The 127,195-nt window shown below is 35.6% G+C and overlaps 1 protein-coding gene across 1 annotated transcript; it reads left to right on the top strand.

The window, feature by feature from the left end:
- Positions 1-54,512: 54,512 nt before the first annotated feature.
- Positions 54,513-114,791, top strand: PLSCR4 (phospholipid scramblase 4). Its single transcript, XM_008008812.3, has 9 exons — positions 54,513-54,668; positions 84,602-84,629; positions 85,919-86,029; positions 100,336-100,571; positions 106,030-106,072; positions 107,072-107,298; positions 110,331-110,492; positions 111,875-112,033; positions 112,701-114,791. Exons 2-9 carry the CDS (start codon positions 84,623-84,625, stop codon positions 112,743-112,745), a joined length of 990 nt encoding a protein of 329 aa, XP_008007003.1. The 5' UTR covers positions 54,513-54,668; positions 84,602-84,622; the 3' UTR covers positions 112,746-114,791.
- The last annotated feature ends 12,404 nt before the right edge of the window (positions 114,792-127,195 follow it).

Here is a 127,195-nt window from a genome sequence, read left to right on the forward strand (position 1 = left end):
AGGGGAAGCAAGCAACGTCTTACTTGGTGGCAGGAGAGAGAAAGAAATGGGGGAAACTGTCATACACTTTAAACCATCAGATCTCATGAGAACTCACTCATTATCATGAGAGTATCACGAGAAAAACTGCCACCATAATCTAATCACCTCCCACCAGGTCCCTCCTTTGATACGTGGGGATTACAATTTAGGAGGAGATTTGGGTGGGGACAGACAACCAAACCATATAAGAGTCATTCATGAATGCTATCAAACATTTAAAGAACTAATATAAATTCTACTCAAACTAATTCAAAAAATTGAAGGAAGTGGAGAGAATATTTGCAAACTCATTCTAGGAGGCCAGTATTACTCTCATACCAAAACCAGACAAGGTCACAAAAACAAAAAAAATAATAAAATAAAACTATGTGGAAAAAATCTCTGATGAACATAAATGCAAAAATCGTCACCAAAATACTAGCAAACTGAATTCAACAATACATTAAAAAGATCATTTCATCATAATCAAGTGGGATACATCCCAGGGATGCAATATGTTTCAACAAATGCAAATCAATAAATAAGATACATCACATTAACTAATTAAAACCCAAAAACTATGTGATCATTTCAATAGATGTTGAAAATATGTCCAATAAAATTCAACATATTTTTATGATAAAAGCTCTCAACAGATTGCATATAGAAGGAACATACCTCAAAACAATAAATGCCACACATTACAAACCCACAGCTAACATCATATTGAATGAGGAAAAACTGAAATCCTTTAGGATACGGAATAAAATAAGGATGCCCACTCTTACCACTTTCATTCAGCATTGTATGGGAAGTCTTAGCCAGAGCAATTAGGGAAGAGAAAGAGATAGAGGCATCCAAGTTGGAAAGAAAGAAGTCAAATTATCCTTATTTGCAGATGATATGATCCTATATTTAGAAAAACCTAAAGACTCCACCAAAAAAAAATGTTAGAATTAATAAACAAATTCAGTAAAGGTTCAGGATACAAAATCAACACACAAAATCAGCAGCATTTCTATATCCCAACAGTAAACAATCTGAAAAACAAATGATGAAAGCAATTCCATTTATAATACTACAAAAATAAAATTAAATTAAATACCAAGGAATAAACTTAACCAAAGAAGTGAAAGAAATCTACAATAAAAAACTATAAAATAATAATGAAAAAAAAATTCAAGAAGACATAAAAAAGTGAAAAGATAAACTATGCTCATTGTTTAAAATAATTAATATTGTTTAAATGTGCATAGTGCCCAAAGCAATTTACAGGTTTCATGCAGTTTGTATCAAAATACAAATGATATTTTCACAGATGTAAGAAACAAATCTTAAAATGTTGATGGAGCAAAAAGATCCCAAATAGCCAGAGCAAATCTTAGCAAAAAGAACAAAGCTGGAGGAATCACACTATCAGACTTGAAATACACTACAGAGCTATAGTAACCAAAACAGCATGGTATTGGTATAGAACCAGACATATTGACTAATGGAGCCACATACAGAACCCAGAAATGAATCTACACATTTACAGCCAACTCATTTTAAACAGAGGCATTGAGAACATACATTGGGGAAAGGATAGTCTCTTTAATAAATGGTGGTGGGAAACTAACTAGATATCTATATGCAGAAAAATGTAACTAGATCCTTATTTCTCACCATTTACACAAATCAAATCAAAATGGATTCAAGACTTGAAATGAAACTCCTAGAAAAAGACATTAGGAAAGTATTTCAGGACAGTGGTCTGTTAAAAGACTATGTAAGTAAGGCTTCAAAAACACAGACAACAAAAGTAAAAATAGACAAATGGAATTACATCAAGCCAAAAAATGTCTACACAGCAAAGGAAATAACCAACAGAATGAAGAGACAACCTACAGAATAGGAGAAAATATCTGCAAACTATTCTTCTGACAAGGCACGAATAAGAAGAATATATAAAAAATTCAAACAACTCAATAGCAACAAAAATAAATAATCCAATAAAAATATGGTCAAGTAACCTGAATAGACATGCCACAAAAGAAGTCATATAAATTGCCAATGGGTATATGAAAAATGCTCAACATTACTAATCAATGGAGAAATGAAAAATCAAAACCACAATGAGATGTTGTCTCACACATGTTAGAATGGCTGTTATCAAAAAGAGAAAAAGTACAAAAAAGGATGTAGAATAAAGAAAACCTTATACACAATTGATGGGAAAGTAAATTGGTGCAGTCATTATAGAAATAAAATGGACACACTTACAAAAATTAAAAATAAAATTACTATATGATCTAGCAACTCCATTTCTTGGTATATATCCAAAAAAATGGAAGATAGAACTGCAAGAAGAGATCTGCATTCCCATGTTCATTACAGCATTATTCAGAGTAGCCAAGATACGGAAACAATCTCAATGTCTTTTGATGAATGAATAAATAAATAAATGTGGTAAATATACACAATGGAATGTTATTTAGACTTTCAAAGGAAGAATATAGTGCCATTTGCAACAGCATGGATGGACATGTAGGACATTATGCTAAGTGAAATAAGCAAGATACAAAAAAAAATACAGCAAAATCTCACGTACATGTAGAATCTAAAATAGTCAAACTCATAATAGCATAGGGAAGATTAGTAGTTTCCAGGGTCTGGGTGCAGGGACACGAAATGAGGTAGTGTTGACCAAAAGGTACAAAATTTCAGTTACGCAATATTAGTAAGTTCTGGAGACCTAAGGCACAGCATGGTGGCAATAGTTAATACAGTATTGTATATTTGAAATTTGCTAAGAGACTAGATCTTAAATTAAATCTTGGCGCACACACACACACAAACACACATATGGTAACTGTAGAGGTGACAGACACATTAATTAACTGGATTTTGGTGTTCATTTCACATTATATCTGTATATCAAAACATCAAGTTGTATACCTTTAATATATACAACTTTTTATATGTCAGTGATATCTCTATAGAGCTTTTTTTTAAAAAAAGAAAAGATTTATTGGTCTATATATTGGTATTTATCAATTTTACAATTCAAAAAATGAAAGATAAACTTTAAATGTTACCTATAATAGCTGGCTCCCTATAGGATGTTAGTTATTAGACTATAATTAAGGCTTTCTAACCCTGAGGACACACTTAAATTAATAACGGTAACTTTCATATAACAGCAGTTCAAGGCCCCCCGACTTTCAAAGATTAATTTAATCGCTCTGGATGGGACTCAGGCGTAGTATTTTTTTAAGTCTCGGAGGTGTTCCTTACATGGAACATAGACTGGGAATCACTGGTTTGTGTTGTCATTCACCAGCTCCTCATTGTGCATTACAATCATCTGAAAAGCTTTGGAAAATCTCCATTCCCTGGCCCCAAAACAGAGCAGTTGTCATGAGAAAGTTTGGAGTTCCTCCAGGAAAACTTCGGGTTTCCTGTGATTAAATAACTCAAATACTTTGCCTTCCAAATTTTTGCAATCTCACTTCCTGCAATGCATTCATTACTGTTTCCTGTGCTCCAGTTTAGAAAAGGGACGATCCTTATTCCTGAAATTTTCCTTCAGTTAGGATGTAAGACAACACATGGCTTGAGGGACAGAGGTCACGAGAAGAAAACAAGGTAAAATCAAGAACATGGGTGTAGAATTTAAAGCCCAAATAAAATTAGGAAAAATTGCAAATGTAATAGAGCTATTATTCCTGATCATTTACTATGTGCCAACACAGTTCTAAGTATGTTACATGTATTATGTTATTTCAACATATCAACAGTCTACAATGTAGGTATTTTTCTTATATCCATTTTAGAGATTAAACATCAATGCATAAAGAAAGAAAAGTACTAATGATGGGGCTTGGACAGAGCTAGCAGTCTGGCTCTCGAGCCCTGAGTCAAACCCTGAAGTTTGGCATGAGATCCTGCTTTCTTAACCCCTAGACTACTGTCTAGCACAGAGTCTGCGGTGTCAGAACTGTATTCATAATAGTATTAGCATTGCTATTTGCCTTTTTCATTCTCATAAGTATGCAGTGGAATTTTTCACTGTATATTTAGAAGGTTGACATAATTCAGTGAACTAACATATTTCCCATATACAATGCACAATGTTACAAAATCACACTTGAGTAAAAGATGAATTCAAAGTGCAAAATAGACCAATGGATTCTATTGTAACAAAGCACAAAAGTTCATTGATAAGAGTTGCAGATTCCACACTACAATGAATCTTTAAGAATTTAGCACGCATTGAATTTTGGTGTGGAATTAAAGAATATCCACGATTAATTGAAACAGTTATGGAAATGCTCTTTTCAAATGTATTTAATTGTATGAGGATATTTAAATTTTTTATCAAAAATATTCCCAGATATTATACTGTATAGAGATAACAGAAGATTTTTAACTTGGAGTTTCTTCTTTGGCCTTTAAAATAGCTAATGATAGAGATAAACATATTTTACTACTCTGTTTATTCCAGGAGTACTTACTCTGAAAGTCTTGGAAATATATACATCCTTCATCCTTTGTGATGATAAAAAGTAATTTATGCTGCATTCTTTATCTAAGGGTTATACTTTATTCTCGCCCTTTGCTAGATTCCTTAACTGTTAATGGGCTGATTGTGTGCTCCAAGTTCCTATGTGGAAGCCCTAAATTCCAGTATCGCAGAATGTGACTGCATTTGAAGACAGTGCCTTAAAAGAGGTGATTAATTTAAAATGAAGTCAATAGAGTGAGCTCTAATCCAATCCGACTGCGGTCCTTATAAGAAGAGAAAATTTGGATGCAGAAGTGAGGAGAGAGGCTTCAGAAGAAACCAAACTGCCAAATCCTTGATCTTTGCTCCCAATCTCACCCATCACTGTAAGAAAAGAAATTCTGTTACTTAAGCCACACAGTCTGTGGTATTTTGCTATGGAAGCCCTAGCAAATTAATATGCCAACCTAAAATATTTGATTGATATAAAATGTATTATTTTCTAAAGAAAATTTGTGTGTGGTGGGGGGATGGGGTGTACTTTCCACACTAGTATTCGTGGCAGCTCTTATACGCGCATTTAATATCTCACGAGTTTACAACATGTTTTTATAAACACCTGGGTTTCCCACCTCAGCTTAAAAATTAAGATATTACAAATACAAATGAAGTGTTGAATGGCTTTGACCAAAATGCTGATAGTGATATGAATAATGAAGTCCAGGCTGAGGTGGTCTCAGGTGGAGATGAGAAACTTGTTGGGAACTGAAGTAAAGGTCACTTTTGCTATGCAAAGAGACTGGCAACATTTTTCCCCTGCCCTGGAGATTTCTGGAACTTTGAACTTGAGAGAGATGATGTAGGGTATCTGGTGGAAAAAATTTCTAAGTGGCAAAGCATTCAAGAGAAAGCAGAGCATAAAAGTTTGGAAAATTTGAAGCCTGATGATGTGATAGGAAAAAAAAAAAAAAAAAAAAAACCTTTTCTAGAGAGAAATTCAAGCTTGTTGCAGAAATTTACATAAGTAACAAGGAGCCAAATGTTAACCGCCAAGACAATGGGTAAAATGTCTCCAGGGCATGTAAGAAACCTTTACAGCAGCCCCTCCCATCACAGGCCCAGAGGCCTAGGAGTGAAAAATTGTTTCTTGGACTGGGCCCACGGCCCCCCAGCTCAATGCAGCCTAGGCACCCGGTTCCCGGTATCCCAGCTGCTTCAGCTCCAGTCATGGATAAAAGGGGCCAATATACAGCTCAGGCCATTGCTTCAGCGGGTGCAAGCCCCAAACTTTGGTGGCATACATGTGGTGCCAGGCCTGCAGGTACACGGAAGTCAAGAATTGAGGTTTGGGTAACCTCAATTTCAGCGGGTGTATGGAAATGCCTGAATGTCCAGGCAGAAGTTTGCCACAGAGGCAGTACCCTCGTGGAGAACCTCTGCTATGGCAGTGTGGAAGTGAAATGTAGGGTCAGAGTCCCCACAGAGAGTTCCTACTAGGGGGCTGCCTATTGGAGCTATGAGAAGAGGGCCACTGTCCTCCAGATCCCCAGAATGATAGATCCACTGATAGCTCGCACCATGTACCTGGAAAAACTACAGACAGTCATTGCTAGCCCATGAAAGGAGTTGAGAGGAAGGCTGTACCCTGCAAAGCAACAGGAGTGGAGCTGCCCAAGGCCATGAAAACCCACCTCTTGCATCAGTGTGACCTGGATGTGAGACATGGAGTCAAAAGAAATCATTCTGAAACTTTCACGTTTAATGACTGCCCTATTGTATTTCGGACTTGCATAAAGCTGTAGCCTTTTTGTTTTTACCAATCTCTCTCATTTGGAACAGGTGTATTTACCCAATGCCTGTAACCATTGTATCTAGGAAGTAATTAACTTGCTCTTGATTTTACAGGCTCATAGGCTGAAGGGACTTGCTTTGTCTCAGATGAGACTTTGGACTTGGACTTTTGAGTTAATGCTGGAATGAGTTAAGGCTTTGGAGAAAGGCATGATTGTGTTTTGAAATGTGAAGACATGCAGTTTGGGAGGGTCCAGGGACTGAATGATATGGTTTGGCTATGTCCCCACCCAAATCTCATCTTGAATTGTAGTTCCCATATTCCCCACGTGTTCTGGGAAGGACCTGGTGGGAGGTAATTTAATCGTGGAGGTGGTTATCCTCATGCTGCTCTCGTGATAGTGACTGAGTTCTCACAAGATCTGATGGCTTTACAAGTGGCTTTCCCCCACCTTTGCTCAGCATTTCTCCTGCCATTATGTGAAAAAGTACATGTTTGCTTCCCTTTCTGCCATTATTGTAAGTTTCCTGAGGCATCCTCAGCCATGCAGAACTGTGGGTCAATTAAACCTGTTTCCTTTCTAAATTACCCAGTCTTGGGTAGTTCGTTATAGCAGCATGAGAACAGACTAATACAAATGTCCTGGAGTTTTTCACCAATGTTTTCTTGCAGCAGTTTCATAGTTTGAGGTGTTAGATTCAAGTCTTTCCTCCATTTTGACTTTACTTTTGTATATGGTGGGGGATGAGGGTCTAGTTTCATTTTTCTGCATAAGAATATTCGGTTTTCCCAGCACCATTTATTGAAGAGACTATCTTTTCCCCAGTGTATATTCTTGGCACCTTTGTCAAAAATTAGTTCACTGCAGGTGTGCAGATTTGCTTCTGGATTCTTTATTGTGTTCCATAAGTCTATGTATCTGTTTTTATGCCTCTACTGTGGTATTTTGGTTACTATAGCTCTGTAGCATAATTTGAAGTCAGATGATGTGATTCCTCCAATTTTATTTTTCTTTTTGCTCAAGATAGCTTTGGCTATTCTGGGTCTTTTGTCATTTCTATAAATTTCCATTTTTTTTTTTTTTAATTTCTGTGAAGAATGTCATTGGTATTTTGATAGAGATTACATTCAATCTGTAGTTTGGGGTAGTAAGAATATTTTAACAGTATTTATTTTTCCAATTCATCAGCATAAAATATTTTCTCATTTTTTGGTGTTTCTCTTCAGTTTCTTTCATCAGTGTTTTAGAGTTTTCATTGTTGAGATCTTTTACTTCTTTGGTTAACTCTTAGGTATTTAATTTTACATGTGTCTATTGTATATGGGATTACTTTTTTTATTTCTTTTTCACATTGTTCCCTGTTGGCATATAGAAATGCTACTGAATTTTGCGTTTTGATTTTCTATCCTGCAACTTTTCTCAGTTTGTTTATCAGTTCTAACAATTTTCCTGCAAAGTCTTATAGGTTTTTTTCCTAAAATAAGATCATATCATCTGCAAACAAGGATAATTTGATCTTTCTTTCCATTTAGGATGCCCTTCCTGTCTTTCTCTTGTCTGAATGCTCTAGCTTGAACTTTTACTGACTCTCTGGTCATTCAGAAGCATATTTTTAAATTTCCAAGTATTTGTATAGTTTCCAAAATTTCTCTTGCTATTAATTTCTAGTTTTATTCCATGGTGATCAGAGAAGATGCTTGATATTATTTCATTTTTTAAAATATTTTAAGACTTGCTTTGTGACCTAGTATATCATCTATCCTTGAAAACGATCCATGTGCTGAAAAAAACAATGTGTATTCTGTAGGTCTTGGAAGAAATGTTCCATAAATATCTATTAGATTCATTTGGTCTACAGTGCAGATCAAGTCTGATGTTTCTTTGTTGATTTTCTGTCTGGAAGAAATGTTCAATGTTAAACATAAAATGTTTTCAGTTATTATTTTTTGGAGGCCTATCTTTCTCATTAGCTCTAAAAATAATTTCTTTATATATCTGGGTGTTCTCATATTGAGTGTATATATATTTAAAATTGTTATATCTTCTTGCTGAATTGACCCCTTTGTCATTATATGGTGACGGTCTTTGTAGCTTCTTAAATTTTTTGTCTTGAAATCTATTCTGTCTGATATTTGTATAGTGACTCCTGCTCTCTTTTGGTTTCCATTGACATGGAATATCTGTTTCTATCCCTTTATTTTCAGTCTATGTGTATCTTTACAGGTGAAGTGTTTTTTCCTGCAGGCAACAAATAAATAGGCCTTGTTTTTTCCATGCATTTAGCCAGTTTCTATCTTTTGTTTAAAGAGTTTAGTCCATTTACATTCCAGTTATTATTGATAAGAAGTACTCCTGCCATTTTGTTATTTGTTTTCTGGTTGTTGTATGGTCTTCTCTTCCTTCTGTCTTTCCTTCATGTCTTCCTCTAGTGAAGGTAATTTTCTCTGGTAACATTATTTAGTTTCTTCCTCTTTATTTTTTCTGTATCCATTGTATGGCTTTTGGCTTTAGGTTACCATGAGACTTGCAAATACTATCTTATAACCCATTATTTTATTCTGATAACAACTTAATATTATTTGCATAAACAAACAAGTAAAAAGAAAACTAATAAAAACTCTATGCCTTAACTTTATCCCCCAACTTTTTAACTTTTCATTTTTTCTATTCATATCTTACTGTACTACTGTGTCCTGAAAAATGGTTGTAGTTCTTTATTATTATTGTTTCATGGTTTAGTTTTTCTACTTATGATAACAGTAGTTTATACACCACAGTTACAGTGTTATAATATTCTGTATTTTTCTGTGTACTTACTATTACTAATGAGTTTTGTAACTTCAGGTGATTCTTTATTGCTCATTAATATTCTTTTCTTTCTGGTTGAAGTATTCCCTTTAGCGTTTCTTGTAGGACAGGTCTGGCATTGATGAAATCCCTCAGCTTTTTTTTTTGTCTGGGAAAGTCTGTTTCTCCTTCATGTTTGAAGGACATTTTCACTGGATAAACTATTCTGGGGTGAAAGTTATTTTATATTAGTGCTTTAAATATGTCATGCCACTCTATCCTGGCTTGTAAGGTTTCCACTGAAAAGTCTGCTGCCAGACATATTGCAGCACCATTGTATGTTATTTTTTTCTTTGCTCTTGCTGCTTTTAGAACCCTTTCTTTATCCTTTACCTTTGGAAGTTTGATTACCAAATGCCTTGAGGTAGTCGTCTTTGGGTTTATTCTGCTCGGTGTTCTATAACCTTGTACCTAGATATTGATATCTTTCTCTAGGTTTGGGGATTTCTCTGTTATTATCATTTTAAAGAAACTTTCCACCCCTGTCTCTTTCTCTACTTCCTCTTTCAGTCCAATACCTCTTAGATTTGCCCTTTTGAGGCTATTTTTTAGAACCTGTAGGCAAACTTCATTGTTTTTCATTATTTTTTCTTTTGTCTCCTCTGTGTGTTTTCAGATAGCATGTCTTCAAGCTCACTGTTTTTTCTGCTTGATCCATTCTGCTAATAAAGGAATCAGAAGCAGTTTTCAGTATGCCAGTTGCATTTTTCTGATCTAGAATTTGTGATTGATTCTATTTAATTATTTCTATCTCTTTGTTAAATTTATGTAATGGAATTCTGAATTCCTTCTCTATGTAATATTGAATTTCTTTGAGTTTCCTCAACACAGCTATTTTGAAATCTCTGTCTAAAAGATGTCATATCTCTGTTTGTCTAAGATTGGTCCCTAGCAGTTTATTGAGTTCATTTGGTGAGGTCATGCTTTCCTGGGTGATGTTGATGCTAGTAGATGTTGTTTGGTGTCTGAGCATTGATGTTAGGTATTTATTGTAGCCTTCTTTATATAGGCTTATTTGTAGCTCTCTTTCTTGAGAAGGCTCTCCAGATATTTGAAAGAACTTGGGTGTTATGATGTAAGCTGTATCTTTAGGGAGCACTGCAAGCCCAGTAAAGTTGTAGTTCTTGCTGACTTGTGGAAGCACCACCCTGATGGTCTAGGAGATTCAGAAGAATTCCCTGGAATATCAGAGACTCTTGTTGTCTTCTGTTACTTTCTCCCAAACATACAGAGTCTCTCTTTCTGTTCTGAGCCACCGAAAGCTGGGGATGGAGTGACACAAGCACCCCCGTGGCCACCAATACTATAACTGTGCTGGGTCAGACTTGATGGAAATGTCAGTCAGGTCTGTGTTCTTCCCTTCAGGGCTGTGAGGTTGCCCAGGCTCTCATTAAATTCAGAAGTGCTGACCAGGAGTCATGGACTATAGTCAAAATCCTTACAAGTAAGTCTACCTGGTGTTCTATTGTGTTGCAGCCAAGCTGGCACTCAAACCACAAGACGCAGTCCTTCACATGCTTCCCTTCCTTCTCCAAAGGCAGACGAGCTTTACCCCGTAGCCACTGTGCTACTCCAGGCCACAGGGCTACTGCCAGCCTACCACTGATATTCTTTTAAACCCCAAAGGCTCTTAAATCAGCTTGTCTTGAATGCTGCCTGGCCTGGGACTCACCCTTCAGGACAGTGGACTCCTCTCTGACCCACACTGGCCAGAAATGCCATCCAAGGGTCAAGTCCTGGAAATGGGGACCCCAAGTGCCCACTTGGCACTCTATCCCTCTGTGGTTGTGCTGGCACCTAAGGTGCAAACAACAACAACAACAAAAAAAAAACTTTTACTTTTTTTTTCTGCTTTTCTCAAGTAGAAGGAGTTTTTCTCATAGCCACCACAGCTAGTGATGTGTGAGTCTTACCCAAAGCCAGCAAGTCTCAGAGGCTCACCCAAGGCCCTCGATGTAATACCTGGGTATGGCTACTGCTTATTCAACACCCAAGGACCCTTCAGTTAGTAGGTAATTAATGCTGCCAGGACTGGGTCCTTTCCTTCATGGCAGTGGGTTCCCTTCTGGCCAGAGTGTGTCTACAAATGTTATCTAGGAGCTAGGGCCTGGAATGGGGGCCTCATGACTCTGACTGATACCCTATCCTGCTTTGGCTGAGCCAGTATCCTAGATGCAAGACAAAGCCCTCCCGACTCTCCCCTCTCTTCTCCTCAAGCAGAAGGCAGAGATCTGTTTTGGAGCCATGAGCTGTGCAGCCTGGGGTTAGGGGAGGGGTGATGCCAGCACTCCCTTGGCTGCCCAAGCTAGTGTGTCACATGTCCCCTCAGTCCAGGCTCTCTGGGCCTAGTTCAGCACTGGGACTCACCTAAGAGTTGCAGTCCTTATGGCCTAGACTACCTTTCAAGTTTACTTGGAGACACAGAGTGCTATAGTCCTTGGTTGCAAGGTTTGTGGGCACTCAAGTTCAGACCATTGCTATTGGTAATTCCCATCTGGCTAGGGCTGGTTTAAACACTCCCTTCATGGGCCAGCATCAGCTGAGTTTAGTCTGGTTTTCCTTTCTTCTCTAACAAGACAACTTGAGTTCAATGCCTTGCATTGCCATGTTCTCCCTCCCCTGGAGCACAGAGATGCTCTCTGCGCCACACCACTGCTGCCATGGGTAGAGGAAGAGGGTGGCACTGGAGATTTGGGGATCTTTTTCCTATCTCTTCAGTGCCTCTTTCAGCTATGTGAAGTTAAAACCAGATACTGTGAATGTTCACCTGACTTTGCATTCTTATGAAATTGTTGTTAACTTGGTGTCCTTGCAGCGGGGATAATCAGTGGAGTTTGCTATTTTGCCATCTTGTTCTGCCTCTCCTAAGGCATATTTCTGTACCATCGAATACTCAAGCTTTTAGTAGAAAAATGTTGGGAAAAAATTGGAGGGATTGATGAAGTATCCTTAATTTAAGTAGGCCTAACAAATGCCTGATTCATGGAACATGTTTTATTTTAAAGTTATGTCCCATATAAATGGAGTCTAAAACATTAATATTTTACAAACAGTATTGGTATGGGGGTGAGATCTCTACTGTTTAAAAGTTATTCATTTTCCTCAAGAGTAAAAAGTATTAAATGAGTTATCCACAAGAATGTAGAATGTGTTTGGGTAATGAAGGCTCGACCCTTATGAATGGATTAATGCCATTCTGAAAGGACTTGATTCTCCCAGCCTTTAGAAATGGAAGAAACACATTTCTGATTATTATAAATTACCTTGTCTCAGGTATTTTATTATAGCAGTACAAATGACCTGAGACAGGGGCAGAACCCAAGAAGGGTGTGTCCTAGATTTCATATCAGTTCAAGGTTAACAATGTAGTGAGAGTATGGCCAATCTGGAGTAAGGTTTCAGTTACAGCTAAATCTGTGCAAGTCCTGCCCCTACAGACCATGCAATTGAGTCATCAACCACACCCTGCTGGTGTTATTATGGAAAATCTTTGAGAACTGAGGCCAAGAGTATTTAGAGGTATAGTCAAATATGAACTAATTGTTTCTCCTTGGGAGGAGTTTGTTCCACGGATTAAGGGAGAAACAGCAAAGAAGGAATTTGCAATATGTAAAGTTTTTTGACCTGCATACTCAAAAGAGTTTGTAAGCTTCTTGTTTCTCCTGCTGCTAACTCAAGTCAGAACCAGTGCAGTTAATAAATCATGTCATGCATGTTCATTCTACCTTGTTCCACCAAATGGGAAAATGGAGACCTGGGAAAAGATGGAAGTTTATTTCCTGGTAACTGTGATTAGAGGCAGCCATAGCAGCCTTTAATTAGATTGCTTTCCTTGTCCTTTCTGTTTACCAGGAGCGTCAGTCACCGGTAGATTAGGTGGAAGGGGAACAGAGGATCTCAGTTAATGCAGGTCATTAAAAAGAAAAAAATAACGTGATTCTGATTTGGATAAATTGTGTTCATTGGGTCAATTTCCAATTTGAGGCTCAATAGTAAGTATATACCCCGAAGATCTCATGACTCAAGCAGCCCTGGCTGATTTCCTGCTTGTTTTTTAATTCGCTATTATGTATACAATATCACCCTCTGCCTTCTTAAGAAAATAATGTCAAGCTCCCACAGAGAAACTCCTCATGTGGGTAGGAGCCAAATTGGAATAAAGTAACCCCCATGCTAAATCTCCCATCTGTGTGCTCGTATATCTTTGAGAGCTTTGTTTCAGGACTCATATTAATTAGTGAACTGAACCAGTTAACTTAGGCTCATCCACCTGAGACTGTGAAAGTAAAAAAATGCACGGGGCAGTGTAAGATATCGGGAAGTGACGGGGGAAGGCAGAGGAACTGACAGCAATGCCCAGTCTAATGTTTCTCAAAAACAATCAGAAAAACAAGCAAACTACTTTGCTGGCCAAATCCTAACTTGTAGTTTGGCGTGATTAAACACAAAAGTCTCCATTTGTAACCATATATAGTGTCGTCCCTATGCACTACTTTTTAGAGGCAAACATCTTATTAATAAAAATTAAGAACTTAAAACAGTTTATTATATGTAGAAGTATTACATCATGATCAAAGTGGGGACTATGAAAACACTCAATTAGACTTACATTCCAGCTCTGCCAATTATTAGCTCTGTACCTCAGCTTTCTCTTACCACGTCTATGTTTTGGGCAAGTTGTTTAACCTCCCTATACCCCAGTTTTTCCATCTGTAAAATGGAAAAACTATTTACCTATATAAATTGTGAGAATTACATGTTTATTATATGTAAGGTGCTTAGAATCACACCTGGCATATAGAGAGCAAGCACTACAAATGTATTAGTTATTATTATATTACTTTTTCTTTTTAAAGTGAAATTCTATTGTTAATTTGATATTTGAGATTCATATCAGACCTGTATGATTTAATATTTGAAAAGCAATTCAATTGCATTGCCTTTTAAAAAAATACTTAAAACGTAATTTCTATTTCAATTTTGAATTAAGAGAAATAGAACAAACGTATTCATTACAACTAACCCTTAAGCTAAGGATCTCCCACAGCAGTGACTGTCAAATTTAATTGTACATCAGAATCACTTGGAGCATTGTTCAACTACAAACTTCTGGGCCCATCCTCATAGTTTGTCATTCAATATGCTTAGGGTAGAGCCTAAAATATTGTACTTCTAAGTATTTCAAATATAATATTAATGCTGCTGGTCAAAGGACCACTCTTGAAAACCATTGTCTCAGTAAATGAAATCTACTGTTTGTTGGGGAAATAATTTTGGAAATTTAAACAGTAAATTTAGTCTGTGTATGTGTGTCCACATATAAAGTAATTATTAAAAAGGTATGTAAAATTAATAATATGTAATTTGCTATATAGTTACAAAGGTAAGACTTACCAAATAAAAATTATGTAAATACAAATATCTAGGAGGTTTAATATCCATGCAACACTTTTAATTACGTGTTAAGTGATTTTAAAGCAGCCAACAGAAAAATGATTCAACAAGCAGTTACAAATTGTCTTGAAACAGATGAAAAATAGCAAAACTCCATACAGAAATAGAATTTAGTTAAAGGAAACAAATCAAAATGATTGATCTGAAAAACAATGTAAGATAAATTTTTAGAGCTTGCTAGATTGGCTCAGTAGTAGAATGGAGATGGCAGATAATAGAATCATCAAGTTCCAATCTGAATACTGATTTACAGATTGGAAGCAGTTATTCCAATCTGAATAACACAGAAAATAGATGGAAAAAATAAATGAATAGAGCCTCAAGGACCTGTAGAATAATAAACCATCCAACATTTGTATTATTAGACAGGAGAAACAGAGGTAGGATGAAAGAGCATTAAAAAAAATGATGTTTAAAACTTTCCAAAATATATAAGCCCACAGATTCAAAACACTGACATGTGTCTACATGGAAAATCCCAAGAAATCTACATACCAAATAAACAAAACTTCTAAAACTAGTAAATGAGGTTAGCCAGGTCACATGACACATATCAAAGCATGAAAATCAATAGCATTTCTACTAACCATGAGCATGTAGAAAACAAATTTTAGAGTGCCATAACATTTATAATCACTCCAAAGAAAATTAAATACTTATGTATTCATTAAAAAGTCTTAAATTTAGGTAGAATGGTTTCTCTCAATTTATTCACTTAAACATATACAGAATCTATATGCTGACAATCATAAAATTCTGGTTAAAGGAATGAAGGAAGATAGAAATAAATGAAGAAATACATTGTTTTCACGTATTGGAAGATTCAACATAGTAAAAGTGTCAATTCTTCCCAAATTGATTTCTAAGTTTAATGTAATTCCTGTAAAATCCTCAAAATTGTTTTCTGTAGACCTAGAGCTTATCATAAAATTTACTTATCATAAAATTATCATAAAATCTATTCTAGGGGCACAAGCCCTAGAATAGCTTAAAAAATGGAAAAAAAAAATTAAGAGAGATCTCAGAATACCCAATAATATTCAAAAAGTTACAAGAATGAGCACTGTGTGATACTGATAAAGGCATAGACATAGAGGTCAATGGGAAAGAGTAGAAAAATAGACCCACACGAACTTGTTCAACTGATTTTTGACAAAGGTACAAAAGCAATTTGATGAAGGAAAAATTGACTTTTCAACAAATGGTGTGGAAGTAATCAAACATCCAAGACAAAATTGTACATGACCTAAATTCACACTTTACACAAAAAAGTTATATGCAAACATGTCAAATACTTAAATGTAAAACATAAACTTATAACAATTTTAGAAAAAATAGGGGAAAATCTTCATGATCTCGGATTAAGCAAAGACTGTAAACTTGAGAACAAAATCACAATACATAACATGAAAAAATGATAATTTGACTTCAACAAAATTTAAATTTTTTTTTTACTCTGCAATACGTCCTCTGATGTGAATGAAAAGATAAGCTACAGATTAGGAGAAAATAATTGCCAATTGCATGTAAAAAGAGCAAGTACCCAGAATACAGAAATAATGGTCAAAATTCAATACCCAAACAAAGAACAACTGTGCATCTAGAATTCTTTATCAAATGAAAATATGCTTAAACTTTGAAGGTAATATAAAGATAATCTGAGGTAAATTAAAATAAAGAATTTGTCAACACCACACCTGGACTACAAGTAATGCTAAAGAAACTTTCAGGCTGAAGCAAAATTAGACCAACTGTAAACTTGTATGCCCATGAAGAAATAAAGACTTTTTTCTATCTTAATTCATTTTAATTGTTAAAGCAAAAATTATAGCACAATTATAAACAACAGGGTTTATAACATATAAAGATGTGCCTTACACCAAAACTGTAACACAATGATTGTGCATAGAGTAAATGGACCCATATATTTCAGTCTTTCTACTTTTACAGTAATCGGCACAATACTACCTCTAATATGCTGTAAAAAGTTAATGATTTATATTATAATCTAGAAAAAAACACTAAAAATCATGTAAGCAGTACTGTAGAACAAATGGACTTAATAAATATTTACAGAACATTTCTTCCAAAGGCTGCAGAATACACATTCTTCTCCTCAGCACATGGATTATTCTCAAGGATAGATTACATGTTATGTCACAAAACAGATCTTAAAACATTCAAAAAATTAAAACAATATCAAGCTTCTGCTCTGAACACAATGCAATAAAACTAGAAATAAAAAATGAAGAATATTGGAAACTATACAAACACAAGAAGATTAAATATGCTCCTGAATGACCGGTGGGTAAATGAATAAATTAAGAAGAAAATTGAAAAATTTCTTCAAACAAATGATAATGGAAACATAATATGCCAAACCTATGGGATACAGCAAAAGTAGTACTAAGAGGGAAATTTTTAGCTATAAGTGACTACATAAAAAAGAAGAAAAACTTCAAATAAATAATGATGCATGTTAAAGAACTAGAAAAGCAGGAGCAAACTGATCATAAAATTAGTAGAAGAAAAGAAATAATAAAGATTAAAGCAGAAATAAATGATTTTGAAATGAATAAAACGATACAAAACATCAGTGAAAGAAAAAATTGTTTTTTTGAAAATATAAAAATTCACAAACCTTTTATAAGACTAATGAAGAAAATAAGGGAAAAGACCAAAATAAATAAAATAAGAGATGAAAAAGGAGACATTACAGCTGATACTGCAGAAATACAGAGGATAATTGGTGGCTATTAAGAGTGACTATATGACAATAAATTGGAAAATGTGCAAGATATGGATACATTTCCAGACACATACAACATAGCAAGATTGGACCAAGAAGAAATCCAAAACCTGAACAAACCAATAACATTTCATGAGATTAAAGCTATAATAAAAAGTCTCTCAGTAAAGAAAAGCCTGAGACCCAACTGATTCACTGCTTTATTCTACCAAACATTTAAAGAAGAACTAATACCAATCCTACCCAAACTGTTTTTTTTTTAACTAGAGGATGAGGAGATACCTCCAAATTCATTTACAAGGCCATTGTTACCTTAATATTAAATCCAGACAAAGACATACCATAAAAGAAAACTATAGACTAATATATCTGATGAATGTTAATGCAAAAGTTCTCAACAAAATACTAGCAAACCACATTGAACAATATATTATAAAGATCGTTCAATATGACCAAGTGGGATTTATTCTGGTGATGCAAGGATAGTTCAACAAAAACAAATCAGTCAACGTGATACATCATATCAGCAGAATGAAGGACAAAAGCCATATGATAATTTAAGTAGATGCTGAAAAGCATTTGATAAAATTCAACATCCCTTCATCATAAAAACCCTCAAAAAACTAGGTATAGAAGTGATATACTTCAACATAATAAAAACCAGGTATGACAGACCCACAGCTAGTATCATACTGAATGGAGGAAAACTGAAAACATTTCCTCTAAGCTCTTGGAAGATCTGAATGCTATTAATGAACCTAAGCTAATAGATATTTATAGAACAACACATCTAAGAACTATAGAATACCTGTTATTTTCAGTTACAAATGGTATGTTTGGTAAGATAAACCATATACTAAGCATTAAAACAAGTTTTGATGAATTTCAAAGAATTTGAATTGTACAGAGTATGCTCTCTAGTCACTATGGAAGTAAGTTATAAATTAGTGATAATAAAACATCTTTAAATATTTGGAAATTAAACAACACATTTAATAAATAATCTGTGGACAAAATAAGAGATCAAAAGAGAATTTGCAAAGAATAATAATAAAAATATACAACATATCAAAATTTGTGGCTGCATCTGAAGTAGTTTTTAAAGGAAAATTTCTTTCTTAAAACAAAGAAGAACAATGTTCTAAAGTGAATCATTAGGGTTGCATCTAATAAATTATTTAAAAAATCAAAATAAACCAAATGTATATGTAAGAAAGAAAATATATATAAGCAAAGAACTCAATGAAATATAAACCTTTATAGAAAACATCAATAAAATTAATAAGCCTAGATAGACTTACCAAGAAGAAAAATGGAGAAAATAAATTACAGTTATTAGGAATTGAACAAATAAGATAAAATAAATAAATTTATTGAAAGCACAATATACACCTTGCCAAAAATTGATGCAAAATAAAACAGAAAGCTAAATGGTCCTGTATCTTATACACTACTCAGTTTGCTATCAAAATCCTATCCATAAGGAAATCTCCAGGCCAAGTTCATTTACTAACAAATGAAATAAATAACACCGATATTACAAAAACTCTTTGACAAAATATAGAAGGAAGATACACTTTTATAATTGGTTTTATGATGCCAGTATAACTTTAATTTCAAAACCTAACAAAGATATTACTAAAAAAAGAAAATTATATAAACAAAGGAACAAAGAACACTTTAACACAATACTAGAAATTTTACAATATATATATTTAAGAAGAATACATCTCGATTAAAGGACTTATTCTAGGAATGCATGGCTGGTTTTACATTCACAAGCCAATGAATGTAAGTCACCATATTAACACAATAAAAGACAGAAACAATGCAATCGTTTAAAAAATTAAGAAAATAATTTTTAAAAAATTTATTCGTGATAACAATTCTCAGCAAACCAAGAATAGTAAGAAACTTTCTCAACCTGACAAAGGGCATCTATGAAAAATCTACTTAATGCAAAAACACTGAGAACTCTTCCTCTGAGATCTGAAAAAAGCCAGGGATGCCCACTTCTACCATTTATTTTGAATATTCTACTGAAGGTCCTTGCTGATTGCAAGAAAGAATTAAAAGTATTTAGAAGACTAAAGTTATAAAAGAAATGAATAAAACTACATCTATATATAGATGACATAATTTTAACAGAAAATTGTAAGGAAAATACAATAAAGATACTAAAAATAATAAATAAGTTCACAGGATACAAGATTTAAATTTAAAACTCAATTGTATTTTCATATACTCACAGAGAAAAATTTAAAACTCAAATTAGAGAAATAATTTTACTTATAATGGCATTAAAAACACAAAATATTTTGAAATAAATTTGACACAAAAGTATAAAAGACATTCACATTGAAAACTACAATATATTGATGAAATAGTAAATAAAAAAGGCCTAAATACATGGGGTTCACTTGATAAAGTTCATCAGTTTGAAGACCTAATATTTTTAAGATAACAGTCCACCCCAAATTGTTCTATAGATACAATGCAATCCCAAACAGAATCCCAGCAGATGATTTTGTAAAATTTGATTCTAAAATTTTTATGGAAATACAAAGGACCTAGAATATCTAAAGCAATTTTGAAAGAAAAAAAAAAGAACAAATTTGGAAGACTTACATTATCTAACCCTAATATCTACTGTAAAGCTATAGTAATCAAGACAATATGGTACTGGTATAGGTATTGATAAACAGATCAGCACAATAGAATGAAGTCCAGAAATATAAGCACACATTGATGGTAAATCAAGTTTTGAAAAGATGCCAAAGGAATCTAATGGAAATAGAAAGTTTTTCAATAACAGTTTGAGAACAACTGGATAGCCATATGGGAATCATTAACTTCAAACACTATGTAATACCATACACAAAGATTAACTCAAGTTATATTGCAGACTAAAATATAGTAGTTAAAACTATAAAACTTTTAGCAAAATAAACATACAGACATAAACATTACAAACATACCTTTGTAATGGGGCTAAGCAAAAGTTTCCTAGACAGAATTAAGGACGCAATAATCATAACAGAAAAAAGTCATAAATTGGACTTCACAAAATTAAAAATTTGTCATTGAAAGACAAGAAAATGAATGGAAAGACTAGCAAGAAGTATTTGCAAACATATATCTGACAAAAGACTGCTATCCTCAATATATATAAAAAACGTATTATACGCAAACAGTTAAAAGACAAAATTAATTATAAGTGAGCAAAATATTTTTACAGATATCTGACAAAGGAAGAGATACAAATAGCCAATAAAGTACATGAAAAACTGCCCAATGTCATTTGGTCAACACAAAAATTAAAATTAGAAGAAGATACCCATATATGTCACCAGAATGGCTAAAATGAAAAACAATGACATCACTAAGCTTTGGGTAGAATGTAGACCAGTTCTAACTCTCCTAAATTGCTGAAGGGAGTATAATATGGTACAACCACATTGGAAAAACTCTGGCAATTTCCTATCAAACCAAGCATGAATTAATTTTTGACACAGTAATTCAACTCCTAAGTATTCACTCAAGAGAAATGAAAACACATATCCACAAAATCATTTGTAGAAGAATGTTTATAGCCGTTTTACACTCGAGAGAAATGAAAACACATTTCCACAAAACCACTTGTAGAAGAATGTTTATAGCCATTTCATTCATAATGGCAAAAGTCTATGAATAGTTCATTTTTCTATCAACAGGACAATGGATTTTTAAAAACTGCAGTATGTCATTCAAGGGAACACTTCATAGCAGTACATGTTCTCCAAAATGTTCCACAGGCTTCATAAGGATCATCACTCCCAGTGCAAAGGGCAGTGCAATTGAACCAGGTGACATCTGTTTCACATGCAAAGCTTGCACAATAATTTTGAAAAATTGTCAATATCTCAAATAATATATAAATAGAGGAGTTTTCTTGTTTTGATTAGGTTCATTTAATTTAGATTCCATAGGTTTATAACTCACATGTCTCTTGAATGACTGTCCAAATCTATTTCTTAGTTCTAAGCAAAAGAGTCATCTTTGCTATTGTGCAGATGTTGGGAACATTAGTAAGGGAGTACTGCTTTCTTGGTTTTTAAGCAAAAAAAAAAAAAAAAAGAATGCTAAAATCAAAGTGTTTACAACTGCACACATTCCCTGGTCTAATAGGTCCTGTTTACAAACATTATCAATGTGATAATGTATATAGTGGTCTGGAATGTAATTTTGCCAACACATGAATAAATGTAGGTTATGACTTCATGAGTATATATGTATCAGATTTACACAACCATTCTAGATCCCCAGTGTTAGCTTAAGATGTTTGAAATCATCTGTGCAGACCTTCTTTAACTTCCTCTTAATCCTCCACCAATAAATTTATTTGAATTTACATTCATACTTTCTTTTTCTACTTGTCACAAAGAAAACTGTGTCTTCCTTTCTTCCCATCACAAAGACAACGAAACCACTGGTGCACTAGTTGCTTCCAGCCTTCCAAAGGACACTCCCTACTCAATTATCCCCTTGTTTTCCTTTATCTCTTATGTCCCTTTCCAGAGGAAAGTGTTACTCAAATGTGGCTTTGAGTCAGTGACATTAATATAATCTGAGAACTTATATAAAAGGCAAATTCATGGGCCCTACTCTAGATCTACTGGATCAGAAACTCTGGAAACGGGACATAGCAGTCTGTGTTGGGGAAAAGGCTTACAGGGTGCCTGTATAAATTGACCATAAAAATATGGGACAATAAGTTGTGGAAAGCCACAGGAAGCCTCTGAGTAGGAAAGCCTTCTTATTGCCATCATGTTCCCATGACCAGAATATGACCTGCTCTCTTATCTATAAACACTGTGCTCAAGGAGAAAGAAATTCCTTTGAAGCATTGGAATGTGGCCAGACGTGCTGGCTCCTACTTAAGCCCACTCCCCACAGCTGCTCTCTGATAAGTTAAAGAATGATCAACACCAATCTGTGTAATTTAAATTGTTACTGAAGTGTGAGAAACACTGTAATTTAATGCAGTGATTCTCAAACTTAGCTGCACATTGGACCAGCTTTAAAAAAAAACGATTGAGAACTTTAAAAAACTATTGATGTTTTCTTGTAGGTGACAGGTATATGGAGGTTAACTATAATTAGTTAAATGTATTTTAACTTTTCCGTGTATTTGGGAAAAGTCAGTGTATTGGTCTCATTAGTTATGATTTGCACATTTATTTCATTAGTCAAGCTGAGCACAATCTTCAAAGTAAATTTGATCAGAGAGAACACAAGAGATTTTATTTTTCTTGAGATTTCCCATTTTTTTCTTTTTTTCAAACTTTTTCCCAAATTTTTAATATTGTCTTACTGAAGTATAAATATATCTATTGGCATTATAATTTGCTTAGTTCTGTTTGTTATACTATGGTAGTTCTCACGTATGAAATGCAGAGTTGGGAAGAGATGTTTGTAATTGACTTTTGTTAGCCTGTGCAAAATGACTACAGTACACCCCTGTTCCGACCTCATAAAACAGGTTAGGAATCATGATTCATTCTTTGAAAATATTGGCGTAAGATTGGTATTACTGTTTCCTCTTTAAATTTTCTTTTAGCATTCACAGGGTTTTGACTGATTCATTTGAACACTGGTGCTACTGCTCTTGAAAATCATACATCTTCAACTAAAAAAAAAATTGTCTTTTTCTGTGAGGAGGATGGCCTCAATCACATTGTCTTTCAAGAGACACTCTTATTTAAAATGTGACATATTCCAGAAAAATGAAATCCAACTAAAATGAAAAAGAAAATCAAAAGGCAAAAAGAACCTCATGATTCTACTACCTGACAAGAACATTTGTAATTGGCTAGATAATTAGCAGCAGTTTTGTCAAATGCTGTTGAAGAAGGATTTATGCTAATAGTGGTTTACTTAATCTTCTACTAAAACATTAATTTAATCAGTGGCTCACTTTCTCTTTAGCTAAAACATTAGCTAAATTGCATTGGGAAAATAAAGCTCAGAGGCAGAAACTAATTGGAAACATTGCTTTTAGGTAATGAAGCACTTACGCATCTATTTTGGAGATTCATTAAGTTTTAGTTTTAGGAAGCTTCACATAACTCACCTGAAAAGCATGTAATTTTGATGGAAATGTATAAATGCCAAAGTCTTTGAATACAGGCAGAGCTCTGTCATTTCATTTTATTTAACTTCACCAATCACTTCATCAAAATTTTCCAAAATTTTGGTGACCCAAGAAGATGATCAAGGCAATATTCCACTACTTAAAGAGGTTAGTAGAGGAGCAATACATATAAACCTCTACCAGGTGATGGAGCAATTAAAGAGCTTCATATACGCCATTATAGAAATGAAATGAGAGAGCAATACAATCTTTATAGGTAGGATATAAATACATTCTTTTTCTATAACAAAGTCTACAGACAGTGTTATTCTTGCTCTCTCTCCCCCCCTCTCTCTCTTTCTCCTTGCCTTCTTCACTCTTTCTCTTCTTCCCTTCTTCAATCATTCCCACTTGTCTGTCATTTTGAAGATAAATTCTGAGAAGGTTCAAAGTATCCTTTCAGGATATTAGAAGTCACATTTGTTCCATGTCCTGTGGCTTGCTAGGAGGTGTGCTTAAGCCTAATGAAGAGCATTCTAGGCAGCTACAGAAAGACCCAGTGGGGTATCTTCTTTTGGAGAACTCCAGAAGACATCACCACGGATGGAGAGCACTTCAGCAAGTGAGCATGCTGATCCCAGGGTTGTCCAGGAACAATTTTGCTAGTTGCTTACTCTATGTTTTTATCACACTGATTACACACACGGAGACTATTTAAAGAGTTGTCCAGATCTTTTCCAGAAACAGGACTGGCTACATAATTCAGTGAGCCCAGGGCAGATTGAAAAAGCTAGGCCCCTTTTAAAAAATATTAATATCTTCAAGATGAAGATGTAACACATTAAGCCACATGCAATTGCACAACTCCTAGGCCCCCAAAGCCAGCCTTGCCCAGAAGGTAATGTCACTTTAAACATTGAAGCAAGCTAAATCTCTCCTATTCTGTCTCGTACAGGATATCATAAACATTAGAATATAGCAAATTTAGGCCAGTATCCTAGCTCTATCACATATCAACTACTGGATTTGGGACAAGTTATTTTGAATTTCATTACTGAAATGTAGTCATGCAAATTAAACTTGCATTCACATGCCAACATCACATATAAATTATACTTGTAAGTCCTATTCTTATGAATTTACAAATAATGCTATGTATTATAAAATAAGAATGTATAAAAGTGTGTGGCTTTAAAATTTTGGTATTTGTTTTAGAGTAGTAATTACAGATGGCTGTTCATATCCACGGGTTCCTCATCTGTGGATTCAACCAACCATGGATAGAAAATAATCAGAAAAATTAAAATGGATGATTGAGTTTGTACTGAACATGTAGATTTTTTTGTCATGATTCCCTAATTAATACAGTAATACAACTATTTATATGGCATTTAAATTGTATTAGGCATTATAATAATCTGGAGGTGATTTAAAGTACATGGGAGGGTGTGCATAGGTTATATGCAAGTACAGCATGAATGTTGTTTTGTTATAACATTGAAGAGAAAAAAAAAAATCAATTCTTGGCCTGGACCACGTCTGTGTTGAGTTTGCACGTTCTCTCCATGTCTGTGTGGGTTTTCTCCAGGTATTCTGATTTCCTCTCACTTTCCAAAGATGTGCATGTTAGTTTAACTGGCATGTCTAAGTGGTCCCAGTCTAAGTGAGTGTGGGTGGGTGTGCCTAATTGCTCCCAGCAATGGAATGGTGTCATCCTTGGCACTGGACTGCTGGGATATGCTCCAGCTACTCAGGATCCTGAACTAGAATAATTGGATAAGCATTTATCTGATTTTTTTTTTTTTTGAGCCTTTCTTAAAGGTATATATAGCTCACATTTATTTCACTGTTGAATATTAGAAGTGTTTAGGTCTTTCGTTAGAAGTCTGGTGATGTTTTTGTGACAAGAAATATGCTATAATAACTTAATTCTTATTTATATCAATTAGCCTATGATTAAATTGATTTTGTTATACATTGTTTTACTTAAAGTTGCAGTTTCCAAGATCTTACCAATGATGATGAGAACTTATTATGTTACACCTTTTTTATATGAGGAACTTGAGCATCCATAGATTTTGGTAGGGATTCTGGAACCAATCACCCATGGATACCAAGGGACAACTGTATACTAATTAAAACAGTCTTTTGGAGTATTTTTTCTTGCCCCCTTGGCTATCAATTTTATCTCATTCTCAGTCGTGAGCTACTAATCAAAAGTTTGATTTATGATTTAAAATATTTTTAGATGTTTTTAATATTTAAGTAAAAGTTATAAATTTAGGATTAAGAACATAATATTGTATATACTGTATATTGTATTCTTCATTATAATCATTCAAAATTACTTTCTGATACTCACAGGTAGATCCGTTTAAATTACACCATGCTTAATAATTTTAAAGATTCATTTATTTATATTTTGTCTTTCAGTCTTATATAGAAAAGCAGGAGTGCTAATTTTGGACTGTGAAGCTCTCTCTCTCAGTGGCTTGGCAACTTTTTTCATTGTCTTCCAGTGCTGGAGAACTGGCTTTTTAAAGTACATCATTAAGAAACTGGCCCCAAAACTGAAAGTATCTATTTCCCTGAGCAAGATCATTGTTATGCTTCTTCCATCAAAAAAATAAAAATAAAAAAATAAAAAATAAAAAAACCACGAGGGCCAGAATATCTCTGCCAGGACCCAGGACCCAGCTCCATGGTCCAATCACATCTCTCTAGCATATTACAAAAACAAGAGACCCTCATTCCTGCTAAGCCTCTGCCTGTGAGTTCTTACATACATTATATGATGCTTGCTGCTGTGTGCTGCTATCAGTCTTTGGAAGAGAAATCTTAGTAAGTCATTGTGGAATAACCGAAGAAAAATTGTAGCTTTAAAAGAAAAAGAAACTGTGGCACGAACAGTTAATGAGATCTACCTTCTAAACAAATTTGTAAGTTTTAATACAGTATTGTTAACTTTAAGCACAATTTTGTACAGCAGATCTAATATCCATCTTACAAAATTGAAACGTTATACCCATTGAATAGCAACTCCCTATTTCCCCCTCCATCTAGCCCCTGGCAACCATTCTAATCTCTGCTTCTATGAGTTGACTATTTTAGTTACCTCATATAAGTGGAATCAGGTCATTGACTTTCTGTCACTGGCTTATTACGCTTAGCACAATGTCCTCAAGGAATTCTTGATCTTATTTACCAGAGAGAAACATAAAGATGAGTGAGGTGAAATTACCAAGATCACAAATCTAGTGATCAGCATTAATTATCATTTGACTTTCCTATTCCAAGATAAATCATCAGTGATGCAGGTGTCTTGAGGGTGGAGGGGAAGCTAACATATGACTTACAGAGTCTCTCACAAGCACTTTTTATTTATTGACACATTTAATTCCATAACAAACCTCTAGGACAGGTACTAATATTACCCCCTTTTGACTGTGGAAGAAACTGAGGCAAAAGGGAGTTTGATAACTTCCTGGAAGTCATCTCCCCATTAGAGAGTTGCAAAGCTCAAGTTCAAATCCAGATATCCTGGGGCCAGACTCCATTTTCTTACCCTCTAGCTGTATTGAAACTCACATATTGGTTCAGGAACCGTTTCCTAGTGCTAAGAATGCTGTCCAAACATAGCCATTCTGGGCCAAATAACCAGTTCTTTCCCTGAGGCAGGGAAAGGGAAGAATCTCTTCACTGGCAGCCAGGCTGTTGTGCAAGGTATCTCCAGGTAAGCAGAGCCAAGGTTGTGACCCAAGTCACTGGTTAGGGTAGGATAAGGCCAAAGGCAACAGAAATGCAGGGAGTTGATGGGATAAACCAATAATCTTAAATCTATCAGATGACAGTTGATGACATATTTTTTCATGTCACCCATTACGCATTCAAATTCATGAAAGTCACCAACACACTTTTTGTGCAGGACTGTTCTATGTATTGCAGGAGGCCTAATATCTCTGTACATTGTCCTTTCAATGCTAGCAATGTCTATATCAAAGTGGCACCTACAAATGCTCCCTCACACATATTCTCCCATTTCCAATATGAATTCTCTGACTTGTTTGTCTATGCTGAGAATCACCAGGCGATCTAGAATCAGGAGTCCCAGGCAAATTATCTGTACCCTACTGCAATGTACCATATATCTTAATTTACTTGGCTTTGCAGTAATTCCCAATTCCTGAGGACATGCCCTAAATTTCTCCTAAACAAGACCTCTACTTTTCCTTCATCTTCAAGAGAGAATCTGAGTTCATCCGTGTGTCTATAGCTTCATCAGGACTGAGTCCAAAGAAACAAAAATTGGAAGCAAAATGTTTGAATGACTTCCTGATAGGAAAACAATCATCTGGCTAGAGTGACAATATCCATGGGTAGATTCTTAGAGAACAAGTAAGGCAGAAGAACTTCCAGAGGTGACCAAAATGAAAGCTCTGTTGAACAATTCTAAGTCAAAGTCCTTAAAAGACTGTCATTAATTAGAGACAAGAGAAAAACGCCAAGTCTCCAGGGCAGAAGCAAGTGTAAAATGAAAAATAAAGGATCAAAAGTCAGGAAACAGATGGAGATGGAATTTAAGAATTAGCAGGCCAGGAACATAAGAGTTGGAATGGTCTGGGATGACAGCCAGACTATTGTGTGTCTTGGGCCAGTTATTATTACTCAATGGTAAAGCTTGCACAATTCTGTGAATAGAACAAAAAACACTATATTTACAGTGTGAAAAGGTGAACTTTATACTATATAAATTATGTATCAATAAAGCTGTTATTTTTCACAAGTATATGGTTAGTTGAGATAAATGATAAATCAAGAAGACAGAATGTGGCAGTAATCTGTGAACCTAGTAGTCTCAAGACCTTTAAACTCAAAATCTTTGTGTATATATAGAAGTGAGAGAAGCTGAATACAAATCTCAGTCATGGTTATTAGCAGTCAAAAGTTGTGAGATTAAGAGATCATAGATTTGAGAAAGTGACAGAGGGATTAAATTAGTTTACTTGATCTGAACAGCACCCTATGGTATGAGAATGTAAACTTGCTTTCTATTCTGAGGTATTTGGAGTTGCCAGGAATATAAAAGGCAATTCCAAAGTATTATATCTTATAAACTTATTAATAGGATTCCTATAAAATATTTTCTTTAAATCTTTTTTTTTTTTTTTTTTTTTTTTTATTATTTTTTTTTTTTTAGAGACAAGGTCTCAGTCTGTCTCTCAAGCCAGAGTACAGTGGTGCAATCATAGCAATCATAGCTCACTAAAACCTCAAACTCCTGGGCTAAAGCAATCCTCCTGTCTTAGCATTCCAAGTAACTGGGACTACAGACATGCATAACCCTGCCTGGCTAATTTTTAACATTTTTTTTGTTTTTTTTTTTTTTTTTAGAGAGAGAAACGGGTCTCCCTCCATTGCCTAGGCTGATCTCAAACTCCTGGTCTCAGGTGATACTTCTGCCTCAGACTCCCAAAGTACTGAGATTATAGGCGTGAGCCACCATGTCAGGCTTTTCTTTAAATCTTTATTGAAAAGTATTCTTGTTTTATAATTATTTTTCTATGTATGTTGACAATACATCTTTGTTTTCTTTTACCAATATGAAGCTCAGTCACATCTCGATTTATCCAGTCATTTAAATTAATCACTTAAGGCTTGGCTTACATCTAGCATAACGAAATAAATATTAAAATGTAAAATAAACATCTAATGGATATTATTAGACCATGTCTGGCTCATGGCTAATTTAGGGGTAGATGTAATAACATTTAACTTATTTGTTCCTATATCCAAAAACATTCTAATTTTGTTGAAAACCCCCTTAGTGCAAAGGAGAGGAATGTATAAACATGATTAAATAAAACAATAGCTTTACCTTCCTCTTCGAATGTGTACAATAGTAATGGAAAAAACAAATACTATACCAATTGCCATTGAAAGATTTAATTTAAGAAATATCTGTTTAGTGATTGCTACCTTTCAGGATGTAATTAAAAATGTTCTTAGATTTTAATATAATTAAAACAAGGTGAAAATTAGAAAAATGAAACAAACAATATGTCCTTGGCAACAATGTCTGTGCTGCTACTTTTTATTTAATTAACACTCACTAAGTGAATCTTCTAGAATTCTAGTAAAAGATACAATGCATTTGTCCATCCAAGATAGGTATTCAGGCTGTGCATGATTGCTCATGCCTGTAATCTCAGCACTTTGAGAGGCCGAGGTAGGAGGATCACTTGAGGCGAGGAGTTCAAGACCAGCCTGGGCAACACAGTGAGACCTTATCTTTATTTTCAAAAAGAAAAAGTTATATATTGAATTCAACCACTATGTCTCAGCCACCATGCTAAGAACTGGGGTTTTATAGGTGCCAACATAGATGTAGTCTTTAGTTTATAGGGAAGATAAACACATACATATACCCACAAAGCTGACTGTACATACCATGTGAGAATGATGATAGGGAGAGCCACTGGTGAACCCACAGAAATATTATTTAACCCAATGGGATGAAGTAAAGATAGTGTATTTATTAGTCTGTTTTCACGCAGCTGATAAAGACATACTGAGACTGGGCAATTTACAAAAGAAAGGGGTTTAATTGGACTCACAGTTCCACGTGGCTGAGAAGGCCTCACAATCATGGCGGAAGGCAAGGAAGAACAAGCCACATCTTAGGTGGATGGTGGCAGGCTAAAAAAAGAGAGAGTGTGCTTGTCTTGGGAAACTCTATTTATAAAGTTATAAAACTCCTCCTTATGAGACTTATTCACTATCACGAGAAAAGCACGGAAAAGACTGCCTCCATGATTCAACTGCCTCCCACCAGGTCCTTCCCACAACACGTGGGAATTCAAAATGAGATTTGGGTGAGGATACAGCCAAACCATATCAGATAGCAAAAAAGAAAGGGCCAGAAAAGCTGTGGCAGCAAGGCCTAAGTCAAGTCGTATAATAGGAGTTACACAAGTAAAGGGCAGAAATAGGGACTACAAGTAGAAGGGGATTCCAGAAAGAGGAGATGACATGAGCAAAGAGATATGACAAATAGCATGGGGCATGGGGCATTTGCTAGCAACTGAGTTTTGATGAACACAGTGTTAGGAAATGATGAGAGAGAAGGTGACAGACAAGCAGAGGGGCCACATACACGTTCTGAGAGGTTAGGCTTTATCCTGTAGGTGCCAGTGAGACACTGAAGGATTTATTCAGGATACTAAGTGATTAGAATTGTATTTTGATTATATCATTATGACTGGCTAAAAGATGAAGACAGTTTAAATACCTTAGTGGTATGAAGACGATAAAAGAGGAAAATAATTTGAGATATATTTGGGAGACAAAATCTATACATATATAAGAATTGATTAGAAGTGGTTAGTAAATACAGAGAAGTTTGGGGGAAGAATCCTGGTTTCTAGCTAAGTGGATTACAGTGCTGTCAATCAAGACAAAGAACATACATTAATATATCTAGGATACAATCACTTTGCTTTTGAAACTGTTGAATTTAGAATGTCATGTGATAACCAGATGGAAATGTCCAGTAGCTGGTTGCATTTGTCAGTCTGTAGCTGAGGACAGACATATGTGTAGGAACGAGAGATCTGGGAATTTTTAGTGTCTGGGTAATCACTGAAAACTTTTAAAAAGATGAGATTATCCAGTAGGGGTTTGCAAGTAATGCATCCTGGAGAACATGAACATTTAAGGGTTGTGTAGAAAAGATGTCATGAAAGAGGCAAAGAATTCCAAAAATATGAAACCAGAAAGGTATGATGTCAGGGAACAGAGAGCCAGGGAGAGTAAAATAAAGTCTGAATTGTTTCCACTGAGTTTGGAAATTCAGAGGTCACTGGAGAACTATGTCAGAATCATTTCCACAGAAAAATAAGAGAGCAAGCCAGATTGTAAATAGCTGAGAAATGAATGAGAAATTAAATACAATAATAATCTTGGTAGGGAAGAAGAGAAGAAATAAGATGAAATTTTGAATATAGGGAGAAGTGGATACAATAGATGAATTACTTTGGATGGGAGAGACAGGCCTTAATTTTGGCTAAGGGGAGGAAAACAAAAAAAAGGGAACAAGTTCAGGATACAGGAGGCAGGCATTTCAAAGGGATAGAAGGGACAGAGGGACAGCCAGGACAAAAGAGAAGGGGCATAGAAGGAAGCCGATACTTTCTCATGCATGTTGTCAATCCACAAATGCATGTCTGCCCAGGACCCAAAGGTTGGCACAATACACTGGTACAGGGTGGCTAATTGAAATGGAGCCTACTCGACAAGATTGTCACATCCAGCTTTCACATACTGCCAGAATGGGCTTGTATGTTTTGTATTTGACAAATACAATCTTGAAATTAAGAATAAACTGAACTTTCTCTCATGTTCTATATCCAAGGAAAGGTTCAAGTGTGTGTGTTTTCACCTGGCAGAACAACTCCCTCTTTTCTGTGATGTTTGAATTTTCACAAATCATTTTCACAATCAGAAAATATATTGAGTGTTTTGTTTTGTTGTGTTTTTTGAGACAGTCTCACTCACTCTGTTGCTCAGACTAGAGTGCAGTGGCGCGATATCAGCTCGGTGCAACCTCTGCCTCCTAGGCTCAATGAATTATCTTGCCTCACCTTCCCCAGTAGCTGGGACTACAGGTGCAAGCTACCACACCTGGCTAAAGTTTTTTGTAATTTTAGTAGAGACGGAGTTTCACCATGTTACCCAGACTGGTCTCAAATTCCTGACTTCAAGTGATCTGCCCTCCTTGGCTTCCCAAAGTGCTGAGATTACAAGTGTGAACCATTATGCTAGGCTAGGAAAAAATATTGAGTACTTTCATTGTGATCATAACAAGGTCAATGGGTTAGGTTAGGAAACAGCCAACTAAATTCAGTGAGTGGGAAATGAATGGAGGATTTTGTTTTGTTTTTTGTTGTTTTTGTAACATTAGTCCAGTAATCATTACATTCAGAAGGTAATATACATTTAATCAGAAAAAAAGATATACAAACATTGAAAACAAACTATATATATTCGCTGGAAGTAACAGACTTATTTTTTTAAATGCTCTATAATTTTTCATTTTTTATTTTTAGGGTCTGTAGACCAACCCATTTCTACTAGTCCTATTTCTCTAAGATTTTACATTTATCATAGTATAATTAGGAAAGGAAGAAATACTATGAAAGTCAGACCAGAAAAACTAAAAAATAGTTTAGCAAAACTTTTTTCTTCACTCCTTAAGTAGCTATTCATTACACAAATGTTTGAATTAAGAATATAGGTGTGTGGTACAAATCAGTAATTAATATTTAGGGTGAGGTTTCAAAACAACATATCTTGTTTGTGATATTTTTCCATACCATTAATATTACATATTTACTCACTATAAATCTCCATTATTCTTATATGGAGCTATGGACTATATGTGAAATAGAGGTAACAGCAGGAAATATCCTAGTCATAGCAACGTGGATTAGCAAAACTTTTGATAATTTTCATATATTTATGAGTATAGAGCACTAGTTGCTGACAAATAAATTAAGTTTTTAAAGCTAATGGACATGGCTTGCAAAATTATTTTTTGTATTGAGTCATTGTAAAATAATATTTAGTGGCCTTGTTACTGTGTAAAATATAAAATTTTGTATGTAAAATTACACTTCCAATATTTTTTAACTATTCTTGGGCATGTATTTTCCCCCATATATTTGAAGATCCTTTTACCCAATTTTTTAAAAGTTAAGGGTTTTGCAGATTAAAATAATATGTTAATTACTATGTATTGATTTTTAAAATCTTGGGTATTCTCATCTAAAAGCATTGCCTACATGCCCTAGATTTTACAATGTTTATTAATATTTTAGTCTCCATGAAGGCCTAATACATTTTTTACTAAATTTTTTTTTAATTCTAAAGTGTCTCCATTGTGGGTAGACTTTTTTTACTCTATTATTTTCTGTAACTATTGGAGATAATATTGGTTGGGAGGAGCAGAAAATAAATTTAATAAATGCATTCATAAATACATGCATTTTAAATGAGAAAATTGCATATTATTTGAGAAAGAGGGTACAATAATTGCAAACATCCTGAGATAGGAGATTAGTCTTGAAGTTTAAGAAACAAAAAGATGCCAGTGTGGCTGGAGTAAAAGCAAGAGAATAAGAGAAGAATGGGAGAGGAGGTCAGAGACATCAAATCATGCAGGTCATTATGAGGACTTTGGTTTCTATTCTAAAAAGACTGATGATAGAATAAAAACAAGCAAGCCAGCTGTTCTTTTCAGAGATACCTGAAGAAAACTCCTCATGACGCAGTCAAATATGCAAATACTCCTATCCGCCTATGCTCTGTAGGAAAGATCTGTTTCTTCAGCATGCTTCAGTTTCTTCTTGGCTTCAATATGTGAATCCTGGCTTTCAGGGTCTCATCCAGTCTGAGTCCATGGTTCTACATCAGTTGCTCAGACCATAGCCACCATAGAACACAGTGCCACACTTGCACACAGACACCCATGGGCATTAATATCCATTTTACTTAGGACTAGCAGACATGTAGGAGTTAGTGATGAAGGGCAGGGTGACCTTGCAGTCACCACATTTCTAAAGCCTCCTGCTACAGAAACCAAAACTGCACACACACACCCCCACACACACCTCCCCCTGCCCCCAACACACATATAAGTATAGACATATATACATACAAGTTGGTTTAATTCCACAGTGCTCTCTTCATTTCCACCTTCTCATATCTCAAAGAAAATAATAAAATTAAAAATCACCAATTAAAATGAAGTTATTTCTATATTCCAACAGATAACATTCGTGACAAGAATTTATTTCATTTTTTTAACAACGAACTTTGTGTGACGATGATATTGTTCAATAAACCATAGTTTAATGTAGACAGCTGGCAAAATAGCAATCCCAAAAGTCTTGGCTGGGTACAAAGAAGCTGTAGATGGGCTCTTCACAGAGCTACCCTTGATTGTGGATCCACACTTGCTTGAAACAAACAGCATACATATAATTTTAAAAATCAACACAGTATTTTTCCAGCACTTAATAGGTACTATATATTGTGCTAAACTCTTCATACATATGGTTATCTCCATCCTCAAAACAACTGAGTGTAGTAAACATTACTGATATTTTACTATTCCAGAAGAGGACATATACAGGGGCACACACATGTCAAGGGACACAGCCAGTCTTGTCTGACTCCAAATCCAGGGGACCTAACATCTTCTCTCTGTTTACAGAACCACCCCAAAGAATGAAAATATCCAACCTAAAGAATATAAAGCCTTTGCAAAGATGTAAAACTGTGCTACAAAATCCCAGTTCCAGTTGACCTGTTGAGCAACTGAAGATGTGCTTTAGTCAGCATCATAAGGGTTTCAGCAGAGAGAGTCGTGAAGCGACAGCTGTCTATTCTTACTTGAATGCTGCAGGATAAGAATTACAATTTTAGCTCCAGGTCACTCTCTCCCTTAAAGATGTAGCTTCTAAACTGAGGACATTACCTGAAACCTTTGCCTTTTAGTCTATCTCTTGAACACCAAAGGGTATTTTGAAATAATGAAATGTGTTATACTAATTTCAACTACTCAAAAAGAAGAGGGAGAAAGAAAAACAGGGTAAATGTACTGTAACCAACCTCTCAAATGTGAAATTTCATGATTGATATAACTTACCTGCATCATCATAACCATTTGTGGACAAGCTCTTTCCATGATTACGGTATTGGGTATGATCTCTTGCACCAAAAACGGAACCCCTCCATTCTTCCCTTCTCTGGTTAAACTGCTGAAGGCTGGGTGGGAACCATGCAGTCTGGAGCCTTCTGTACAACATATTTCACAGGAGCCCTTTGTGTCTGCATGAGGTAGCCCTTTAAAGCTTCTGAAGAGTTCTAATAGTTAGAAAGTAGTATATTAAATGGAAACTGTTGTCTTCACCTAAAAATTACATTCCTTGTTCTTAGCTCTGACACTTTGAGATGCAAAGTTACTTTCGAATAGTTCTTCAAGTACTTCATGACAACTAACCCACTCATCCTCCTTCCTGAATCTTTATTTTTCTGGGTTAAACATGTCCATATCCCCCGTTTCAGCTGTTTTTCAAATGAAGCTCTCTTGCTAGAATGGCCATTCTTGAAGACATTTTTAACCTTTTACAACTTCATTTAAGACAAGGCCCAGGAACTAAATGATATTCCAGACACGTTGTTGGCATTGCAGAATATAGTAAAAAGATGTGACCTTCTTTTCTTGGACAGTAGACATTTACTAACATGGATTACGTTGGCATCAATTTGTTTCACAGCTGCATGAGATGGCTGAATCATACTGGGCATGAAGCTAATGGACTCTTTTTTATTTTTTAAAATTTATGTTTATTTTGCATGAACATTAGCAGTTTCCTATTTAAGGTGTTGTTCTTTTTAATGGACATCACATTATGTAGTGAAAAGGGCATTGGACTCAGAATATGTAGGTTGAATCTCTACAACAACATTCATAAATTCATTCAACAACATTCAACAAACTCATAAACTTATTTAACCTCTCACAATTTATGTTTACACATCTTTACTTGATAAAATTTGTTTACTCATCTTGGACTTAATAAATATTAAAGATAAGTATGTCAAAAGGAGTTTGTAAAGGCCAGTGTGTGATCATTAATTATTGTTTTTTTAATAAACCTAAATGAAAATGTTTTCACTAATTCCTTTTAATAAAATGTGAGATTTACCCAACTATTTCTGTGCCAAGATACTTTTGCTAAGAAATAGAGTTAGAAATTTAATTTAAGATATACCAAATCAGTATGTGTGTGTATACACCAAATGGTTCACTATATGAATTGTGCTGATTACTAAAAGTGATTTCGATGGTTAATACTGAGTGTCAACTTGATTGGATTGAAGGATGCAAAGTATTGATCCTGGGTGTGTCTGTGAGGGTGTTGCCAAAGGAGATTAACATTTGAGTCAATGGGCTAGGAAAGACAAACCATCCCTTAATCTAGGTGGGCACCATCTAATCAGCTGCCAGTGAATATAAAGCATACAGAAAAACGTGAAAAAGCTAGACTGGCCTAGGCTCCCAGTCCACATCTTTCTCCTGTGCTGGATGCTTTCTGCCCTCAAACATCGGACTCCAAGTTCTTCAGTTTTGGGACTCAGACTGGCTGTCCTTGCTCCTCAGCTTGTGGAAGAAAGCAGTTATCCTGTTTTGAGGGGAAAGATAGGATGGGTACCTGTTTTAGTCTGGACTACTATAATACAGTACCATAGATGAGAGGTTTAAAAAACCAACATTTATTTCTCACAACTCTTGAGGCTGGAAGTCCAAGATCAGGATTCCAACATAGTCAGGTTCTTGGTGAAGGTCCTCTTCCTGGTTTACAGATGGCTGTCTCCTCTTTGTATCCTCACGTGGCAGAGAACAGAGGCAGAAGAAGTTTTCTTGTCTCTTCTTATGAGGACACTAATCCCATTTGTGCGGCTCCACCCTCATGACTTAATCACCACCCAAAGATCCCAGATCCTAACACCATCATATTAGGAGTTAGAATTTCAACATATGAATTTGGGTGGGTTGAAAGGACACAAACATTAAGTCAGTAACACTGACTTTTTAAACAAAAATGCTTCAAATACAGTTGACGTTTCTTAAGTAAAAATTGATGAAGGGAGGAGTGAGTGAAGGTGTGCCAGACTTGCTCAAAGTTTCAAAGTGTTGTTATCTTCAAAGGGCTATGATTCTTTTTACCAGTGCATATTGTTCATCATAGCGAAACCCAGTTGTTTTGAGAAGCAGGGACTTGCTGGGGGTGCTAATCTCCTGGGACATGACTACAGCTACCATGTCTCAGCATAGGCCACACTGAAGCCAAGGTGAGCACTTTCCCAATGTTCTCAGGAAGCTGCAATTGTGACGGGGATACTGCTAAAGCCCTCCCTTCTTTGACAAAGCCCGTTAGCAGAGGGATGAATGAAGAGATATAGAGGACAAAGTTCTTGTGGCAGCAAAGAAATCCAGATTATCAATTTTTCCTAACTAGACAAGTTGTATCTTCAGAAGCCTTAAAAGTAAAAACTTGACTGCATTTGTAATGATGCGTTAAAAAATAAACAAGAACTAGTTTCAAGAACATAAGGTGGAAGGAGATTAGATTCAGAGTCATAGAGACATCAATAACAAAGGTGATGAAATTCTTGCTTAAAAATCAGCAGGTTCACTCTTTGACCTTAGAAAAGATGTGGGCTTGGTCCATGCTGTACCAGGTCATCAAAAAAGAAAATCATGTCTCTTTAACATCACCTAACACTCCCACATCCCCTCCTCCCCACTCCTCTACTGCCTCCCCATGCCCTTCATCAGGCTATTCAACAGTCAGACAGTATCAGGAGCGTAATGCCTGGCACAGAATGGTGGTTGTATGTGCATAGCAGAAGATACAAATGTATTCATTAAAAATAAAAAGTACAATTTAGTCAGCTTAAAGTAACCATAAGAGTTTCATTAGTAAAAATTCAGTTTACCTATCAAATCAAAAATGTAATTAGAGAAGTTTTGTAGAAGTGTTCTGTTTCACATGTCAACATAAGAAGTTAAAGATTCAAGATAGTTTTTCTGTCACTGAATACTAATATTACCTTCTCTGAACCTGTTTTTCTGGAAACTGGTGATCTACCATACCCTTAATCTTTGTCTACATGTTACTACAAAAGCATTCATGCTTCTACAAGATGACCACCTTTTCTATACACAGTCAATTGGTTCATGGGTTCAGGGACTACTTTCTGTGATGTGAAAACCAAAGCAGAGAACAGCCTTTAATTAATGAACAAACAACAACAATAAAAAATGTAATATATAAAGGTAAGAGATGGAGAGAGATAATTAACTTGGTTGTTGTGAAATACTAGAGCTGGACCCAGTCCTTTGTTTTTGAGCCCCATACTGTAGCAATTAAACCAGAATCTCTCTGTATGGAACTCACACACTAGTATTTTTCAAAATCTTGCCACATTAGTCTCCAGGACAGCCAGTTTTGAAAACCATGTTTCTAGACAGTTGCTGAGGCCCAAGTGCATTTGCAATGTGGGGCTTGAAAGACAATTTCAGTATCTATCCATTAAATTGCTCTGGGTTAATGTAGTTTGTTTGCCAGAATTTTAGAACACATCAGGAGTGTTACCCAGAGACATGGCAAAGCAAATCATATTTTAAAAAGCAGAAATATACCAGTTTCATGCCATTTTACATTTTGATGAGATAGTTCAAAAAGAAATTCATAGCATATTCTTGAAATACAATTCTCTTTTACCAGAGTCTTCTTTAAAAATATGAGAAAAAGGTAACATATGAAATACAGCTGACCCTTGGTATCCATGGAAAATTGGTTCCAGAACCTCCTCCAAAATTCACAGATGCTTAAGTCCTTGATGTACAATGGCATAGTATTTGCACATAATGTACGCACATCCTCCTGTATACTTTAAATCATCTCTAAATTACTTATAATACCAAATACAATGTAAATGCTATGTAAATAGTTATTATACTGTATGGTTTTGAAAATAATGATAAGAGAAGAAAGTCTGTCCATGTTCAGTACAGATGCAATTTTTTAAAAAGAATATTTTCAACCCAAAATTGGTTGATTCCACAGATGCGAAACCCATGGATACAGAAGGCTGAGTGTATATGTAATTGCGTGGGTTTAATAGCAGTATCAGTTTCATGCTTTTCAAGATTGAGTATAAGAAATTGAAATATTTCCCAGGCTCTTTCCATCAGAGATCGATGCCCACAGATGTTTCCTAAATGTGATCAGCATTTCCAGATGTTTTTGAAGTGATATTTCTAGCATCTCCATCTGTATTTTAAGTAGGAAAAACTGGTAAATCTTCTATATTGGAAAGCAGACCTGAGGAATTCATGAAATTTTTATCTGTTTTTCATCAAAAGTACAATCTTCAAGGCGTTGATTTAGTCAGATTTTCTCGAAAACTTCTTTGGCTCCCTTTCCCTATACCTTTCAAACCCTGGGCCAAATTTGTATCACTTTTCTCATTCTTGATGAGCTTTTGCATTTTTCTTCTGGTATATGATCCAGATTTTTGACATACATTTCATATGCTAGAATATTCATCCTAGTTTTGACACAATTTATTTTTAATCTTATTTCTGTAAACCACATTTATTTAGCTTGTTACTTAATTCTCAATGTCCAAATTAAGAAAAAGCAGGTATATCACTCAGCTTTGTTACCTTATTGTCTTTCTAGATCTACTGTTGAGGAAGAAATATATTTGTAAAAAGCATCTTCACATAGTTTAGATTGTGCTTGTTATGTCCAGAAATTTTCTTGGTCATAGAGTAAACATAGGTATAGGAAATCCAAATAGTTCCTTTAACCAAACAATAATAAAATATCGCCATGCTTCCATTCTGAGTTGCTGTTGTCCATTTTCCTTATATTCACACAGGGTTCACTGTGGAGGCCCACTGCTACTGTGTTTCTGACCACCTGCGTAGCTTAGCAGGTGGTCAGATACGTACTTACACATGCTTAGTACCTACTTAGCAGGTGGTCCTACATACTTGTTATACCTTGAAATCAGAGTCACAGTTGGTGGCTTTCCTCTTGAAGTGTTACTTTTGCACTTCTTGTTGGTTTGCTTGATTGGTTGGTTGTTTTTGTACAGTATATTTCAATTCTATGTAATCTGCCATAAATTATAGCAATGAAAATTTGTTCACTCAGCTCTCAGATTTGTTTAGAACTAAACAAGTATGGTTATATAAAATTTTACTTCTCTGACCAAAATGTTCTTTCAGTGTACCTTCCTTAGTCTTTGGGTTTTCACAATATTGTGTCTATTTACCTCATCCTAATTGTTTGCATCACCACATTTATCTCACCTTCTCTTCCCTCTCTCTTAATTCTGTCTTGCTCTCCATTACCTGAAATTTTTCTTTTGATGCCATTTAATGTTACAGAAACTTTGTAGTTATTTGTAAAACTTTCATTTTTTTTCAAGAGACAGATAACACATTGTTGAAAATGTGAATAATTATTTCATTCTAGATTCACTGTTTACAAATAGCCTAGAAGAGGAATGTATTCAAAGTTTAGAGCAAAGAATGTTTCAATGTGCTTTCCTATTGGGAGAAATGTTTTGTGAAAATTTGCAGAAACTGTTGTTTCTATCAGTTCAGAAATGATGGCCAGGTATCAAAAAGTAAATCATTAATCAAACTGGCAAACTAGAAAGATCAAAGAAAGAAGTATTCTTTACAAAGTTATTAAGAAAATTTCATTTGAATAACTATTCAATTGATAAATGTACAGTAAGTACTTATTAATCACCTACTATGCCAGGACTGTACTAGTCCTTGAGGATTCAGAAGTAGACTGCTACTCTCACGGAACTCAGTCTTATCTCTTTTGATCATCAAAAAGATTCTTTGAAGCATTAGGGTTGGGGTTGGTATTATTATGCCAATAGTAAATAAGAATGAAGATTCAATGGATTGTCCTGGTTCAAACAGAAACTTGAATCTCTGTATTCCCTTTTTGCTTTTTTTTTTTTTTTCAAACATGTAATAACTAATTTTGAAAAAGTATTATCAAGACAGTAAATAAATTTAAGAAATAAATTTAAGAAAAATAATTTAGGTAGTACCATTCACTTACTCTTCTTTTTAGCTCAAATACTTTATATAGTTGAAATTAATGTAACCTTGTTGCTTATTTCATAGCAAACTCTACACAAACAAGAGATCCCATTGTAGTTACAACTGCTCCTCCTTGCTTCTTTACTTGGATTCATTCCTTAATTCTGCAAATAATTTAGTGCTAGTTATATCTCAGGCACTATGCTTGGCTTTTCTCGAACTTCTTCCAAGTTAATGATAAAAAATCAGTACAGACTTTCTGGTGCTCAATTGGTTATTCTTTACATTAAACCTGCTGCCCTTGTTTTTATCTTTTGATGCATCTCACAGATGAAGTCCATCCTAACTAAGCTGAGTAGCATGAGCAATTTTGCATCTACTTTTATTAAACTGTAGTGTTTCTGCTTTTGTGGCATTGTTCAATATGCTTCTCATGCATTAGAATATCTCAATTCTTTCTATTAATATACATTTCTTATCTCAGCTCCACTGTAAAATCATACTTTATTCCCTTCAAAGTCTTTCTTACAAAGTCCAATGAGTATATCCATACACTAACTTAAGTCTCATTAATGAGACTTGCTTTCTTAAAATTGTGTTCTATAATTACATTTCTATGTAAACATAGCCCTGTAGACACTTAACAACTATATACAGCTGGAAAAATTTAAACATTCTTCAGGCTACCCTGTCTCACTGTCTCTCCACTCCTTGCCCTTCCTCTTTCGTTCTCTACCCAAAGTGTAGCAAGATTAAGATATTATTGAGAAATGACAGGTAAGAGTAATCACAATTCTTTTTTAGTTTTCCTTTCCTAGGTCAAGAATTTCTTTTTGTTTCTAGTTATAATGTATTTTTTCAATTTTTGCATCCAAATAGGTAGGTGAAAAAGTATTAATATGGAAGAGATAAGATACTGGGACTGCTAATGAGTGGGACTACCATCCTGTGATAGGTAGACAGTAATTACATCATTAAGGTCATAAGGAGAATATCTATCACCTGTACCCACCCCAGGGTTTCTTTTACACATGGCTTCACAGATATAAGACAGAGACCACAGGCTTCTGAGTCAGTTTATGTTATTCCTTTTGCTTTTTACAGATGCAAGTAAATAACATGTTTTTGGGTTTGTTTTGTGCTTTCAAATGGATGCTGTATTTCACTGTTTGTTCCTTATTTTTATTCCCAAGGAATCCAAACAGATAGCTCAGGGTAAGTAAGTACTTTAAAAATATCTGTTGAATGAAATAAGATAATGGTGTTTTTATGTGTGTTTCAAACCCCTCATCATGTTAAGCTCTAAAGCCAGAATTTATTAGCTTTCCAAATTATGAAAACTGGCTGATGGTCTTCTCTGTATAAATTTAGCTTCAAACCTTATTCAAATTTGTTAAGTTTCTAGTTCTAGATTGTTCCTCCTTGCAAAACACCCTGTGGATGCAGCTGAAATTATCTGCATCTTTTATAATTGTATCATGGCCTTATTATGTGTAACAATAACATTTCAGAAAATATCTAGTTGAAATATATATTGAATACAAATCATTATATATCCAGATCCAATTTAAAATTTAAATATATAGGCCACAATTACAAAATAATCTGCAGAGAGTAGTATCACTTTGGGAATTCCTATGCCAGCAATTAGTTTTATGAGTAAATGTAACAGAATTAGGAAGGGCTTGGCAAGGAGTTGCATGGAGAAACATATAAAAGGGGTTGAACAAAAAAATAAAATGAATTCATGAACTACACATTATTCTCATGCCACTCTCTCTCCTGCTCCAGCACCACCTATTTTTGTTTTGTTTTGTATTGTTTTGTTCTGTCAGTATACAGTATTCCTCCCTCAGGATCTTTATGCTAGTTGTTCTGTATTTCTGGAATACTAGTAAACATCATCTGTTTGCATAGTCACTTTTTTCTAATCATTTGGCATGAATGTCACTTTCTCCAGTGACCAAGATGCCTTTCCTGAACACTATTTGTAATGTGGTCCCACCTCACCATCCTCCGCATCACCTTGCTTTATTACTTCCAAACTACTTTTCATGCCCTAAAATTATTTTGTGATCCACTTCCTTGTTTATTGGCTCTGATCTGACACCAATGTAAGTTCTAGGAGGGCAAAAGCCCTGTCTTATTTTCTACTGAATCTCCAGCACCTACTGTAGAACACAGCTCAAAGTACTTAGTAAATCAAAATGGAGAGGTCATGGAAGGATTCCCAAAGTGGGTGATATTTAAAATGAGTCTGGGAGAATGAATAGAATGTAGCCCGATGGAGAAATGAGGATAAGGCAGTGGTAAAATCTTTATGAAGTCGTAAACCTCACAGTGTCATGAACCAATACAATACAATGGTGAACTGATACATATATATATATATATATATATATAATCTAGGATATCACCAGAACATGGAAAACAGGGAAGTGCTACATGGTGAAGCAAAAAAAAAAAAAAAAAAAAAAAAAAAAATTTAAGCAAATGCAAGAAAATTAGGGCTTTATGTTCTATAATACACATTAAGAGTTTTCTCTTAGGCTTTAAAATGAAAAACGTTTCTTGAAAAATGAAAGACTTTAACCTGGAAGTGACATTATCAGCTTTGTATTTTAGAAGTCTTGAATGGTTGTGTACAAAAAATAGACTCTTTTCATTACATGTCTAAGACCTTAGTAAATTTTTTAAAGTTCATTATTTTGAATCACTGAAACATACTCCGATAACTCACATTCCTAAATATATACATAAAATGTCAGTAGCTCTGATTCAGCGAAAATTATTTAAATCAGCAAATAATTCACTTTGCATAGAGACATTACACAAAAAGAAGCTGTTATTTATCGACGTTTAAGGACAATGGCAAATTTGTATGTCTTTAATCACAACTTAAACATTCACACTATTGAATTAAATGCCTGATGTCATAATAATTATGCAGATTGTGACCTATGAGGCTGCTGTGTACAAAATTTGAATTTAAAATACTCTTTTCATCGATGTATAGTTAAGTTACTTGCCTGACTTCAAGAAATATTTTCTTTTTCTCATTTTTGCTTTTGGGAATGCCAGCCTCAAAAATTTTCTAGTTCCTCAAATTTTTGTTGAATGGCATTAACCATTTTAGGATTTTGCAAAAATGTATAAATATATAATGATCACATGGTCTAGCCGTTAGTAAAGTAAATATAAATACTCTAAATTTAAAATAGTTTTAGACATTTCACAGATATATTTGTATTAATCTGTCTGAAGTATACCTATAAAACAAAATATTGTTAAATTAAAAAGATTTAAATATATCAATTATGAATAGACAGAAAAGTTGGTTAATATGGTTTATGAAAGGAAAAAGGAGATATACTATAATTAAATTTCAAGTAATAGAGCATGCTTTTGAAAAAGATTGTTTTACTGTCTCTTTCTACATTGAATTGAATATCATAACATTTTAAACAAAGTTTATGGCAGTAAGCTTTAGATTCACTACAGACTTCGGTTCAGATCTCAGCTCCATCACTTATTGGGTCAAGTTACTTATCCTCTCAAGCCACAGTTTCTCATTCTTTTCCTCTTTCCACTACTGCCACACTCCAGATAACCCACATTTATAAAAGTAGTTTGTTCTTCCATTTTTCCCCACGCTTATGTAATGACATATAAGCATATCTAGTGTATGCATACATATAAGCATGGCGTATATATCTATATCCATGTATGTAAGTATATATAAAGATTTTTTTTTCCAACAAATTTAACCATTGTGTTTTTAGCGCAATTTTACTTCAGAAAGATTCAAGATCCTTTTTCATTTTTAAGCAATCATTTCTAAATATGCTTCTCAATGTATTTAAACGATAATTGACAGAAGTTCCATATGTTTCCCCAAATACTTCAGTTGCTCTTTTACGTTCTTTATTCTTGTTTTCTTGGAGAAGTAACTCACTTTCTACTCCATGTATCAAGGTCAAATTTGACACAGATAGCATAAATGAGTTCAAGCTTTTAAAATCATATAAACTATACCCATGGGGAAAAAATCATGAAAATATCATATTGAAATCACTCTCAATTTTCTTTTCAACACCACAGAACGTGTGAAGATTCAGAAAACTAGTAAAAGGCAAATTGTGTCCCAATTTTCAAGAAAAGAAAATACTGACTTGAAGAAATTACACACAGAAACACTCACACACTTTGCAATAGTTTCCTAATATTGCCTTAAAAAATTACCACATACGAGATCACTTAAAACAACAGAATTTTATTTTCTCTCAGTTGTGGAGGTCAGAAAACTAAAAAAAAAAAAAATAAGTTGGTAGGGTTATTTCCTTCTTGTAGACTCAGAATTTGTTCCATGCCTCTCTCCTAGACTCTAGTGGTTGCTGGCAATTCTTGGTACTCCTTATCTAGACACATCACTCTAATCTCTGTCTTTATTGTCACATGGGTTCTCTCTGTGTGTCTGTCTCTGTATCCAAATTTCTCTCTTCTTATATGGACACAGTCACTGGATTAGGGTGTACCCTAATATGGTATTGGTTTTCTTTTATTTTGATTACATCTATAAAGATAATTTCTAAATAAAGTTACATCAAAATATCTTTTGAGGGGACACAACTCAACTAACAATGCATTGTAATGTCAGTTTCAGGCAAATTTATAGTACAGAAGTTGTAAATAATAGCACTTGAGCATTTAACAAAGGCAATATTGTGTTATCAATCAAATCTCTTATAAAATGGACTAATTTCCCCTTTCTTCCTAACTGGTGGAGTAGAGAGATCAAGAGCATGTCATAATTAACATTGTTTTTAACACATTAAGCAGAGATTTTAATATTCATTGCTGCGAGCAAAAAATTTTAAAATGTGGATTATGTAAAAGGAAAGTCTAAATGGATTTTTAGCTGGTTGAACAATTACAGAAGGTATTGATTACTGAATTTCTGTCATCCTAGAGGTTAATCTCAGAAATGACCTATTGGATTATTTATCTAACCCAACATTTGTTTCAGTGACATAAATTTAGACATAAAGAAAAAGATTATCAAATTTCATGTGACAAAATCCAAGAAAATGGCTAACATGATAGGTAAACATAATACAGTTCAAGTAACCTTAACATGCTGCATCTGATTTTAGTCACAAGGCTGAGAAGCCAAATGGGCTTAATAAAGAAGATAAAATTATATAGGCACAGTGTGAGTTTCTATTTCTAAAACCAAAAATCAGCTGTCCACACAATAACTACATCTGTAGTTTTAAAAAGCTGGTTAGATGAGAGCCTCCTAAACATGGTTAACCTGACTGTGTTCTTAACTGGCATAACATTTATGTCAAATCCATCTAGGAAGAGGATCTGATAATGAGAAACTATATCCTGAAACACATTGTTGCTGGTGTCCTGTTCCTATCTAATGCAGCACACAAATAGAAATGTTTCCCATTTTTCAAATATTTTTCTCACGCTAATTGGTCAGAGGGCAAATTTGTTATCTTGGCCTATGTGAAAATGTATAAAAATTGTGAAACCGATGAAGTACTTTGAATCAAAAAATTATGAAAGTAGTATTGAAAATAGTGGACAATTTGCTTTTCTATTGTTTACTGGCAAAACCACCAAATCATTACTTCAGGTGCTAGAAAGAGCCTTTCTCTCACTGTACTCTTCTACCTCCCCCTACAACATCAGCTGTGGGATCATTTCTTAATATATTTGTGTACATTTTTATTAAAATTATTTGGCTTCCATTTCTCTTATCCTTTTCATGTAGAACTTATTGGACTAAAGAACTGAGCTCAGGAAATAAACGCTCATCCATCAGATATTAACAATGATAATATTCTTTCTAGTACACAATGAAAAGACTGACTCTAGAGTAATAATGTTAGGGTTTAACGAACCACATATACAGTATTACTCATAATACTAGGAGTAAATAATATGCCAATAAAACTAATGCAATTAGGCCTCATTAATAGATACCTATTGATATCTTATTGTATTATCTAAACATCAGATCAAATATTAGAAGGCAACGAATAAACCTAAGGAAAGTAATCTCAATGTAAGGGATTGGCAATAATGACAAATAGAAACAGCAAAAGGAAATAAGGATGTTTGATCTTAGGAAGAAAATACTTAAGGAAAAGTTAATAGCTATTTATCACAATTTACAGGGCTATTAAATAAGTAAGAATAATATTATCTTTTGGAATAAAGGATACATGTAGGTTTAGTTTAATAAAAAATATTTCTAACAGTTTGGCATGTCTGAACATCAACTGCTTTCAAAAGTTACGAGTTTGTGAGAGTTGAAGTTCCAATAATGATAAGTTAGCTTGGATTGCAATAATCTTCCCCTAGATAACAATAATAAACTCTGGGGAAAATATAAAATAAAAACGATTTGAAGGCACTAATCAAAAGCTGACAGAAACTGTAAGGCATCTGACTGGTAATATTGTTTGGATATTTGTCCTCTCCAAATCTCATGTTGAAATGTGATTCCCAATGTTGAAAGTAGGGTTTGGTGGGTGGTGATTGGGTCATGAGGGTGGGTCCAGGGTGGGTCCCATCTCCTCATGAATGGTTTAGCACCATCTCCTTGATAAGTATATACTTATTCAGTTATTTCACGAGATCTGGTTGTTTAAAAGAGTATGGGACTTCCCCCTTCTCTCTTTTGTTCCCTCATTCACTATGTGATGTGTCTGCCCCTGCTTTGACTTTTGCCATGAGAAAAGGCTCTGGAGGCCTTACCAGAAGCCAAGCAGATGCAGGCACCATGTTTCCTGTACAGCCTGCGGAACTATGAGCCAATTAAATATCTTTTATTTATAATTCAGCCAGATTCAGATATGTCTTTGTAGCAACACAAAAACATCATGTTGATACAGACTATTGGTACCAGGAGTGGAGTGTTGCTATAAAGATATCTGAAAATGTAGAAATGGCTTAGGAACTAGGTAATGGGCAGAGGCTGGAAGAGTTTAGAGGGTTAAGAACACGACAGAAAGATGAGGGGAAGTTTGGAACTTCTTAAGGGGTGAAATGGCTGTGATCAAAATGCTGATAGAAATACGGACAGTGAAGTCCAGACTGAGGAGGTCTCACATGGAAATGAGGAATTTATTGGGAACAGGAGTGAAGGTAGCCCATTATGCCCTCGCAAAGAACTTAGCTGCAATGTATTCATGACTTAGGGTTCTGTGGAAGTTTGAACTCAAGAGTGATGACCTAGGATATCTGGTGGAAGAAATTTCTAAGCAGCAAAGCATTCAATATGTGATCTGACTGCTTCTAGCAGTTTACCATCAGGTACTGAAGCAAAGAAATGACTTAAAGTTGGAACTTAAATATAAAAGGGAAGCAAAGTTTAAAAATTTGGAAAATTCAGAATCTGGCCATGTGGCTAACAAGGGAAAGGCATTTTCAGGAGAGAAATATAAGCAGGTTGCAGAGCAGCAACTTGTTAGAGAGATTAGCATGACTGAAAGGGAACCAAATGCTAATACTGAAGACAATAAGAAAAGATCTAGCAAGCATTTGAGAAATCTTTAAGATGGATCATCCCATGAAAGGTCCAGAGACCTAGGCAGAAAAAATTGTTTAATGGAGCAGGCCCATGGCCCTGCTGCCCTGCACAGCCTCTGGACATTGTTCCCCAAATCCTGGCCTCTCCAGCCGCTGCTAGAGATCAAAGAGCCTCTGGCATAGCTTGAGCCACTGCTTTGGAGGGCATAAGCCATAAGTCTTGGCAGCATCCATGTGGTGTTATGTATGCAGGCCCACAGCATGCAAGTTTGCAGAAGACTTGGCAGCTTTCCCCTCAATTTCAGAGGATATATAAGAAAGCTTTGGCCAGGCTCAGTTGTTCACACCTGTAATCCCAGCACTTTGGGAGGCTGAGGTGGGTGGATCACGAGGTCAGCAGAGAGCATCCTGACTAACATGGTGAAACCTTGTTTCTACTAAAAATACAAAAAATTAGCCAGGTGTGGTGGCGGGCACCTGTAGTCCCAACTACTCAGGAGGCTGAGAAAGGAGAATGGCGTGAACCCGGGAGGCGGAGCTTGCAGTGAGCCCAGACTGTGCCACTGCACTCCAGCCTTGGCGACCTCCATCTCAAAAAAACAAAATCAAAGGCTGGGCGCGGTGGTTCAAGCCTGTAATCCCAGCACTTTCGGAGGTCGAGGTGGGAGGATCACAAGGTCAGGAGATCGAGACCATCCTGGCTAACATGGTGAAACCCCCTGTCTACTAAAAATAGAAAAATTAGCCAGGGTGGTGGCCGGCGCCTGTAGTCCCAGCTACTCAGGAGGCTGAGGCAGGAGAATGGCATGAACCTGGGAGGCGGAGCTTGCAGTGAGCCAAGATCCAACCACTGCACTCCAGCCTGGGCGACAGAGCCAGACTCCATCTCAAAAAAAACCCAAAACCAAAACCAAAACAAAACAAAATGAAAGCTTGGCTGCCTGCCCTGGCAGGAGCCTGCTACAGGGGCAGAGCCCTCACATAGAATCTCTACTAGGGCAGCACAGAGGGGAAATGTGGGTTTGGAGGCCCCACACAGAGTCCCCAACAGGGCACTACCTAATGGAGCTGTGGGAAGGCAGCTGCCAGCCTCCAGACCCCAGAATGTTACAGTCACTGACAGCTTGCAACCTCATCCCAGAACCAAAACAGGCAACCAACTCCAACCTATGAGAGCAGCCATGGGGGCCACACCCTGGAACACCACGGGGGTGGAGCTGCCCAAGGTGTTGGGAGCCCACTACTTGCCTCACTATGCCCTGGATATGGGACATGGAGTCAAAGAAGATTTTGGAGCTTTGAGATTTAATGACTGCTCTGTTGGGATCAGACTTGTGTGGGACCTATTGCCCCTTTCTTTTGGCCAATTTCTCCCTTTTGGAAAGGGAATGTTTACCCAATGCCTGTACCACCACAGTATATTGTAGGTAAATAACTTGTTTTTAATCTCACTGGTTCATAGGTGAAAAAAAGAGAAAAAACCCTCATCTCCATGTGAAACTCTGGACTTGTGACTTGGAATTTGGGACTTTTGAGTAATACTGGAAAAAGTTATAACTTTGGGGAACTATTGTGAAGTTGATATTGTATTTTAAAATGTGAAAAATACATAGGTTTTGAGGGGCCAGGAGTAGAATGATATGATTTGGATGTTCCTCCCCTCAAAATCTCCTGTTGAAATGTGATTCCCAGTATTAGAGGTGGGTCCTGGTTGGAGGTGATTACATGGTGAGGATGGATCCCCGATGAGTGGTTTAGACCAGCCCTTTGGTGATAACTGACTTTTTGCTCAGTTAGTTCATGTAAGACCTGAAAGACTTTAAAAGAGTCTAGGAACTTTCCCTTGGCTCTCTCTCTTCCCATGTGACATGCCTACTCCTGCTTTGCCTTCTTCCATGAGTAAGAACTCCCTGAGTCCTCCCCAGAAGCAGATCAGATTTAGGTGTCATGCTTCCTGTATAAGCTGCAGAACTGCAAGTCAACTAAATCATTATTCTTTTAAATTACCCAGCCTTAGGTATTTTTTTGTGGTGATGCAAAAATGTCCTAATTCAACTAGTAAAGGGAATTACAGTGACTGAGTGAGACCCATATTTATAGACACTTTCCCTGTGGGTACTCCCAGTTCTCAAGTGTAACAGCTAGAACTCAAGTAGAATGCATCAGAATTACTGAGTTGTGATATTGGCGTAGAGATTTCAGGCTACCAGGGTGGTTATAAATGAAGAGTAATCGCAGAAAGTAGGGAGACACAAAGACAATAACATTAATACCTGCCAATTAAAAATTCCTCAAATCCTTGACTGACTGTGGAACTGTGTGTCTATTGGGGACACTCTAATAATGCCAGCAGAAAGCAGAAGGCTGCAGCTGAAAGGACTGGACAGAGATTTCAATTACTGTATACAGCAAATGAAACACTGTTTGGAATCTGAATAACACCAAGGATAGAGGAGCCTAGTAAAATCTTCAGGTATTCAATAGTCCTGCTTTAAAGCATAAACCAATGGCTCTGGATGTTAAAGGTGATCAGCCCGCAAATGCCTGCCAGAGAATGATTTCTCCTTAGAGGAGGAAGACGTAACTCAGATATATTTATTTGCAATGTCCTGTGTGTAGTAAAAAAGTAATATCCACTGTAAGAAAAAGAAAATCATGACTCATCATCCAAAAAAAAAAAAAAAAACACCAGCCCATAGAAATACATGACAAGGTGACACACATGTTGGTATAAAGTAGTAAAACAGTATGTTAGGGTGTTCTTGCATTGCTGTAAAGGAATGCCTGAGACTGGATAATTTATAAAGAAAAGACGTTTAATTGGCTCATGGTCCTGCAGGCTGTACAAGAAGCACAGTGTCAGCATCTGCCTCTGGTGAGGCATCAAGAAGCTTACAATCGTGGCAGAAGGCAAAGGGGGAGCAGGTGTATTAATGGAAAGAGCTGGAGTCAGGGAGAGAGGGGAAGGGACACACTCTTTTAAATAACCAGATCTCATAGGAACTACCAGAGCAAGAACACACTCATCACTAAGGCACTAAGCCGGAGATTCTCCCTTATAATCCAAATACCTCCCAACAGGCCACCTTTAACACTGGGGATTACATTTCAACATGAGATTTGGCAGGGACACAGATCCAAACCATATCAAACAGTTATTATAAGTTAAAAAGTTAAGAAAATCATGGTCTTAGTGAATGAACAGATGTGAAATCTCATCAAAAGACATGGAAGCTGCACAAATGAACCAAACAGAAATACTAGCACTGAAAAGTGTTAATACTGTAACGTACTTAACAGTAGATTGAAATAAGGGTCAGCATATTTTTGAGAGAGAGCCATAGAAATTATTTAACTTAAAGAGAAAAAAATCAGAAAATAAAGTCTTAGTGAGCTGTGAGTCAATATCATATGATCCAACATACAATTAATTGAACTGAATTTCCAGAAGGAGACGAGAGAGAAATGGGGACGGTGCAGTAAAGAAACAATGACTGAAAGTTTTTCAAATTTTGTGAATAATATCCACTTATGTATCTATGAAGCTCAGAAAACCACAGCAGAATAAATACCAAAAGAACCATATGTCATAGACTAACTGCAGACAATGATAAAAAGTTACTCTTAAAATCAATAATATGCATTCTGTCAGATAAAAATGGAGGTCAAAATTGTTGGGGAATAAAATAAAAAAATCTGTACACCCAGAATTCTATAACCAGTAAAAATACCATTACAAAATTCATACAAAATAAAAACATTTTTAGATTTAAAATATCTAAAAAGAATTTGTCTGTAGCTGTTCTGCACTACAAGAAATACTAAAGGGACTAGGTATAGTGGCTCACACCTGTAATCCCAGCACTTTGGTAGGTCAAGGCAGGCAGATTGCTTGAATCCAGGAGTTTTAGACCAGTCCAGGTAACATAGCCAAATCTCGTCTCTCAAAAAAAGAAAAAAAAAAAATTAGCTGGGCATGGTGGCGTGCGCCTGTAATCTCAGCTACTTGGGATGCTGAGGTGGAAGAATCACCTGAGCCCAGGAGGTGGAGGCTGCGGTGGGCTGAGGTTGTGCCACCGTACTCCAGCCTGGGCAACCAGAGTGAGACCCTGTCTCAAAACTAACAAGAAATACTATAGGGAAGTCTCTAGCCTGAAGGTAAGTGATAATAGGTGAAACTAAGATCTGCAAGAAAAAAACGAGGAGCCCAGGAAATTGTGTGTATGTGGAAATATAGAAAAGCTATTTTCTTCTTCTTTTAATTTCTGTAAAAGACAACACACTATTTAAGCAAAACTTAAAACATTGTGTTGTGTAGTCTATAACTAATGGGTATGTAAAATCTGACAGCATTTGCACATATAATTGAGGAACTGTCAAGTAGTTGTAAATTTCTTAACTTTACGTGAAGTGGTACATTATTAACTCTAAGTAGACTGTGGTAACATAAGAACAACCAGTGAAAGGGAAATAACACGAAGAAATACAGCTTGGAGCAACAGAGCAACTAAAATGGTATTAGTATAAAAAGGATTGAATTTGTCATCCCTGGAAATGTCGTGGATAGTCATCAGATCAGGAAATTTCAGAAAGACAGGAAATTGATTACTTCTTCTTCCCCTCGAAAGTTGTGATTTGGGGTGTATGACATACTTGATTTTATTTTAATGCCTCAAAGCAAAATGTTTCACAAGACATGTTTTGCTCTTGAAATTTCTGGCATCTTTCATGTGGCCACTATGGATGTTTACATTCATAAGCTCAATTACTTGGCCTCTTTCATAAATTTAAAACAAAGGTAACACATGCTGTTATAATTTAGTTTCACCACCAGTTTCTTTGTTTTATGCTTTCAATAAAATACTATGTCTGCATTTGAGAAATGTTCTGTGCAATTATTCCTGAGAAGAACAGTATGAATTTTTAAATCTATTCTCACAGGAATATTAACAAATAACACACATATAAAGGAAAATGGAAAATGCTAGAACTCCACTCCCACACCCCTTCCCCATCCAACCCTCTCCCACAATGGGGTTCTGCCAAGTACTCCTCAGAGCTTAATCAAACTTACTTCTGTCCAGTTCTGATTCTTTATAAGGTGAGACGACCTTCAGGTTCTCCCACTTCCCGTCAGTGTATTGTGCTTCTCTCCAAGCACCACCACAGAACTGAATCCCATTGGTTTGAAAGAAGTATTTGTGCCTAACAGTAATAAGCAAATGACATTTTTCTCCCAATGTCAGAAAACATGGGCAACCTGCTCCCTTTCCCCTTTCTTGGCGTCTCTCCCACCTTCCCTCCAAGATCAAATTGGCCTCCCCCAATTCTGTGGAAAAGAAAACAGAATTCCTGGGCCCCATGCCCAAGTGTTTCCAGCCAGCACGGCATTGCCAAGGCTAAATCACCAAGCCGAGGACCTGGGGATGGGCGCAAATGCAAATCAAAAAGGCTCTTGAGAAAGAGGGGTTTCTTCATTTTCTTTCTAGGCTCAGTAATCTATGAACAAAGCTCCTTTTCCCAGGCCCTGCAACCTGCCCCTCTGATAGGAAGTGACCGTGGGCTGGCTTTTATCTTTTCTTTCACCTCTTATTAGAGTAGTGACAACTTGTTTTCTTCATTTCTTCCTCCCATTCGGGTTTTAGGTTTCAGCGGACTTCAGGGTGCCCCACCCCCTCCAGGAAGACGCCCCCGCGGGCTGGCAGCTCTCCCAGCGCGGGGCGGGGTCCCAGACGGGGCGGCCGCGCGCGGGGAAGGAGGGTCCAGGCGAGCCGGACCCGCCCCCGGACCCCGCGCCTTGCCCTCCCCTCCGCGCGTTTACTTTGTTTATAACTTGAAAAATCCTCTTCCGTCTCCCTTCCCTGCCTCCTCTCCTTTCCCTTTCCTCTGCCAATACAACTAGACCCGCGTGTGGCGTCGCCGGTGCCCAGCATTCTGCGGGGCAGGCGGTGAGTGGGGCTGGACAGGCGGGCGCAGAGCAGGACTGTGTGGCGCGGGCGCCCGGGCTGCGGGGCCGAGGTTGTGGTGAGGGGAGGCCCGAGGCCGCGGTGCCTGCGGGCAGGCGCGGGGGTCGCGCGGCGTCCTGCGCTGGCGGTTCCCAGACACTGCGCTCGCGTCGCATCCTCAGGTGGTTGCAGAAGTTTCGTGGTGTCGGGCGTGCGTCTGCGGTGGAGACGCAGCAGGTTTGGGCGCGAGCAGTTTCCTGCCCAGGGATGGGGGTCCTGGCAGCACTTCACGGGGGCGGCCCTTTCGTTTCGGTCTGCGTGACAGGTCTTGCTTGATCGGGTTTCTCTTGGGTCTCTAACTGGCGTTTCTACGGCTTGGCTCTCACGAACTCAGGCCAGGCCACTCGCAGGTAAAAACGCTTTATGGTAACTTCTCTACATGCTCGGCGAGTGGAGGCGGTGACAGGAGAGAATCTGTCTCTCATATTGTCAATTCGGGCAAACTGGGGCGATTTGGAGCTGTGGTTGATTTGTTTTTAGAAATAAAACGTTCATATTTAAAGACTTAGAATTTTATTTTGTGGCCTTATTTATCTTCCCTTGGGATCTGCAATTTAGTTTTTAATTTTATATTGCATTTAAAATGGAGCCACCAAAATAAGTACATGAAGATACAATGCACCAAACTTGATACTACTTAAACGGGAGTAGATTTCCTAATTTAATTGCATTCTCCTGTAATGGTAATACAAGACAACCTCCATCTGTCTATCTGCCCTCATGGTTAGCTGTGAAATACTAGCGGCATTTCCATTAAATGTAAAAAAGACAAGAATTCTAATCATTACACTCTGTGACATGGTTGTGAATTCCATAGGCGAGTGACAACAGGTAGGGGACATATAATCACTTTATGCACGATGTGAGTGGATACCTTAATGTCCATAGGAAACACTGAAATTTGATGGGAAGCATAAGTGAATTTATCAAAGTTTCCAATTGCATCATACTTAATTTATAGAAATCAATTGATGTTTATACATAAACTAGATAATACAATTAAAGTAAAATTCAGTTTGGCATGAAATAACACAGAATTGAGAAATTATTTTTAAGAAGGTATAAAAAGATATGCATGAGAATCCAAAAAAGTACATAACATTCTTCTGGGTACAGATATCATTTCTCTAAAACAACGTATAAGTAGAATCCTAACTGAATATTTTTGTTACTGTTTTTAACTGTACTGTTTAGCTCATGTGAAAGAACATATATTAATGTTATGTATATTACAAATGATAATATACAAAATATATAATTATTGTATATATTATATATAATTTTAACGTTTAATATTATACATATTCACATATATATAGTGGAGACTTTTTCATATAATAAAAGGTGTTATAAAACTATGGTGATTAAAAGTCAGTGCAATAGAACTACTACCAGATGTGTAAATGAAACTGAAGAGACATGGAAGAATAAAAAGAAAGCTGGGATTTGATAAGCTTACATTTTAAATCAGTGGGAGGGAAGAAGAAATAACATTTAATTGAATGTGCTTGGACAAACAGGAATTTATTTGGGAAACCTAATAATAAAACTGGAACTTTTCCTCACTGTTAACAGACAAATGTAGTCCAGATGGCTTACTAATTTAAATCTAAATATATGCAATCTAAAAAGGAAAAAAGAAAGCCCAAATAGGTATTTGTGCACACTGGATGCTGGAAAAGCATTTCTAAGCATAATACAAAAACCTAGACCCATTTAGGGACATGATTTTTATTAACATTTCCATCCCCCAAAAAAGATACAAACTGGGGACGTTGTTAATAGAAAAAAAAGATAATTTTGCTAATATACCTAGAAAATTTATTAATGACCTTCAAAATCAATGACCCAGTTAAGGATAAAATGAGTCAACTCAAAGCAAAAGAAATAATAAGCAAATAATAAGCAGAGTGAATACTGTTAGTCACACTGATTATCCAAAACATATATAAAGTAAGACATCAATTTTTGCATTAATTTTACAAATTTTGAAAGTCTGACAACTTTAGGTGTTGTTGAAAATGCAATGAGGAAAATATAATTTTGCAAACTTTTGTGGAAATGTGAATTGGTGAAACTGTTTTTAGGGTTAAAGCTGTTCAAATTTACAAATGTTCATTTACTTACTGGAATTTTTCCATCAAAACATGCTCCCAAGTGTACCAATAAAAATGTCTGTCAAAGATGTTTAAAGTAGGATTGTTTACAGTGTAGAAAACATGGATACAACTCTGTAGCCATTTATCGGGAATTGGTTACATAATGTATGGTATCTTCAAAGGTAGAATAATACACAGTTTAAAACACTGTAGCTCTAAATGTTCTAACTTGGAATATGTCCAAAACATAAGTTAAAGTTAAAACACAAAATGAAACAAAGAACAAGTTAAAACACTGTGTGTGTGTGTGTGTGTGTGTGTGTGTGTGTGTGTGTGTGTAGTAAATATTTTTGTAAATAATTCGGAATATACGTTGAATTGTATTATGAGTAGGGATGTTGTATTACACACTTCTATAATGTATGCATGTGTATAAGAAAAAATTGATAGTGATTGGTAATTTATACAGAATATTGCCTTCTTGAATATATTAATTGTCGTTTACTACAGAAGAAATATATTTCACAAAACCTTTCATATTGTCTCATTTTTTTTTCTTTTAGAAGTGTCCTCTTTCAGCTGCTTCCTTTAAAGTCCCCTTCCTTTTTCTCCTTCCCTAATATTGATGTTTATGATGTTTATTGCAAGCACAGCAGTGAAGAATTTTGCCTGAGAGATTTCACAACCAGTTAACTTTCATAAACAAAAAATACAGGAATGTTCATACTCATAATGTTCACCAGCATTGTACTAAAATTCATTTTTATGGTGCTCGTCCTTCAGTATGAAAGAGATAGATATGCTAGTCCTTAAGAAGGAAAACATCTAAAATTGGACTGCAAAAAAATTTGTTTTTAATTGCATGATAAGGCTGGGTGGCGGTGGCTCATGCCTATCATCACAGTACTTTGAGAGGCAGGAGTGGGCAGATTGCTTTAGCCCAGGAGTTTGAGAGCAGCCTGGGAAACATGGCGAAACCCCACCTCTAAAAAAATTTAAAAATTAGCCAGGCATGGTGGCACCCACCTGTAGTCCCAGCTGCTCAGGAGGCTGAGGCAGGACAATTGATTGAGCCTGAGAGGTCAAGGCTGCAGTGAGCCATTATCATGCCACTGCACTGCAGCATGGGCAACAGAAAGAGACCTGGTCTCAAAATTAAAATTGCGTGACAAAAATGCAGTGAAGACAAATAGTAAGTTTTGAAAGGATAATTTTAATACAAAATTTTAATACCTTTCATATAAAGAAGACAGAAATAAAAAGCTAACAGAAATGAACAAATGACAAACAGGCAGTTCACAGAAATAGAGTTGCAAATTGCTTTCAAACAAATAATAAAAGTGGCTCAGCCTCCTCATTATAAGATATATGGAAAATAAAACCAATTTTTTTTTTTTTTTTTTTTTTTTTTTTTTACATATCCGATTGACAACTACAAAAATGTTGATAAAATACTGTGTTAGGGATGTAACTTTTTGTCTGGGGTCTAAATTGATTCAAATTCTTTAGAGTGCAACTGGATAGTATCTTTAAAAATGTACAAAACTTTGATCCATCAATTCTCCTTTCAATAATTTAATGCACAGATACACAGGAAGAAAATATTTTTTTCAGCATTTTTGATAATAGCCTAAATTTGGAAACGATTTAAGTTTTTGTCATTAAGCAGCCAGTTAAATGCATTATGTTTCAGCCATTAAAAAGAATAAGGTTATATGGACTGAAATGTAATTAACATCAACACATTTTAATAAATGAAAAGACAAAGACACAGAAAAGTATATAGATGATCGCCATTTGTATAAAAACGATGTATATTACTTTATATATGCTTAGAAAATCTCTTGGAAGACAAAAAAAAAATCTAATGTCTGTGGTTGCCTTTTGAAATGGGAAATGGGAATTGGAGTAGGTGGGGTTTTTTTGTATACATGTATTGTGTAAATTTATGCACTGCTGGTTCCTTGAATTATATTTGTGTTTGCACGTAACATCTATTTTTTTAAAGTCTGTTTTCATAAATGTAAAGTTTCTTATCGAAATGACTTAACTGTATGCAACATGACATCTTGTTTTACTACAATTTTAAATACTAAAAGACTAGCTGTAAAGTGACAACGAGGTGTTATTGGTAATCACAGTTGGCATGGTAATGTTTTCTTAATGTCTTGTATAAACATCATGAGAATATTGTTCGGATATTTTTGTACTCTAAATAACAAAAACATTTCCCGCTTGAAAGCTTAAAAGGAGACACCTGATATTCTCTTTAAACAATTTGAACCAAATTAATATGTTTAATAAAGGTTATGTATGGACTGTGGCTATCAATTTGCTTTCATTTAATCTCATCTTTTATTTTATATTAAAGCCAAATAGCTAACCTCCAAGATCCTTCACATTTGCTAAAGAGAATGAAATATTCTACCATACATGTTTTCTTTTAAAGGAGTCATGATGTTAATAAAATAATAAATATATTGATATAGGTTATAAAAACAACACTATAAAATCTTAGGTTTTGCCCTTTTAATTTGTTGAAAATTAATCACTCCCTAAGTTTCTTCTAGAATTGATTTTATGCAAAGATACAATTAAATACATATGGGTTAACATGTGATTATAATGAAGATACTGTGTATTTATGGGACATTCTTGCTGCAGCATATTTTATCAACATGGACCTAGGTTTATCTTTTGTGCAAGCCTGCAATTAGTTTCTCTAATTCCAGCCCATGTGACAGCAACTTATTAAGTTTACAAGATGTCTACAGAAATGACTGAATTCTTCAGTCATTGGACTTCAATCCACTGATGTTAAGCCCACTGAACTATCCAGTTCCTTGTAGCCAAGAAACCCATAAAAGTAATCAACACAGTCCACCATAGGAGCCAAGAAATTTGGCTTAAAGTCTATAAAGAGGATCGTACTTGGAAAGGTGTGCATAAAATTTTATCTTTGATGAACATGCATGTCTTTTTAGTTACAGATTCACAAGAGAGTACATTGTCAGGTTTTTACAATTATTTTAAAAACTCAGTTTATATAATCTATTATACGTCTATTGTAGAAAATTTAAAGAGGAAATGTTTATATCTTAGCATATTTTCTCCAGGTTTTCCATACTTTTAAAAACATTGCTATCATTATAATTATCCAGATTATATGTGTAACATTTGAATGTAAACATTTAATGATTTTTACAAAACTATTTGTTACTATATTTTTAAAGGAACATGATTTTATCGTAATGTTTCACTATGTGTTTACTTAACAATTGTGCTTGATATTTATGTAGTTTACAATTACTACTATTTTCATTGTGCATTCCTTTTGTGAAAATGAGAACACATCACTTGAAAATGTTATATGGCATATTTTGAATTTATTTTGAATTTGGTATAGAGGAAATTTACTTGGGCTTACAAATGAGATTTGAGAAAAAAATAGATTTATGTTGGTAAATTGAACATTTGATTGAATGTATTATGATTCCTACAGCAGATAGGTTTTTATCTGAATGGGGTAAAATTTCATAGCTCTATAACTGGAGGTGTGTGTGTTGGGACCAGGAGGGGAGGGGATATATTAAAATCACCTGGGAAATGGCTTCCATTTTTCTTCGTTATCCACAGAAGCAATCTTTTAAAGCTTTATCATGAGACTGCAACAATTCAGTAACATCTTCATGCTTCATTTCTAATTCTTAGTTCTCTTGCTATTTCTCTCACATCTGCAGGTACTTCATCCAGTGAAGTCTTGAACCATGCAAAATCATCCAGGAGGGTTGGAATCAACTTCTTCCAAGCTCCTGTTGATATTTATATTTTGACTTCCTCCCATGAATAACAAAAGTTCTTAATGGCACCTAAAATGGTGGATCCTTCTTAGAAAGTTTTCAATTTACATTGCCTAGATTCATCAGAGGAATCTAGGCCTAGCTTTTGGCCTGTCTTTGCTTTCAACATGCCTTCCTCATTAAGCTTAATCTTTTCCAGCTTTTTGACTTAAAGTGAGAGATGCACGAACCTTCTTTTCACTTGAGTACTTAGAGGCATTTGTAGGCTTATTAACTGGCCTAATTTCAATATTGTTGTGTCTCAGGGAATAGGGAGGTCCTAGTATAGGGAGAGAGATGGGAGAATAGTTGCTCTGTAGAGGAGTCACAACAAAATTTATTAAGTTCACCATCCTACATAGGCATGGTTCATGGGGTCCCAAAACAATTACAATAGTAACATCAAATACACTGATCATAGATCACCATAACAGATTAATTGTAATGAAAGAGTCTGAAATATTGTGAGAATTACCAAAATGTGACAAAGAGACAAACTGATAACATGCTGTTCTACAAAATGGTACTGATAGAGTCCTCGATACAAGGATGCCAAAAACCCTCAATTTGTTTAAAAAAATGGAATATCTGTGAATCACAGTATAGCAAAGCACAATAAAACAAGGCATGCATGTACATAATGAGCTATCTTGAGGATGGGATCCAAGTAAATGTGAAATTTATGTCCCATTATGTTTTAAACACATAGCCTGAAGATGATTTTATACAATATTTTTGATAATGTTGGGTATGAAACATTTATGTACATTGAACCATTGGAAAGCAAAGGTATCAGTATCTCAATCACCCGTGTGGACAATCTGTGGTTATGTGACATCGCCATCATTCCTGACTCTCAATTCATTATGCTACTGATAAGTAATCATTTTCTTATATTACTCCCAAATAAGTGCTTAACAGTAAAAAATAGGATGTGTCATTAATACAGTGAAAAAGACAGTGTGTTCAGGGTAACTAAGCAGCGCAGTAGTATCTCCAGAATGCCTGTATCAGAAAGCCACCAATAAGCAATGGCAGGCTTTCATTCTTTATCTACAATGCTGTATTTTGATTACAAGGTTATTATTCACTGTATTTTATTATTTTAAGTGAGAAGAAATATCAGAAGTAGCCAAGTGACCAGCAAGTGTTTTCTCTACAAATGAGAAAGCATTCTGATGGATGACTTTTCAAAATGTTTCCTCTGGAGTCATCTCACTAACTCATTAACAATGGTTTTGTCTTAGAAGTCTCTGTTGATTTTATAAACTGACACAATTTCTTATTCTGTGATGAATGAATGCTCTTCTAGTCCTTCAATAAACCCATCACATGTTTTCACCATGTCATCTATAGGCACTTTGCAGTGTTGACAGTGTCCTCATCATCTTTCACTGTGACATCGTGTTGGTGCTCAAAGTTTTTTTTTTTTTTTTTTTTTTTTTTTTTTGAGGTGGAGTTTCGCTCTGTCGCCCAGGCTGGAGTGCAGTGGCCGGATCTCAGCTCACTGCAAGCTCCGCCTCCCAGGTTCACGCCATTCTCCTGCCTCAGCCTCCCGAGTAGCTGGGACTACAGGCGCCCGCCACCTCGCCCGGCTAGATTTTTGTATTTTTTAGTAGAGACGGGGTTTCACCGGGTTAGCCAGGAGAGCATTTCAGATTTTGGACTTTTGGATTAGCGATGCTTAGTCTATATAGCATTTTATGTGCCAGAATTCTGCATGAATATTTTAATCTTATATAAGTTAGAGATTGTTCGTTTCTTTGTTTTCAAGAATAAATGACAGACATAACAGTTTTTGTTTTGCTTTCTTTTTTTTTTTTTTTTTTTTTGTTCTTCAACAGTTTTAGAGCATAGTCAGGATCATGATGACAAGAAAGAGATGTATACAGTTGGCAGAGCATATAGTTAGCAGGAGCTTGAGAAGAGGGGTTTCAGTCAACTGAAAGATTCCCGTGGAAGAAGCAGGATGAAATACAAATAACAGAGAGAACAAATTCTTACACATTTTTTTGATTTTGAAGAATTCATACAACTTTTATTTTTCAGAAAATGGTCCAAGTGTCAATTAGGAACTTTTTAGGTTTGATTTGAAACCCCCATCACAGAATTTGTTTTTCCTTTCTGAGAGACTGATGGGTTATTGTTTTGGGATTAAAGTCTTTGGGGGCTTCCTCTAGTGGAGAAAGAGTTCAGACAAAAGGGAGTGGATCCATTAGATGGCTGGTATAAAAGTGGGCAATGTCTTTTCCAGTTGCATGGCTGTTTACCATAAAGGCAGACATCTTGAGGCATAGGGTTCTTTATTTTGGGATCCATTGGTTTGGATTTAAAATATGTATTAAGAGCTACTCTTGGGCCCTGTAGCCGTTACAACTGTAAAGACATAAACCTGTTTGCCTTTGTAAGGAATTTTCCCACTGTAGCCATTCTAAGTTACTTTTGGTAAGGTTCTCCCATTCGTCTCGAAAAGCACAGGTTCTGGGTCTCTAGTTTTTATACATGGAGTTGCCTACAATTGCAGATGGTGAAGTTCTAGCAACCTTTGACCAGATAAATCCATGATTCCATGTCTTTTATTAACCTTTCCTATCTATTGAACGGAGTTTATTTTGTGTCTGACCCAGTAAAATACCTGAGGCCTCCCTACTGGGCCTAGTCCTGTTTTTGTCATGACTTTGAAACCAGTGTAGATCAAAAATGCTCAAACTCAGCTCAACTCAGAAGTTCATGAAGCTCAGATTTAAAAAAACCTCACCCATGACCCCAGTTGCTGAGAAAGAGCAGTGAGCACATGGGGCATGGTGGGTACCTTACCTTGGTCACTCGGTGCTCCTGGGATCACTGGAAGTTTGCTTCAAGATCTGACTTCTCGTGTGAAACTCTTAAAAGAAAAACTTGAGACAAATTCAGCAGAGTTTATCTGAGCAAAAAACGATTCATGAATCAGGCAGCACTGATAACCAGAAGAGTTTCAGAGAGCTCCACCCAGCAACATGGGCAGGCAGTATTCATAAACAGAGGAAAGAAGTGACATATATAAATCAGTTGATTGGATCCAGCCTAGTATTTACTTTATTTGGTCATGGTGTGATGAGGCATTTGCCTTCAACAGACATGGTCTGATCAGTTGACAGCCCGTGATTGGCTGAAGCTCTGCTACCGTCATTGGCTGAGACTTCAGCTACTTGTTACAAGAATACGCCCTCAAATCAGGTTGCAGTCTGCTACTTGCAGAGGCAGCTTTAGGCCCAATTTAATTTATCAGGTTATGATTTAGATTATGTAGAAATGTGTTGTTTTATTTTTATGAGGTTAGAGAATTTCCTGTTATCTTGCAGTTAGTAATTCCTAGCTCATTACGTTATGGTCAGAGAACAAGCTGTATGATTTTAATTTTTTTGTAATATTTTAAGATTTGTTTTATGAGCCAGAATGTGGTCTGTCTGGGTGAATGTTCTGTATGTTGAAAAGAATGCTTATTCGAATGCTGTTGGGTGGGGTGTCCTAGAAATGTCAGTGTTGGTTGATGATGCTGCCTAGTTGTGCCAGTATCATTGCTGATTTTCCCTCTGCTTGTTCTTATAGATTTCTAAGAATGGAGTGTAAAAATCCTCAACTATAACTGTGGATTTGTCCTCATTTGTTTAAATTTTGCCAGTTTTAGCTTCATGTATTTTGAAGCTCCATTGTTAGGATCAGTCACACTTAGGATTGCTGTTTCTTGTTAAGAAATTGTCTCTTACTTTTAAGTGATAGCCCTTCTTATCTCTGGTAATTTTCTTTGCTCTGAAATCTACTTGTGAGATATTAATAGAACCACTCCAGCTTTCTTTTTCTCTGTAATGACTTTGTTGAGATATAATTCACATACCATAAAATTCACCCATTCAAAGTATACCGTTCATTGATTTTTAGTGTATTCAGAGTTGTCAACCTATCACCACAGTCTAATGTTAGAATATTTTCATAATTCCAAAAAGAAACCCATGCTCAATAGCAGTCATTTCCCATCTTCTTGAAACCACAAATCTACTTTCTACCTTTATGAACTTGCCTATTCTGGGTAGTTCACATAAGTAGAATCATGCACGATATGGTTTTTTTGGTGACTGACTTCTTTCTAGTAGTGTCATGTTTTCAAGGTTCATCCAGGATATAGCATGTATCAATACTAAATTACTTTGTACGGCTGAGCCATATTTCATTGTAGGGATATTTAAAAATTGATCGGTTCATTAGTTGATGGATATTGAGTTGTTTCTACTTGTTAGCTATTATGTGTAATGCTGTTATGAGCATATGTTTGTGAAGGCATTTATTTTCATTTCTCTTAGGTGTATACCTAGAAATGAAACTACTAGAGGATATGGTTAACTGTATTAACCATAATGAAACTCCATGTTTAACCTTTTGAGGAACTTACAGACTGATTTTCAAAGCAGCTGTAACATTTTGCGATCCTTAGCAACATGTGAAAGTTTCAATATCTACATATATTTCCTAAAACTTGTTATTAAATGTTTTTTATTATAGCCATCCTACTAGGTGTGAAAAGTATCTAATTATAGTTTAGTTGTTACTTTTTACAAGAGAGGGTCTTGATATGTCACCCAGGCTAGTGTGCAGTGACACAGTCATAGCTCAATGCAGCCTTGAACTCTTGGTCTCAAGAGATCCTCCCACCTCAGCCTCTCCTGTAGTTGGGACTACAGGTGCATGCCACCATGCCCAGCTAATGTTTAATTTTTTGTAGAGACAGGGTCTCATGATGTTACCCAGGGTTTCTAACTCCTGACCTTAAGGAATCCTCCTACCTTTTCCTCCCAAAGTGTTGAGATTACAGGCATGAGCCATTGTGCCCAGCCTTAATGCCTTAATTAGTTTTGATCCACATTTTTTTAATGACTAGTGATATTGAGAATATTTTTATGTGCTTATTGGCTTTAATATATCTTCTTTGAAGAAATATGCAAATTCCTTGGCCATTTTTCAATTGATTTGTCTTTATTTTTGAGTTGGAGTGTTCTTTATTCTAGACAAAAGTCTCTCAGATAAATGATTTGAAAATATTTTATCTCATTCTGTGGGATGTGTTTTCATTTTCTTTCTGATGTCCTTTGAACTACAAACCTTTTAAATTTTTATGAGTCCAATTTATTTATTTTTGTTGCTTTTACTGTTGGTGTCATATCAATGAAACCATTGCCTAACTCAAAGTAATGAAGATTTATTCCTGTGTTTTCTTCTAACGTTTATTAGCTTTATCTTTTGCATCTAAGTTTTCTTTTTCCTTTTTTTTTTTTTTTTTTTTTTGAGATAAACTTTCACTCTTGTTGTCCAGGCTGGATTGCAATGGTGCAATCTTGGCTCACAGCAACCTCTGCCTCCTGGGTTCATGCGATTCTGCTGCCTCTGCCTCCCAAGTAGCTGGCATTTCAGGCATACACCACCACACCCAGCAATTTGTATTTTTAGTAGAAATGGGGTTTCTCCATGTTGGTCAGGCTGGTCTTGAACTCCCAACTTCAGGTGATCTGCCTGCCTCGGCCTCCCAAAGTGCTGGGATTACAGGTGTGATCCACCGCGTCTGGCTTGCATTTAAGTTTATAATATACTTTGATTAATTATTTGTATTGGGTATTATAGGGGTCCAAGTTTGTTTTGTTTTAGCTCTTGGGTTGTTTTTGTTTCTTTTGTATGTGGATGTACAGTTGTTTCAGCACTATTTGTTGAAAAGACTGTTCCTTGCCGTCTTAGTATCCTTGTCAAAAATTAATTACCTATAAATGCAAAGATTTATTTCTGGATTCTCATTTCTGTTCCATTGGCCTATATGTCTATTCTTTGGACCAATACCATATTGTTTTGATTGCTGTAGATTTGTAGTAAGTTTTGAAATCAGGAAGTCTGAGTTTTCCATTTTTCATTTGCTGCCAAGATTGTTTTGGTCTTTATGGGTCCCTTTTATTTCTATATGAACTCTGTGTTTTAGCTTATTAGTTTCTGGAAAAAGACAACTTGTATTTTGATAGTGATTTTGTTTCATCGCTAGGTAAATTTGGGGAGTATTGCTATCTTAACTATATTAAGATGAACTTGGGATATCTTTCTTATTATTTAGATCTTCTTTAATTCTTTCAACATTTCATGGTTTTAACTGCACATGTCTTGTACTTTTTATTTAAATTTATTTCTAGTTGTTTTATTCTTTTTGATACTATTATAAGTGTAATTGATATCCTGCATTGTTCATTGCCAGGGTATAGAAATACAATTGATCTTTGTATAATAGCCTTGTATCCTGCTGCATTGATTAACTTGTTTATTCTTAGTTTTTAATGATTGCCTTAGAAACTTTGATATGACTTAAAAATGTACGTCACATTTCTTTATTTCTAATTTAGATGGCTTTATTTCTTTTTTTCTAACCTAATAACTCTGGCTAGAACCTCCAGTACAATGTTGAAAAGAAATAGTAACAGTACCTACTCTTGTCTTGTTTTGGTCCTAAGGGAAAGCATTTAGCCTTTCTCTGTTGAGTATGACATTAGTTGTGGAGTGCTTCACAAGTGTCTTACCAGATTAAGAAAGTTCTACTATATTTCTAGATTGTTGACTGTTTATTGTTTTTATCAAGAAAGACTACTGGATTCTTTTGAATATTTTTTTCTGTCATCTATTAGGATTATGTGGGTTTTGTCCCTTATTTTATTACCCTGATATATTCATTGATTGAATTTTTTGTTTGATAAACCGTTTTATTACTACAATAAATCTCACTTGGTCGTGGTGTATTGTGGTATATTGTGGATTCAGTTTTCAAGTATTTTGTTGAGAATTTTTGTGTCAGTATTCTTCATGGTTATTAGTGTAGTTTTGTTGTATTGTCTTTACCTGATTTTGATATAAGGGTCATACTGAAATAAAGTGAGTTTTAGAAGAGTTTGCAAAGGGTTGGTATTCATTCTTTATTAAGTATTAGTTAGAATACACAAGTAAATCATCTGTACCTGGGTTTTTTTTGTGGAAAGTTTTTTTGTTACTAATTTAGCCTCTTATTACAGTTCTATTCAGGTTTCCTGTTTCTTCTTGAGTCAGTTTTGGTAGTGTCTGTCTTCTAGGAATTCATCCATTTCATCTACTGTATCTAATTGGCATATGGTAGTTTGCTAATTTTTATTCCCCTATAATCCTTTTTTCTTTTCAATGTGAGGTTAGTATTAATATGGCTCTTTTCATTCATTATTTTGGTAATTTGAATCTTTTCTCTTTCGTTTTCTTTATTAGTATATCCAAAAGTTTGTTAATTTTGATCTTTTCAAAGCAACAATTTTTAGCTTTTTTGATTTTCTCTTTTATTCTCTATTTTATTTATTCCTACTCTAATCTTTATTTCTTTCCTTTTTCTTGCTTGATTTTAATTTGCTCTTTCAGTAATATTTTACAGAGGAAGATTAGGTTATGTATACAAGAGCTTTATTTTTTAAAATTATTTTTATTTACAACTATAAATTTGCCTCAAAACATTGCTTTGGCTGTACCCCATAAGTTTGTGGCCTTTTGTCTTTTCATTGTGAATTTTCATTGTGATTTTTTTGCCAACCCATTGCTTATTAAGGATACTGTTGTTTAATATCCACATATTTTTAATTTCTTCAACTTTTTTCTATTGTTGATTTATGATTTAATTTTCCATGGTATTCAGATAATATTTTATATGATTTCAATTTTTAAAAATTTATTGAGGCTCATGTTATAGCCTAACGAATGTTCTATTTTGGAGAATGTTTCATACGCACTTAAAAATAAGGTATTCTGCAATTGTTGGTTGCAGTGTTACACAGATAATTATAGATTTAATTGGTTCATAATATATGTATATTTCCCATCAATTTTATCAGGTTTTGATTGTGTATTTTGTGGCTGTATGGTGATGTGCAGATAAATGTATAATTGTTATATCTTCCTGAGAGATTAATTTTTTCTTCTGTTTATGAAATATTCTTCTTAGTCTTCAGTAATAGTTTTTGTCTTAAAGGTTTATTTGTGTAAGATTAGTATAGCCACTGCAGCTCTTCTTTGGTTAACACGAAGTACACCTCTTTCCTTTTTCGACCTGTTTGTCTTTATAAATTGTATCTCTTGTTTACAACATACAGTTGGATCATGTTTTCTGTTTCTTTTTTAATCCATTCTGCTAGTCTCTACCTTTTGATTGGATTGTTTAATCCATTTACATTTAAGATAATTACTGGTAAGGTAGGAATTATGTCAGATGTTTTGCTACTTGTTTTCTATATGTGTTACATTCTAACTCTCTTCATATTGGTGTACATATAGTATATCTTTCTTATCCTTTCTTCTTTAACCCTTTTCTGTTTCATCTTTTTCTACCTTATTATTACATTTGAAGTTAGTTTTTTTTTAGAGAGCATGTAATTGAGTCTGTATTAGTCCATTTTCACACTGCTGGTAAAGACATACTTGAGATGGGACAAATTACAAAAGAAAGAGGTTTAACGGACTTACAGTTCCACATGACTCGGGAGACCTCACAATCATGGTGAAGGCAAGGAGGAGCAAGTCACATCTTATGTGGATGACGGCAGGCCAAGAGAAAGAGCTTGTGTGGGGGAAACTTCCCCTTGTGAAATCATCAAATCTCATAAGACTTACTCACTATAAGAAAAGCAGCTCAGAAAAGACCTGCCCCCATGTTTCAGTTACCTTCCACTGGGTCCCTCCCACAAAACCTAGGAATTCAAGATGAGATTTGGGTGGGGACGCAGCCAAACAATATCAGGGTCATTAAAAAATATGCATTCAACTATTCTGATAACCTCAGTCTTTGTTTATATGCTTAGTACATGATTTTACACATAAATATTGATAGGTTTGAATTTTTGCATGCTTGTTCTCCTTTTTGTTCTTCTTTATCTCATCCATTATAAGGGCTCCTTAATGCTGTTTGAATTTTTTGTAGCATTTATTTCTTTATTGTGTTTTAGACTGTATCTTTGTGAATAGTGATTTTATTGATGACTCTGGGCACGTCTCTCTCTCTCTGTATATATACATATGTGTGTGTGTATGTGTGTGTATATATACATATATACACACACACATATGTACAATTAACTTTTAACAGCATTCTTATAATTAATATTTTACCATTTCAAATAGAATGTAGAAGTATTACCATCATATGTAGGTCCCCTTATACTCATCAATTTATGTTATTGTCTTATGTATTACACCTACAGACATTGTAAACCTCCTTGAAAAATGTTATAATTTTTACTTTCTTCATCAAAACTATTTTGAAGAATTTAAGACCAAGCATGGCGGCTCATGCTGTAATCCCAGATCTTTGGGAGGCCAAGGCAGAGGGTCCCTTGAAGTCCAGAATTTGTGATCAGACTGAGCAATGAAACAAGACCCTTGTCTCTACAAAAAAATTTAAAAATTAGCTGGGCACAGTGGCATTTGCCTGTAGTCACAGCTACCATGGGGGCTGATGTAGGAGGTCCACTTGAACCCGGGAGTTTAAGATTGCAGTGAGCTGTGATAATAGCACTGTACTCCAAACCCAGGAAAGATAGCAAGAACCCATCTCCAAATAAAAAAAAAAAATAAAGTAATTTAACAGAAAATAGTGTATTTTATTTATTGATTGATTTTTTTAAATTCCTGATGTTCCAAGTTTTCTTTTGCTATTTTATTTTCCTTATATATAAAACTTTGATTATGAATTTCTTTTTAGCAGGTTTGGTGGCAACAAATTATTTTAGTTTTACTTTTAGGCAGTATGTCTTTATTTTACACTCATTGTGAAGGATGTTTTTCCTTCATATAGAGTTCTGGATTAACAGTTGTTTTCCCTGAGCACTTTAAAAATAGAAAAATATTATTTCATTTGTTCTGCCCTCTTGGATTTTCTGATGAGAAACCGATGGTCAGTCTAATTATTAAACCTTATCTAGTTAATGTATTAGTTTTCTCTGCTTGTTTTCAGGATTTTAACTTTATCTTTTTAGTTCGTAGCTATTTCATTATGATAAGTCTTGGAGTAGATAGTTTTAGTTTATCTTGTCAGGGATTCACTGAGCTTTACATATTTGTTTGTTTATATCATTTGCAAAATCAAGAAAGTTTTCAGCCATTATTCTTCAAATATTTTTTTCTGCACTATTTTTTTTTTTTTTCCTATTCTTCTGATACTCTGATACTAGTAATGTTAACCTTTGGTATTATCCCACTGACCCGTAAAGTTTAGTTCATTTTTTAATTTAATAATTTTCCTCTCTGTTCTTCAGACTGGATAATTCTGTTGATCTGTTGTTAAGCTCAGTAACTGTCCTTATAGTCTGCATTTTTTTATTGAATCCATCCAGTGAATTTTAAATTTTTGTTACTCTACTTTTTAGTTCTAAAATTTCCATTTGCTCCTTTATTGCTTTTATTTCTTTGCTGAGACTTTCAATCTTTCCTCTTTACTGCCAACCCAGTTTTTCTTAGAGCATCTTAAAAACAGATGCTTTAAGTGGTCAGATAATTCCAACATCTTTGTTATCTTGGCATTGACATCTCTATTAGTCTGTTCTTACACTGCTATAAAGCAATACTTGAGACAGGGAAAAGAGGTTTAATTGGCTGATGGTTCTACCGGCTGTATAGGAGCATGATGCTGGCCATTTGCTGGCTTTTAAGGAGACCTCAGAAAACTTACAATCAGGGAAAAGGCAAACAGGGATCTATCACTTCGCATGGCCAGAGCAGGAGGAAAAGAGAGAGTGGAGAGGTGTCACAAACATTTAAACAACCAGATCTCATGAGAACTGTCATCATAAGAATAGCACTGGGGGTATGGTGGTGCTAAACCATTAGAAATTGCCCCCATGACCCAATAACCTACAACTAGGGCCCACCTCCAGCATTGGAGATTGCATTTCAACATGACATTTGGGCAGGGACACAGATCCCAACCATATTATTCTGTTCCTGGCTACCCCCCCAAATCATGTCCTTCTTACATTTCAAAATAAAATTGTCCCCAACAGTCCCCAAAGTCTTACCTTATTCCAGCATTAACTCAAAAGTCCACTGTCCAAAGTCTCATCTGAGAGAAGGCTAGTCCCTTCTGCCTATGAGCCTGTTTGTTTGTTTTTTCTTTTTAAATAAAAAAAAGTTATTCCCAAAATACAATGAGGGTAATGAGGGTACAGCAATTGGGTAAATACTCCTGTTCCAAAAGGAGAAGTCGGCCAAAAGACAGACTGCAGGCCCCATGTAAGTCCAAGCCCAAAACCCAGCAGAGTAGTCATTAAATGTTGAATCTCCAACATAATCTCTTTTAACTTCATGTCTCACATCCAGAGTATACTGATGCAAGTGGTAGGCTCTCAAAATCTTGGGCAGTTCCACCTTTGTGGCCATGGCTGCTCTCATGGGCTGATATTGAGTGCCTATGGCTCTTCCAGGTGAAGGCTGCAAGCTGCCGGTAGCTCTACCATTCTGGAGCCTGAAGGGTGGTGGCCCTATTCTCACAGCTACACTAGGCAGTGCCACAATGGGGACTCTGTGTGGGGACTCCAACCCACATTTACCCTCCACACTGCTGTAGGAGAGTTTCTCCATGAGGCTCTCCCCCTTTAGCAGGCTTATGCCTATATATCTAGGTTTTTCCATACATCCTCTGAAATCTAGGCAGAGGTTCCCAAGCCTCAGCTCTTACACTCTGTGTACCTGCAGGCTTAACACTACATGGAAACCACCAATGCTTAATGGTTTCCACCCTCTGAAGCAGCAGCCTGAGCTGCATCCAGTGCCCTGTTAGCCATGGATAGAAGTGGAGCAGCTGGGATTCAGGGAGTAGTGTCCTGAGGTTGTGCAACATGGCAGGGCCCTGCACCTGGCCCAGGAAACCATTCTTCGCTCCTAAGCCTCCAGTGCTATGATGGGAGGAGCTGCCTCAAAGGTCTCTGAAATGCATTCAAGGCATGTTTTCCCATTGTCTTGGCTAGGAGCAATTTCTTTCCTTCCAGTTACGTAAATTTCTCAAGATTGCTTGAATTCCCCCACTGAAAATGAGTTTTTCTTTTCTACTGCATGGCTGGGCTGCAAATTTTCCAAACTTTTATGCTCTGCTTCCCTTTTAAATATAAGTTCCAGTTTTAGGTCACTTCTTTGCTCACGCGTGTGAGCACAGGTTATTAGAAGCAGGACACATCTTGATGTTTTGCTGCTTAGAAATTTCTGCTGCCAGATACCCAAAATCATCATTCCCTAGTTCAAAGTCTCACAGATCTCTAGGGCAGGGCACAATGTAACCAATTGCTTTGTTAAGGAACAGAAGTACCTTTGCTCTAGTTACTAATACGAAGTCTGTCATTTCCCTCTGAGACCGCATCAGCCTGGACTTCATCAGGACTTCATCCTGTATAGCATCATGCTGTACAGGAAGCATGATGCTGGCAGTCTGCTTGGCTTCTGGGGAGGCCTCAGGAAACTTTCAATCATGGCAGAAGGCAAATGGGGAGCTAGAACTTCACATGGTGGGAGCAGGTGGAAAAGAGAGATGGGAGAGATGCCATACACTTTTAAACAACTAAATATCATGAGAACTCTTGTCGCAAGAACAGCACTAGGGAGATGGTGCTAAACTATTAGAAACCACCCCCATGACCCAATCACCTCCCACCAGGCCCAACCTCCAGCATGGAGGATGACATTTCAGCATGAGATTTGGGTGGGGACAGAGCTGAACCATATCATCATCTTTCAATTTTCTTTTTCCACATCAGTGGAGGTTTTTCTGGTTTTTTTTTGAACTATAATTTTATGTTGCGTTGTAGTCATTTTGCATGTTATTTTATGAGATTCTGAGTCTTACCGAAATGCCATGGAGCTAATTGATTTTCTAATTATTTTGGCAGGCAGTTGATCCACTTGGATTGAGGCCAAAAGTTCTGGCCAGCCTTTTGTGAGTTATGATTTCAATGTCAGTTCATTTAATATTGAAAGTCTTTGCCATGGTATTTCGATCTCTTTAGTGTGTGCACAACCCTTGGCCAGTCTGAGACCTGAGCAGTCATCTCCTTTATTTCAGCTCTAAAGTCTTCGTTAGGATCAGATGTTTAGGATCAGATCCATGCATTCATTACTCCTGGATTAGCTGAGGAGTTCATAAACAACTTTATAGGGACAATCCCAAGCTGCATCTTCTTCATGATCTCCTTGCTACTTACCAGTTTTCTGGGTCTCTTCTATTTTGTTTTTCAGCCATAAAACATGAGATTTTATTTACCCTTTTCATCTCTGTGTGTCCCTCAAATTCATTTGCATTCAAGGCCAAATCACAGGAAGGCAGAGAGTAAACATGTGACAAGGTGCACCCCATTCTTTTGGAGCCACAGCTCCTTATGTTAAGAGGAAGATTTCTCTCCTTTAGTGTTTTCCACACCTGCAGGCCTTCTCTGATAAAATTACTGCTTTCTCCACAGTGAGACTTCCAGGATCTGAGACATGACAGAATGGAGAAAGTAAAAAATTAAAAAACAAAAACAAACAAAAAAAAACAACCGTGAATTTTCCAACACTTTTTGAACTTTAGGTATGCTCATTGCCCTGCTCGAGCCAGAAGTAGAGGACTTCTCCTGGAGCTGTCTCTGCATCTGGTGTCTACTACTATGTTTCAGGATGCCTTGAACCACTATTGGGCCGGGGATACCAGAGAAAAATATGAAGCTTACTCTGGTTTGATTGTACTTTTTCGGGGTCTTCTGTCCCATGTTCTTGCTACTTTTTAATTTTCAGGGTCTTCAAATAGCTGTTCATTCGTTCTGTTTAGGTTAATTAATTGTATTTAGTGGGAGAGACAGGTTGGTATCTGTTTACTGCATCTTATCCATAACTGGAACATATGACCTATTATGTTTTTTGGGTTTTTTAGTTCATGGGTAATTTCTCTTCAGACTATAAATATATTTCAAAACCTTTACCAAGTAGAATTTGAAAAAGAACACAGCAGAACAGCCTACTTTCCTATTATAGGGTATAGTAGTGAGACGTGCTTGATAGTTTGAAAGCACCACGAGGGTGAGGGGGTATGAAGGAGAAGGCAGCAAGTATATAGAAGGTAACTTTCAGTAGGGTTTGTTTTGTAGAATACTAAGTTGGCCTCTGATGCTGGTTTTTTGACCCATAGTTTCCAGGTTATAGAGTTATAACCTTGAATGGGTTGCTTAAACTCTGTGGACTTCTGTTTCCTGGCCTGTATAATGAAACCATAATAATTCACCTCTGTCAACATATATGAAGTTCCTGGCACATCATAGATGTTTAGTAATTCATATCTAAAACTTAAAGAAACTGAGAGTTTAAAATATAGCAGGTCATTTGGAGTCACAATCAGTAGGTAATCCTTAACATCTTTATAGCCTGCTGCTCCTTTAAAAAATGCCTTAAAACTTCACTAAAAATACTAGAAATTTTTGTTTTTAAAAATCTCCATTTTCTGTTGGGCCCCATTCAAGTTAGCTTTAAACTGAAATGTAACAACAGTTCAAAATTTTATCTGTTCAAAAATTTTGAAATATGACTGTTTTACCTACCTTTTCTAGTACTGTGATTTACTGTTATAAATAATTTAATGTATTCAGTTACTTCTACATAGCAGGGTTCCCAAGATAGTATGTGGCCAAGAGAATTATATTTTGTAATCTATATTATGAGCAGCAGCACAATGAAATAATATAGATAAATGCAAAAGTGACACAATTTGTAAATTCAAAGGAACTGTCTCCCATGTAAATTAACTAATGATAAAAAAGCTTTTAAATACATGAAACTTAAAAATATAAAGCCTTGTTTTTGTCAAAGAAATTGATGTATGTAAACTTCATCAATCTTGTGGTACGTCATCATCCAGAATTTATAGGCAGTCAAATACGGGGAAATGAAAGCGTGTCCAGAAATGTGGAAGCATAATTCAAGCTTCTAATGTAGATTTTCTTAAAGGATGTAGCATAAGTTTGTACACAGTAAAAAAACCTCATTAGGCATTATTTATTGGGTACCTACCATATGCAGACATGACTCTATGTACTCCAAATTGGAAGAGAAGAAGTCAAATCATCTTCACAGATGATATGATTCTGTACCTAGAAACTTCCATAGTCTCTGCCCAAAGGCTCCTAGAACTGACAAACAACTTCGGTAAAGTTTCAATGTACAAAATCAGTGTACAACAATCAGTATCATTTCTATACAACAGTAGTGGCCAAACCAGGAATCAAATCAAGAATGCAATACCATACACAATAGCTACAAAAAGAACAAAATATCTAGGAATACAGCTTACCAGGGAGGTGAAAGATTTCTACAATGAGAATTACAAAACACTGCTGAAAGAAATCAGAGATAACATAAAAACATGGAGAAACATTCCATGCCCATGGATACGAAGAATCAATACCATTAAAATGGCTCTACTGCCCAAAGCAATGTACAGATTGAATGGTATTCCTATCAAACTACCAATGTCATTTTTCACAGAATTAGAAAGAAATGATTCTGAAATTCATATGGAACAAAAGGAGCCCAAATAGTCAAAGCGATCCTAAACAAAAAGAAGAAAGCCAGAGGCGTCACACTATCTGACTTCAAACTATATTATAAAGCCACAGAAACCAAAACAACATGGTACTAGTACAAAAAACAGACATATAGAACAATAGAACAGAAATAAAGCTATACACTTACAACCATCTGATTTTTAACAAAGTCAACAATACCAAGCAATGGGGAAAGACTTCCTGTTCAATAAAAGGTGCAGGGATAACTGGCTAGCCATATGCAGAAGATTGTAACTGGACACCTTCCTTTCATTATATACAAAAATCAACTCAAGATGGATTAGACTTAAATGTAAGACCTAAAACTATAAAAGCCCTAGAAGAAAACCTAGGATATACCATTCTGGATATAGGCCTTGGCAAATATGTTGTGATGAAGTCTCCAAAAGCAATTGCAACTAAAACAAAAATAGACAAGTGGGACCTAATTAAACCAAATAGCTTTTGCAGAGTAAAAGAATAGTATTTCCTATCAACAGAGTAAATAGACAACCTACAGAATAGGAGAAAATATTCACATACTAAGCATCTGACAAAGGTCAGATATTCAGAATCTATAAGCAAATTTAAACAAATCAACAAATAAAAACCCCATTAAAAAATCGGCAAAGGTCATGAATAGACATTTTTAAAAAGAAGACATAAACGTGGTCAACAAGCATAAGAAAACAGGGTCAACATCAGTAATCATCAGGGAAATGCAAATCAAAACCACAATGATATACTATCTCATACCAGTCAGAATGGCTATTATTAAAATGTCAGAAAATAATAGATGTTGGTGAAGTTACAGAGAAAAAGGAATGCTTATGCACTGCTGGTGGGAATGTCAATTAGTTCATCCACTATGGAGAGCAGTTTGGAGATTATAATAGAACTGAAAACAGAACTAGCACTTGACCCTGCAGTTCCATTACTGGGTACATACCAAAAGGAATATAAATTGTTCTACCAAAAAGATACATACACTTCTATATTCACTGCAGCACAATGGCAACAACATGAAATCAACTTAGTTGCCCGTCAGTGATGTACTGGATAAATAATATATGGTACATATACTCCATGGAATACTGTGCAGCCTTAAAAAAGAAGGGAATCATGTCCTGTGTAGCAACATGGATGCAGCTGGAGGCCATCATCCTAAGGGAATTAACACAAGAACAGAAAAGCAAATACTGTATCTTCTCACTTATAGTAGGAGCTAAACATTGAGTACACATGGATACAATGAGGAGGACAATTGACACCAATGCCTTCTTGAGGGCAGAGGGTGGGAGGAGGTAAGGGTTGAAAAACTACCTGTCAGTTACTGTGCTCATTACGTGGGTGATGAAGTCATTTGTACACCAAATCCCATTGACACATAATTTAGCCATGTAACAAACCTGCACTCATTCACCCTGAACCTAAAATAAAAGTTAAAAAAGGAAAAATAATAACAAAAGACTACACCATTAAAACATGTTTTAAATTTCTTCCCTTATAGAGCTTATCTTCTAGCTGAAGCGTCAATCCAATTTAATTCTCTTTAAAGTTCTTACCTCTTTAAAACTGTTTACTCTTTTACTACTGTGAATTTTCTTCCTCCTGTCCCTCTCCTTCTTTCCCTCTCTCAGTGTCCTTACTAGGAGGCTCCCTCTCCACTGTCCCACCTCTTCTGCTCCTCCTCACTCTCTCTGTTACACAGTAACACCTCCAAGCAACAAAAAGACAATAGCATTTCCTTTTTGGTCCAGTGACTTTGTTGAGCCATAGTAGGATGGCAAAGACCCCAGCACTCCCTTTCTAAATATGATCTCCCCTTGGGCCACTTTCCAGGGAGGAATGTGATCAGTTCACAATATATTTTTAAGAATTTTTTTTATTATCCCTGCATGCATACACATAGAAACATAAACCTGCGCACATGCACACATGCACACAGGAAATCCACCAACATTTTAAGAATAATTATTTTGGGAAAGTTGAATTAAGGGTATAGTCACATTTTTATACTTTTATTTCTTGATTTTCTAAAAATGAAAACATACTACTTTTGTAATCAGAAATATGTATGTATGTGTGTGTACCATTGTAACCATTACACAATTACTACTATTATTATTATTATTACTATTTTTAGCAATCTAAGTACACTATTGCAATTGATTCTGACTCTAAACACCCAGAGTTTGCAACTCCACAGGCTTAGGGGCCTCCTTCCTAACAAGACTGCCTTCACTTAAGACAAGTTTGAGGATCTCTGGGCCACCCACACTTCTGACCAACTAGCTACAAATTCAGGTGTTCCCATCAACCCCTCAGGTTTGATCATTTCCTAGAATGACTCACAGAACTCAAGCAAGTGCTCTACTTACGATTAAAGTTTTATTATAAACGATAAAAATCAGGACCAGTCAGTTGAGGAGATCCATGGGGTGAGGCCTACGAGGGTCATGAACACAAAGCTTTCATGCCTTCTCTCTGTGGGGTTAGGATTCATCACACTCCCAGTACCTTGATGTGTTTACCAACCAGGAAGCTAACCAGAGTCAGGTTTTTTATTGGGATTTCATTACACTGGCATGATTACTTGAATTATTGGCTTCATGGACTGAACGCAGTCTCAAGGCCCCCACCTCCCTGGAGGTCAGGCAAATATGACATTACTCAAAGCTCCAGTTCTCTAATCACATCATGATTCTTTCTGGCATGATCGGCCTCCCTATTATGTTGTCACCTTAGCAAAATCTCAGGTATGGTCCAAGGACCCACCAAGAAAAACAGAAACACTGCTATTAACTTGCAAATTCTAAGAGTTTAGAAGTTGCTTTCCCAGAACCCAGGGCAAAGACCAGAATAATTCTCTTTTATGCAATATTATGTTACATGTAACAACTAAAATTGATTAGCTATCACTTTCTATAGAGACAGAAGAAAATAATCAATACATCAGACATTTAGCAACGTCTAGTAGATACTTCTTTTTAAAGCAAGGTGTATACATTTTCTTAGACCTATTAGCACTTATATTCACCCAGCCTAGATACTTGTGATATATTAGAGGGTTTATAAAATTTAAACATTTAAAGAATATTTATATTTTTATTTAGTTTCCTAAAGACTTTCTTATAAATAAAATGTTTTATTACTTCTAATTACTTACACATATATTAGCTCAGTTGCATCTTATACCATGAAGTACTGTACAAACAAATATTCAATTTTCACAGTAGAAAATTATTTTTAAAAATCTTAATATTTATATGTTGATATAATGAACACTATATTATTTTAATTTTTGGAATATGCCATTAACATAATCTTAATTTTCTGATCTTTTTAAAGTTTACTAAAGGATACATCCATCGTCTGCATAATATAAGTAATGTCACTATCCTGAACTGAAAGCAAATTTTGTAGCCACTTAAGGTGTACCCTAACTCATTGGTCTTTCATTTAGCTGCAAATAGGAAAAGCCCTTTGGCAATGTCTCCATTTTTTTTCTCTCTCCACTCCTTTGACTTTGAAATTCATTACAAACAGTGCTCATGAAATCCCATTTGCTAGAAAATTACTGGATATAGAAGATGGGAATTAGTGGTGTCAGCTCAGAACCCAGAGTAGAATCTTACATATGGATGCTCAGTAATACGTGCCGAGTTGCTGACTGGCAGACAGCTTTTTTTTTTTTTTTTTCCAATACCACTATTAAACACACATTTATTCTTGGTCTCTTCATCAGTTAGTATGTCTTACTAGTGAAATAGTAGTAATAATGCAAGTTTATTGAGGATTGTTTTTATACGGTAGGCACTGTTTTAAGTGCTATACAGATGTAATTGTTTTAGTCTTCACAATATTTCTGTGAGGTTGATCCAGCCATCGTCCATCGTCATCCCCGTGATTAACAGGATAACCTAAGAACAGATCAGTCACTCAAGATTACACAACGATCAGAGAAACCTGAGATTTGAACCCACACTCTGGACCACGGTCCATACTGTCTGAAGTGTGCTAGAATACACTATTTGTAGTCACACAATCTTCTGCTTTTCTCCAGGTATTCTTAAGGGAAGATTAAGATGGACAAAGAATATAATCTCCTATCAGTTACATAATAAACACAAAAGAGATATCATGGTAGCTGGTATAGGACTTTGCAGGAGTGAGATATTTTTCTTGTCCCTGCTAAGAAGCAGAAGGAATTGTTCATTGATCTGCTTTCTTTTCTCCTTGCAGGGTTAAAGGCACTGGAGACAGACACGACCCAGAGTTTTAGAATGCATATGCCATTTCCAAGCCTTGTGCCTAGAGATTCTCACTGCCCAGAGCCTCCCTTGTGGAGAGGCCAGGACAGCTTCCAGTAAATACTCTACTGTAAAGATCTAATCTTCCTTTTGAGTTTTGTGATTGAATTTTCAAATACCCCTGGTGTGAGTTCTAGAACTTGTGGTTTTATTGAGTTCTGAGAGTGTGTCACTGTTTACAATGGTGAAATTGACAAGCAAGCATATAACACAGCTGCGCTTGTTGGGTGCTGCAAGTGATATCCATTTAATAGCATATAGTAAGATACAGCACTCTTGCTGTAGGATGCAATTTAAGATATCAGGGCTGCCTTGCAAGGCAGCAAACCTCAATCTCACCAACTTTGTCCTGTCTAGCCCATGTCTTCTTTCTCTCTTAATTACATTCCAGGCAGCTCAGATTCCCCTGTATGCATATCATGCCCCTAAAATACCAAGGCTCTGCAATTAACAGCTCTCCAGACTTTGTAATACTAAACTGTTATGGAGATACAGCTCAGTTTTCCAATCTGGTTTCTGACAGATATAAAGCCAAAAATCAGTTTTTTCAAGGTAAGGCACTTTTTGTTGTTGCTAAGTGATGGGGAAATCTGAAGCGATTCACTGAATATTAAAGGAGGATTAAGTTAGCATTCATGCTTCTACCAACTGGAAATTATCCTGTCTTGCACAGTATTTTGGCTAAAACTATGTTGTAAAATTTTATAAGAAAGGGAATAGAATATAGGGTGGTGAGAAAAAAATGCTAGCAGCTCAGACAAGATGGAAGGTAAGCAGACTTCGAGTATCTGAAGCTTGTGAGGAAATATGTAGGTATTTTTCTTTTATTTAAACTCATTGAGATTAGTTGCTTTGTAATACTTTAAATATTTCTAAAATTTTACTAATTTTTTCAAGTAATCATTCAATTACTTGAATTAGATTTGAACACTTAATAATGCCTGGCATTGTTGAGAACTGTTATTTTTGTTGACATTGAGTTAGTCTCAGACATGCCTGATCATAAGGATCACCTGGAATTGTGTTAAAGGTAAAGATTTCCAGGCCTGGACCCCAGAGGTGCTACTTCAGGTTTGGAGTCCAGAATTCTATATTTTTTCCAAGTTTTATTTTGAAATTAAATATTTAAAAATTAATATTCAAATTCATTTCTTCATTGAGATTCAGCAATTGTTAAAAGTTTGCCACTATAGATAGCTAGATAGGTGATAGGTGGACAGATAGATAGATATAATAATTTGGCCTCTTTTCACTAAGACATTTAATTATCTTTTGTAATTAGTTTCCACTATGGCTCCTTGATAGCTTGTAACCTATACTGTAACAACAGACCATTACTTGGAAGAAGCTGACACTCAACATATAACTGTCAAATGGTTCTTGTTTATTGTGAAATAATGCCATACATATAAATATGCATATTTAAACATGTACATACCCTTTAAAAACTAATGACAAGACATTAGCCTTGTTCTTATCACCCTAATAGAACTTTAATATTGGCAGGAACTTAGGGTTCCTTGTGGGCCACAACTAAACAGCTACCCCTCATCACTTCTTTACACATAACCCTTTTCTGAAATTTTATGTTTTTAATTCCCTAGCATTTCGTTATAAAGTTTTCCTCTATATATTTATCAGATAAAGTGCTTTGTTTAGAATTCCTGCTACTGAACATTCTTCCGTGGAATCATACTACATGTATTCTCCAGTGATTTGCTTTTTCTGTTGTGTTGTAATTTTGAGATTCGTCTCTGTCCACCTGCACAATTGTAATTTGTTTTCACTACAGTATACTATTATATCATGTGAATGTACCAGAATTTATTTATTCAGTCTACTGTTGATGGACATTAGGCAAGTTTTCGTTCCTTTTAATATGAATAGTGTTATCAAGAACATTCTTGTCTCTATCCTGTGTACATGTGCAAGTGTCACTTGCAGGTACATACCTAGGAGTATCTAAAGTTATGGAAAGCTGTAGTCATTTTCCTCAACAACAGGGATTGCCATCATTAAGGAATATAACTAACTCCTTGAACTCCCTTGGCTGGCCCAGAATTGGGTCTGACTTTTTGGTATGTCCCAGAATAAATAAATAAATAAATATATATACACACACATACACACCCACATGCATTTATATTATTTATAATTATATATTATGTGTATAATTTTATATTTAAATATTGTTTAATATATTTAAAATATAAATGTAAAAATGTATATAATATATATTAAGTATATATTTAAAACTTTTTACATAATATATATTATATAAAAATAAATACATATCTTTAAAAAATATATTTTTTAAGCTTCGAGACACATAGGGCACCATACAACAAACTCCAGCTCCAGAGGTGAGTGGAGATGGTCCAAGACTGGTTAAACTTTCACCCATCTTGGCAAGACAATCATTTCAGCTGGGAATCTGCATACTGGCTCATACTATGGCAATTTTCATTGAGTCAGCTCAGTGTCCATATTGATGACTCCCTCATACGGTGTTTGAATGCCTCTTTGACCAACTCTAACTTGATACTTTTTTACTGCACTTGGACCCGACACAAATGACTCTGCATTCTTATAAACATGATCACATATTGAAAAGTACATAGGCTTAGGATTTAGAAGCACTTGCCTTTAGCAGATGTGGCCATTTACACATTAGAGAGTTGTTATAATCAGAGATATAGGAAAAGCATTGGGCCCTTTGCCTAACATTTGATAAGCATTCAGTCAATTATAGTCTTTGTTGATATTCTTTTTGTTATTTGTCATTACTCAGAACTCAGAAATTCAGATATACTGAAATTCCCTTCTCTAATAATAGCCACTTTTTTTTGGCTGATTGAATTCAGAAAATTTTACCTTCACCCTCATTCCTTGTTTCAAATCTCATCTCAACTTCTAGCCTCCTTCTCTGAGTTATTCTCATAATGTTCCTATACATGTTTTTAATTTAAATGTTTAACTTCTTTTGGTCTCTTCCTAAACATAACATGTCCTAGTCTAAACTTTCAATTTTTACCCTCCTTCATGCCCACTATCCTCCTCTCTAGTTTTGTTAATAGCATCACCATCAACTCAGTTACCTTGGGCTAAAACTCAGAATCCTCTTCCCCTCCTCTCTTTACCTTAGTCCGTCAGCAACTCCTGGAGGCCCTGCTTCCAAACAGTGTCATGCCCCTGACCACTCCTAATCCACTGCAGTGTCACCTCCCCTGTCTAAGCCAGCGTCAGCTCTCACCTGGATTGCTGCTGCCATCCCTCACTGCTCCTTGCTTCTACTCTTTCTCTTGGTGTATGGTGTCGATCAGATCTGATCACTCCACTGACTGAATCCTCCAGACTTCCCAGTACCAAATACCGAAAATGCCAACCACCCTGTCATGGCCTTCAGATGAGATCAGCCCTCTCTGTCTCCATGTCTTGCCTCAGTTCCCTTCACTCACTGTGGCCCAGTCACTCCTAACCGCTTTCTTTTTTCCTCCCATCAATATCTCAAGCTCACTGCCATCTCTGACCCTTTGCACTAATTTCCTATCTTCCTAGAACTCTCTTCCCACAAATGTAGTGTCATGTTTATTTTTCATAGTTCAAACAGCTCAAAGGTCACTTCCTGAGGCAGGCTTTCCCTGACTCTCCTAGAACTAACCATCCATGTTTCTCTTAAGCCTGTTACATTGTTTTCCTCATAACTGTACTAATTATAAAGTTAAACTCCAACATTTCTTGACATGTTTTTTAAAATCTCATCCTACTACAATATAAACTGCAGCACAGTAGGCGGCAGAGTGTCTGCTTCACTGCTGTACTCTCAACATCTGTTTAGTGCCTCGTACATGATAGGTGCTCAATAAATATTTGTTGAATTAATGACGGGACAAATGTAAAGTAACTGGAGGTTAAAAAAATTACAGAAGTCCTTACCTGTGTCACTGAGTAGTAATACTATTTATTATGTATATATTTTAAAGGCATTAACATTTTTTTATTTTTCAGGATTAATTGGAATTCTTCAAAATGTCAGGTAAGTTTTTGTGAATAAATTTGAATATGCTTTATTTTCAAATGTGAATTTTGTGATTATTTTCCCTAAAGGGGGACTTTATTTCATTTTGATTTATTTTATTTTATTTTATTATTTTTTTTTTTGAGATGGAGTCTCGCTCTGTCACCCAGGCTGGAGTGCAGTGGCCGGATCTCAGCTCACTGCAAGCTCTGCCTCCCAGGTTTACGCTATTCTCCTGCCTCAGCCTCCCGAGTTTAACATTTGGCAAATATAAATACATGTGTGTGTGTGTTGTGTATATATGTGTGTATATATGTCTGTATATATTATTTATGTATATAGACGTTCTTATCATTGTCAGAAAAAGATGAAAAAGAGACTTACAGTGGGGTACGTATCTACTGAATAATCTTTGAAGTTTGTGGGGAAAATTAGGTAATAAAAAAAAGCAAGATTATGAAAGCAGTTCTGCAAAGAGAGGTTGTAGTAATAACGAGCCTGTGGCAAGGCCCTGCCTTGGTAGAGGAGGGTGAAAGTAGGCCTTGTATTTTCTAGTAGCTTACATAATGAGAGAAAAATCACATTTATGGATTTTTGTTTGCTAGGAGATAAAAGTCAACTGGTTGTTTAGGAAACTCAGCTTTTTTTTGTAGTAAGCTCAGAGAGAAATTAGTCTCTAATCTCAATAAGAAGACAAGGTGGAACATCATGAAACTGACTTCAGTACCTCCCTTGCAGCAATTACTGTGACCTAGATTGCTTTTAGAAAGAATACAGTGAAAATGTGAGTCACTGGAGATCTAGACTAAACTATTGCTAATTCAGTTATGTGTGACACCACTGTTTATTAAACCATTATGTGTTTATGGTGTTACGTTGTGAATCTGTTTAGACAGCACTCTCCAAAAAGAATTAGGAAAAAAATCAGCTTCACTCTCTAAATGCCTGTGTTCTCCATATTATGTAATGGGAAAAATAATTTTTGCTCTTATGCCAGGAATTTACTTTGTAGGTAAGAGTTAGCATCAGGGCATTTGAACAACTGGTATAAAAGCTCATTGCTTTGATCACAAGCACAATATAATTGTTTAGTTCTATTTTTAAATATGTGTTCAGTTTGAAAATTCATGAAATTTATTAATAGGTAGTGTCTCATATATGATGAATTCATTTTATAGGAAATATAGGAGTGTATTTCTAGTTGATTATATTTTTTGATGCATACCAATAAGAAAAAAAAAAAGAATACATTTTGTCATCATATTATTGTTTCCTTTGTAAGTCATGTTCCCTCTCTTCTCCTGAAGGTGTAGTGCCCACAGCCCCTGAACAGCCTGCAGGTGAAATGGAAAATCAAACAAAACCACCAGATCCAAGGCCTGATGCTCCTCCTGAATACAATTCTCATTTTGTACCAGGTGGGTTCAATATTCATAAAGAATATTCTCCTTTCCTAAAAACCATGCTAATGATTAAAATTGCTTTTTAAGTTAACAAATTAATTGACTGATTTAATAAGTAAATAAATATCGGATGCCGATAGGGTGCCACATAGTTTACTATCTGTCAGTTAGAATATATTTTTATAGCCATAGGATTTACAGACTTTTAGAAGGAAGTTGTGCAAATATTGATGACATTCTCTCCATTCTATATGGAGATATGAAGAGAATGTTGTAAGGACACAGAAGACAGTATCTGACATTGCCAGGGATTTGAGGAAAGCCCTGACTAAGGAGGTCAAGTTTTGCTGTCATGATAAAAATTTCACAAGCAAAGAAAAGGGGGAAAGGACTATCCTTAGCAGAAAGAATCATATGTCCAAAAGTACAGGGTCATGAAAGTCTGGTATGAGGCATGCATGACACACATGGCAGATGTGCAGAGAAATGGAAGTGAATGGCCATCGGTGCTGATTAAGGAGCTTATCTTTCTGGCAAATATTTTTATAAGTCTGCATGCACTACTGGTGATGTCTTGGGAGCATGAATACTTATATAGTGCTAGTGTAAATGTGAGATATTTCAATCGTTAGAAAACAATTTGGCCAAGTTTAAAATTCTAAAAATTAAAAATGCCCTTACTTTTGGCCAAGGAAATAGTTTCAGTTAGTATTGTCTTTAAATACATTTTAATGACTTACATAATGATGTTGATACTGCAGTAATATCTTTTTAAAGTGTATATTTAAGTGTATATTTAGAAGTAGAAACCATTGCGTTATGCCCTGAAGGGGGAGAGGAAATCCTGATATGTACAATATAATGGCAAAAGGTTTTTTTTTTTGTTTTGTTTTTGAGACAGAGTTTTGCTCTTGTTGCCCAGGCTGGAGTGCGATGATGCGATCTTGGCTCACCACAACCTCCGCCTTCCAGGTTCAAGCGATTCTCCTGCATCAGCCTTCGGAGTAGCTGGGATTATAGGCATGCGCCACCACACCCAGCTAATTATTTTTTTCAGTAGAGACAAGGTTTCTCCATGTTGGTCAGGCTGGTCTCGAACTCCTGACCTCAAGTGATGCTCCCACCTTGGCCTCCCAAAGTGCTGGGATTACAGGTGTGAGCCACCGCGCCCGGCCAAAGGTTTTTTGGTTTTTTTTTGGCTCTAGGCATATGATTCATGCAGCTTAGGTGGCTTCTGCACCTACAGTGTTTTCTGAAAGCATCAGGATTTCCTTTTTTCTCTTTTCCTAATGTGTATGTGTGTTATGAGGATAAAATGCATTATAACATTCTGCATTAATAGCTCAACCTCTCCTAAATCCAAGGTATTAACAATTAAATTATTAAATTATAATCATGCTTTATCTGATCGTTTCTCTATATATCACTTCAGTGACTTCCAACATGATATACAAGATCTATCTTGTATTTACCAATTACTCTATATCCAAAAACCTGGACTCTACTAGAACAGAAACTTCACCATTTCTGAGAAAAACCTTGGTTATACATCATGTTCTCATCTGATAAAGTATATGTCTATTCTTCTCTATATCAATAATTCAACAAGAGAGTAGGCTACATCCTTCAAATTAAATGACAAGATAAGTTGTAAAAATATTATAGTTCAGACCACACAACTAGTGAATTTTCAGTTATAAAATATAGCAAAATTTCTCTCTGATCGCCACCTAGTGGCTAGACTGTAAACTTACAAAGACTGACAAAAATTGTCACTGTGAGTCAAATTAAGAATCTTGAAATCTGTACTTGAATTATGTAGTGTTAATGAATTGATCCAAATTTCTTTACATAATTTCAATTTGCATTATGGTGTTGGATATGTGTTCCCACCAAAAATAATTTTATCCACCATTCTTGTTTAAAAGAATAGTTAAAGAAACCTCTGTTATATTTAGTATTAAAGAGAAAATGGCATGATTTCCTGATGTTCAAAATAACTAGGAAAACTCAAATCCTATCAGGCAATGTTTCTTACACCAGTATTCGTATGACAACACTCCATAACAGAGGTCTTTATTTACATAAGTCTGAGATGCTATAATTACACAAAGTTAAACATGTTTTGTTTTGTTTTTCTTTGTTTTCCTGCAGAAGCAATCAGAACTCTTATGAAAACTTCAAAGCTTAGAAGAAAGTATAATGTACCAATTTCCCACATATAACTTTATCATATTTTTTCCTTCTTTTATCTCTGGATAATACATACTTATAACAAAAATCGTTCAATTACATAAACGTGTATTTAATTTTAAAATAAATATAAATTTAATTTTAAAAAATATAATCTCCATATGAATAGCCTCAAAATCTAAATAGTGATTTTTTTCTGATTTATTGATTTTCAAGTTTTATAACATGAGGTGCTTTTATATTAAAAGTACATAGTAAATTAATCATTAATTGAAGTGATATAATAATTAATATTCCTGATAATTCATATGATTTTTAGTTGCATTGTTATTTTTAATAATGGTTAAAAAAAGAAGGTATGGATATCTGATTTCTAGTCCAACTTGGATACTCATAAATACAATTCTTAAAGGAATTAAAGTATATTCTTCATGACAAACTTAAATACATACTTTCCTTCACTTTTTTCCAAATACATTATACTTTTTTCTCACTTAACTCTAATTTGACATTGCTTCCTGTTACCATTATTTTTCCTTTAGTCTGCTTACTCTCAGTTTCTGTCAAAAACTGTGTCCCTACTCTTAAAAGCTGTTGTTCCCAGAATTATTTAGTCTACTCCCCTGGTCTTCCCTGCTCTTCCCTGTCTCCTTCTCTCTCCTCTCCCAGTCACCCTTCCTTTTACACACTCTTCTAAGTGATCTTGTTAATACTGAAGGTTTCCTTTTCCTTCATCACTTATGAGCTACATACCCACAGATCATGTCAGTCTGCTAGTCTCTAAACTTGCACTTCCAACCACCTATAGACTGCTTCTCATGAAAAACCATTGAATCTCAAACTCAATGACAACCAGCCCAACTTTGTTATCTTGCTTCTAAACTCTATTTTTTTCCTCCATTCTTCCCACACACTAGAGGCCTGTAGGATCCCAAGCCAGAAACTTGAGAAACTTTTCTCATATCCAGTCCACTTCAAAGTCAATGTTGTATCTTAAATGTCAATTACCATTTCTCCACTCTATGTTCCTTTCACCAAAATCAGCCTTCCTTGCCTTCTAACCAGACCTTTGCAAGTACTTCCAACCTGATCTGACCTCCTTTATAAATAATTCTAAATGTAAAACTAATCACTTTACTTTGCATTTGATTGGCATAAAGTTCAAAGTCTTTCATAATCTTCACTCCATCCTATCTTTCTAGCCTTGTCTACTAAATCTCCACACACAGCGGTTTGTCTTGCAATAGTGAGCCTCCTCTATGCACCCGCTTGTTCTTGTCTGTTTGCCTGTGAAACCTTTCCCCATCATGGAGATGCTGGCTAGGTCTAGTGGGTTAGCACTTATGTCATAGTATACCTTCTCTGCATAGGTTAGGTACCCCTCCTGTCTAATCCCTTAACACACTATGCATCTACCTATGATTGTGCCAATTACTTGCTTTGTGACCATTCACCTTTTTTTATACATCTTTGTAGCCTCCACAGAACTTGGTGCCCTTGGAGATAGGCATGCATTTGTATGTCTTTCTGTCTTATATTTCTAGCAGCAAGCACAGAAGCTGGTCCTTGAAATGGGCTTGAGGAATATTTCATAGATAAAAGAATCTTTGATTTATCTCGTGGCCTTGTTTTTTAGTATTAGTAGAATTTCACGATTCATGACTATTATGAGTGGCATTTTTATGAGTAACCAAAATGTCTTAGACTTCACCTTCAAAGACGACTGGCTTTCACAGTCTTGGTTGACCCCAGACTACTGCATAGTCCCATGATGTCCCATAGAGGTGAAAGGGTAGAACTTAAGGACTTAAAAATAGCTGCTAGCTAGAGATGCCAATCCAGTGCATAGGCCCAAAGCCCTCCATAGAATCACGCCTGGCGTGCTCTTCTTCCTTGCCTCTGATCTAGGGGGAGTATTAACATGATGTATTTAAGGACATTTCTGCAGTCAGAATGCTGGAATTCTAATTCTGTTCCTTATACATCAGCTAGTGACATTCACCAAGTTATTTAACCTCCCTATGCTTCAGTTTTCTTCTCTATAAATTAAAGATAATAATAGTATCTACTATATAGGGTTGATGTAAAGATGACAAGATTTAGTACTTGTAAAGTTGTTAGAATAAGGGCTGGAATATGATGAGAGCTCAATGAGTGTTAGTTATTATCTTTCTTTTTCTTTTCTTTTTTAAATAAACATAGCTTTCTCTAATAGGACTTTCTTCCAGATCTGGGTGGTATCCAGGACCCAGTTCTTTAGGGGCTCTGAGAGAGACCATAATCTCCACCTTATCCCATTTAAGTGAATTTTTAATTCTGCAAGAATGACCTTTTCAAAAACGAGCTGCCTATGGGACTGTCTACATTTGTTTGTTTGTTTGTTTGTTTGTTTTTGAGACAGAGTGTTGCTCTGTTGCCCAGGCTGGAGTGCAATGACACAATCTCGACTCACTGTAATCTCCGCCTCCCGGATTCTAAAAGATTCTCCTGCCTCAGCCTTCAGAGTAGCTGGGATTACAGGCACCGACCACCACGCCTGGATAATTTTGTGTTTTCAGTAGAGACAGGGTTTCATCATGTTGGCCAGGCTGGTCTCAGACTCCTGACCTCAGGTGATCCACCCACCTCGGCCTCCTTAAATGCTGGGATTACAGGTGTGAGCCACGGCGCCCAGCCGGGACTGTGTCTGCGTTTTTCAGGAGATGTCAATCCCTTCCCTACAGAGCTGTGTGGCATTGCTCTTTGATTACAAAAGACAGAAGATTCGCTAGTCCTATAGACCTACAGTTCCCAAAACTGAGTTTACTTAGGGAAATGTAATACCATTTGTGGAGCTGTAACAATACAGCCCAAATTGGGCTTCTACTGTTGTAGCCTTGTTCATTTTTGCACACTTATCTGGACACGAGGTGAATCTCAGCTTCTAACATCTTTCAGCTGTCATCTGGACTGAAAATCCCATAATTTTTAGGCAGATACACAAAAAAACACATACATACATATACACATATTACAAGGAAAAGCGGTAATTTTCAGAAGGAAACTACAGTTTAACCTATATTTAGGTAAGATTTATTTTTTTCTTCAAGGTGGAAATCTACAGAGAAAAATCTCCAACTATAGTAAGAACAAGCACTTACATGATTATACATTGCAATGTTGCAACATTGTTTCCATCTTTTTCATTTCAAAATAGAATCTTTGCTTTCATTTTATTAGTTAAATAAAAGGATCTTTAAATCATTGGCTTTCAAATATTCTTGATGATAATCTAATATAACACATAGTGAACAATACATATATATATATATTCAATATATTTATATATATAAGTAACACAAGTTTTACCAGACAATACTGAATATAAAGTGAATATATAGCATACTAATCATACAGTTTAATATTTTTTATTTTATTCTTCTCTAGTTGACTATATTTTCAAAATTAATATTTGAATTATTAAATTGATTTTAATGATCTATGAATATTTCTTCAGTTTGCAAAATGCTGTATCAGAACAGTGTTTCTCAAACTTAGTAGTTGATAAGAATTGGTGAAATATCAGACAAAATATACTTGGAGAAAAAAATTATTACTAGAGATGATGTTCATTTTATAATAATGAAAATGTCAATCATCATGAAGACAGAATGAGTATATACATATATACACATAAAAACAGTGCTCCAAAATATATGAAGTAAAACTGGTAGAATTGAAGGGTGAAATAGATAATACAATAAATAATAGTTGGAGACTGTAATACCCCACTTACAATAATAGATAGAACAACTAAGCAGAAGATCAAAAAGGAAACAGAAGATCTGAACAACACTATAAACAAAACTAGGCATAACAGAGAGTCTACGACAGACATTCTAGACATAATAGCATAATAGAACACTCTGCCGAACAACAGCATAATACACATTCTTCTTGAAACATACGGCATTCTATAGTATTGTGGTTAGGTCATGAAACAAGTCTCAACAAATTTAAAACAATTAAAATCCTGTAGAGCATATTCTTCTACCACAGTGGTAGAAGAATACTTTTAAATGACAATGGGGCAAAAAAAAAAATCACACACAGGGAAATTAGAACATATTTTGAGATGAATGAAGACAAAACACAGTATACCAAAACATATGAGATATAGCTGAAGAAGTGCTTAGAGGAAAAATTATAGCTATAAACACCTGCATTAAAAAAAAAGGAAGATATCAAATCAGTAATCAAACTTTCCACCTTAAAGAAAAAGCAAGCCAAGCAGTAGGAAATAATAAAGATTAGAGCAGAAATAAATAGAAAAAAGAAAAATAAACAAAATCAGCAAAACCAAAAAATTGTTCTTTGAGAGGATCAACAAAATTAAGGAACCTTAAGTCAAACTGACCAAAAATAAAAATGAAAAAAAGCACCTCAAATTACTAAAATCAGGAATGAAAGTGAGGCTCTTACCACAGAGAAATTGAAAGTATCTTAAGGGAATAATATGAACAATTTACTGTATGCCAATAAATTAGGAAACCTAGACGAATGGACAAGTTCCTAGAAAGATACAATTGAAATTGACTCAAGAAGAAACAGAAACCCTTAACAGACTTATATAACAAGTAAAGAGATTGAATTTGTCATGTAAAACTTTTCCACAAAATATAGCTAAGGCCTAGATGGCTTCAATAGTGAATTTTGGCTGGGCGCGGTGGCTCATGCCTGTAATCCCAGTACTTTGGGAATCCGAAGCAGGTGGATCACTTGAGGTCAGGAGTTTGAGACCAGCCTGACCAACATGGCGAAACCCCATCTCTACTAAAAAGACAAAAATTAGCTCGCACGCACCTGCAATCCTAGCTACTTGGGTGGCTGAGACAGGAGAATGGCTTGATCCCGGGATGCAGAAGTTGCAGTAAGCAAAGATGGTGCCACTGTACTCCAGCCTGGGCGACAGAGTGAGACTATGTCACAAAAAAAAAAAAAAAAAGGAAATTTTACTAAATGCTGCATGAAGGTTTTAATACCAGTAATTTACAATGTCTTCCATAAAGATGAAAGAATAGTGAATTCTTCCTAGCTAATTCTACGAGGCCAGTATTACCCAATTGGCAAAATCTGACAGATATCACAAGAAAAGAAAACTAAAGATCATATCCCTAATAAATATAGGATCAGACTTGCGCAACAGATTACTAGCAAACCAAATTTAGGAACAAAAAAAAGGATTAAATGCCATCATCAAGTGGGATTTATCCCAAGGTAAGATTGGTTTATCATATTAAATATCATTTTAAAACCCATCAATGTATGTGCTATTTTAATAGAATATAGTACAAAAACCACATGACCACATCAGTAAGCACAGAAGTCACACTTGACAAAATACAACATCCTCCATGATAAAAACACTTAAGAAACTAGAAATAGGAGGAAGTCCCTCAATCTGATAAAGACTACCTGTGAAAACTCACACCAAACATTATATTTAGGAGTAAAGACTGAAAACGTTCATTTCATCTAAGATCAAGAATGAGACAGGATATCTTTCTTGCCACTTCTATTTAGCATTGTACTGGAAGTTCTGGCCAGAGCAATTAGGCAAGAAAAAGAAAGAAACAAAACTATCTCCATTCGCAGAAGACATGACCCTATATATGTAAAAAGTCTAAGTTGGGTACAGTGGTACACTCCTGTACCCCTGTAGTCCCAGCTACTTGGAGGTTAGGGTAGAACGATTGATTGAATTTAGGGATTTGACATTGCAGTGAGCTATGATCATACTACTGGGCTTCAGCCTGGGTGACGGAGTGAGACCCTGTCAAAAAAAAAAAAAAAAAAAGCAAAACAAATAAAAACCATGTATACACACAAACAACACAATAAATAAGCTCAGCAGTGTGTTAGGATATAAGATCATTATACAAAAATCCAAATGTATTTCTATATATTAACAATGAACAATGTAAAAAATTAAAATTATAATTCCACATACAATAACATTAAAAATAACATACCCAGAAATAACTTTAATGAAAGGAGTAAAATACCTTTCATATTGAAAACTATAAAACATTGTTGAAAGAAACTAACGAAGACTACGTAAGTGGAAAGGCATTTTACAAATTTAAAAAGTAAATATTGTTAAATGGAAATGCTCCTTAAATTGATCTACAGATTAAACACAATTCTTATCACAGTGGAATTTTTTAAATTGACAAGCTATTCTTCAAATAATATGGAAATGTAAGGGATTCAGAATAGCCTAAACAATCTTGAAAAAAGAATGAGAGGACTCACAATTCCCAATTTCCAATTTACTATAAAGCTGCAGAAGTCAATACCACAGTACTGGCATAAAGATAGACATATAGACCAATGAGATAGAATTGAGAGTCTAAGAAGTAAACCCAAACATCTGTGGCTAACATTTTTGACAAGCATGTTAAAATAATTCAATGGGGAAAGAATACTCTTTTCAGCAAAGGATCTGAGACAAATGAGCATCAACAGACAAAAAAAATGATTTGAAACTGTGTCTCGCCCTATACACAAAAACTCTAAATGAATCAAAGATCTATGTGTTTGAAAGACCTATGTCTAAGAGTGAAAACTATAAAACTTTTATAAGATATAGATGTAAGTATTTATGTCCTTGGATTAGGCAATAGTTTCTTAGATATGATATGACACTCTAAAGCACAACCAACCAACAAAAAATAAATTGGACTTCATAACAATTCAAGAGTTCTGCATACCTAAGGACACTATAAAAGAGAAAAGACAACCTACAAAATGAGAGAAAACACTTGCAAACTATCTGGCAAAAGACTTTTTATCTTGAATATATAAAGAACATTTATAACGCAACAATACAAAGACAAATGATTCAGTTTTTTTGTTTGTTTGTTTGTTTGTTTGTTTTTTTGAGACGGAGTCTCGCTCTGTCGCCCAGGCTGGAGTGCAGTGGCCAGTTCTCAGCTCACTGCAAGCTCCGCCTCCCGAGATTAGGCCATTCTCCTGCCTCAGCCTCCCGAGTAGCTGGGACTACAGGCGCCCGCCACCTCGCTCGGCTAGTTTTTTGTATGTTTTAGTAGATACGGGGTTTCACCGGGTTAGCCAGGATGGTCTCGATCTCCTGACCTCGTGATCCTCCCGTCTTGGCCTCCCAAAGTGCTGGGATTACAGGCTTGAGCCACCGCACCCGGCCATGATTCAGTTTTAAAGTAGGCAAAAATATTTGAATAGATAGTTCTCCAGAGAAGATATACAAATGGCCGCTAAGCACATGAAAAGATGCTGAACATCATTAGTAATCAGAAAAATGCAAATAAAAATCACAATAAGATACAACTTCATACCAAGATGACTAAAATAAAAACAGACAATAACAAATATTGGTGGAGAATATGGAGAAAGTAGAACTCTCATATTTGCAAGTGGACATGTGAAATTGTAAAGCCACTTTGGAAAACAGTTTGGCAGTTAATAATGAAGTTACCAAATATTTCAGCTCATTTCACTCTTAGCTAGAGAACTGAAAACATATGTCCACACTAAAACTTGTACATGGAGGATCACAGCGTTATTTATTATAGCCCAGAGTGAAAACAACCTAAATGTCCATTGACTGATTAAAGGATACCTAAAATGTGATGTATCCATACAATAGAATACTACTCAGCCATAAAAGGGAATTAAGTTCTTATATGTGCTATAACATGGATGAACCTTGAAAACATGTTGAGTGTAAAAAAAAAAGACATAGAGGCCTATTGTATGTTTTCATTTATACGAAATGTGTAGATTAGGCAAATCCACAGAGGTAGTAGTGGTTTTCAGGGACTGTGGGGAAGAGGAAATGGAAATTGCTGTTAATGGATATGGGTGTTCTAGGCCGGGCGCGGTGGCTCAAGCCTGTAATCCCAGCACTTTGGGAGGCCGAGACAGGCGGATCACGAGGTCAGGAGATCAAGACCATCCTGGCTAACACGGTGAAACCCTGTCTCTACTAAAAAATACAAAAAACTAGCTGGGCGTGATGGCGGGCGCCTGTAGTCCCGGCTTCTCGGGAGGCTGAGGCAGGAGAATGGCGGGAACCCGGGAGGCGGAGCTTGCAGTGAGCTGAGATCCGGCCACTGCGCTCCAGCCTGGGCGACAGAGCCAGACTCCGTCTCAAAAAAAAAAAAAAAAAAAAAAAAAGGGTGTGGGTGTTCTTTCTGGTATGATGAAAATTCTGGGTTTAGGTAGCAGTGACGGTTGCACAACTTTGAGAATATACTTAAAACCACTGAATTTTGCGTTCAAAAAAAGAATTGATGAAATAAAATGTTTTGTTAATCTTAAATTTTGCTGTAGAGATCCTGATGCAGTAGATTGGAATGAGGCCCAGAATCTGGAATTTTACTAAAAACTCCAGATTATTTTGAAGGACTTGGTATATTGAGCCACAATTTAAGAAACAATATGTTGAGGTGATTTTTTTTTCTAAATTTAAACATCTATCTTTGAAAATCTGAAAAATCTAGTTCCATTTTTAAAAATTGCCTTCATGTCTTGTCACCAAGATTTTACAGTTCAAGTCTTAGATAGCATTCCCTGCTAATAAAAAGTTGTTTTATTTAATTTAAACTAAAATAGATCCACAGTTGGACCCCTATATTTGTGAATTCTTCATCCATGGATTTACAAAAGTTTGGATTAAAAATATTTTAAAATCACAATTTAAAATGACAATACAAATTATACAATAAAAACATGAAAACAATTTATATTAGCATTCACATTGTATTAGCTATTATAAGTAATCTAAACATCATTAAAGTATATGGGAGGCTGTGAGGAGGTTACATGCAAGTACCACACCATTTTATATAAGGGACTTAAGCTTTTGTAGGTTTTGGTATTTGAGGGAGTCCTGCAACCAATCCTCCATGAATATCAAGGGACGACTATACTGAAATCTTAACATAAAATATCTTGACTTACACAATTTATTTTGTTTTCAACCACAAGACATTATTCCTTAAATTCTCTATTAAAGGAGAAAAACCTTTCTTTATCTGAGCCTGGCCTTCCTAACATTTCAGAGAACATCACTTGTGGGCTGCTGTGACTCTACCACTCACAGGATTTCAGTTAGGGCTTCAACACCTTCGTGATAAGTTAGGGTCTGTTGCATATTTCTGGGTAGACAACCAGGACCCAGTTATTTATAAATTTTAATTAATTAATCTTAAAAACTGGAAAGTGAAACAAAAATAAATTAACAATGATCAAAGTTATTCAAAAAATTCCTGGTAACCAGAGCTAGATAGATATATAGTAATGGCATTCTCATACTTACTGTTAGCAATTCTTTGAATTTAAAATAGTGAAATGCAAAGTTACCACTGCTTATCTTAAGAGACCTTGATAAAAAAATCCTAAAGTCAAACATTAGCTGTTGTGTACTAATTCATTTTTATGAGTACTCTTTTTAAAAAAATATTTTATTTCCATAGGTTTTTGAGGAACAGGTGGTATTTGGTTACATATGTAAGTTCTTTAGTGGTAAGTTGTGAGATTCTGGTGCACCCATCACCCAATCAGTATACACTGAATCCAATTTGTAGCCTTTTATCCCTCACTCCCTTCCCATCACTCCCTCTGAGCTCCCAAAGTCCACTGTATCATTTCTATGCCTTTGCATCCTCATAGCTTAGCTCCCACCTACGAGTGAGAACATACGATGTTTGATTTTCCATTCCTGAATTACTTTCCTTAGAATAATAGTCTCCAATCACATCCAGGTTGCTGTGAATGCCATTAATTCATTCCTTTTTATATGTGTATGTATACGTGTGTGTGTATATATATATATTCTCACATTTTTCTTAATCACTCATTGATTGATGGGCATTTGGGCTAGTTCTGTATTATAGCAGTGGATTGTGCTGCTATAAACATGCATATGCAAGTATCTTTTTTGACTTCTTTTCCTCTGGATAGATACCCCAGTAGTGGGATTGTTGGATCAAATGGTAGTTCTACTTTAGTTTTTTAAGGAATCTCCACACTGTTTTCCATAGTGGTTGTACTAGTTAACATTCCCACCAGCAGTGTAGTTCCCTGTTCACCGCATGCATGTCAACATCTGTTATTTTTTGATTTTTTGATTATGGCCATTCTTGCAGGAATAAGATGTTATCACATTGTGGTTTTGATTTACATTTCCCTGATCATTAGTGATGCTGAGTATTTTTTCATACGTTTGTTGGCCATTTGTATATCTTCATTTGCGAATTATCTGTTCATGTCCTTAGCCCACTTTTTGATGGGATTGTTTGTATTTTCTTGCTAATTTGTTTGAGTTCTTTGTAGATTCTGGATATTAGTCCTTTATCAGATATATCAATTGTGAAGATTTTCTCCCACTCTGGATTATCCGTTTACTCTGCTGACTGTTCTTTTTGCTGTGCAAAAGCTCTTTAGTTTAATTAAGTCCTACCTATTTATCATTGTTTTTGTTGCATTTGCTTTTAGGTTCTTGGTCATGAAGTCTTTGCCTAAACCAATATCTAGAAAGGTTTTTCTGATATTATCTTCTAGAATTTTTATAGTTTCAGGTCTTAGATTTAAGTCCTTGATCCATTTTTAGTTGATTTTTGTATAAGGTGAGAGATGAGGATCCAGTTTTGTTCTCATACATGTGGCTTGCCAATTATCCCAGCACCATTTATTGAATAGGATGTCCTTTCCCCACTTTGTGTTTTGTTTGCTTTGTCAAAGATCAGTTGGCTGTATTTGGGTTTATTTTTGGGTTCCCTTTTCTGTTCCATTGGTCTATGTGCCTATTTTTGTACCACTACCATCTTGTTTTGGTGACTATGGCCTTATAATATCATTTGAAATGATATGTGATACCTCCAGATTTGTTCTTTTCACTTAGTTTTGTTTTGACTATGCAGGCTCTTTTTTAGTTGCATATGAATTTTAGGATTGTTTTTCTAGTTCTGTGAAGAATGGTGATAGTATTTTGATGGGAATTGCATTGAATATGTAGACTGTGCTCTTAAAGCGTGATAAAATGCTATATCCATTTAAGGAAATCTAGGTTCCTTGGCAGATTTATAATGACAAAAATAATTCATCAGATCTCTGATTGAAGGTGGAATGGGGAGAAATGGTAGAGGGATAAGTGCTGTGGGCTGGATGTTTATATCCCCCCCAAATTCACATATTGAAGCCCCATTTCCCAATGTGATGTTACTTGGAAGTGGGGCCTTTCAGAGAAAATTAAATCAAAAGGGTGGAGCCCTCATAATGGCACTCATGCCCTGTAAGACGAGACGTGAGAGGGATTCTCTCTTTCCCTCTCTCTCTCTCTGTCTTCCCCTTCACTCTGTGAGCATATAGCAAGGAGGTGAACATCTGCAAACCAGGAAAGGCTCTCACCAGGTTTGACCATGCTAACATTTGTCTTTGAACTTCCCAACCTCCAGAACTGTAAGAAAGAAATGTTTGTTGTTTGTCACTCAGTTTGTGGTATTTTGTTATAGCAGCCCAACTGCTAAGAAAATAACCTTAAGAAATTGAATCTAAAAGAGGTCAGGATTGGGAACCAGTCTGAGAACTCGATGATGAAGATATGTACAAGTGATTGGATCAAGGCAGCCTAAAATATTCATTAAAAGCACCCCTTTGAAATAAAGTAGATATTATTTATGTAACCATAAACAATAACAATAGACATAATAACAAAAATTTGCAGGAGTAATTATATGTAGTAATTATACGTTAGTAATTAATCCCAACCTCATTAGGTAAGTTTATTATCTCCAAGGAGGAACCTAATTTATTAAGAAGCTAACATGTTGGTCTTCTAATGTTTCAAAACTTATTTTTGTACCATTGAAATGGGAATAATTATCTTATAAGGTTTAAAAGGATTAAATGAATTAATATGTAAATAAGTCTCCCTAATACATCGTTGGGTCATATGCAACAATGATCTGCATAAAGTGCAAATCAAAAATGGAACAAGTTGTTACATATTTAAGTGGATGTCGTGTGATCTATTTCATCTCATGTAAAAAGTTATGTTAACTTACAGTGTTAATAATGTGTAACACTTTGAATTCTTTTGAACACAGGACCCCCTGGAACAGCTGTCCCTCCACCTGCAGGCTACCCAGGAGGCTTGCCTATGGGATACTACAGTCCACAGCAACCCAGTACCTTCCCTTTGTACCAGCCAGTTGGTGGTACCCATCCTGTCCAGTATCAGCCTGGCAAATATCCTGTGCCAAATCAGCCTGTTCCAATAACATGGATGCCAGGGCCAACTCCTATGGCAAACTGTCCTCCTGGTCTGGAATACTTAGTTCAGGTACTCCATGAAAACACAGATTATTTTCTTATGAAATGTGACCATAGGGACCCAATAAAAAGAGAAAAAAAGCAGAACAGAGTGAATAAAGGTAGATGGGTCAGTGACGACAGATGCCATTTGTGAAACTATAAGAATAGTGATACCAGTTTCAGAAATGTGAAAAGGAAGTAGCAAGTACAAGGATGTTTATAGTGGGATGAGTATATTTTCATAAGGATTTATGTTGAGCTTCAAGGCATACAAGATGTTTTCTTGAAAGAAGTGTACAAGTAGGAATCGAAAAACTATCATAGAGGATAGTTGTGTTATTTGCTTAGAAGTAAAGAGTTAATATCAATAAAAGCAGCACAAAAGAGAACAAAACACAACACAGTGGGTAAATTACTGAGTGCCTTAGCCCATTGCTTTTTACTACCACCCATTATTTTCATTAGCTACTCTTGCCACCCCCAAAAACATACAATATAAATAAAAATAATGAACCCTACAAAGAATATTTCTTCAGGCCAAGTTCCAGAGACCCCCTTCGTATAACACAGTAACTCCCTAATTAACCTCTATATAGATATTCTGCTGCCACCAGGGCATCCAGATCAAAAACTGGGTAGTATGCAAAGTTTGTGTACAATTAGTTTTGTTTAAGAACCCATGTCTGAAACTAAAAAACCTGCTTAATGAAAATAAGATAAAGCTGGCAGAGTAGTTGCCTTTTATTTGTGGCGTTGATTCCTATGGTTTCAGTTACCCATGGTCAACCAGGTTCCAAAAATACTAAATGGAAAATTCCAGAAATAGACCATTCATAAATTTTAAATTTATTCTGAGTAGCATGATGAAATCTTGCACAGTCCCTCTCTGTTCTGACTGGCACATGTATCATTCCTTTGTCCAGTGTATCCATGCTGTACATGTTACTTGTAGTATACAGACCCAGAGTCACGTAGTAGCCATCTTGGTTATCAGACTGACTGACAGCATCATGGTGCTTGCATTGAAGTAACTTATTTTACTTAATTATGTCTCCAAAACACAAGAGTAGGAATGCTGGGAATTTGGATATGCCAAGGAAAGACCAAAGAGAGGCCATAAGGTCTTCCTTTCCATGTAAAGGTGAAGGTTTTTTACTTAATAATAAAAAAATTCCTATGCTAAGGTTACTAAGATCTACAGTAAAATTAATATGTCCATGAAATTCTAAAGAAGGAAAGAAAAATTTGTGCATAGTATATACAGGATTTGGTACAATCTGTGATTTCAGGTATCCACTGGGGGCTTGGAAAGTATCCCCTGAGGATAAGAGGGAGACTACTTTATTGGAGATCCTATAGAACCTTCTGAATCTTTTTTGTTGTTGTTTTTAGAGAAAGGAGTGCTGAAATACATTATAAAGAAGAAACTTCCCAATTCAATACTTACCTCCCCAGGTCGACAGTCAAGTATTTCCTGGAGATATGTCATTTCTCTTTTCAATTCCGTATATTGACAGGGACCCTGATAATCTTATGTGCTGAAAACTATTTGTATAATAGTATAGCATTGGTGTATAGAAGTCAATATAATTAGATCAGGAAAATTTGGATTTTACAAAAGCCAAAATTTATCCTAAATTATTATTTGGACAAAATATTGACAAAATGTAAAGCCACTCATTCAGGAGAAGTGCTTAACATCAACATTATTTCAGAAGATAATAAAATGTTTGTAGCTTATCAAGTTTAGAAAGTCTCACTTTCATACTTTGTGATAAATACAGCAGTTGTTCTTGGGAATCTAACATCTTCTACAGTCAGTTCTCTTTTCAAATTGTATAGCATTGTTTTTTTAAATATTAAAAACCTGTTTCTTAATTTCTTTTATGATTCTTACAGAGGTTAATTTAACATATTTTATGAATTGTCCCTTTTAGGAATGTTTAGAGTTAAAGAAATAAGTGAAAAAATAAACAAAACACAGGTTTGGACCCAGACAAACCAGATTTTTAATTCTGTCCTACTCTCTAGTAATGCTAAAACCTTGATAAACTTTTCTGACCTCTTGCTGCTTGAATTTTGTTGTCTATAAAATAGTATTATCAACACCTACCTTATCAGATTGTTAAAGAGAATTTTTAATGAGATAAGGGTCACAATGTGCCTAATATTTTTTGAACATATAGGGCTGTCCCAATGTATGAAAGCTGTGTGGCTGTTATTAGCTTAAATACCTTCTTATGGGTGAATGCAAGACACAGAGCCAATCTTTTTCTGCTATATACCCTAGTCTTTTTGAGCTCTTACATGAAGATTACATGAATCTTTATCAAGGTTACCAAGAGTCCTAAAACATCCAAATTAGCACGATTATATTATTTCCAGAGTCTTGGCTTTGCCAGTGACTTTACCAATTTGTCAAAGAACTGCCCTTTAACAGACACGTATTATTGAGTTCCAGGGAGGGACGTAATAATATTGAAATTAGGCCAGTTAATAACGCTGTGATGGCCTCTGAGTGTTCAAGTGAAAGAAACAATTTCACATCTCACTGTAAATAAAAAAGCTGGAAATGATTTGGCTTCATGAGGAAGGCATGTTGAAAGGTGAGATAGGCTAAATGCTAGTCTTCTAGCACCAGTTAGCCAAGCTGTGAATGCAAAGGAAAAGTTCTTGAAGGAAATTGAAAGTGATATTACTCCAATGAACATATGAATGGTGAAAAGTAAAAGAGCCTAATTGCTGATATGGAGAAAGTTTTAGTGGTTTAGAAAGAAGATCAAACCAGTCACACTTCCTTAAGCCAAAGCATAATTCAGAGCAAAGCCCTATCTCTTAAATTCTATGTAGGCTGAGAAAGGTGAGGAAACTACAGAAAAAAAGTTTGAAGCTAGCAGAGGTTGGCTCACAAGGCTTAAGGGAAAAAAAAAAAGGCACTTTTGTAACATAAAAGTGCAAGGTGAAGCAGCAAGTCCTGATGTAGAAGCAGCAGTAAGGTTTTCAGAAGATCCTAGCTATAATAAGATCACTGATGAAGGTGACTATACTAAACAACAGATTTTGAAAGTAGATGCAGCAGCTTCTGTTGGAAGAAGATGCCATCTAGGACTTTCATAGCTAAAAAGTAGGAGTCAACACCTGATGTCAAAACCTCAAAGGACAGACTGACTCCCTTGATAGGGTCTCTTGCAAAACACTACTACTCACTGACAACACATCTGGTTACCGGAGAGCTCTGATGGAGGTGTATAAGGAGATTAATGTTGTTTTAATGCCTGCTAACACAACATCCATTCTGCAGCCCATGAATCAAAGTGTAATTTCGATTTACAAGTCTTAATGTTTAAAAAATGAATTTCATTAGGCTATAGTTGTCATAGATGGTGTCATTTCTCGGATGGATCTGGGCAAAATAAATTGAAAACCATGTGGAAAAGATGGTCACCATTCTAGATGCCAGTATGGACATTCACGATTCATGGGAAGAGGTCAAAATATCAGTATTGACAGGTGTTTGGGAGAAGTTGATTGCCACTTTTATGGATGATTTTGAAGGGTTCAAGATTTCAGTGGAGGAAGTAATTTCAGATATTGTGGAAACGGCAAGAGAACTAGAATTCGAAGTGGAACCTGCAGATGTGACTGAATTGCCGCAACTCATGATACAACTTTAACAGATGAGCAGTTGCTTCTTATGTATAAGCAAAGAAACTGCTTCCCTGAGATGGAATTTACTCCTGGTGAGAATTCTGTGAACATTGTTGAAATGAGAAAGGTTTTAGAATATTACACAAATATAATTGATAAAGTAGTGGCAGATTTTAAGTGGATTGACTCCAATTTTGAAGGAAGTTCTACTGTGGTAAAATACTACTAAAGAAAATCACATGCTACAGGGAAATCTTTCATGCAGAGAAGAGTCAGTCAATTGATATGGCAAACTTCATTATCTTTTGTTAAGAAATTGCTACCGCCAACCTGGGCTTCAGCCGTCACCACCCTGACCAGTTAGCAGTCATTAACATAGAAACAAGACCCTCTACCAGCAAGAGGATTGTGACTAGCTGAAGTCTCAGATGATTGTTAGTAGTTTTTAGCAATAAACTTTTTTAAAAATTAAAGTATGTACTACTGTTAGAATTAATACTCTTACGCACACTGTAGACTACAGTATAGTGGAAACCTAATTTTATATTCAGTAAGGAAATAAAACATTCAAGTGACTCACTTTCTTACAATAATTGCTTTATTGCATTGGTCTGGAACTAAACTTGTACTGTCTCCAGAGTATTCCTGTAGTTTATATTTTTACTTTTCACTTCTAGATTTTAATATCCTAGATTTCTAAAATGAACTATAAACCATTTTAGTAGCCACTTTTGGTATTTTTATGGGGCATGTTTAGGTCTCCTTATGTAATTGTGTTTTTATAAAAGAAAAAGGTTTTAATTAAGCATGGATTGTGCCCTTTGTACACTCCTGTAATTAATTACACCATAAAACAGTCATGTTTAGGTACGTTATTTTAATTTCATGTGTTACTGCATTTGCATATTATTCATTAATTAATGTATTTAACCAATGTTTGGTGAAATATGGCACTTCAAGCAGTGTTCTGAGCTCAGGAATTAGGAATGGTCTAATGGTCTAAATGATGTAAAATTATACAAATATAATCAGGGTGTCCTCAGGAAGGTTTATTCTCTTCTGCTAGAATGTTCTCACATGTAACAGATAATGTGCCCATCAAACTACTCATCTTTAGAATGATTCCTAAGATAGAAATTTCTGAAATGGTATATACCTAGCCATCCTTTTCATGGGTTGCCATCCAAGAATGTTTCCTTTCTCTTCCCCTAATCCTATTCACATGCTTCCTGGCGTCATAGACCCTTCCCTTATTAAAGTGTGCACTTGGGGAAGACCCTGGTATTTGTAGATCAAGTGAATGCGAGTCAGTGTATAAACCTCTGCTGGAAGTACCTGTAAAATAATATAAAATGGGACACTTCATGTGAGGTTCATCCTGGCTTGTTTGTTCTCCTTAAGCCACTGAGAGACTTCCCTTCTCTCTGGCTGGTCCATGTTAATCGTTCTGAACTTAACTAAACAACTGCAGGCTATGGATGATATGTGGAGAGACCAGTGAGTAGGGACTTATCTAGGAACAATCTGTAAGTACAGCTTCTTCTGATGTGATTACTACAGCAAGTAGATGTTTTGTTTTTCTGATATAGCAGACAACTTTTTTAAAGTGGTACTGAAAGAAAGTGTTTTTCTAATATGGACAGCTCTGCTAATATCCATCTGATCAGATGCAGATAAGCTGATTTTCAGTTGGTGAAATGTTTTTGATTCTATTGACTTTCAAAAATATATTTTGGTATCAATTGATGCATTTTAATATCTATTTCATCAGTTTATTTTACAAGGTTATTTTAATTCTGTTATTTCTGCCTTCTAATTGCTTTGTTTTATTCCAACAGTTGGACAACATACATGTTCTTCAGCATTTTGAGCCTCTGGAAAGTATGTATAATTTTTGTAGTGCTCAGCAGTATTTTAATCAGATGGAAATTTGCATTATCCAATATCTAGTTCCTTCTTTATATTGATCATGTTTCAGTGTTTCAAAGAAAAAAAAACTGCTCTATTATCCTATCTTCAAGAAAGTAATAAAGTGAATTATTTTGTATAATTGTATCCTTCTATACATCATATAATCATAAGCTCTTAGATTTGAAAAGGGCTTACGTTTTATCTGGTCAATTGCCCTACACTTTACTCATTGTTCCTACTCCACATTTACCATTCAATGATGAGTAAAAGAAGGAGCCAAGAGACTACATGAGTTAGCCAGGGACACCACAGTCAGCTAATCACCTCCAGAGCAGGAAATAGTATTTAAACCACAGTCAACTAATCAGTGGCAAAGCTGGAAATAGAATCCAAATTCGCTGAATCGTAGTCCAGTGCCCTTGCTTTGGAAGTACGAATAAAAGATCTGTCAAAATGATGCCTATTCTCAGTTCATTCTACAGGATTACGGACCCTCACTAAACCAGCTATGCACATTCATTTGGCCACCACATAGGGCCTTTGACTTTTCTTGGTTTGTTTTCGTGTTTGTAATTAGTGATGACCCTGCTCCTCAAAGCATGTTTTATGAACTGATTAATTAATGGTCAAATGTATAATTTCTTTTTAATGGTTTTATAATTCAAGTTTTCTGAATTCAGATACTCTAGGAATTGAAACAAAAGGGTTGTTTCAATCTTTTCTTTTATGTAGAAATTTTGTTAATGTTTACACTGAACTTCTTAAAAGAAATGTTTTCAATTTTCACAATTGCTTAAATACTTTTAGATAATATGATTTTTGGGGTACTCTAATCAATTCTACATATTTCACCTGAAACTTTAAAAAAGCTATGTTGCTTTAAGCCCTTAAGAAATACTAAACAAGGATTTTCTGAGGCCTATTTTAAATGTTTCTAATTTAAGATGACTTTCTCATTTTATTTTTTAGTGATGACACGTTTTGAAACTAATAATAGATATGATATTAAAAACAACTCAGACCAGATGGTTTACATTGTAACCGAAGACACAGATGACTTTACCAGGAATGCCTATCGGACACTAAGGCCCTTCGTCCTCCGGGTCACTGATTGTATGGGCCGAGAAATCATGACAATGCAGAGACCCTTCAGATGCACCTGCTGTTGCTTCTGTTGCCCCTCTGCCAGACAAGAGGTCAGAGAATGGAAGTCTGATTCACAGTTTGCTTCTGATCCAACTCTTCATGGCACAGTATGCTCCTTCCACTACACAGGGAGGACTTTCCCTGACCCTGCCAGCCAGAATAGAAGAAGATAGTTGGGAGGGAGAAAACCAAATTGTCTCACTTAAGGAAAATCATAGAGGATTGTTTCTTTTTGTTACTACTTTTTAGTGCTTAAATAAGTGGGTCAAGCACAATTGGCATTGTGTAGTCAATAATTATGATTCCATCAGTTGCATCTACTTAATTAGAAATTTACCTACCACATTTATCTAAATGTACCTACCTATCACCAGATAAACTAATGCTAAATATAAACATATGCTTTTAGAATTGGAAGGGACTTAAATACATTTAGAGTACCCATCACAACCCATACCTTGCCACAGATAAAGAGTGGCTCAAAATTACTAAATGGCTGAGGTGTTACACTTGGCTAAGGACGGGGCGGGAACTAGAATACAGATGTGCTGAGTTACAGTGTGGTTACTCATTATCTGTGCATTTCTAAGAAAGTTATTTGCTGTAGGGAAAAGAAAAGCAGTTTTGGAGAGAAACCAAATGGAGTCTGAATTCTAGATATGTCAGCTACTTAAATCTGTAAAATTTAATTAACCTGTTTGAGCCTTAGTGTTCTTATACATAAACTGGATAGTACAGTACATCATAGGATAACAGGAATACTTACATGATCTGTTAAGTAACATCGTTTACTAAATATTAATTTTTTACAACTCTCTCTGGGCCTTATTTACCTGTAAAATAGAAATATTAATAATACTTATCAGGTAGGATGATCATTTTAGGGATGAAGTCAATTCCTCGGCACAGTTCCTAGCGAATAGTATAGTACTCAATGAATATTTTCTGTGATTTTCAGATATCTTACTCCTTTGTTATTATCATCTTTGTGATAACAACCTTATATCTGAAGTGAATACCTATTATCCTTGATCCTTTTGGATATAGTAGGCATTTATCTTTGTATTTATGAGTTAGATTTTTTAAATCAAAGCCTATAGATACAGCCTTCTGAGATTATAGGAAGCCGGAATAAAGGAAAGCAAATCAAAATTACATCTGGGCAGGATGGTTTACACCTATAATTCCAACACTTTGAGAGGCTGAGGGGGGAGGATCCCTTGAGGCCAGGAGGTTGAGATCAGCCTGGGCAACATAGTAAAACCCCATCTCTACAAAAATAAAAAATAAAAAAACATTGGCCAGGCCTGGTGATGTGTGTCTGTGGTCCCAGTTACTTGGGTGACTAAGGTAGGAGGATCACTTGAGCCCAGGATGTTGAGGCTGCAGTGACCTATGATTGTACCACTTCACTTCAGCCTGGGTGACAGAGAAAGACCCTTACTCCTAAAAAAATTACAAGCCTAGTCCCATTTGTGACACTTTTGTCTCATAACTTTACCCAGGATTTTTCTTCAGATTTATCCAGTTTTACTTGTATTAATTTGTGTGTGTGTGTGTGTGTACATTTAGTTTATGCAGTTTTATCATTTGTGTAGATTCCTGTTTCCATCAGCACAATGCAAATACCAAACAGTTCCATCATCACTAAAATCTTCTTTTGTCACCACATCCACCTTCCTCCCTCCTCTTTGTCCCTAACCCTTAATAACCACTAATCTGTTCTCTATATTTATAATCTTGTCATTTCGAGAATGTTAATTAAACAGAATAATATAGTATGTAACTTTCCAGGATTGATCTTTTTCACCCACAGTAATTACCTGGAGATTGAAACAAGCTGTTATTACTAGTTCATTCCTTTTTATGGCTGAGTAGTATACCATGGTATGCATTTTTAAGGAATTTATTTTTGTACATTTTGATTTTTATCTCATAGGTTTAAACTTATATGAGATAGTTCTATGTTGGTCTCAAATTTATGTATTTGTATATAGGTATGAATTTATCCATATGAACAATAATACCTTAATTGAACAATTTATGAATCTGTGCAGTCCTATTCCATGTCCTGGGTAATCCTTTCCCCAAATTCTTATGAAAGTCCATGTAACACCAGAGAAATAGTCAGTAAAACTTTAACTTTGGGCTTTGACCAAATAATTTAATCTTTATGATCCATTATTATTAAACAGGAAGATCTTAATTCTTCACAAAATAATATTATTGAAGATAAATAGCTAAAAACAGGATAGTGGACAATATTTTAAAACTTAAAAAATGGCTTTATAAACGCATACACACATTTTGTTGTTTTCACAATATGTAATTTTCAAAATGCTTCTTTTGTCTTTTGTTTTCTGTTGTAATTTTCATGTCTGAGATTTGATTTTACCCAATTTCAAATCTAAAAAGTCAGCTTGTTACTGTTTCATAGACTGAGTCAGAAGAAATGAGACTGCTAGGAAGGAGACAGAGAACCCTTTTACAGCACAGCAAGCAGCATAAGTGTTTAGGGTCCCCTCATCTCCAAGTTCTGAGGTTGATTTGGAGAAGCCCATTGCTTCCTCATTGTAAGCCTTTTATTTTTGAGTTATCCCGAGAAAATTGTTCTTTCTGATGGAGAAGCAGTGTAGTGTAGTATAAAGAATAAACTTTGAAACCAAGCCAACTTATCACTGTGCCACTTAGTAGTTACATGTTTTAGAAAGTGTTTAACACTTGCAAGCCTCAGTTTCCTCTTCTGTAAAATGGAGATTAAAATACTTATATTTTTCAGGGTTATGAATATTAGCTGTTTATGCAGCTTGCCAAACACTGAGCTTAGACAACTGTCCATTATATAACAAGCTATAATTAAGCCTGCTGTTTGTCCCAGAGGCAAACATGACCTCATCCATTAAAGCTTTCGCTGACATACAACCCGAAGAATGGCCTGGGTAAAATGGAAGGCTGTCACTCCCATCAATAATTTACCTGGTCTTTGAATGAGTGAGGACACATCTAAGTTGTGTATGTGCGTATGTGTATGTGTATGTGTGTGCATGTAGCATCCTAACTTCTGTCACTGTTTTATTTGCAGCTGGAGGTGCAGTGTCCTCCTGGCATCACCATTGGCTTTGTTGCGGAACACTGGAACCTGTGCAGGGCTGTGTACAGTATCCAAAATGAGAAGAAAGAAAATGTGATGAGAGTTCGTGGGCCATGCTCAACTTATGGCTGTGGTTCAGATTCTGTTTTTGAGGTGAAACTATGTAAAAATAGTGTTTCTGATATTTTTCCTACCCATATTAACAGACTGTGGAAAGATCTGGTTGTAGACAATTTTTTTTTAATGTGAATGAGTAACATGGTGTGAGGAAAGAGTTAATTAACCAGTTGACATCCAAAGATTTTAAAATCATTGTTAGTGGATTGTTTGAGGTTTTCCAAAATGAGAGCTTTTTTTATGACTTCAGTGCTTGATAAAAATAAAAGGAAATCATTTAAAACATTAAATATTCTGAGAGCAAATAGCTTGACCTAATTCATTTATTCTATTCTCGGCTCTATGTAATTAAACATTTTTTCCCGTAGATTTCTAGGCTGGGAATATAGGCTGTAAGTCATGCAGGTGCCCAACATGTCACAGAACATACCAAGTACTCCTAAGGCTGTGGAAATACTTATTTGCAGGATACGGGTCTGTCAGCATCCTCAAGAAATCGGATAACACTAACAACATGGATAAAACTTACAATAGTTATAACATTTTTTCAATAAAAAGAAAAATTATTTTATTTTGCCTTTATCTCACTGGCTACAAAATGTTGGTTCATTACCCTGCAAGTCTGACAAAGGAAATTCCTAGAAATATTTCCTAGGCTTCTTAAAGAATGTTTTTTGAATGCCTTGCAATTAGGCAAAACTCATCATCTTCAAAACTGGTTGTTCCTATGTTTCCTATGACACTCAAGAAACTTTCCTTAGTTCTTATTTTCTATCACTATATCATTAAGTATTGCTTATGTATTAAAAGAGCAATGTAGATAAGCCAAATTGCTAGGGCAGGGTATGTGTGATCACTCCTGTTACCAAGTGACATTAGAAGTTAGTATTTGGATATTTTCCCTGTGACCAGTGCCAGGTTTCCCCTTTTAGAAACTGAAGCTCTTTGGTATCTGGCCATATATTAAGAAGACAAGGTATATTTGGCTCACAAAAACTTAAGTGATGTGAAGTGCACAGTACTTTTTTCCTGGTTTTTGCTCATAGGTTTCCCTAGATTGGAAGTGATTCTCTCTCAGTTCCTACCCTTTGCTATATTGAGAATAATTTCATAATCAGTTCAAATCATACCTCTTCTTAAAAAGTCTCTTAGTAATTCATTTGAAGATGAAGAAAGAGCAGCAGTTTGAGACTTTTAAGATATACCCCAGCTCAGTTATTAACCAGTTGCAAGGCACTTAACTCTTTTTGGCCATTATTTTCTCATTTCAAATTATATAATTACATAGTCTTTTTCTGCATTGTATTTATGTTATCTCCTATGTTATCTGACAACATAAATACAATGATATGCAGAACATTAAAACCTGTGCTTCAATGCGTTTCAGTCATCATAAAGGCACATTCTTGTCATTCCAGGTCAAATCCCTTGATGGTGTATCCAACATCGGCAGTATTATCCGGAAGTGGAATGGTTTGTTGTCAGCGATGGCAGATGCTGACCATTTTGACATTCACTTCCCACTAGATCTGGATGTGAAGATGAAAGCCATGATTTTTGGAGCTTGCTTCCTCATTGTAAGCCTTCTATTTTTGAGTTATCCTGAGAGAATTGTTCTTTCTGATGGAGAAGAAGCAGTGTAGTGTAGTATAAAGAATAAGCCTTGAAACCATGCCAACTTATCGCTGTGCCACTTATTAGTTGCATGTTTTAGAAAGTGTTTACACTTGCAAGCCTCAGTTTCCTCTTCTATAAAATGGAGATTAAAATACTTACAATTTTCAGGGTTATGAATAGTAGCTATCATGAGTAAAATGACCAGGAGAGTACTTGGATAACACTAGGTATCCAATGGGTATAATTTTCATCATTGCATGTTATTTGTCATTCTCACTACTTAAAAATGCCTAGCCTATGATTTCTTAATGAAATAACTCTAAAGAAGATGTCTCATATCTCCTTCCTTTCTGCCTGTCAGGGTTCTCCTTGGGGTTGTCCAATCCTTAGATTATGAAGTTTTTCCTCTTTTTAATGATGAGATTCAGTTAATTGGCACTTAAAATGGAAAACTAACAGTTCCAAATCTGTAACTGCTGTTCTTCAGAGTAGGTCCTCTTCATAAATATTTCCCTAAATTGATTTAACTGGAATGGGGGAATCCGCTAATAAATTACAAAGGCTAATACTGCATGCATTATACCTAATTGTCTATATATCTACATATAATTCTTTTTCCAATTTCAGGACTTCATGTATTTTGAAAGATCTCCACCACAACGTTCAAGATAGAGAGATACAGCAAAGCCATCAACTATGGTTAATTTTGAAAAATTGAAAAGTTGGATTGGGCTTACAGTTAATACTCAGTTATTTGCAAATGTATTTCTTTGCTTTGTAGAGTATTTTTATTGGGTGTTAACTTTGACAGCTGAGAGTGTGCTTGCAAGAACACAATCTAAAAGTGTGTTTCAGTTGAGTGTCTCTGTAGTAGAATAGGAGTTCATCCTAAAAAGCTGTGACTCATTAACCCAGTAAACATATACAAAGTAAGCCTAAAACACTATAAACATGAGATAAGGGAAAATGAATCCAGAGTTCTCATATTAATAGATAGTGAAATAATAAGGCTTTTTGGAGAAAACTTTGTTGGGATAAAACAACCTGGCTCTGTCCCTAACCCTTTCCTACCTTCCCTCTCTGTCAACATGTCCTCCTACTGAAGACAAACTTGTTTCAATGATAGTCTTCATCTTTAAAAACAAAAAGACAAGCAGACAGAAATAATGATGTTTTCTTGTACTAAGAAGGTACTACTTATACACATGTATCAAGACCTCTTTCTGCAAAGTTTTTGAAGGTTTCAGTGGGAAATTTGATTTTATTACAAAATAAAACATTTCATTAATGTTAAGGTTTATATATTCCACACCTGTTTTCTCATTTACTGGCAGGATGATCAGGAGCTGCCTATGTATGAAGGCAGAATCAGACTATCAGGAAAGGAGCTGGCCAGGGCCACAGCCAATCAAGATCTCTGAGCAACTTAGAGACTTTGGTGTTATTATATGAAGCTTGCATTTAATACTTTATACATAATACATTTGTAAATTCATAACCTCTCTTGGTCACAGACGCCTTATATATAAAATAAGTTCCCAAATCTCTAAGATTGCCTGGTATACCTTTTTATCTCATTTGATGTGATACCTAGAAGAGATCATTTTTTTTTTTTTTCCAAGAAGATACTTGGTGATTGCCATGCTGTTCTCATGGTAAGAACTGGAGTTACAATTTTAAATTTGGAAATATGATATTTTATGTAGCACTTTATAAAAAGTGAAAGCGACAAAGTCCACTGCTGCTTAATACTGCTTTACTTCTTTTTATTGCCATGATAGATAAATATGTATATACACAGAGTAATAATAATAAAACACAGCAAACATTCTATTTCTTCATGGTCTACAGCATGCCATAAATAATATGTAGGACCAATAATAAGTTATCAGTTACACATTTCTGTGTTAACTAATTAAAAGCGTAGTGTGTAAGTGAGTACACTTTAATTAACTTGCTTCTGTTGCACTTTAGTTTTCTACCTGCATACGGACTGCATTTTTTCAACACAGTCAGTGTATAGAATGGGATGTATTCTACTGCTGCTGCTTATTAAATAAAGCCTGAGTGTTCTTAGATGGGGTTATTCCGAGATGAGGGTCTTAGCCTACAGTTCTTTTTGAAATGAAAGAAAGGTGCTTGGTTTTTTAATTATATTCATTTTTCAGGGTAAATTTGTTTTGCTGAGTTTCTTGTAATGCTCATTTTTACATGCTGCTACTAGCTTTTTTTAAAAAAAAGTAAAAGTTGCTGCTTTCTAAAATATTAATTGCCTTATATTTGAAAGTGCCATTGTAATCGTAAGTAGACTATGTATTTCCTATAATGATGTCTGATATTTAAATAGGAAATCAGACAAACAATATTCACAAAGTTTAACCATATAAACTTTTTATTTTTAACTTGCCTGAATCCCTATATTCCAAAACCTGCTGCATCATAATAAATACATCTATATATATTTAGCATAAGATGTGATATTTTAAATTTCTTTTTGAAAAAATTATATTTTTGTCTCTTAGAGTTAAAATTTTCTTTCTTTATAAAATATTGTCATATGTCATAGTTTTAATACAATTCACATAATTTCTATATTTCTTAATGATATTGTGTAAAATTGATCAGGTTGATTAAAAAAATTCTCTGGAATTTGTGCTTTCATGCTTTTTCATATTGTTTGTGGCTTTTAAATAAATATACAATGCTTCATAGTAAAACACTGTTTTATTTTTTGACTTTAAATCTTCACATACTTTTTTCACATGGATTTGAAGTAATTTTTATTGATTATTAGGTTTATTCAAGGCCTTTGCTTTCTAATATAAATGTAATATTATTAAAATCATTTCTGTAGTGTTGCTTAGTAGTAACTAGCCTTCTTATATGACCAAGTTATTTGTAAATGCTTATTTCTAATCCTCCTAAGATGCATTTAAATTTCAAGTGTGATTTCAATGTCAGTATATCATGAAGAAAAGTTACTAGAATTTGTAACCGTCAGTGAAGGATGCATTTTAAAACATTTTTTCTAAATGACCAGATTTTCCAGAAATTATACAAAGATCAGGTTATAAGACGTATTTAATAGCCTACTTTTGTGAGCAACTAGATATTAAATCAAATTCAGGTATAGAATAAGCAGAGTGATTCTAGAGTATGGTATATTGCTCCTGTTGGAGCAGCTGGCTATTTTTCAGTCTTTTTTTCCCCCAATGTTCAAGGTTAGATTTAATTTATATTGAAAGAAGCAAGCTTGGAAACCCATAAGAAGTCTGGATTTAATAAACTAATATCAAATTCAGCTGTTTGGCTAGTGATAGCTAATGTTAAAAATGGATCTTTTTCCATAACTTCACAGAATGCATTTCCCATTTTCTTCTAGGGCTCTTAAATTGTAAATCTCAAAAAAGAGAAAAGCAGAGTGATACACTCCAAAGTAGTCAAAGTAAGGCAGAATAATATACTATGTGATAACATTTGGCATGGTTAATAATAGCACATGGTAGGTATTTACTCAGTGTCTGCTAAATGAATAAAAATATAGTAAGTTGATATATATTTGAAATATTTGCTATAGTTGTCAGTAAAACTTTTTGTTATCCTTTCCACTATTTCATTCCATCAATACTTTACTGAACATTTACTAAATTCTGACACTGAGCTATTTCTTAAGGCAGAGAGAAATACAAAAGTTAAAATATGTAATTACTACTCTCGGGCTCACGGGCTAGTGGACAAGATAGACTTTAAACTTTTCTCTTTTTTTTTTTTTTAGACGAAGTCTTGCTCTTGTCCCCCAGGCTGGAGTGCAATGGTATGATCTCAGTTCACTGCAACCTCTGCTTCCCGGGTTCAAGTGATTCTCCTGCCTCAGCCTCCCGAGTAGCTGGGATTACAGGGGCCCACCATCACGCCTGGCTAATTTTTGTATTTTTAGTACAGATGGGATTTCACCATGTTGGCCAGGCTGGTCTTGAACTCCTGACTTCAGGTGATCCGCCCGATTTGGCCTCCAAAAGTGCTGAGATTACAGGCATGAGCCACCACGCCAAGCCGAGAAAGATTTTTAAACAAACAAAACACACATTTTTGAGGACAACCGTGAACACATGCTCAGTGGAATGTTGGCACACTCAATAAAGGCCATGTCATTAGCACCATCTCAAGTGCTGCATAATATATTTTTGTCCCAATTAATGAAACAGTTAAGGCAGGCTGTTTGTGTCATATGCCCAGAGAAACTTCCTGTTCCTGCTGGAGGTAAGTAAGATGCACTTTATAGCTATATCTGCAAGCCGAACGCATGGTGGGTGTAACTGAAAATGTCAGTTTTTCTAATTTCATCAGGCAAAGCAGGGATTGATTGTTTATTATGGTAAACTGTGAGTACAGGACCGTGTCTGGTATATCTAAGATGCTCAATAAATATTGGTGAATGAATGAAAATTTCAAATATGTGTATGACACGGTGCTAGGTGTTTGAGAAGATAGAAAGGAACATATAGTCTATCCCTCAGCAAGGATAAAGCAAGTAGATAAATAATTGTAGCACAAAGCTAAGTAATTATTACATAAAATAAATACAGTGGTTTTTCTTTTATGTGTATTACTGGATTCTCGCAACTATATCATGAGGTAAACATCCATCTCATTTTTCAGAGGAAGAGCAAACCTCATCAACAGGTGATAGTACCAAGAAGATAGAAGTGCTATAAGGAGTCCCTGCTGTAATTGTAATGAAGGAAAACCAAAGGGTTGGATAAAAGGTGAGATACATGAAAGCTCCTAGAGCTAGAGGAGCTGCTTCCACCTAAAGGTGGAACTTAGTTAATGCAAGAATTTGTAGAGCTGCCCAGTCTCAAGGTTCCAACCAGAAATCTGATGAGGCCAATTTTCCTAATCCTGTGTCCCAGCTGCCCAAAGTAGGTTCGTGGTGAATGTTCACTAGTGTGTGTAATGAGGGTGGGGAAGGTGCTAGAGCTGGGGAGATGGTGATGCCTTTGCACATAATATCTAAACAAAAAAATAAATTGCAAATTCTAAAAACATGTGCTGCCATTAGCTGGCTTAATAGTTGCCCATTACATTTCTTGCTGTTCTTACTTGTACTGCTCCTCAGCAAAGAAGCCAGTTGTGAAATCATGTAATTTGGGGATATATAACTGCTATCTTTACCCAAAGATTGAATTCTAGGCCAGACATTGGATATGCATCTGGGGCACATATGGAGAAAAAACAACCTAATTATGAGATAAGTGGGATGATGCAACTACCTATAATAACTAGTGAAAATGACGAAGACTATAAAACCAGCCAGCTCTATTTAATGCTTCCTATAAGCCAGACACTGTTCCAGTTCTAAAGACTTTCCATATATTAACCTATTTAATTCTCATAACCCTATGAGATACATTACTATAATGATTCCCATTTTACAAAATAGAAAATGAAGATTTAGGTATCTTGCACAAAGCCACTCACCTAGCTGTATATCCACAAAACTGTTATTTGACTGCCCAGAGCACTGAGAAGCAAAAAGAATAAAGCTGGAGGCATTACATTACCTGACTTCAAATTATATTAGAAAGCTGTAGTAACCAAAACAGCATAATACTGGTATAAATATCCAGAGGCTACACTCCAAATTTTTATGCCCTGTTTTTCTTTCATCTCTGTAATCTTTTATTTCTTGTCTGATAACCCAGAAATACAGGGAAACAGAAATAGAGGAGAAAGGTGGCATGCTACTTCATGTGTTTTAAAATTTAGGACTGTGCCCGGGAAACCTAAGAGACTCAGAAGTCTTGTCTGAGGGTAGTTCTCTCCAGAGAGGCTTACCTTTGCTCCTACTGGCGCCTCAGTGGTGTTACCAGCTGATGACCATTTTTTGTATTATTTCTTCTGTTTGGTGTTTCCCAAGTCATGTATATATTTCAAATATGAACCCCTAAATGATGTGGACAAAACCTGGTTTATGAATTCTCAGGGAACAGATTTTTCCCTACCTGTAGCAGAGGTCAAAACAATCAAGTTTTCTCTTAATTTCTATTTACCAATTTTTCCATTTCACTTTTTACACTGGAGTGTGTCCCTTTGAGACTTTCCACTTTACTGGGGGTCTCTCTTCTAATACCAACCCTTGCCTAAGCCCAAGACCTCACTTCCAGCCTCATGGTGGTGGATAAAATCAAAGTCCCTTGCTAACAAACATTGGTGACTCCTTCCATTTGAGAAGCCAAAGAAAACGTCAGACTAAGCTTAAGTAAGAAATTCCCAATTATTCTTTATTTTTGACTTCTGCTAAAATCTTGTACTCTCCCAAAATCTACACTTTGCATCTAAATGCCCTTTGGTTATATTTCAGCCCAAATTTAGGTGTTCTATGGAAAGAGGGTTTTAAGATTATCTAGTCTGCAACATTGCTAGCAATGTGAGTGACCTATTTTTTTTAAACTACATATGATGTTTACAGTGAAATATTCAGAGGAAAGTTCTTTAACACAAAATCATATAATATGGAAACTTGCAACTTATTACTATTTGTTATACCTAACTTACAGCTAAATCTTTATTCTTCTCTTCGAGTAGAATTATCTATCATCATATTATTGAGTTCCAGATTCTCTTAAAATGTTTAATATTTCTAGCACTACTGTTAAGTAAAAGACATTTGTTTAAAATTGTGTCAGCTCTTCTATGACCCAGGCTTAGGCAAATTTATTTTAGGAAATTATAGGAGCAATCTTTTCCTTAAACAGTTTTGAAAACATGATGCTCAAATTGCCTTAGCTAACAATCACTAAACATAATTTACATGAGTTTTAACTTTTTTCATTTTGACAGATAAAAGATAATATAGTTAGAAATCAGACCATTTTAAAACCTCTTGATTTTACAGAAATAAACGAGTAGAGAGTGCTAGAGAGAAGCAAGTAGAGTGACAAAATATTTATTTGGCTTTGCTACTCCTTGCTCCATATCAGAAAGCTGAATAAAACAAGCTACAATAGGGGGCAGCACCAGCTCGTGGATTTTTTTGTTAAACTATGCTCATTTTTTAATCCAAGAATTTATCAGTACCAATCTATAAATTTTAATGAATAGAATCAGTGAATTTTAAAATCAGAAGTAGTATTAAGGACCATCTGCTCTACATTCTAATACACAAGTGAAGGAAGTGGGAGAGGCCCAGGTTAACGTGTCTAAAATTACATTGAGAATTAACTAGCAATCAAACCAGAACTAAAAATACAGATCGCCATTTTTACTCCAGTTTCGGTGCCGCCAGAGCAAAAATTTAGCAGAGATTTAAAACATTTAAAGCAACGTCTTTCATAACATTGAGATTTTAAGCATGAAAAAATTAAAACCCAGTTTCAAATTATTCTAATGTTCAAAATCTTTTTTAAGCACATACTCATGGTGTCTACCTCCATAAATCATTTTAATTTCAGAGGTTTTCTAACTATAAAGGAGAAACGAAATTACTATGTTATAAAAACAGCAACAAAACATTTAAAATGTGTGTGTCCCAGGTAACATAATTTTTTATTTATTCCTCCACTCATACACTGATAAACCTTTCTCTTCTTCCGTAGTCACCACGTACATCTGAGTTCAATTTCTTTATTCAAATATGTGTTTTTACATTTTTTGTTAAAAACTATTAATTGGTAGATTTTCCTACTTTGAAGAGATGTAATTATTAGTTAAAACGAGAATGTCAGATGGGCACAGACAGAATCAAGCCATTATTTGAATAGGAAAAGGAAAATATGGCGAATTGGCATGGAATGCAATCTGCCCAGATATGACTCAGCCTGCGTAGTGGCCTGACAGATGACATCGAATGGACAATATAGCTGGGGATGTGGGGGTATTTTTTTCAAAAGTCTGGTAAATCAGATGACAGCTATGAAGATTTTTCCTGGCCATGCTCAGGGTCTATTTTATTCCTTCTAATTACTTAGATATTATTATTTTTTCTAATATTTATAACATTTCTATTTTGTTTTCTGTTTATTGTGTTTCTGTATCTCTCTTAATTCTATATGGCTTCATGCATTTCTGTTTACAAAGTATTCATGCCACCTGTTTGAGTTAAAATCAGAGGGCCTGCCTGGACATGGAAATCAGGGAGAGATTATGTCATTGACTTCAATGATCGCTCTGTAACTTTCAAAAGAAGCTATGTTTATATTGCTGGTATTTTGAGAGGTTACTTTGTCAATGCAATCCATTGAGAAATAGATATCAGAGGAAAACAGAAATCATTTTTATCCTGATAAGACTGTTTTAAGGATATGCCATATATTCCGGCAACAATAGATTTGCAGAATGACAAAGAATCAGTTACCCTCCCTGTCTCAGGCAGAGACGGAAAAGCAGGGGGGTTCCTGGTAGAGGCTTTTCTCTGTAATATTACCCCCTGGAGGAGGTAGGACTGTGTGTGCCCTTCAGATAGGCTGCCTCCCCACAGAGAGGCAAAAAGAAGGAATTGAACTACTCATGCTCAGTTTTTTCTTTCAGAGGGCACAGAACGGTCAGGAGTGTTCTGTAATGCCACTATCTCCCATGGGAATGTCAGGAGTGAGGAATGATTGTGGGAGACGTGCGCTTGTCTGTTGAAGTCTTCCCTAATGTTATAGTTTCTGATTTCATTGATTCACAATGAAGCCTGGAATAAACACAGTATTTCCTTTCAGCTAGGTGTGGAAATATGGCAAAGTTCTGGCCCATTGAAAGCGAAGTGTGGCAACTTCTTTAAAAGTTAAGTGACGTATATCTTTTGCTTCTGTTTATTCTTTCCTGCTTCTTGTGGACTCCAGTGTCAATGTAAAGGCTGACAGCAGAATACCTTTCCTGGACCATGAGCTGATCTTGGGAATGTAAACCATGAATAGTAGAACAACTTAGAAGCAAGTTGGATTGCTGAGGATTTTTTAGATAAAGTAATGCCACCACAGAGCTGCCATATGATTCCTAGACTGTTTTCAGTTAAGAAATAAAATGTTTAAATAAAATTTTTTGGAGGGGCCTCTTATCTGCATCTAAACTCAATGATAAAATACTTATCTCCCAACATACAAGCTTTTAAAATATGTAAGCCCTACAAGACAGGGATGCCGTCTCACCACTCCTATTCAACATAGTGTTGGAAGTTCTGGCCAGGGCAATCAGGCAGGAGAAAGAAATAAAGGCTATTCAATTAAGAAAAGAGGAAGTCAAATTGTCCCTGTTTGCAGATGACATGATTGTATATTTAGAAAACCCCATCATCTCAGGCCAAAATCTCCTTAAGCTGATAAGCAACTTCAGCAAAGTCTCAGGATACAAAATCGATGTGCAAAAATTACAAGCATTCCTATACAACAATAACAGACAAACAGAGAGCCAAATCATGAGTGAACTACCATTACAATTGCTTCAAAGAGAATAAAATACCTAGGAATCCAACTTACAAGGGATATGAAGGACCTCTTCATGGAGAACTACAAACCACTGCTCAATGAAATAAAAGAGGACACAAACAAATGGAAGAACATTCCATGCTCATGGATAGGAATAATCAATATTGTGAAAAATGGCCATACTGCCCAAGGTAATTTATAGATTCAATGCCATCCCCATTAAGCTACCAATGACTTTCTTCACAGAATTGGAAATAAAAACTACTTTAAAGTTCATATGGAACCAAAAAAGAGCCCGCATTGCCAAGATAATCCTAAGCCAAAAGAACAAAGCTGGAGGCATCAAGCTACCTGACTTCAAACTATTCTACAAGGCTACAGTAACCAAAAGAGTATGATACTGGTACCAAAACAGAGATACAGACCAATGGAAGAGAACAGAGCCCTCAGAAGTAATACCACACATCTACAATCATCTGATCTTTGACAAACCTGACAAAAACAAGAAATGGGGAAAGGATTCCCTGTTTAATAAATGGTGCTGGATAAACTGGCTAGCCATATGTAGAAAGCTGAAACTGGATCCCTTCCTTACCCCTTACACAGAAACTAATTCAAGATGGATTAGAGACTTAAATGTTAGACCTAAAACCATAAAAACCCTAGAAGAAAACCTAGGCAATACCATTCAGGACATAGGCATGGGCAAGGACTTCATGTCTAAAACACCAAAAGCAATGGCAACAAAAGCCAAAATTGACAAATGGGACCTAATTAAACTCAAAAGGTTCTGCACAGCAAAAGAAACTACCATCAGAGTGAGCAGGCAACCTACAGAATGGGAGAAAATTTTTGCAATCTGCCCAGCTGACAAAGGGCTAATATCTAGAATCTACAAAGAACTTAAACAAATTTACAACAAAAAATCAAACAACCCCATCAAAAAGTGGGCAAAGGATATGAACAGACACTTCTCAAAAGTAGACATTTATGCAGCCAACACAGACATTAAAAAATGCTCATCACCACTGGCCATCATCAAAACCACAATGAGATACCATCTCACACCAGTTAGAATGGCGATCATTAAAAAGTCAGGAAACAGCAGGTGCTGGAGAGGATGTAGAGAAATAGGAACATTTTTACACTGTTGGTGGGACTGTAAACTAGTTCAACCATTGTGGAAGACAGTGTGACGATTCCTCAAGGATCTAGAACTCGAAATACCATTTGACCCAGCCATCCCCTTACTGGGTATATACCCAAAGGATTATAAATCATGCTGCTATAAAGACACATGCACACATGTGTTTATTGTGGCACTATTCACAATAGCAAAGACTTGGAACCAACCCAAATATCCATCAGTGATAGACTGGATTAAGAAAATGTGGCACATGTACACCATGGAATACTATGCAGCCATGAAAAAGGATGAATTCATGTCTTTTGTAAGGACATAGTTGAAGCTGGAAACCATCATTCTCAGCAAACTGTAACAAGGACAGAAAACCAAACACCGCATGTTCTCACTCATAGGTGGGAACTAAACAATGAGAACACTTAGACACAGGATGGGGAACATCACCCACCAAGGCCTGTTGTGTGGTGTGGGGAGTGGGGAGGGATAGCATTAGGAGATATACCTAATGTAAATGACGAGTTAATGGGTGCAGCACACCAATATGGCACATGTATACATATGTAACAAACCACGTTGTGCACATGTACCCTAGAACTTAAAAGTATGGCCGGGCGCGGTGGCTCAAGCCTGTAATCCCAGCACTTTGGGAGGCCGAGACGGTCGGATCACGAGGTCAGAAGATCGAGACCATCCTGGCTAACACGGTGAAACCCCGTCTCTACTAAAAATACAAAAAACTAGCCGGGCGAGGTGGCGGGCGCCTGTAGTCCCAGCTACTCCGGAGGCTGAGGCAGGAGAATGGCGTAAACCCGGGAGGCGGAGCTTGCAGTGAGCTGAGATCTGGCCACTGCAGTCCAGCCCGGGCTACAGAGCAAGACTCCGTCTCAAAAAAAAAAAAAAAAAAAAAAAAAAAAAAGTATAATGATGATAATAAAAATAAATAAATAAAATATGTAAGCCCTAAGTCAGATGTTCATTTTTAAAAATATATCTAAGGGTTGATACATTTAACCTAATTGATTGTTACAATTTTTCTATCTAGGACACATTCTTTTCAGAGTGTAAGCATATAATTCTCCATATTTTGGTAAATGATTAAAAATTTTGGTAAATGATTAAAAATGATTAAAAAGTTAAAAATAGATCAAGGTTTTAATAGCAGTTACCTCTGGAAAGTAGATTTTGGGAGTTCATATTTTAGATTTTTCTGCATTGCTTGAATTTATAAGAAAAATATTAAATTCAAAATATTAATAATAATTTCAAAAATATTTATAAGAAAAAAATTAATTTTTTTGAGATATATTATATCTAGAAATCCTATACCTGGAAACACCAGGGGATGCCATTTTTAGGCTATAATTTAGGTCTCTCTAATGAAGAAACATTAAAATTTCCTGAAAACTTTTTAGTAATACCAATACAGGGGTCTTGCCTGTAGACATTGATTTAATTGTTCTTAGTGGATCTGGATATGGTTATACTTAAAAGTTCCCTAGATGTTTGTTACGTGTTGGGCAAATTAAGAAGCACTGGACATCAGTCACCAGCTCCTCACTGTTGTACATGAGTCACCTGGAATACTTTGAAAAAATCCCACACCCTGGCAGAATTCCAGAGCCACTGCACTGGCATCTGGAGTTTTTCAGGTGATTCTAATGTCGAGACAAGTTTGGCAACAGCTGTTACTGCCTGAAAGCCTCCAGGAAACTTTCCCTCAATTTGCATGTAAGCCAAAAAAATAAACTGTCTTGCTTTTATCTGTGTTTTTAGCCAAGTTGCTAGATGAAATACAGGTCCTATTAAATGTGAATTTCAGACATCAATTTTTAATAAAAGAATGTCACATGCAATATTTAAGACACACAGAAAAATTATTCATTGCTTATCTGAATGTCCTTCAATGCAATCAAATTTAATTGGGGTGGGTACTTCCTGTGTTTCTCAATATTTTTTTTTTGTCAAATCTGACAACCCTACAAACAAAACACAACAGTACTCTAAAAATCACTAAAAAGCAATGTAAATTTTCTCTGTATATAAAGGAGTGTTAAGGAGATCAAACATTGAGGAGAAAGCAAAGAGAAATCACCTTGCTAATGCCCAGTAATACCTCCAAGAAGTCTTCATTCAGCTCCCTTCCTGAATAATGCTAAGCTTTATAAAAACTGGCTTAGTTTCTTTGCTGTATGCCCTCACTCAACTTAGTAAGTAGGCAACTCCCAAACTCTACTCCTATTACTTCCATCCCTACCCTCACACCTTCTTCCTTTTGATCAATTCAACCTATTACAGTTTTTGCTAATAATTTTTTTCCTGAACTACACAAAAAAGTTGCAAATCAAGAAAATGCACATATAGGCTAGCTGGTGTGTTTGCAGAACTATTGGGACCCCTTTTCCATGTATCATACACTTTTATTGATGTGGAAATGTAAGCTTAAGAGGACAGTGAAATTCAAGTAAATTTATCTCCTGACTGCTGTTTTCAGTGCCATTTTCAAATATAAACCAGAGAGTCTCTTTCCATAATGGTCTAGAGAGAGAAGGAAGGACTATTATCTCTGCCAACTATTACACTTCATTTTCTGGAATTCTCCATCAACCACACAAACTGTGATGATAGATAACAAATATACAATAAGAGCACAACAAACACTTAAATTATAAGTGTCTAATACTCATTTTGGGGGCAGGAAAGAATATATATGTTTTGGATGTGTTCTACGGAAACATTGTGATGTATTAGAGTGTATTAAATTTTGTGGGGCCCAGACGTTGGCTTGAGTCCAGCAGCCAGCCTTACTAAGTAACCTTAGGTAGGACGTGAAGCTCTGTGCTCTTCCACTTTTGCATCTGTAAATTAAAGCCATAATGCCTGAATTGTTTTGATAACAGTGTGATTGTGAGAACTAAAATGAGATAATATATGTAGATAAGGCTGGCCCTTGTAAATTAGCATTTTTACTAAGTAAAAGCAAAGAAGTGTAGGAACTACTCTAGTTTTGTTCTATACAAGGTAACTTAGGCTCTTGGATAGTCTTTTATGAGCTATCAAGGCAAATGGACCCAGAAATATTCTCAAGGAATAAAAGAAATGTTTGGATAGCAGGCCACATGTAAGCAATGATTTTTTTTTTTTTAAGTAAAAAGAAAAGATGAAAAATGCCAAGCCACAAGATTAGCCCTCTTAGAGGCTCCTGGCATCCTAACCAGGGATCATGGATATGTTAAATAATCATGTTCCCTTCCCTTGATTAGATGGAAGCATTAAGTCATCTGAAACTAAAACTGAGTCACAGACAAACTTACGGGAAGATACTTAAAGTCTGAGTTGTAAACAAAATGGTAAAAAAAAAAAAAAGTGTATGGATTCCATGTTTCCATATGTCCATGTTAGCGAGAGTTCCCCTAGTGAACCATGACCCATTTCTGTTTTTAGAGTTCAGGTGACTGCCTTTACCTTGGGCCCCTCTATGTTTGAATGTGATCATTTAGACAGACTCTAGATTCTATATGCCATTAAAGTTTTCATGAAGAATTTTTTTAAAAATCAAACATCATATTTAACCCTCCAAGAAAGAAAAGAAAAGCAATGTGAGTAGCCAAGTTACCTAGCTACAGATAACTCATTTGTTTGGTTTTTAAACACACTAAATTATTTGCAAACCTAACTGCCCTCGTGTGTGTGTGTGTGTGTGTGTGTGTGTGTGTGTGTGTGTGTTTAACAAAATATTTATTCTTCGTCAGGACTTAGTTGCAGTGAGAGCCCAGTGTGCATAATTTCCTAAGGTTTCTTTTGTTAATACAGTTTTGGAAATCATCTTTTAGAAATGACTCCCTATCCTGCAAACTACAAAACTGAATTCGTGTCATAAACTCTATGCTTCAGTTGAAACACTCACCATATTCACGCACTTATGTTAAACCTATCTTTACCAAATTAAATTACTCCCTTCTGAAAGCCACCAGTGGCTTTCCATTTACTCACAAAGCTTTGTTTCCCAGAAGGGTCCTAGATCATTCTTATGTCTTAAGGTAGCTTACTCCTTTTCTTCATGTCACCACCTCAGAAAAGCATGCCCAGATCCATCCAGTCCCTCATGTCATTCTCTCTTTCTTCTTAGCACGTAACACCATCAGAAATATAATTTGTTATACTTTTAGTTCTTTAAGGAATCGCCAAACTGTTTTCCACAGTGGCTGTACCAGTTTACATTCCCACCAGCAGTGATGTGTTTCCTGTTGGCCGTCTCCACGCCAATATCTCCTGTTTTTTTTTTTTTTTTTTTTTTTTTATTATGGCCATTCTTGCAAGAGTAAGGTGGTATCACATTGTGGTTTTGATTTGCATTTCCCTGATCATTAGTGATGTTGAGCATTTTTTCATATGTTTGTTGGCCATTTATAGATCTTCTTTTGAGAATTGTCTATTCGTGTCCTTAACCCACTTTTTGATGGGATTGTTTGTTTCTTTCTTACTGATTTGTTTGATCCAGCAATCCCACTACTGGGAATCTACCCAGAGGAAAATAAGTCATTATTCAAAAAAGATACTTGCACATGCAT

Source organism: Chlorocebus sabaeus, chromosome 15 (genome assembly GCF_047675955.1).
Source record: "Chlorocebus sabaeus isolate Y175 chromosome 15, mChlSab1.0.hap1, whole genome shotgun sequence".
Classification (NCBI taxonomy): Eukaryota; Metazoa; Chordata; class Mammalia; order Primates; family Cercopithecidae; genus Chlorocebus; species Chlorocebus sabaeus.

What these genes read in the sequence shown, in the direction of transcription:
- PLSCR4 (XM_008008812.3), top strand. An exon ending in CAATTCTCATTTTGTACCAG is followed by an intron (nt 86,030 to 100,335) that starts GTGGGTTCAATA and finishes TTTTGAACACAG; the next exon opens with GACCCCCTGGAACAGCTGTC. An exon ending in GCCCCTCTGCCAGACAAGAG is followed by an intron (nt 107,299 to 110,330) that starts GTCAGAGAATGG and finishes TTTTATTTGCAG; the next exon opens with CTGGAGGTGCAGTGTCCTCC.